The sequence below is a fragment of the Scomber scombrus genome, chromosome 7, assembly GCF_963691925.1.
Source record: "Scomber scombrus chromosome 7, fScoSco1.1, whole genome shotgun sequence".
Taxonomy (NCBI): Eukaryota; Metazoa; Chordata; class Actinopteri; order Scombriformes; family Scombridae; genus Scomber; species Scomber scombrus.
Genome location: NC_084976.1, coordinates 8,129,687 through 8,273,865, shown reverse-complemented (window position 1 = coordinate 8,273,865; position 144,179 = coordinate 8,129,687). Strand labels below are relative to the sequence as shown.

General features: G+C 41.0%; 4 protein-coding genes across 11 annotated transcripts in view; 1 reads left to right on the top strand and 3 right to left on the bottom strand.

The window, feature by feature from the left end:
- Positions 1-27,874: 27,874 nt before the first annotated feature.
- On the top strand, positions 27,875-84,817 carry LOC133983577 (nuclear factor of activated T-cells, cytoplasmic 1-like). The gene is made up of 10 exons (XM_062422707.1): positions 27,875-28,109; positions 31,607-32,711; positions 34,664-34,823; positions 43,550-43,752; positions 46,833-47,005; positions 47,979-48,119; positions 57,534-57,589; positions 59,649-59,781; positions 67,154-67,802; positions 84,751-84,817. Exons 1-10 carry the CDS (start codon positions 27,989-27,991, stop codon positions 84,815-84,817), a joined length of 2,808 nt encoding a protein of 935 aa, XP_062278691.1. The 5' UTR covers positions 27,875-27,988.
- A 12,670-nt stretch (positions 84,818-97,487) lies between these two features.
- On the bottom strand, positions 97,488-106,078 carry zgc:91890 (solute carrier family 52, riboflavin transporter, member 3-B). 2 transcript variants are annotated; one of them, XM_062423244.1, is made up of 4 exons: positions 105,971-106,078; positions 99,926-101,003; positions 99,569-99,692; positions 97,488-98,688 (listed from the first exon to the last, which is right to left on the bottom strand). In XM_062423244.1, the coding sequence occupies exons 2-4, from the start codon at positions 100,954-100,956 to the stop codon at positions 98,476-98,478; spliced, it is 1,368 nt and encodes a 455-aa protein (XP_062279228.1). In that variant the 5' UTR covers positions 100,957-101,003; positions 105,971-106,078; the 3' UTR covers positions 97,488-98,475. The 2 variants fall into 2 exon arrangements, with proteins under 2 accessions (XP_062279228.1, XP_062279227.1); XM_062423243.1 differs by lacking the exon at positions 105,971-106,078 and adding an exon at positions 103,313-103,468.
- A 4,169-nt stretch (positions 106,079-110,247) lies between these two features.
- Positions 110,248-116,633, bottom strand: macf1b (microtubule actin crosslinking factor 1b). The gene is made up of 19 exons (XM_062422422.1): positions 116,483-116,633; positions 116,211-116,366; positions 115,924-116,130; positions 115,668-115,787; positions 115,409-115,578; positions 115,146-115,305; positions 114,689-114,883; positions 114,366-114,491; positions 113,856-113,999; positions 113,402-113,590; positions 113,199-113,313; positions 112,866-113,032; positions 112,527-112,689; positions 112,134-112,288; positions 111,972-112,046; positions 111,580-111,697; positions 111,054-111,199; positions 110,520-110,640; positions 110,248-110,273 (listed from the first exon to the last, which is right to left on the bottom strand). Exons 1-19 carry the CDS (start codon positions 116,585-116,587, stop codon positions 110,248-110,250), a joined length of 2,658 nt encoding a protein of 885 aa, XP_062278406.1. The 5' UTR covers positions 116,588-116,633.
- A 22,969-nt stretch (positions 116,634-139,602) lies between these two features.
- Positions 139,603-144,179, bottom strand: part of LOC133983036 (plectin-like) — a 148,355-nt gene continuing 143,778 nt past the window's right edge. For all 7 annotated transcript variants that reach the window (XM_062421960.1, XM_062421961.1, XM_062421964.1 and 4 more), the window contains 3 exons: positions 140,842-144,179; positions 140,506-140,622; positions 139,603-140,318 (listed from right to left, as the gene is read on the bottom strand). The exon at positions 140,842-144,179 is cut by the window's right edge and continues 3,785 nt beyond it. In XM_062421960.1, the coding sequence (XP_062277944.1) occupies positions 141,803-144,179 (2,377 nt within the window). In that variant the 3' untranslated portion in view covers positions 139,603-140,318; positions 140,506-140,622; positions 140,842-141,802. The remainder of the gene's footprint in view (positions 140,319-140,505; positions 140,623-140,841) is intronic.

The following is a 144,179-nucleotide window of genomic DNA, read 5'->3' as shown; positions in this document are numbered from 1 at the left end:
AGATCCCTCATCAGGAGAGCTATGGAAATGTACGCCTTGTTAATTATTTAGAAGGCCTGTGCGGGGCTCAGAAGCTTTACCGATAAAGCCGCTCGCAGATGAGGGATTGTTTTGCTCTCTGTCGGGGGGAAGAAATGCGATAAAGAAGACCCCGGCTGCTCAGCTTTTAAACCTTTCCCCGGCCAAACCTTTCCCCTCTGTGTTCGGGGTGTGGCTGATGGATGGGCCTGCATTTCACACACACACACACACCTCTCCTCCCACACCCCCCTTTGCTGTACCTCTCTCTCTCTCTCTCTGTCCCTCTCTCTCAACCTACCCCCCCTTTCGTCCCAGCTTGGACAGGTGATACAAGTGTATATTTATTTATTTCCTTTAATACTCTTCTTTATCTTCTTCGTTGTTTGTAAGGCCTGTGAGATTGATCAATATTTAATTTTCTGGGAGAAGTAGTGGAGGAGGAATCGGGGTTGGGGGGGGGGGTTTGCGGTGACACTCAGGAAATCTTCCTCCACGTGCCGCCTTCATTCTACTCATCCTATCCCTTTCCTTCATCTCTTGTCTCATCCTATTCCTCCATCTCCCTGACATCTTCTCTTTTCACACCTTTTCCTCCCGTTACTCTGTTAAACCACTGTTCCTCCACGCTGAAACAAAAAGTGCCTGTTAGTTCTGCTGCTCTTCCTGCTGGTAGGAGACAGAAGCTGAGATTAACCTCTAATGTAATGAAGGATTGTAAAAGGAGTCGCTGTAGCCTCTTGAAGGGAAGGCCTTGCTATGAACAGGGCCCTTTAGTAACCTCTAACCCCTTATGGTCATTGCCCAGTGCTTGGATATGCCCTTTAAATGACTAAGCAGTCTAATCAATGGATCATTTTTCACTAATGATCAGAGCAGAGCAGAGGAGCACAACGGGGGGGGGGGAGAGAAAGAAAGGCTAGATGACCACTCTGTCCAATATTGTCATTTTCTTTGTCATTTGGAAAATGCTGACACCTTTGACGCGCTTAAGCCACTTTACAAAAACTCTAAAGTGGAAGCTGCACCCGTCAAAATAAAGGATGAGCGGCAGCGGCGGCAGAGCGAGAAAACACAGCAGTTTGAAAATGAGCACAGGGAGGCTCGGCCCTGCCAATAAAACCTTGAGACAATTGCTTAGTCAGGTTCAACTAATCATGTCTTTTTGTCGATGTATTCCAAACGAGCGGATTGTCATCAATGACCCAAGCCATTATTGTCTTGACCTTAAAGCCCTCTTTAATTATCCAACGCGTTTGATTTAAAACTGACAAAAACCCCACTCTTTACTTTACTTTTACCCTGTTTTTTTGTTTTTTTTCACACGCAGATGTTCCACGCTGGAAATCAAAAAAAAAACTTTGATAAATGGCTTCAAATGTTTTGATACAATCAGATCCTAAAGCTGGCTTTAGGCATCAAAGGAGCAAACACGTGTTGTGGAAAAAAAGGGTGTTTTTCCCCCCTTCAGATGCCATTTTACTGAGGAATGTTAAATGGCTCTCTGTGGATTGTGCACACACACACACATTCGACCGGGCACTTATTAAAAAAAAAAAAGAAAGAAAAAAAATAAGATGAAGCATCCCCATTTCGCTCCGCTCGCTGCCGTACGGTAGATCAGATGATCATGAAAGGGGAGCTGATAGTTTTGACTGCAGGCTATCATGGCTCTCTTCAGATAGAGGGCAGTGCCACCGTGGCTCTCATTATGCCCCCCCTCTTACCCCACCAACCCCTTTCCCTTCACCACCACCACCCCCCTTCTTGATAATCGCCACCAGAAGGAGCGCAGGAATTTCTCCGCACATGCTGGTGGTTTCTGGCTCGTTTCAACCTCTGCTTCCCATTGAGCAGCGAGGAATTTAAATTTTCATACACTGTGAGGAGAGAAATTACAGTACTCTCGCAAAGTTGTTCCTGTCTCAGAATGTCTGGCTCGCTTTGAAATATCCGCTCGAAAAGGCTTTGAAATCCAGTGATAAAATGTTATCAGGAGAGAGAGAGAAAAAAGGAAAAAAGAAAGAAGTATTCTTTTATAGGTCTGTTACTCTCTCTCTTTCTCTCTGTGAAGTGGCAGCAGCCAGTTTTAGCTCTGTCTATCGGTGATCCACATAGCTGACTAATAGTGCTGTGCGGCATGTGGTCTCAGGGGTTTGGGGGGGCCAGGTGTTGGTGTTAATGCTGGAGGCCTCGCAACACCTGTTAAGGGCCGGCTTCAAGCATCCGCGCAGACGTCTGCTCCGGCTGCCCCCGCTTAACCAAACCTGAGTGACTCTCGCTGAGAATATGAGCTAATCATTATAAAAGAAACCATACTGCCAATTGGAAATATTTGTTATTGAATCCGGTGGGAAGGCATTGACATTTGGTCATAATTGCTATCATATGGTTTAATTTCCTTTGGCAACATGAGAAGTTAATTTTATTTCTGTTTGCTTGGAAGGAAAAGCAGAAATATTAGAATCAGGGGTATAATGTGGCATAACGGCCTACCAGTTAGAAGATGTTTTCTTTTTACGAGGAGTCCACATTCTCCTTTGGGTCCCTCACATGCTGCGAGTTCTCGTACCTACATGACAAAATGATTCATTTGTCATTGTCTTCTGGCTTTGAAGTCGATAAGGTGAATTTCTCAGCAAAGAGTTGCTTATTTACACATCCAGGAGTGACGGAGCAACATTATTATTCACCTGGAGTCTTGTTTCTGGCCAACTAGTGAATTTAAATGCGATATTCGCTCTCTTTTAGCTCTGTTTGTGGTCTTTGCAAAACTCCAGAGGGACACACCTGCCTCTTTAGCTGTTAAATCCTCTGTTACGTTCACCAGAAAGAAGGTTACAGTGTGTGTTTGCTGTTTGCAGGTAGTGTAGAGAGCGCTTCCTCTCTGAAAACAGCTGCCTGCTGTTGCCAAAAAAACACGACACTATTAGAGCAGTGAGAGTGAACCAAAACAGCTATACAATTAGCTGAAAGTCGCTTGAAAGCTACATAAAACCGAGGGGAGCTGGGAGTCGGGTGGGTTATCACTTCCAGCAACATTTTTGACATTACACATGGTTTGGTTATGATTAGGCAACAGCAGCTATTTGGTTAAAGGAGCAGTGTGTAGAATTTAGTGGCATTTAGCTGAACAAACTTGGCAGAAATATAATATAATATTCATTAGCATGTTTTAATTAGCGAGTAATCACTTGAAATAAGAACCGCTGTGTTTTCATTAGCTGAGAATGAGCGCTTTATATCTACAGAGTCTGTCATGTTTCGACAGTAGCCCTGAATGGACAAATCAAACACTGGCTCTAGAGAGGGCCCTTTGTGTTTTTGTAGCCACCGTAGGTCATGCACGGATTAAGAATGCAGGGGCCCCTGGCCATAAATACTTGGAGCCTCCTCCTCCTCCACACATGCGCTACCCAGGTTTTGAATAATACAATAGGTTTTCAGCATCTGTTGGAAACACCTGTAGCTTATACAGGATTTACAATGACAAGTTAAAGCCTATGATCACAACCTAAAGGACAATGTCAACACCTGTAGATATATTTTATCATACAGGATTTACACCGGGATGATTGCAACAATACTGTCCCTGAGCCAGGAGCAACAATATCAATGCATTAATCTACAGTGTAGACTAATGCCTCACGTCCAATACAACTCTAAGAGTCAGAACACAAGCCATGCAGAGCAACAGGAAACAGCAAAACATCAGTGCAGTAATACAGCAACAACAAACACCACTTCAGCACATATAGCAAAAAACACATGTGTTGATACATATAGACATGTATGTATGCAAACAATCATTGTGTTGAGCTTGATAAAATGTTACAAGATGCATTCATGGCTTGGTTAAATGGTAATATACACTTACCACACAAGCCATACAGCACAGAGTTTAAAATATAGGCTAGTTGTTGCTATACCATGAAGTACTCAGCTTTTAGGGTTTAAACGGGATATTTAAAATAAAAAATTAAATTAAAAAAACAGGCAGAACTACATGTATTCTTTGATTTTGAAACAGTAGCGCTCTTTTGCCAGAGAAAACATCAAATGGTCACAAGCCATATGTTGCTGTTACTTAGCAATGCCAAATCAATTCATTTGATCATTATCCGCCCTCTCGATCGCAGATGGTCTAAAAGTGTGTTTGAAATAGGTAAAAAAAAAGTGATGCTAAACTGTTAACATACCTGCCTCCAGGTCTCTGCCATCCGCATGGGTGTGGGGCTTTCCAGGTGAGGGTGGGGTAGTTGAACAGGTGGCTCTGCTGTCTCAGGTCTGGTGCTCTTCCGCAGTTTCAGGCTAATGTTAAGCTGAACAAGCATTAGCTGCTGCCATGTTTCTGCCCTCTTCCCTGTTAGCATAGTGTTCTCAATACTCTCAATACTGTGCTAGCAAGCCGACTTTTGAGTGGGGGAAAAAGCGGAGACAGACGGTATGTTTTTTTCCGGAGTTCAATGTCTCTGGTATCCTTTCTTTTTCTGTCATTTGTTTGTTGTGCAGGATGTTTGAAGCATTTTCCACACCCGGCAGACTTTGCAGCTACATTATTTCAGTCACCACACAACCTGAAACACTGTTATCATCTCTAACTGTATAGAAATAAGGACAAAACTCGCTTCACCTGCTAGCTCCGTGCAAAAGTGAGCCCCAATACGTTCTTTCCGGGAGCCGCCATCTTGTTGTGTGGCGTCATCTGGAGCCAGTTTGCGCGGTATTATCAGGCTGGAGGATGGATGACGACACGGGGGACACGCCCCCCTCAGTCCCGCTGCCTGATGTCACAGCTGTCAATCATGACATTACAGTACACTCAGGCCCTAAAACTTTGTTTAAAAAAAAACAAAAGTACACTCAGGCCCGTCGTAACCAGGAAAGCAAACCAATCAATTGCCTAGGGCCCCGAGCTGGTCTGGGAGCCCCAGACAACGACTGGTTATGAATTGAATGCAACGACAAACTCTGTGAGCCCCCCTTTAAATTCTGTGATGGTCGATGCAGGAAGGGGCAACGACACTGTTATCGGAATCCCCCTCAAGGGGGCCCCTCCCACTAGTTGCCAACTGTTGCCTGACAGCCAGGTTCGTGATTCCTGCAGCCGCCCCGGCAAAATTTGAACCTTCAGCTATCATGAAGCGGAGTTACCCCTCAGGATGTCATAAAAGAAAGCAGAAAAGGGAAGAGGAGGAAAAGAAAAAACAAGACAGCGATAAGAGATCATTTACATTGGATAAATTAGGTCTATGTGTCTTGTTCAAATGGTGTAATTTAGCAGCAGGTAGGCTAAATATACGGGTAATGTTTATGTTAGCTACCTGCCTGGCAGTCAGTGCTAGTAACGAACTCGGAACAGTTAGTGCAAGTTAGCGCCAGCTGTTAACTGTCTTTAAAGCATCAGGTGCGTCTGACAGCATTCTGCTGTTCTCAAACAGCAGAATGCTTAAATCTGCTATGTTAAGCTACAAGAAGTAGTAAGTCCGTGTACTAAACATAAACATTAGCTTGGGGTGATTTTAAGTATTGATAGCTGTGAAAGCAGCTGGATTCCTTGTAAATATAAAAATCTGAAAGAAATATGGTAGCCTAATGTTAACTCTCACCATATCTTGTCTTTCTCCCTCAAGGTGCTTTGCTTAAATTTCTAAGCCCTCTTCTTTGGGATGCCTCCACTGATGAAGGTGAGTGAAAATGTGTCATGGACATACAATCTTCGGTCATATGATAGAAAACAAGTTTAAAAACATTTCCATATGAGTTTTTTAAATGTTATATTCTGAGAACCCCATGTTTGACGATGTTGAGTTTTATGGTTAAAAAATGGTGTTCATTTTCTGTAACTGTTACCGAGCACATTTTGGCTTCAAAGTCATATAAGGTCTTAATTTAATTAGATATTTTTGTGTTGCCATTAAAGTACATCTAGGCACACACAAAATGACATGTTGTTTTTAAATGACGGTTCATTAATCACTAAGTGGCACCAGAATATGTAGTGGAAGTGTAACTCCGTTACCGCGTGATCTTCCCCATTGATAAAATGGTCAAACATATTTTTCGCTGTACATTTCACCGGACATTTCAGATTTTGTTAATATGGGGCCCTCCTAATGTCTATGTTATGCACTCTGTGCATGAACAATATGATACATAGACTTAATTGTTTTCCCAGCTGCACCATCAACTTCATCACCCATTCATGAGGAAGAAGAAGACATGGGAGAGACTACATCCAGTGGTACCATGGCCTCAACATCAACACAAATTGAGTCTGCACCACTTCCCAGCACCTAAACAACACAAGGTACCACAAGCCCTGTAATTATAGCTGATATCCTGCACAGTTGCCCAGACCTCCAAGTCTATTTTGCTTGGGGCCCCCAAATTCCTTGAAACGGCCCTGATTTTTATTTTGTCAATTAACTAATTACAAACAAAGTTATCTGGAAGATGAGCACTTGTTCAAATATAAAAATGATTTAGCAGCTAAATGCCAGTAACAATTTTTGAGAAAATGTTATTTCATGTGAACTTATTATGACCTATACTGCAGCCAGCAGGGGACGACGAAGATATTTTGGCTTCACTTTTGGGAAACTATTTTATATAGTCTATGGTCATCATCATGATACAGACCAAGGGCAATTCTAGGATCAGACCTTTAGAGGGGCTCAGCTCCTAATGAACAATTAAACATACAATATACTGCAAGTGTTCAAACCCTCTGCTAAACTACTAATTTCACTGGATAACGTAAATACAACAAGAAATATTAATACATAGTAGAGTGTTCCACTATAGTGTATAATAATAATGGTTCAGAATAAACAATCACAGATGTCTACAGAGAGGACCCTATAGATAGTTAATGAACCCTGAGGGAAAGATTATATTAGTAACAGAACTATCCAAGGTACATTAAAGCTGTTCAAATAAAACCATTTGAACCTGTAGCATCTATAAAAGACAGGCTCGCAAAATAATTAAAGTTGTAGCCTATAAAACAAGTTTAGGGAAAAAACACAATAATAATTTATTTATTTTTAGGGGTGCTGAGATCAACAGATACACACACAGTCAGCAAATCAATGATACTATTTTTCTTATTTGCCAATAAAGTAACTAAGCACTTATTGGTTTAGTATTTTAACACACACACACACATATACTTCTTTAATTTCATTTGATTTTTTTTTTTAAAAGGAAGCCAAAATGAGCCCACAGTTGGAGGTGGTTTGGAGGAGGCCCCTGACAGGCCAGAGTCCCCCAGGCACTGGCGCAGGGTAGGGGTATTCAGTTGGTTGCAATCTGCAATCTGCAACCTCACTACTAGATGACACTAAATCTTACACACTGGTTAAGGAAATGTTGTATTAATTTTTTAAATGATTTAAAAATCAAGGTCATCATTTAACAAAAGTAGGGGATTAACAGTAGCCTGCAATGGCAAATTTACTTTGTATTAATTCTTTATTGAACTTCCCCCATAAAACTGTTTAAGTTTAATTTAAGATGTGACATAAAAAATATGCAACATCAAGACATATAAGATGGAAGTGGGTTGGCAAGGCTCGACTGATAAAATACATAGTGAGCCAAAGATGCTCCTGTTTACATTTTACATTCAGTATATTGGTGGTTTGACTAGAATAGAGACTGCACAAACAGTCCAGTGATCAAATTGACATGAATAACGCCATTAAAAAATTTGCTTTGCATTCTATCTTAACACACCTTAAGAGTTTTAAAAGTTTTATAACAATGCCACCTACTTCCATCTTCACTTGTCAGAAAAACACACATATGTACAGTAATTTTAAGCATTTAAATGACTGACCAGTGCCATCAATGTGTCGTTTTACTCACAAGGCCTGTCTTATTTGACCCCCCCCTTTCATGAGACACCGTGTCCAAATCCATCTTGTCCTGAAGTCAATCTGATTTTGGAGAAGCTAGTGGGAAAATAATTCCAGCGTACACATTATCAAAAGATAACGGAGCAAAGTTTTGAATAGTATAATACCTTTTACCTGACAGACCACAGGAAAGGGAAGGGTCAAGAATGAGGGCAACTGAAAGAAATTTGACGCAGCATGAAACTCATAGCTGATTCACACCCAACCACAGTGTGGAAGGAGAATTTCCCCGCTGGAAAAAGTGCATTAAATCATGTCTGTGGCTTGACAACTTGCCCTTTGTCTCTTCTCTCAGGTATCATTATGTAACCCTCAGAAGCCACCACACACAGCTTTACAAGATGTTATGACCTCTTAAACAGTGGCACTCTAAAGTATTCCTCTCCTGCTCAGTGGTCCACAGAGGCCAAGTTCTTGCCAGGGATTATCAAAGTTAACAGGATTTTAATGGGTCTGGGGAGACTGGTAAAGCCCCTACCAGAGCCAGGTAGTGCCGTTCTCCTGCTACCCCTTCTCTCTCCCTAATGCAGTCAGGCTGCAAATTCAAGCACCAGCTAAATAATAAACAGATGGCCACCACCAAATATAGCCAGCTCCAGTTCAAACTACAAAGGGACCCCAAAATGAAATGATAGGGTATTAAAGGGGAGATACAATTTGCAGGTCAATATGTAATGGTAACCCTTCACTGTGCAAATTGAAAATTAACCTTTGGTGGTACTGAATCATTCACAGCTGATGTTGTACATGCACGTCAGGCGTTGTTCGCAGTGGCAGAAAAAAGCTGCAGGGGGTAAAGGGGGAGGGGGGTCTGCAGTGACGAAGTCGTATCATATTTATGACTCTGGGGTTTTTCACTCATTTGTCTTCCCTCTTCAAGACCTATAGAGCAGCCAAGAAAATCGGGAACGAGTTGGAGCGCTGAAAGAGCAACTGCCTTTGAGTTGTGCGGCTGTCCTGTCCTCACATTTTATTCCCACCGCATATCATTTTGAAAAGGTCTGTTTTGTGCTCCGCTGGGAGTAAATCAAGCTCTTTCTGTGTGGCCATAAGTTATGGGAACAAGCGTTGCAGATGATCCCGTTTGCAAAACAAAATGCCACTCATATTTATTAGAATTATGAAATCCAAAAAAAAACAAATGAGCCAAGGTCCAGTGTATTTTCTCCTGGATTAATGCATTTATACAAATACGCTGGCCTCTTTTCACCCTTCCTGGGGCATTAATCCATCTCCTAAACCCCCTTTGCAAGAAAAGGCTTATGATGCTAACCTTGTCATATTCAGCAGCTGTCAGCGAAATGGCCACTGTACTGGGCCAACCTGGTAAAGTGGCCTATTCATTATCCTAATCTTATTAGTTAAGATCTGTTAAGTAGAGACCGGTTTTAATGCATGCTTTTCCCTTTTAATTATTGACCATAAATACATTGGAGTGCATTAGAGGTCCAAGGGCGAAGAGCAGAGCGGCTCCTAATAGATTAGGGGACAAGCACATTATCTAAATGTACATATATAACTAATCATGCATCAGCCATAGCCATGTGAGCATTGTGACATCAATTGCAGTTTGACATCTGACCCCTGCTTTGGCCTCTCAGAGGTCCAGTCACATAAAGGTCTAATGCGAAAGTTAGATAGAGAAGGAAACAAAAACTGACGTCATGATTGCAGTAAAACCCAAGAAAGCAGCCCCCCACTTCACTTCCCATAATGATTAAGAACGTAGTGTTATTTCTGAATGCTAACAGATTATTTCTAAATTGCTCCACGGTTAATCATGTTACATATTAAATCATTTGGGGATTAGCTGTGAATACATGAATAAGCAGTGTACTGTATGTCAGCCTACCCACCGGTGATCTCATGTTGAGGAGAGAAGTGGAAGTAGGAGGTCCGTCTCTTCTCTCTCTCCTCTCAGCCTGCTGTTTCTACTCTTTTTTTTTGTGTCACTTTTGCTTTCCATCTGTTTTACACAAGCGTTTTCTCTCTCTCTCTCTGTCTCTCTTTCTGTAACACACACACATACAATCATTCTCTTAGTGATGAGGGAGAGAAGTGCACCGTTCGCCACACAGAGGGGCTCTTTTACAGCTGTGAGAGGCTATTGTGTAAGACAAGAGCGAGGGCATGCTCCTTAGAAGTATCATCCCAGCTGAGGATCATCCCAGCCTTCTTTGTGTGTATCTGTGAGTGTGTGTGTGTGTATTTTTCATCCTGTATTTTCCATCTGTAAGTATATAAATGAATAGTAGATTAAGTATCATTTGGCCTGTGTGTTAAAATTAATTAAAACATCAACTGTTGACACATAGCCTTGTTTTTGTTAGTAGTTGTTTGTCCTTAGTAGTTAATCCTTACAGTAGCGGACACTGATTGGTCAACAATACCTGTTTTCAAATGAGGCATGAATGCAAGTTTCTCTGTCGAAATGCTGCAAACTGGGCCGATTTTTTAGTGATCTGAGCCAATCATGATCAAATTCAGCTGTGATGCAAATTTAGGTACCTAAGTCAACATTATTAGGCAGAAAAATATTACAAAAAACTCCCTAAAACTTTAGAATGATAGATATGCAGATAAGATTTACGCCCACAAGTAAATATTTTGGCAACAGTGTGTCTTAGCCAGAGGTTACAGAGAAAATCATGACATAATGTATTCTGGGGAACCCAAGTGATGAAATTATCTGTAAAAAGTAAATACCGCTGATTTACGTACCGTTATTTAAGGTTGACCTGCTGTAAATCTTTATGATATAAAATGATCACAATGTAGATTATTATTTATTTATTTAGCTGTTGTGTGAGATCTGTGTCTGATTTTCTGAAAAGATATATAACTAGTTTGTCATACTAATAGCAGTTACTGTAGCATCAGGCTACAAAGCAGCTGTTGAACTCCACATGACAATCACCCTCTTCTCCATATCCAGTTAGAAAGACACAGAATAAGGACTTTTGTCTTGTCCCACAGATATCCGTAACAGCATACAGTGTGATTGTGAGTGAAATAAGAGCCTCAGTGTTACTTAGCCTTAATGAGTGGCTATAGCAAAGTCACCATGACGTCTCAGTGTTGTGTAAGAATGTGGATTCCGTGTGTGTCTCTGCTCTACAGTCTGTACAAGAACATTTATTCTGCAGATTTTATGCATAGTTACAAAACCCCATAAATGTATGAATTTGTGTTGTGATATTTTCCCCAAGCAGCAAGCAACAGTGTCAAGATTTTTCTCAGTAACACACTTCCATGTGTACATTTAATAAGCTGCTAAAAGGATTATGAGTTTTCAACATCATTGTACATTGAGATCTCTGGCTGAAATTACACAGTGTGCATGCAGAAATATAGTAATTACTGTCTTCTTTTCTGATGCTAAATACAGGTGATGTATTCACAGCGTTTCCCTTTAATCCATTTAATTACTGTATGTATGACAACATGTGTGTGTGTGTGTGTGTGTGTGTGTGTGTGTGTGTGTGTGTGTGTGTGTTTGTGTGTGTGTTTGTGTGTGTGTTGTGTGTGTGTGTGTGTGTGTGTGTGTGTGTGTGTGTGTGTGTGTGTGTGTGTGTGTGTGTGTGTGTGTGTGTGTGTGTGTGGAACTCCCTTCCAACCCTTGCTTCATCATTATCAGGCGGCTTCATACATTATGGTCTAATTCAACTAAGGCAATTATTGCATGGCTAACATGTATGGATGGATGTCTGAGAGCGGCAGGTCATAACAGTCATATTGTATCGGCCATATTAGCGAGTCAATAAGAGCCCTGGGCAGGTTTATTTAATTAAGCTGGTAGCCTGATTAGACTGCTTTCCCTGGAGTAAGTACAGACTATATGTCATAATCATAACAACGGTGCAAATGATGAACAGGTCAAAGTAATATCCCTTTGTGGTTTGTCATTTGGTAATCAGTCTGGTAAATTATTGTGTGTTGATGTGTATTCATGCTGTGCCTGCGGCGTTGATTTTATTGGGTTTTGACAAACTGCAAAGACAGCATGAAAAATGAACACAGTCTTATCAAACTATTGGCACACAAAAACATAACTCCCTGTTTTTTTCTCCCCTCTTTCCTCTTAAAACATGAATGAAAAATCTGCGCTCATTTAAAAGTGCTGCAGCTGACAGTAAATATCGCCATGATTAAATGAAACCCTGGAGCTCTGATATTCATATCTCCCGAAAGCATGCTGGGGAAAAAAACAATAGTAAAATGATTTGCTCTGTTATGTTCGCAGACTTAATGAACTATCCCAATCAAAGAAAACTTGACATTTAGTCATTTTCTTAAAATAAGTAAATAAATAAATGAACCAGGTTCATGTTTGTATTGTCTTTTTTTTTCAAATTAAGGATTACACCCTAAAACTAGCACCTACCACAAAGCAAAATAATTAATTTGTAATTGTTATTTAGACATAATTTACATATAAATGTGTTTTGTATTAGAATAAATAAATTATACAAATACACCATAGTTATAAATGACACCCTCAAGACTACAATTTACAATTAAAATGTTAAACATACTGATTATTTTCAAGAACTGTTTCTTCTCGACCTTTATCCTTTCAGAGAGTGTTTGGAACTCAGCTGAAAATATACCTGACTGTCACAGTTCACTTTTCATTACATGTCACAACATAAGACTTTCTATTAAAACTGTGCTTGACAACGGAGCTGATAATATAATATAAGGAACATTATGACTGATAATTACTGTAATTAGAGCAAGAAATAAAGAAAACATACAAAAATATAGCAGCATGACATCATATTAACCTCACTCAATCATGTGTCTGATTTTTATAAAGTATGCAAATAAGTTTCAACTGCTATCCCAGAAATGCTTTCATAGAAATCTTAAAATGTATTCATAGAAATATTTTAATTCTTAAAAATTAAAACAAAGTATTGATAATTGAAAATCCAGCACTTAACAGCATAAAACACATTCCATAATATATTTGAGTGTATAACCTGAGTTTCATGAGAGGGTGGATCAACATCCCATCGTTGTTTATAGAGGCAGATGTGTCACATCTTCTCCACATGGTGGCAGCAAAGTAATTAGATGTATGTGAATGTGCATGTGTTCACATACATTTTGTGTGTGTCCCTGCGTGTGTGTGCGTGTTTGGATGTGCATGCACATGTGTATGCCATCACATGTTTGACAGTGCTGATCTGACCCATGATAATGAATGCTGCCAACGTGGCTGACACAAACTGACACCAGGACAAGAAAAAGACCCTCTTCTCTCCAACGTCTCCATTTCTGGGCCTTTAAATAGCCCCACGTATCCTGCTCCGTGTTTAGTAGTCATGTATCAGGCCAGCTGCTGATGGACGCGGATGCTCATTATCAGTTAGTGTTGCTTCAGAAGAGACCAATCTGTGCCCTGTGAGGGTCGTCACTCAGGAGCAAACAGGTCTGACAGAGACATAAGTTGAACCTGAATGGGGCATGTTGCACATTATATTTAACTGAATGAAAAAGGGGCTTTTACTGGAAGAAAGATGTTCCTGATCAGATCAGTGTGCATGTGGCATAAAAGGTATACTGTGCTAAAAGTGCAGTGGGTTCCCAAGTGAGTTTTGACTAATAATTATGTCCCTGTCCTGTCTTTTACCCGCCTCTCCAGGTATTTTCTCAGTAGGTTAGGTTACCTTACATCTGCATAAGTAGCGCACATCTTTTTTTTCCATATTGAGATATCTGATATTTTGGCAATTGTGCAACATGACATACACAGGCCCGAGACAGACCTGCTCCCCGTCTTCCCTTCCATGCATGACATCACCACGTCTGCTTTTAATTAAAAGACACGAAACGGCAGTACGGGAAATATGAGCAAAATATTTGAATTTCAGTCACTATCACATTTCCCTTATTTCACACAGACTGCATCCGTGGAATGTGACGTACTGCTGCATGTCCACCGGCGGCATCAGTCACTGAGTGTTAGGGCTGGAAGCAGAGCAGAAAGGAGAGAGCTGTACAGTTGATACAGGGACTGAAGAAATGCAGAGCAGTCTGTCTACAGCAGCAGGTGCTTCTTATATGAGATGATTCAGTCTGCAGTGATGGCAATGTTTAAACTTGCTGGACCTTATGAGGCTGAAGTATAAAAAAAAAAGCACAGAGAAACACAGAGATGGAACAATTATTGAATGGGTGATATTAATGACTGTGTTCTCCACCAGATGGTGCTCCATAACTGATCACTGCCGCTGTGTCCTTCCTTTTAAATCTTCTTGAATGTAATACACATTTTTGAGGCTAATCAAATATAATTGGATCAAAGTCATTTTTATTTGGCATTCAACCATGAAAACAACACAACATAGTGCTGTTATATTTCTAATGGGACTAAAAATGTATATTTGATATAATCATAACTATATGCACATTATCTCGTTTATGCTATTTTTTTATATTCTAGTGTAATATCTAACATATTAAATTGATAATGTATTATGATAATGTGATATATTATATATGTGGGACATTCCTATTTATTTGTTACTAATATTTAACAAAACTTAAGGATATACTCTTAAACCCTAAAGGAAATTATGTCCTTTTTTTGTTATTGTCTTGACTATACTACCAGTCTTTTTGTTGAGCACTGTAAGTTGAATAAAACTATTGGTGCAATGAGATTGTGAGCCAGCAGATGGCAGCAACAACACATCAACCAAGAAGACCTGTTGACAGAGTCCACATTTAGAGCAGGGGGAAAAAAGCTACGCACATACTCCAAACCAGTCACTGCTTCACTTGCTGTGATGACCAGAGCTCTCAAACATCTCTTCAAACTACTCAAGCACAGACAACTTCAAACATTTGTGTTTGATTTCTGCCAGAAAGCTCTTTTGTCTGTGCTTTGTAAGGCAACACCATCTGTAAAAGGACAGCTATTTTGAATTTCCAATATAATAAATAACCATAGTGCTCATTTGAAATAGTGATGGCAGATGAACAAAGCAATTGGGAAGATATTTAATCTATAATATCTAATCATATGATATTGTCTTATCATAGAACATCCAAAGAGTGATGAAGTGTACAACCCTGACACCATCAAATATTAAGTTACTCAAGTTTAACCTGTTGCACGGCAGATACAACATCATGAGGGTAACATTCAGTTCACCAACATAACTTTAAATCTAGAATAGGTAAATAAGTTTACAAATTTGAACTGTTTTCAAGGAGATTAAACATACAATTGCATGCAATATATATAGTATGTTACTGAGGATCAGAAAAAGTTGACATTTATTTAACTAAGTTGTGCTTTGTGGTTACAGGAGATTTTCTGTGTTCCCTTAAAAGACAGGTTTTGCCCATTGCAGGAGACTCACTGATATTCTGAAAGACTTCAGTAGTCCAAGAGACATTAATATCATGATCGAGTTCAATGTGTTTGATTTGATCAGGGCCTTTATCAAAGCAGGGTGTGTGGTCTGTTCTAACCTTTGAGGTTAAAATGAATCAATGAAAACTGAGGTGGCGACAGAGCAAAGAGAAATAAAAGCAGTCGTACTGATTCACTGAGTTTTGTACCATGATTTTATGTTTGTTGTATAACTGATACAGAGCTTCCCTGGACTGACACAATGCTCTACAGCATATACAGCCTGCTCTGTAGAACTCTGTTAATTGGACCAAAATCTATGCAAATCACAGCACAAACCCCAACTGTGGGCTTCATCTTTTGGCATTGAGACATAAAAATATATTCTTGTAAGTATTACCATACATTATGCCATCATTCTGGCAGGCTTAAACAAACAGTTTACACACTTAAGCAACAACTTTTAAAAGGAAATGGACATATTTGTTCTTCATCCATCAGTGGGCTCAGAAGGAACTCCCTGTTCAACGTGGGACATCAGGAGCCGGATCCCTCTGGAACCACATCATATGGAAGCATGACTGATGTATAATAACCTATTTGCTCTGTGAGTTTCGTAACCGTCTGGATGCATAAAAAAAGCCACCATGGCAGCCTGTCTGCACTCTAATGTGAAGCTAGGACACAGATCTATTTCATGTGATGATACGTAAGTACTTTCGGGATTCATTTTCCAACTTGAGGATCTTGGCGCTCTGTAAAACTCCCAAGGGGACACACACAGACACAGTACTAATGTGTTCCGCTGGGACAATGATCCTGACCGATGCAAAAGCGGGAAATCTCATTCGTCTGGAGGTCTCCTCACTCATAGCCTGGCATTGCTCTCTGGGAAGTGCGGGAAGCAGAGGCATTGAGTCACTCTAGACGCTGGGTCAGGGTGGTTTCAGACTGTTGGAGGAGAATTATGTTGGAGGGGCCAGTATGGAGTGTGTATTCTCAGCTGGGCTAGCCGGGATTCCCTCTGACAAGACCTGAGCTTTATTTTCTTATGGAGGCAAGGGGGGTCTGTCTGTTCGCAGGTGACGATGTGTGAAATTATATTGTCCAGATGTATTTACACGTATAACCATGATTGCATAAGAAGAGAGAACCATTATATTTGGCAGCAAACCTTTCTTGAGGTGCATGTAGCATACATAGCTTTCTATACGTTTGTACATTTGCTTGTGCACATGTGTGCATTTCTCGGCATGCTTGTGTATTTATTCTTTGGCAGCATCATGGCCCTTGATCTCGTTTTACTGGAGGATAATTATGGGCCCAGGCGGTTTCCCAGAAGCCATAGCAGTTACGTAGATAGTGGCAAGTTTGTGACACATGGGAGCAGCTGAGTAACACTGCCTCCTGCTGCCAGGACCGACAAGCTAACAAACCATGAAGGAATGCAAGCTTTCACAATATCATATCTTTCACTTGGGGGATGCGTCATAATCCCAAAACCCATCATGCATGTAGGATCACTATACAGTAAGGCATTAGTACACCATATGCTCGGATAAATAAGATACCATATGCAAGATTGATTAATCCACCATATCACATTTGTTCAGAACAAAAACAAATGGTGCTTCCTCAGAATAAACTGTAGTGAGTAAGCTATATCCCAACTAATGCTTTGGATAAATCCAACAAGCATCACACTGTGTAATTAGCGATGTTTAAGTACACACAAATGACTGCATCTGCAGCCATGCCCTTTTAAAAAACACCACAGTATGCATAGTATTAACAGTACTAGAATACACAATTTGTGGATATCATGTCAATAAAGTGCCTAGCACCAGACAGGCGGGCACACCATCCCGCCCTGCACATTGAAAGCCAATGCTAATCCTGGATAGACTCGCTTGCTTGCAGAAGACAGGAGAACAGTATCCTCTTTATTGTCAGAATGCCCAGAAATGTGCACTGCTGTTCACCACAGCTCTTCCTTAAATGTTTCATTAATTACACAACAACCACAGTACAAACTACATTGGGCTCTTGGCGCTCAGACACTGGTCAGTGTTTACTTGTCGGGAAAGAACTGGACTTTGTGAGTCATCACATTTTGAGTCACTCTGCAAAGAAAATATGACAATGTTTTAACTGAAAATGCTGATTTATACCATGGGTAGCAAATATGACTGTAACATTGGCAGCCACCATGAAGAAACTAAAAAAATAAATCCCAGATCCTCGCAATCATTGAATACAAAATGGTAATTTGTAAATTGAGACTATTACTTATTCAAATTGTGCTTTTATAATAAACCATGTAAGTTATCAGCAGGAGCAGCAGCCAGTTTTCCTACTTGAGTATGTTTCCTGGGGAGAGATCCCTCATTATGTGATTATACTATTTGGTTTCAGCACAGAAGGTCCAAACTGCAGCATCAGGGTATTCCTCCGGTTTGGGATCACTGTCTGAGGTCAGGAACACCACTGTAGGATTCAAGTCAAAAACATACCACCATATCAGGTTTCCGGAGACACTTGAGGCTACGGGATGGAAGGGAATGACTTCAGATAGAGCCACAGCAGGGGAGCACGTTCCCTCCCTGTGGAACAGCACTTTATTATGTCTGGTTTCATCTCAACAGGGTTTTAATGGTATAAAATGAACTTAGAGAAAAGGAAAACTCTTTCTCCCCTCAAACCGATGTGTGTATGAATAGGTTAGTTTGTGGAATTCAGCTACCCATGAGTCATTCTGAGATGATGAGTTTTTCATCCAGACACATGTTCTAATCAGGACTGTGTGTCTGTGTTGTGAACACCTAACACATGCTTTTAAATGTGTGCATGGTTGCTGTTAAAATCTGAAAAGGCCTTAAAAAAGGCAGAACACAGACTGATGTAAACCTGACATCTGTGCTATCAGTACACAGGTGATGTGAGGGTTGTGAAGGTCAAGCCTCTGCCTCAGCAGACTCGTCCAGCACTTGAACGTCACACTATGTGGCTTATTCCTCATGTGATACATACCCAGTCGTATCAGAGCCAGATGGGGGTGAATCAAAGCAGAGGGCTGACTAATAACATAGTGTGAATCACAACATTTTTAACAAGAACTTGTGTGTTCTGTTGCTGTGAGCTGTAAAATAAAGTATGTTACCAAACATAAGAATGATCATTGCTTTGTGGCAGCTGTAAGTTATACAGTAGTTTAGTAGTATATATGTAAATTATATAGTAGATGATGACCATGGTTATTATGGTTACAAGAGGTCGTAAGAGCAGGACAGAGAGGAAAGATCAGTGTTGTTCTTTGTGGAAATTACAGTTAAATAGCTTTAAAAATGACTTTAGAAGAGAGTATTGGTTGATATCATAGATGTTGATGAAACCTAGTTACCATTACACAAGTGCCTGTGTTATTGTTTTAGAATAGGGACAGTAAATTCCAGTAAAGACTCAATGAGCAATTTCATTAATTTACAGAGGGTAGCCCTGAGGACTCCAGCTTTCTATTAAGTTAATATAGCAAACAGCTATCATTAGCATTCATTTAGAGTCATATGTCCAGCAACGTAGCCACTGTAAGTCCAATATTCACCTTCCTTTTTTGCTCTGTTTTGGTCTCAACTAACTCCTGAAGGAAAAATCTTATTTTTAGCTGCTAAATGCTCAACTATGTTCACTGGCTGGGTGCTAACTTTATCTGCCTGTTGTTTGTTGCAGGTCAGGAAGCATAGAATGGGTTTATCGGGGTTTTTTTTACATTACATAGTCATATTTTTTGCAATATAAAAAGATTGATAAGTGCAACTTCAAGTCAAAGTATGGACAGTGATGTAGAAATACATACATTCTGGGTAAACAATTGATAAGATAAAATCAATAACTTTTCCAAAATAATTCTTTTTTTTTTTTAAATTCCTTGATTATTTAACTTTAATCAATTTGTTGGTGTATGTGGCGATTAAATACAGTTACTTACACATTATTTCAAGGTGAAACGGGGGGGCAAGCTAATTTAGTGGAAAAGGGCATTATTTTGCCCATTTATCATCATGCCAACATAAAAACTGTAAGAATCCCACCCATATGGTGACCTCATAACCTTTCAAAACCCCCAGTCACACCAGTAAAAAGAAAAAAAATCCCTCCCAACTGGACAGCTGCCATGGTTTCCAGGCAACTCACACAAACAGCAGGAAACAGAAGAGGGGATCCCATCAGAGGGGCCGTGAAAAAGGAAGGCATTGAGTAGGGACAGGAAAAGGAGAGAAAAAAGAGGAAGAAGACGGGTGTTGGCCCTTCGGTTGACCCCATCCACGTAAATGTACTAAAGGGGTTATTTTTCTTGACTCCTCAGTCAGGATGACTGTCGGCCGATCTTAGACCACTGTGTGACGTGCAGCAGCACTGTAAGCCAGGATCGAGCTATTTTTAATCTTTTTATGACATGTCAATACCAACACCAAGGACAGGTCATAGAACTGCAGTAACAGCAGTGTAAGTGACCTGCCTCAAGCTCACTCCAGGTCTGTACATGAAAGGCCCTGTAAATCATACCACTGCAACAGCATTGAAGGACAAAAACCTCTGACATCCTCCTGCTGTCAGTCAGTTGTCACACTTTTCGATTCCATGAACAATATACTTATACTATCGGTAAAGAATGCAGCACAATAACCTGATGGCTGTGATCTTGTTCCAACCTGTCCCTGAAAATCTTCTGCTGTACGAGTGCTCTACAGTACTCGACTGATACATGACCAAGTTGAAGAGGGTGCAAACACAAGCCGCTCCTCTGAAATGGGAAACTACACGTGGACGGTTTTGTGTTGACACGGTGATTAGTGTGACAGCACACCCATTCTTTGTTTCAGCATTACACGTGTAGCAGTCAGAGAGAAACACAGTAATAGTGAATGTGTTGTCTTCTATGAATTGTGAATCCTCTCTAAATCAAGCAGTAGGAAATACACTGAATTTAAAGAGACCCTCAGTCATTGGAACGGACTATTATGCTTTTTTTTTTTTTTTTTTCTTTAAAAAAAAATGTTGGTTGTTCATATATTACAAACAAATAGAAAAAAACAAAGACAATCATAGTTTACAGCAATCTTCCCAAAAAAAATCAATTCAATCAAATTCATTACAATCCTCCACTAAGGAAAATTATGAACCTATTTCAGTGTTATTTTTAAGTCAACATCTCAATGTGTAGACGTTTACTTCAACATAGCCAAACTTCAGCCTGTTGACGGCACTAAGAAAAAGGTCAGCATAATCCATAGGCTTCCTCCTATTGGGAGCAGGAAAGCACACAGCAAATATTGTGGCTAAAGGCTCAGGAGACATAGAGCCATTTGAAAATTGAAAGGTTGCCTTGATATGGTGTCGGGAAACGAAAGGTCATGGGGTCACCAAAATTGATAGATTTTTTTTTCCTCTAGGGGTTGTGAGTGTGCACAGTGACTTACATTATCAGGCCATTCATGATGGAGAATTTCAGTTGTTGAGGTCACAGACAAATACATGGAGGTGAACATCAGCATCTTGAAAGAAGTCATAATAATAATGAAATATGAAGAAGCTTCATGAGAGACCATGATGTACACTGATGGTCTGAATGTGAGGTGAAGCTGGCTGCATATGCTATCCCAACTCTTACTCTGGGAGATTTTACTGGTTAGTGAAACAAGTAATTATGGCCACTGTTCCACCCGTCTGCTTTCATGAGCCAACTACACACATTATTAAAGGAATAGTTTGACATTTTGGGTAATCAACTTCTGTATTTCTTGCTGAGATTGAGATGAGAAGACTGATACCACTCTCACATCTGTCACCTGCTGTAAATGTGAAGCTATAGCCAGGAAATTGTTAGCTTAGTTTAGCAGAGATTGGAATCAAGGGGAAACAGCTGTCCGAAGTTCAGTTGTTTTGACCAGGAGCGGTGACTTCCTGGAGTTGCTACTGCAAGGTTGTGAGGCTATCAGTGAAGACAGCAGGCAGTCAGTGATGCCCTTTCCCATATTTCCCAAAATGTGAAACTGTTTCTTTATTTGCTTGTTTGGATGAGTGATGTCAAATTTTTGGCCATTCAATGTCCAAGCAATGCCATTTCTCATTGAGCCGTTGGCAGCAGAGGGAATGTTTGATTCTCACCTGCACCTGTATCACCATGCTGCTTCAAATTTGTGAATATTTGAATAACGCACCAAAATTTGGAAATTGGCATATTAAAAAATGTTCAGCCTGTTATTCAAAGGCATACTCACTCACTGAGTAGGAATCCTCTCAATCAAAAATGTGTTCAAATACTGTGCAATTAGCTTAGGGTCTACTTTTTAAACTTGTTTTCATACATTCATCATACTCATCTCCTCCTATCCTGTTTTTGCCTAGTTAAATAAAATAGCCATGGAAACAATGACCGCCTGTGACAAATCACGTCTCAGTGTTTAGTTGACAAAATGATTCAAGACGCAGAGAGATGAGTTCAGATTTGTGAGTGACCCTTTAGCATAACCAGGACTCTGGCTGTGCTGGACTATATAAATGTGTTTTAATGTAGAGCAGCCAAGCTGCAGTAAAATGGCCTTGGCATATATGCTTGGGTTTAAATCACTATAATGGACCTGGATGTGACAGTCATAGGCTAGAAAAATGAAACCATCCGCCCTCGTAATCCCATAACCATTACTGGGATTGCAACAAAACTGAATGGATACACACTTTAGTAGAGGTAAAAAAAAAAACACACAAAAAAAACAGTGTTCATATCATTTTGTTTGACACTGACAATATGGCTCTCCTCAGATGTCTTGCCTGAGTAATTATCTGTGTTAGAAGTGATGTTGGAAAATTGTCTCATAGGTCACATGTCTTTGACCTATAGAAACTGTTATTGGCCACAGGTTTTGAATTAGCCACACATGTGGGTAAGATACAGTAACCATGGTGGAGTGCTTATCACAACTCACACTGTCAGCAAAAGCAGTCATAGAAAAAAAAACACCGACAGAGTGCAGTAATAGCTAATTAGTTTAAAAAAACAAAGTGCGGAGATTTCAGCACTGTGGAGCCACGCTTCATCCAGACAATAACAAATAATCTGCAGCATTATCACATTTTTATGATTTTGTTTTCCCTAGTGTAAAAGTGATGACATATGTTCTCTTTGTTGACATTTAAGGCTGTTTTTCTAGGACTTTCATAATTATCGTGTTATTTTTAGGGGTTTAAAGGCTCAGTAAATTTACTTCATGACAAAGTGCAATTGCAAGATATCAGCACTAAGTGGGTAGCAATAGTTGTAAGTGTTTTCTATTAATCTAGTTTACTAAACCAAACCTGCAACAATGTTTCATATCATGTAAACAACTGTGGCAGTCTGTTTCTTCCCTATTTCCTACAGCGACACAAACTTAGTCAATGGCCGTGTGACAATGACAGCCCTTACTCCTTTGGTTTACAAGCCAGATGCGTATGTTACTTCCTGTTCATAAGAGGAATCTCTGAAAAAAGCCAGTAGCTAAACATACAGCAGTGTCCAGACATGCCTAAGATAGCTCCGAGCAGTTCTCCATTGTGAGCACTGAAGTATGCACATCCATGCGTCTAAATACTAACAAAGGAAAAGGAGAAGTATTGGGAAGTGTGTACAACTGGTTGTGCGTGTGTGCCAGACGGAACTGACCGCAGCCATTCACAACTTGCCTTCGTTAACCGCAGACTTCTTCATTTAACGCCATCAGTAGTCATATTAGACATAAATCAAAAGAGAAGATTAGTAATCACGTCTGTGGCTGCCGTAGCTGCCACTGATGTAGCAGGGTTAAACACGCACACAAATGAGTGTTTACAGCTATTAAAAGCTGCCTGATTCAAGTTATGGCTCATAGAATAACTTAGAAAATAGATAATCATAGTGTAGGGAACTCAAGATGCCAGTGTGCACATTTCCCCGGATATGTCAAACATGAATTATACGTTGTAAAAGGAGAGGATTAACTGTGTAGCTTTGAGGGAAGAGCTTTGGTTTGCAGCCTTGAATTTTATGTATCGCAGGGATTCACCCAGAGTTAGTTACACTTCTCTTGGTTTACATGTCTTGTTAGGGTCCCTGTCCATATTAATATTTGCCTCAAGCTTTTTTTTTCCCCCTACTGGTAGAATTCCTGATGTCTAGACAAACAAATATGACAAGACTAAGCCCACAGCTTGGAAAGCCGTAGATGTGATTATTTATACCTGTCAAGTTTCGGTCCGTTTTTACGTGTAAATCTTTTATGGAGAGTTCTAAGAAACTGTTCCTGACCATGCCAAGATGTAGCCTGACTCCCGGGCCAAACCACAGGTAGTAAACATTATAGAGGCTGGCATTAACTACAGCACTCGTACTGCAAAACCCACTCTTGTCATTTATTATATCATCTGCACCGCTGGCAACGATTTCCAGTCCCCTGACAGTGATGCACCACATGGAGGCAATGTACCAAGTGAAGAAAAACTGTGAGTGTTGAATACCGGACTGGACACTGTGTGTGTGTGTGTGTGTGTGTGTGTGTGTGTGTGTGTGTGTGTGTGTGTGTGTGTGTGTGTGTGTGTGTGTGTGTGTGTGTGTGTGTGTGTGTGTGTTCACAAATACCCTCCCCTGATGGAATGACTAAATAAGGAAGAAGAAAGCAACGAACACAAACCCAACAGCAACAGCAACAACTCGGTCCTCATAAATGCAAAAGCAGCATGTGTCTGTTTACAAGACACAAGCAATGATCATTTTCTGCGAAACACACGAGCAAGGAGCAGGCCACTCATAAATCTGAGCCCAAGACATAGAATGTCTCTAATGCTCTCCACAGACATGTTGTGGCTGCTCAGTACGTGCCATGTCATAAGGCCAGATGTAGTGGCGCTATAAATTATAATCTAACATTTCCAGGGAGGATGTTAGGTGAAAGCAAATTAGACTCTACATATAACCTGTATGGAGCTTAAGGTACTGCTCTGAAGGTTATCACAACATAGAACCAATTTCAGAAGGCAAGCTTAAACAGTGGTGCTGTCAAACTTAATGACATACACAAAAGATGAGAGATTACCAATAGAAGAATGGGTGTCCCATTATATATAATGTGGCAATCATTAAAGCTGCATTAGACAACTTCCTTAAAATGATGGCTCTGATGACAACTTTTCAAAGTATTTTAATATTCAGAAATCCCATAAATATGTCCCAGTAAATTACACACAGCATGTTTATTTACACTCTTGAACCATTAGTGGTGACTGTGAAAAATGAAAGACAGAGTTAAAATGTTGAAGTGAGTTCAGTTTTTATATTCACTGCTGTTTTGGATGAACTCTGGATTTGAACTTCTATTAAGTTATGATTTGGCCCTTCCTGCGAGTGCAGTGTCCAACGCTATAGGGTTTACATTGGCAAGTCAAAAGAGTCTCAGTATGGATGTTCTTTTACACAAAAACCTTACCTCATGTATAGTTAAACTTTAGCTGGGATTTGAACTTGAACCTGAGGCGCACTGCTACACAAAGAAAGACACAGCTAGACTTTTGGAATGATCATGAAAAAAGGTAAACTTTCTTAAAGGAGAACTTCACTGATATTTTACATCAGGTCTCATGGAGTACTATTGCATGTATGAAAAAAGGGGGTATAAAACAGTCTGTGGCACCACAGCTGATAAATTACCTCAAGTGATGTAACTCGACAAGGAAGAAGAATGAATGGTTTAAAACGGATAAAATCTCCAGTTCTGCCGCATCAATTTTGATCGAGTGTAATGTTAAACCAGTGGGGTGCTCTTTCAAGTATAGTTACTCTACATACATTATGAGAAGCATTACACCATCGGGTTTTGAGATTAGGCAGACCTTTCTTAATGAAGTATAGGCTGTGTAATGACCTGATGGCTATAATGTCTCTTGCTGTAAAGATGGTCTGACTATTGTTGACAGACACTGTCGCTAATAGTACTTTACTCAGTAGCACAGAATCCATCAAGATAAGCCTTCGGGCTGCCATTGAACCATGCCACACCACAGGGTTTTAAAGTTGTTCAGCAACTAGTGTAGGCCCATCCTGCTGACAGTGCCAATCAGTTGTGCAGCTACTTTTTTCCTACCGCGGGTTTGTATCATAATTCATCTCCTCAAGTATGTGATGCTGCTTTTTCATCTTTGAGCTCACACGTGCACATCAGCCAAGCCACAGCTGACGCCAAAGAGCTACTGTAGGCAAAGAAAACAGAGCGTACTATTACTTTCCCCCCGTGCCGTCTGCTTACTCTTGCCCCACAGCCTGCCTGCCCCCAAAAGGGAGTCTGCTTCTGATTATGTGTGATCATCCTCGAGCTTGCCAGCTACATTTCAGACTCACGGGAGTCATTTTTTCTTGAAATCTGGCCCTCATTCAAAAGGAATTACATCGTAGCTTGTCTAAGCCATTGTTAATTGCACTCATGGCAGCTACCACTACTCAGTGATATTCCTGCTCTTCTTGTTATATGGGTTTTTTTTTTACTGGTCATGATCATTTACACACTATTTGTAAGCCACATAATGGAGACTGTATTTCCAGTACTTTGCACGTGCCACAATGTAAGCATTCAGTAGTAGCACGCATCAGACTTTGTTAAGTTTAAAAGCACTATCAAGTATCATTATGACACATTACAAATGAAAAGTTAATTTATCATTTAGTTTAAGCTTACAGTGTCCGTTATTCTGCCAGCTGCTTTAATCACTGCAGTAGGAGCCAAGGTTAGGTAACATTTCAGTGCTCAGCAATGTTTTTTAATTGAATATACGCAACATGTTTATTCATATCTAAATTGTATAACAAGTGTCAGCCATATCTAACCATATCTAACCATATCTTGTGAGCCAACAACACCTCCATGTGTTTTTTACCTTTCCGCATTAGTTTATGACCCCAACATAAAACAACGAAGTCGTATAATGGGAACTATTACTTTGATAAATGGTAATAGGAGCGCAATTAAAGAAATAAGCCAAAAGTGAACCTCAGTATTTTCCTCAAACACAGGCAAAGCACAAGGCATTGTGCCCACATATTCATTGGGGACTGATTTGATACAAAGTAGTGGAAAGCAGAGATGAGGAACATGGTGTGTTTGTGCTGTCAGTGGTTCAGGATAGTTATTTTGGGCGAAGCTGTGAAACCGTATTTCCCTCAAACATGAGGAAAACACATTTGGAAGTGAAATTTGATAGCGTTTGAGTTTTGATTTCAATCATGGGGATAGGCTGAATGTTTGACTAATGTTAATGATCAGATAATAACGCAATTGCCAACATTAACAAGGTAGGCCATTATAGTGATATCAGTGGATGTGCTGCAATATGATACTTTGTTGATCTTGTAAGTCAGAGGTCAGAGGCAGCTGCAAAAAACATGGGGAAAATATATTTATTGTGTGTATCCTCATTTTATACAGTTCACCTGAATTGTGGTAATTCTATATACAAGGCAAACTAATAAAGATGCTACTGGAACTATTCAGCCAATCTATTAGTCATGCAGAGGGCCATCTAGTGAGAAATAAAGTACAATTAAGATATATATTATCTGTCTTAAAATTTAAACTAAATGTCAGCTTTTTAGTAAAAGTGGACAATAAGTTGTGGGGGGAAAAAATGGAAATTGGGACATCGACTGGGCACGCTCCATCTACTGAGTGAGGAAGTCCATTCCATACAATCAAAAGCTGCACAACATCTGTTAAATTGACTTTGTGCTGATATTGTGTTGTCCAAAAAACAGTTTCATCAAACAGCTAAATTAATCTTTTGTGACTCTAAATCCTAAGAAAAAAAAGAAAAAAAAAGAATGTTTTAATTCTTTGATAACGGTGCAAACTTAATTTGCAGAGGAGGATTGTGTGATTTGATCAAAAGCTCCAGACCAGCTACTAAATGGACTTTAATTATGCTGGGATTGTTTTCTGAAAAAGATAACGTCATCATATAGAAATTAAAGTCACAAACATGCAAAATGCAAAATAACTACTTGTCCAAAAATGTTTACAAAATTAATTGAGTTTTACCCCTTTGACAACTATTCTAATTAACTGAATGCAAATATGTAATAAATACATTATTTTAGTCAATAACTTCTAGGAACACACACACACACACACACACACACTCACACACTCACACACACACACACACACACACACCTCCTACCTCCTCCGGTGGGATCCCAGGATAGAAGACATCATGAGCGGTCCAGGAGGTTGCAGGAGCCGGCGCGTCATCCCTAGATGGGCGGCGCACTGACGGAGGACGGAGGGTGTTTTCCAGCTTTAAAAGCACCGGAGCCGGCCCCTCTGACAAACCACGCTGCGTCATCGACCTGGGGAGACTCTAGAAAACCTTCAGTGGGCTGAAGAAAGCCAAACTCACCTCAGCCACGGTCCCCTTAGCAGCGCTACCTGCGCAGCTCTCCAGATCCATTAGTAGCCTCCAGCGTTTCTCCCCGTTTCATTTGGTGCGCATCGCTTTGGTTTAACTTCACTGCGAATTATGTTTGCATTTGGTGGTGTATGAAGTGAACTAGCGTTTGCAATCTTATCATCGGCGTTGCTTATTACAGTTTTACAGTCGGAGAAAGTTGCGCATCGCTTGTTGAATGCAGGATACCTTCTGTTTGAGTGTCAATTCCAAGTTCAGCTTTGGAGCAGCAGCCGGTAAGGAGCGGGGACTCCAGCTTCTCACCTCACTCGCCGCCGAAATGAAGTCTGCAGAAGAAGGTAAAATATACTGCCTCAAGTTTGTTTTCATGTTTCAAGCAGCACTCACACATGGGTTTGCTCTCTCTGCTGCACTCTTGACTCTAAAATGTATCGATATAAAGTGTTTCAATTAATGCAAATTTGTTGGAGATCTTGTGCGCAACTGTGAAGTCAAACGTTGAGTGAGTTGCAATGACTGGAAGAATAGCTGTCAACTGTTGTGAACTCATGCAATATTAAGTAATATTATTTAAGATAAAAAGATTAATTAATTAATTAATAATTCACCTGCAAATATCTGCCGATAAACTGCAGAAACTCACTTAAACTTAAGGTAGTACTGTAATATTAAATCAGTGTGATATTATTTCAAATAGTTATTAAAAGTTATAATTAAGTTAAAACTCTTGATTTTAATAAAATATTTGTAATTATTCTTTGATGTGACATTTTTTTCTAAAGAAGTCACCAAATAAATGCTGGTTCTTTTTTTTGTGCTTGATTTTTCACTGTATGAGGATTAAATTTGAATTATTGTAGGGTGGTGAGTGGCATGCACTCATTTTACATCCACACCATTAGGTGTCTCCAGCTGTCTTTGCAGGTGCTTCACATCAGCTTGTGCAGTAAATTTCAGTGTTTAGGGAGTTTCACTTGTTTCCTGCACTCAACTTCATGAGAGGCTCACATCAACTTCAAATACTTTTTCTGATATTAAAAAGTATTAAAACAAATTTTAATCTACGCCATGCTCAGAGGTCAGAGGTCAGGGTAATCTAAAGAATAACCTTCAGGATTGCTACATTCTTTTGAGGATTGCTGAAAGACACTTTAACACAGATAATTCAGATGGCATTTACAATTCAAAGAAAAGTCTATTTTTTGCCTCTCTGATTTAGCAGCAATGGTAGCAAAATTAGATTTGGTCCATCAGAAGTCATTGATAGTCTGTCATATCTTAATTCACAGAGTCTTCCAGGGCTGATGTCACTGGCTTTTTGTGGATTTTGGGAATTTCATTTTGTCTTTGAGGTTTCAGACAGACGGGTGCGGGTTGCATTATTATTCATTTCAGTCCCTCAGTCCTAAGTCTTATAATTGGTAACAGAAGTTTGTGTTGTGTGTGTGTGTGTGTGTGTGTGTGTGTGTGTGTGTGTGTGTGTGTGTGTGTGTGTGTGTGTGTGTGTGTGTGTGTGAGTGGGAGAGCTGTGATGTGTGCGTTTTGGGATGCTGGGTAGCTTGCTTGACAAGGAGACGTGCTTAACCACACTCAGCCTCAGCAGTATGCCAAGGGCTGCTTTATTATCACACAAATACATAAACTGAGACACACACAGATAAACGCACACACTCTGTTGGTGTTTTGCCATAACCCATAGTCAGCCATGTGCAGTAAGTGGCCCCAGGGTTCTTAGTTCCAGAGGCTGCAGATGACTTCTGTGGGCGACCACCTATCTCTCCCTGAGGTCCCGTCAGTCTGAGCCCAGCCTAGACCACAATCCCTGTGGATAAACCCATCCATTCTTTAGTCACGCTGGTTTGGTTGTGGGGAAAGAGTGTTTTGATCCTGATAGCATAATTGAGAAAAATTGTGGAGGACAGAAAAGAGCACGCTATAATCTGTTTGATAGTCAGTGTTTTCAAATTAACTCTGCTTACACCGCATTTTTAATGCACTGCAAACAATTGTCGAAGCTTTGCTTTGACTGCAAGAATGAGTCACTTTATTTTTTGCTCATTTGATTCACCCCGCAAATTATGATCTGGTATAATTTTGTTAGTTCAGCAGGCGCATGTGACCCGGAAAAGCCAACTTTCAAGATCATGCAGCACAGCAAGAGTGAAAGCCTCAGTTGTGTTTGAGTGGGTGTTAGAAGAGGTGAAGTATGATGCAGTGTAGTGCACTGATAGCGCACATATTCAAAAGGAAAAGAAAAAAAAAAGAGAAAAAAACAACTGCGACTCTAAGCAAAATCAGTCAGCCCTCAAGTAGGGAGGTGTGTCACACGGGTGAAGTGGGCAGGAGATTATCATCTGTTCAGCACTAGAAGAGGATAAGCCAGACAGAGCAAAGCATCAGAGGAGAGTGAGTGAAGGCACACTTTATGCTGATACTTGCTGTATAATCACGAGGACAGAGATGAGTTCCCAGCATGAAGAGCAGGAGTTTGATTTCAGCTATATGTTTGAGTACAGCCAGGATGTCCATCACGAACCTGTAAGAGGTGGGTACTAAAGGGCAGACTGTCTATTCTATATATGTATGTACTGCATGTTGCATAGTGTGAGGACAAGGGCTCACTAATAGACTCGCTATTCTATATATGTATGTACTGTGAGTTGCACAGTGTGAGGACAATGCTGCATGCTGGGATCATGACAAAAATGACTTTAGGGATGTCTCTGTGTAAAAAAGGCTGTGAGAGAGTCTGACATTTAGCATTCTGCTAGTCAAACAACAGATGACTTTTTTGTGTCTGTTTCAAAGTGTTTAAAAGGAAGAGTAAACCTCTTTGATGAAGAAGAACAAAACATTTTCAGATGTCAGATTGCATATGTTCATACACTACAGGCTACCTATGAAAAGCATGTTTGGTTACATTGAACTTGTGCTATACAGAACGTGTCTGATGCACATCACATAATCACCTCTGAAAATAGACTCTCATAAACTAATTTTGGACTGCTTACCCACATATTATGTGGTGTGTGACAGATTCATCATTTCATGTGATGCACAGCATTGTGGTGAACAGATATAGTACACAGCATCAAGGGGAATGCCCTTCACTGCGTTTCAGGCTGAGTGGTATTCATTCTGTGACCACTTTTACCCTCAGTGACATTATCAATAAAAGGAAGATATGAGTTTTACAACTGTTGACACAGCAGCCAGCTGCCACAAGGCTCAACTGAAGAGGCATACCTGCTAGGATATATCTGCTCTGTTTGTATTCCATTACAGTTGTCTGTCTGTGATGTCTGTGTGTGCTTGCTTGTGTTTGTGTTTGTATTTCACCTCGGTGCATCTGTGTGTAACACTGCACTGAACTCTCTTTGACTTAATCACAAGCTCAGAGCGATGCGAGAGTGCTGTCAGTTTTCCACAGGGGAGGGCATAATTCACTCAGTGAGTGATGCAATCAATCAAATAAAGCATCCATCAGCGCTGCTGGAGGAATTCCTGTAGAGTACATATGACAGCAAGGAGTGCCAAATAGAGCCTCAGATGGACTGATCAAACAAATAGAGTGGCTGTGCAACTTACAACTACACAGCAACCACATACAGTAACTGCTCTGAGATGATTGCTAAGCTTCTCCAGATGTTTATAAAGGAAGAAGGAAGTCCGTCGCTACACATACATACATATTGGTAAGATTTGTGTAGGGGTATTGTTCTCAAATGTAATCAGAGTTAATTATTGTCATCATGCAATGGCTCTGAGAATAATAATGTGGCATGTAGTTATACACTATGGTTCTATATTTTTAACATATACTTCTTTTTTTCAGATGCATACAGCTACACACCAAATGTCAGCCTGTCCCTTCCGCTGGGCATGGGAAACCCTTGTCTGGCCACCCAATACCACACCTTACAGTCCAGCCCAGTCATCTCAGTTTCTTCTTGCCACCAGACAGGCTACAACCTCCAAAATGACAACCATGCAGCATCAGGCTATTACCTGCCCCACGGCCTGAGACCCAACGGGGCTCCAGCCCTGGAAAGCCCCCGTATTGAGATCACTGCCTACAGCCAGTATCCTGAGGATGAGGTAGAAGAGAGCAACACTGATGACCATGTCATCAAACGAGGCGTTAACTCCATTGTGACGCTGACACTGCCCAATGCAGACGGCTACCGCGATCCCAGCTGCCTCAGCCCTGCTAGTAGCATTTCCTCACGCAGCTGTAACTCTGAAGCGTCCTCCTACGAGTCCAGCTTCTACAACTATGACAACTCCCCACAGAACTCCCCCTGGCAGTCACCCTGCGTTTCTCCCAGAGGCTCTTCCTCGCTCTTGTCCTGCCCGCATGCCAGTGGCCCTGCAACCTCCCCTCACCATTCACCCTCCACCTCCCCTCAGATAGGAGCTGTTGCAGAGGAAGGCTGGCCAGCTCAACCTCGTGGCTCCAGGCCAAACTCCCCCTCCTGCAGTGGAGGCGGTGGAGGCAACGGCGGCGGAGGCGGCATGGGGAAGAGAAAGTACAGTTTCAACGGCGCCCCCTACCGTCAGACATCCTGCTCACCCAACCAGTCTCCCACCCCTTCCCCACATGGCTCACCCAGGGTCAGTGTCACAGATGAGAACTGGCTCGCCAATGCCAACCAGTACACCAACTCTGCCATCGTGGCCGCCATCAATGCTCTGACCACAGACGGAGTGGTAGATATGGGAGAGGGAATCCCAATCAAGACACGTAAAACCATGATAGACCATTCATCCTCCATGAGCCTCAAGGTGGAACCTGGCGGTGAGGACCTGTGTCTCGATGAGGAGCTCTGCCATGAGGACTATCCTTCCCGTCTAGCCCTCAAGAAGGAAAACTACTGTGGAGGGTTCTTGGATGTGCCCCAGCATCCCTACCCCTGGTCTAAACCCAAGCCTTACCTCAGGTAGGTGGAGCCGCTCTCCTGCTGTGCCAAAAGCTAAACTCAGTAGTACTGCACAAAAGTTAAACATACAAATCAACAAGATGAAGCACTGTGACTTCAAAAATGATTTAACTGCACCGTGAAAACAATCAATCTCTCCTCTAAGTTGTGTTGAGAAGACAATACAGCATACATAGGTGTTTCCAACATTCTGCCTTAGGATTATTTTTGCATTTCCCAGACAGTGCTGAGGAAAAACTTATCCTGTTACCACCTTTTCGTTTCCATATTTAGAGTTGTTCATTTATTTTTAAAGACAAGATTGTTTTAGGGTTTAATCTTCAAAGGCCATATCAAAAGGCAAAAATCCAAAAGTTGCATGCTCTTTACTTCCAAAAGAGTTCTCTTTGAAGATCAAAACTATTTCATAAATCGTATTTTACAGGGAGGAGTTGCCCAGCATGACTGTGCCACTGTTGCTATAGCAACCCAAACACAAACATACAAACACACAAAGACACGCACACACACATACACTTAACTATATCATTGATTTTTGACTTTTGGGCAAGGTAAGCTTTTTTTCAATTTCAATTGTGTCCCTCGCAGCATTTTTTTTCCCCAAGCCAATAACACACTTTCCTGTCGGAAATCAAGTGTTTGATTAAGATAGTGAGCAACAGGAAGTAATGGTGACAGGCCTGGCTGAAGGGGAAGCAGTCTGTGGGTTAATCAGCCGGCTCACTGCTCTGGTCTGTCGCGCCATCAGCCCATCTCTTTCTGTGTAGCTAACGTGATGTCATGCACTGACTGGGCAGATAAAGCCCTGTGGGGGGAAATCTGTTCGTTTTGGGTCAACAAACAGCCCGCAAGTTCCACAAAGATGCCAGAGATTGGTTTCAGTCGAGCCACCCTTCAGGTCAGGGGCTCTGAGTTTACCAGGCATCCGGCATAGAGAAATATTGTCTTGCACATGTTTGTTTTGGTTTAGATATCTCCACGGTGTTCACATGGGAAGCTCTGACTCTCCATATCGAGAACAATGAAGTTAAGAGAGGCCAGCTGTAGCTCTGAGAAAGAGATATCATGCTCCAAGGCAGGGTGTGCTGCTGACCCTGTTCCACTGTATAACTCCATTGTCTTTAATGCTGGTACAACTGTGCTTTATAATTTTACAGTTATCAGTCTTGAATGGATAATAATTGTATCAAAGGGCAGGCTGATTGCTAGTTTGTGTGAGATTTGTTTTTATGCCCTAGAAATGTCTTTCCTCCCAATGTCACTTTCTTAACTCAAAGTGTCTGTTTCCACCTGCCACACCATAATACAAAACACACTGAACTCTAACCAGAGCACATCCGTGTCTCATTTATTTTTCTTTAAAAAAAAAAAAAAAAAAAGGCCACTAATTATGACCCGGGCCCATGGAATTACACACGTCAGCGAATGACTTCAATTGATTAGATTATAGACCATGATGAAATGGAGAAGGATCAAGCCAGTTGGATTACACTAAAGTGTCCTAAATTAAGGCTTATTTAAAGCAAGTTCAGAACTTTTTGATTTAGATTTCTTTGGCAGTGATGACACCGTGGAAAAAAAGCAATCTGACAGTTCATAATTTGGCGAATCAAATGCAACTTTAGCTTTAAGAATAGAATAAAATGGAAGAGAATGGAAAAAATAACCCCACAAAACAGAAAACAAATAAAATATAGAAAGACAATCATTCACCATGTGTCACATTGTTTTTGTTCCAAGCTAACTGGAAATGTGAAAAACAGCACTTCCTGTTTTTCAGGAAAGAATAACCAGATACCAGGTGTTTAGCACAGAGAGTCTACAGTTTGGGATTAGATACATAGATTGGATAATACACTATTATATCAATCAGGGATAAAGTGAAATAAACTGATATTGTATTGTATTGTATTATTGTATATAATAAAAACCAATGTGTGATGTTATTGCAGCCCATCTCTGCCAGCTCTTGACTGGCAGCTTCCATCCTGCTCCGGCCCATACAGCCTACAGATTGAGTTGCAGCCAAAATCCCACCACAGGGCCCACTATGAGACTGAGGGCAGCCGAGGGGCAGTGAAGGCCTCGTCTGGAGGGCACCCCGTAGTACAGGTACGCCACCAACACTGTAAACTACTACTAAACAGCATTTTTAGTTTTTTTCCAAAACATATCTTTTAAGACTCACAATGCAAATTGTAATTTAATAGACAAAGTTAGCTTTGTGTGTTTGACTGTATGATGGTTTGATGTCATTACAGCGTAATTGGTAACAAGCATAAAAATGCATGATGATTAATGGCACTCCGGCTGTCCAACAACAAGCCTCTGACTTGAATGTTTGGCTCTTGCTGACTTTATGACAGCATGTAGTCACGGTGCAAAGTCTGAGCAGCCATGAAATTGTTGCGATTTGTCTAAACTGTGACATTTTCTTCTTTTTAAATTTTTTTTCTTGAAGAAATCCTTTAATCCTATTTGTGTGGTCAGATTCTGAAGTATGTGATTTCTTTTCAAACTATGCACAACATATCTAGAAAAGTGGAATTGCTTATCACTAAGAAATCATATCTAATTCATATCAAAGCAGATGTGTACTTTCTACACACCACAGTCTATATGTTTCTGCTTGTGCTTGTATGCTGTGTTATTAATGTTCTGAAGCCAGGAGTCAATCTACTGCTGCGAAAGGTCGCTCTGACCGGCAGCAGTGCATGCTGACTCAATTAGTAAAGAGTAGGACCATCGCCTCTCACTATTGTACTTGGCGAAAGCTAATAGAGCACACGTCAGTCTCACTGGCAGCACAGTACAGAGCTCCTTTCTCTTCTACACTGTCATCACACTGTGCTGACATCTTGGTTTACTCAAGGTGGGGATCTAGAGGTTGTGTGCATGTCCTTAAGGTTGGAGTCAATTTGCCTTTAACGCAATCGATTCAAAATAAAACTGCATTTGACCTAATAATTACAGGTGTTACTCACTGGTGATTTGTGTTATAAAATGGATTTAAAGGCTTTAAATGACTATTTATCATGCAAAACATCAGCCAAAGCAAACACTGAACCTGCAGTAATTTAGTGTTTGGAGCAGTACAGGTTGAGGTTGGTGGTCCATTCCTCTTATGCACTTAGCGTTAGACGTTGTTAGCGCCACAGCTGTTTTGTAAATAGATGTTGTCAGCACATCCTGGTCTGGTCAATGTCAGACGCACTTGACAGCTGTTGGCCAACGTGGTGTTATAAACAGGCCTGTCAACCCTCAGGTTTCTTCTGTAAATACAGGTAATTATTCCTCCTTCATTACAAACCTTTGTATATCAACATGTGGGTGAATCAACATTTCACCCTCGCACCTCCCCGTGAGGCTGACCAGACTCAGCCTGCCACAGACAGCTGTGGCAGGTGAGACCGGTCTTGATTTAGTTTACGCCACTTTCTGACTCACTCTGGGGGCCAGAGTAAAAAGTCATGAGTAAGCGTCCTGTGTGTCTTTGCATATACAGTGTTGTACAGATTTAGATTGATGACTTGGGTTGTTTAACTCATACTACACAGGCAACTTTGTGAGGCTGTTTTCAAGTCCTGCTTTGATTGTTGATTATTAGTAAGTAGTAGTCATAGAGAAAATATGATGACGGCTACTTAACCAGCACACCTTCCCCCTCACTCACAGAGCACACATTTTACTCTTAGTCTTTTGGTAGGGAGTGATTTATGCTTCTGATGTTGTGTGTGCAGTCAATTGGGATATCTCGAGGGTTTCATACCAGTGGAAACCACTGGAAGCATGGCAGTTGGCAGGAAGATAAATCTATGAGGATTAGGCAATCATGTGTACATGCTTGAGGGTACGGTGCTGAAGAAGAGTATGTACTGTATCTTCAGGGAGTTTTTTCACAGTTGGGAGTAGAAAATCTCTCATATCTCTGACTGTATTACTCTTCATCGCTCTTGTTGTCTTTGTTGTAGCGTTGTGTGAAATTGTGTTGTTGTAATCTTGGAGGATAGGCCATGTTGTAGTCCCCAGAAACCCTGTGGTAATAAGTGGCAGGCGCTGGATGGGTGAGGTGCAGTCAAGAAGAATGAGTCAATAATGACACAGGGGCACGGGTGTAGGAAGAAGCTAAGGAAGTATTTGTGTGTGTGTGTGCGTGCGTGTGTGTGTCCTTAAAGACTGGAGCAAGTCAAGAGAAAAAGAGAGAGAGAAGGGGCAGAGGGAGTCACCAGGCAGCTGGGGCTTGGCTTCGCTGCCCCTGGAGATATTCTGTATCCTGCTGATTAGGGCCTGGGTGGCCCGGGGTCGGCTGAGCATGGCGGTGATGGGGGGTGGTGGTGGATAGGAGTTAGAATCCCATCGCCCATCGGATGCCACCTCCCCTTTCCATGCCCTAGTGCCTCCCTCCTTCCCTGGGGAGCCTGCGGATGTCACTTCTTGTGAACTGTTCATCCTTCAACCATCTCCCAAACCCACACAAGCAGGCCTCCCTCCGTTGAAGCCCAATCATCCACGGCTCTTTTGTTTTTTCAGCTCACGGATGATCAGACACACACGCTATGAATGATGGTGGCATGTGTGTTGGAAAGCAACGCTGGATGAAAAGACAGCAAGATGAAAAACATGAAGCAATACACTGTTTCAACACCCTACGATGTCCCCAGAGAGACAGCAACTGACAGATAATCAAACCAAAATGCTCAACTGCTCATTTACTGTTGATGTCTAGTTATCAAATAACAAGCGGAGGTGTTTTTCTTGACATACACAGGGATGTTTAGCATCAGTAAAAGTCTGACATCATCATGTGCTGCAGCAGATCATCCACACACCACATCCAGCATTATCAGCCACACAGGATGGATGGATGGGTGGGTGGGTGGGTAGGGAGAATGGAGTGTCTACTCTCCAGCCACACACCGATGATTATGGGTTACCTCGTCTCATTACCCCTCCGCTGCTTGCACCGGCTCTTGCGCTTTCCGTTCCAAATCTTAGTCATTTATTCTGGACTCGCACTCCCTCCATCCCTCCCCCTCCTCCGCATCCACAGCCTTTCAACCCCCCTCTCCTACAATAGGTCCACTTTGTGACCCCCACGGCTGCTTTTCCACTTTATTTACTGCAGCAGACCACAGCGCCATTAAGGGGATCTAGGGTACTCTACCGGCTCCTTTCACACTGTTCCAGACACTGCCCTTCCCTCACCACAGCTATGCCAAATGTCTACAGGATGATTTTCGGAGCCATGATCAGGAAAAACCAACAGCCTGGTGTACCTTCACTCAAAATACCACCGCAACATTGATTGATGGGCTTTTTCCAAACGAGAACAGTTGGGGGAAAAAACTGGAAATATGCCGAATTATTTTCATTGAGAATATAGTGACCAAGAACGTGACCCGGTGATCTACAGTGTGGGTTCAGTTGATGATGTTGCAGAGGCTTTCAAGTTCACATTTAGTTATGAAACACTCAAACATCCGCTAGGCCCTTAGTAATAGCAGACAACAACACCTGCGGAGAATTAACCCTATCGCACAGCACGCAGCGCAGTCCTGCATATGGCTAGTTTGTATGGGATAATGACTGGCCTATAGGGCTCCCCCCCTCCCCGCAACACACACACACACACACACACACACACACACACACACACACACACACACACACACACACACACACACACTCTCTCACTCACTCTCTCATTATGTCTAAAGCAGCAACAGACATGGTGTAATTTCAGCAGGATGTGGCCATCATCTCTATTAACATGTGCGTGACTTAATACCCATCTCCCTTCACCCTGCAACCGTATGTAATGCACTTCAAATTTGCAGTATGTTTCCGCCACTATGACATAAAAGACCCCGGCAAACATGTGCTCGGTTCCCCCGCATGCGCGGTTTCACCTTGGATCCAGTGCTTGCTTGCTGCGTAATGTCTCAAAGAAAAAACCCGCTGATCTACTGGACCCTATATTGTAGCTGCTAATTGCTCATTAAAACTACTGCCGCCTCTTGTTTGATATTCAAAAGGCTTGGTGTACCCTGTAGTGCTTTTCAAGCTTAGTCAGGGCTATTATTTGTTGCCCAAAGGGGTATTTATGCCACTTTTAAATTGTGGTTCTCCATCTGCGGGGCTTCCCTTACACTGGTATTGGGCTACCACTAATTACCAGTTAATAACAAGTGGAAAAAATGGAAGTAAATGTGCATCGTTTTCACTGGTTTGAGGTGATAACCAGGCAGCCCACAGATTTATGAGGCAAGACACTAGTGGGTTGCCGTGCTACTGGGGGCACGGCAGTCGTCACTGCATCATCTTACTCACATTTTCTGTAGATTACAGATGATATTTCTTATGGCAGACTGTGCTGGTAACAAAGTTACTCTTTTTATATGGAATTTGGACCCGCAGTGGTCTAGACATTGGCTAGCACTTGAAAAGTTGCCCTCAATGACATGATACTGAAGCACTCAGTTCAACACAAACTTTTGAGGGATATGACTGTTTGGTTGCTTATAAAAAAGAAGCAGCATTTGTAGCTTTGGAAAGGCAGCACATTAAAGGATTGCATATGTTGCCGTATGCATTCAATATGAGGCACTGGAGACATTAGCGGGGCAGGAGGGTGATGGAGTAATGTCTGGAATGAGAGACAACTTGGATGAGTGTACATTTAATTGGGTACAGCAAAGGCTGGTTGTGTGACTGTCAGCACTTGACAGAGAGGGGAGCGTGATAATGGGAAAAAGCCTGAAACTGCTGTTGTATTTCTCCTCCCCTGCCTCAGTCTCTCCCCTCCTCTGCTGCTTCCAGTCGCCTTTTCCTCTCCCCAATTCTTTGCGCCACGTGGACTTCTACGAGTCATGACATTTCTCCAGGCAGTGATGATATCACTGCAGAGGGATAGAAGTCAGCCCACTGCGGGTCTGTGGAGTGTATTCACACTCAATTTCGAGCCGGGCCAGACAAATCTAATTTACCAGCAAGTCGTTATTAAACAGTACATGTTAAAATCCTTTTTTGGAACTATTGAAGCCAGGTGCAAGCAGCATTGGAAATGTCATTATTACCAAAGAAAATGAAGGATAAAAAAATCAGTTGAAGAAATCTCCCCGATTATTATTCTATCACAAACTATTTTCTTTGACTGAAGCAAAGAAAAAATTATTGAGACTGTATCCCAAGGGTTGAAACTTTTTGCACTGATGATATATCTGCAATGGCTAAGAGACAACTGGGAGATGAATTGTGGAAAGTGGACAGAGTGCACCCCCTTTCCCTTTTTAGCTCAACACTGCTCCACATCATCACAACTGACCCAGAAGATACAGCTGCATACAATTACACAATTAATGCATCAGCTGCCATATCCACAATGTTTTAGTTGAGCCTCAGCTATCAGAAATGGCTCGTGCAACAGTGGCTTGCAGTGGGAGGTGTAAATGGATCTAGCTGACACAGTGGCAGAAGTTGGCACGCTGAAACAGCTGCAAATCAAGCCTTGATTCAAACTTGGTTTAGATTATCTCAAAATAAATATACAGTACACGTGCCAGATAGGCTGCAGTTACAGCTAAAAAAGCTCATCTGGTCAAAATTAGCCTCCAACCTCACATGCAGCATTAGACACAAATACAAAGCTGAGGTCACAGGTGTGTGTGAAGTGTCTGTCATCGGCCCACACTTTAAGTTTACGACATTATTTTGCCCCTTCCCTCCCCCAACTTATTCCCCCTTTGAGAATAAAATGAAGAAGTAAGTTTTGCGCTCTGCTTGTGGTGTGTATTTGAGTGAGCATCACAGAAGTTTAGCAGTAGGGCCGTAGGGAGAGGGTCAGGGGAGCACATATGGTAAAGGAATTGGGGGAGGTCGCCTAGGGGGGACTAGACCGCCTTTCTTTGCTGCTGGGAAGACCAGCGTCACCAAGAGGACTAGCTGACCTCATTAATCACTTCCTCTTCTCCATGAGGTCACTACGGTTTTGAGCGAGGATGCCATCGACATCGTGCGCTACCGCAAGGCGAGTGAAGGGATAAAGACCCCCCCGCCCGCCCCCTTTTTCTTCTGCTTTGAGGGCCTCCATACAGCCACGTGGCGGCTGAGGTAATGGTTGGAGGTCACCAAGAAAACCAAATAAGTCTGCTGAGGCAAAAGTGACAGACGACACAGCTTTGTAGCGCGACTGCCTGAGTTTTATTAAATCATATGGAAACGTCATGCAATTTAACGCTCCGGTGTTTCAGATTTGTACCTCATGCTCCACCATAGTGCTCTCACGAGTCAATACGCAAGTAACTGGTAGCATGTGCGGCTATGGATAATTACCTCTGGTGACACCATAAGTAAAATATAACAAGCGGAGCGGGGTCTGCCGGTGAGATCATCGCATAGATGAAGTGGTCCCTTGGGATGCCAAGACTTCAAGAAGCTCCTGACCTCGGCCTAACTCACTGATGACTTGCATGTGTGACTAGCTCACAGGTCAAGACAGCTGCTAGAGACACTATGTGGAGCTGAATAGAAAAATAGGATGGTTGGAACTGGAGATGAATGACAGCCTTAGCTTTACCACTCCCAATGCACTCCCTTGATATCTGAATCAAAGAACAAAGCCAGATAACCACTGGTGTTTAGATCATTGAGACATATGGATATATACTCTATTCCAGTGATTAGTCTTATCCTATTTTTACTCAACATAATTAATACTGAAAACGTTATAACTGTGAAGAACAAGAACACATCCTCTGCCTTGTCCCAAATCCAAATGGCACAAGAACAGACCAAAGCATTTTAATCTTCATGTTTATTATCAATCCAGACAACTTTTAATACAGTATCCAGACAAATTTGCTCTCAAACAAAAGAGGTGTCCATGACACTGTAGCACTAATTTCCACAGACTCCAAATGACGTATCTATGCAGTTCTCCAGCAGCCTTCCTCTTCCTCAAACCCCTATCCCTGACCGCCCTCACAAAGGTAATTATAAACCCATTAATCAGATTATGTCATAGGTTACATGTGGTCTGCATTTGGTCATATGGCTCAGTCTGTTAGATAAACAACAGGGGTCTTTTATTCCATTCGATGGTACCACTGTTTTCACTTGGATGGAGCTCAAAGAAAATTGGTCTGAAGTGATGCGCTGGTGTGTGCTGGAGTAATTGACCAATTTGTGGGATTTTTCAGATGGCCATGGCTTGGTGAGCCTTGGTCTTGAGTAAATGATCTCTCACAGTAAATGTCACATGTGGTGAAGTAGCCACCTGGGTGGATCCATGGAGGTCCTACACCAGTTGATGAGAAGTTAGACCTCTTGGTTTTCGATGTACCAGATGGATTCTACAGTCTTATGAAAGTTTGGAGAGATTTCTAAGCCCACACTAACATCCGCCCATATGTCCATATGAGCACTTTGGACTGCAAAGAGCAAGTATATCCTGGGAGGTCTGCAGCGTAAGACCCGGTTCCACCAGAAATCCACATTTGGTTGGCAAATTATTCTAGTCAGAAATCACTCATTAAGTATCAGTTGTCCTTTACCACACTTTGGAATTTCCAACCCTGCCTGTGTTTTCATATTTTTGAGTCATTACACACTTGGTTAAATCATCAAATTATGTTACTTTAGACATGGTTAGAAGATGATCCAGGGATGCTGAATGTAAACTGGCAGTGACAGTTTATATTTGAAGTGCTATTGACCCCAAAGTCAACAGTACTTTTCAAACTATGCATGGCTATGGAGTTTTTCTTCTCCTTTTTTAAAAAAAAAGATTTGATCTTTTTATTAGTTTAGCAGTAGCAGTTAATGGAGGGCTTCTAGAGGAAGTGGTACTTGTTTGAAGTGGTGGTTCTGATACAGGAGTCTCTTTCATCACAGTGGGACACAGTCTCTGAGCTTTAATGGAAATCATAATGCATGTTCATAACTGCCCAAAGGCAAGGTGGCTGGAGCTCGTCTGCATGCCAAGTTTCGTGAAGTTTTTTGGTATTATTAACTTTTCTAACACATTTAGGTTTGAGGTTTGTTGATTTTGACAAGTATCGTGTATCTGATAGCACTTTTTGCATAATATAATTAATGAAGTAACTGACTAATGTTGTAACAAGGAGTACTTTGTAAAAGTTGCTATTCTGTATCCGCAGTCATGTGAAAGTAAGCTTTACCATCGAACGATAAATTATTTAAGAAACTTGAAAGAAACAATAAGAATTTGGACATAGTGCATTATGTATATCTATTTGTTTAACACGTACATTCCAAATTTTTGATTTCATCTATCAACACTAATGATTTTAAAGGAGGAAGGGCCTTAAGGTAAGCATCACATCATGAAGAAGAGATGCTTTCCTTGGTTTCTTATTTTATTTCTGTAAGGGTCACTTTGCACTGACTCACTGTTGACTGGTTGCCTCTCAGCAGGCACTTTTTTAATAGCAGCAGAGCAATTTTAATGAACAGTGAAGTGATGGGAAGCCAGTCTCTTCATCGGTCTTTGTACCCCGGAGATCCCTACCCCAGACAGACTCCGAGACTTAAAAAACTTTTTTTCATCCTCCCCTTAAGGAATGCAGAAGAAGTATCAAAAAATAAAAAAGACAGCAAAGGCCACTAAAAAAGGGTCTCCAACCCAACGAAAAAACAAACAAAGAAAATTGGCTTATTTTGCAGCCCCTCTGCCATGTCAGAGCTATCATTAAAGGCCACTTTAACTATCAGTAGCTGATGTGCATTCAATCTCTATTTCCTAAATGAGGGGTTGCCTGAGATGAGGGTCTTAAAACCTGATGTTGGCTCTCACCTGGGTCCCTTTGTTCTCCCACCAGCTTTATGGCTACATGGAAAGCGAGCCACTCACCCTGCAGCTGTTCATAGGGACCGCAGACGACCGCCTCCTGCGACCACATGCCTTCTACCAGGTCCACCGCATCACCGGCAAAACTGTCTCCACCGCCAGCCATGAAGTCATGCAATCCAACACCAAACTTCTGGAGATCCCTCTGCAGCCTGAAAACAACATGAGAGCAATGTGAGTGCTCTCAGACCTCTACAAGTCCTCTATCAATCTTTTTCTTTCCACATTTTTCTCTGTTATCCCCTACATACACAAAACATACTTTTCTCTCTCTCTTCACCTTGCTCTTTTCTGGAACTCTACAAACAGAATGCCTGATGATAGGCGCTATACAGAACACAGGTCTAAATAGGTCTTGAAAATTGATATCTTTACTTTCACCCCAAGAGGTGCATGATTTCTAAGGAAGTTAAAGAAGTACTCTGCACATCACTGCTGAACTAATTAGGAAAGATGAAAGGAACACTGCACCCCAAAATACTTATTTTGATTTTGGAGGCGATTTCTCAGGGGCCTTAGCTTGGGGCTCAAAATTAACTTTTTTTGTCCACTGGCCAAATGGCTAGTGAATGTTCAAATTTTACCAGGCACTCAATAGATTATCATAGTTTTTTGGGCTAGTAAGGGGAAGCAAATCTATAAGCCACTTGCATATTTTATCAGTATTTGGGTGACAGCTGGTGCTAATTTTGCGTCCTGTCTGGCTTTTTCAAAGAACGGAGCTACTTTATGTGGTTGCCATATTACAGTGGCCAAGAAAATCAAAGCTGATGTGTAAAAACGTCAATGTTATTATTAGAATATGTTAAGTAAAACCAAAACAAAATAGGCCTTTTGTTACAGCAGACATTTAACTTGTCATAGCAGAATAAGCACAGGTGTTACTTATAACATTAACGATGGACCCGTTATTTAGTACCCCAATAGCCCATGACAGTGTGACAGTGAGTCAGCATGCACAACAGGACCCTAAAACTTAATCAAATTCAGCCGTCATTAATTTGATCATTTACACGTGTGTACTACTACTGTCACACTTCACAATGTCATCTGTGAAGCGGTCTGTTTCTAACTGAATACCTGCTAGCCAACTGTGCAATTTTGTACTATGTATGTTAGCTAACGTTTACCACAAAACAAGCTAGCAAGTGAGCTCATTTTAAATGAAGGTGTCTGTCCACTCGTCATGAGTCATGGGGGTTGGACAGCTCCGTCAGAAGTGAATAGGGGATAAATATAATCTTGGTTTACCTTTTAAAAACTTTAGCTTCCGTTTGCTAGGCTAAAGGAAAATCAACCTTGGCCCCGCTCATTCCCCCTCCAGACTTACAGTAATCCAAGGGGCTGTGCTCTGCAGTGTGTCCAGGCAGTAGCTTTTCTCCTGGGGCTCCATTCAGACCAGGCAGCAGTGAATTTATTGGACTGGGGCCCAGAACTCTGTGTTATGGATAAAACCACTGTATCTGAACATAGGTTACATAAGGCCGTTGCCTCTTACTGCACCTCGAGTTTATCCTTCATTGTTTAAAATTGTCAATAATGTTTTCGGAAGATAATCAACAATGACTTAATGCATCTCCATTTTGTTAGGTCATATTTTAATGTTTGTTTAAATTTAGGAGATTTTGAAGACATTTTATGGGTTCTCCTGACTGGAAAGTGGACTTCTTTGGTCAGGCATGGATGATTTTAACATTCATACTGTCTTACAATATAATTTCCAGAAATACCACAATATGCCTCATATTGTATCATATTTAGGGCCGCCCATCAACCGTTTGACTTAACGTGTCTCTAAGGATTGAATATGATATTAGAAAACATATTCAAAAGGAAGTTTCTTTAGCCTTTTGTCGTCAGCATGCATGCTAAAGGCAGAGGAGTGAAAATGTTCTATTTTCCTCTGACAATCTGAAAGGTCAAAGACAAAAGGAAGCCTTTAACTGTGTCTTTCCACTGAGCTGTTAAAAAGTCTTGATAACGCAGCATCTATCTCTTTGCTCTTGTGCCAGCAATCATTTGCTCAATGTGTGGGATGCTGGCATGTAGAGGGCTGCATTCAAACTTTCAGACAGTTTAAATCTGTCTTTCTTTCCTCTTTTCTAGCAAAGTTCATCTAATGCACGTAGCATAGCTTGATTCTAAGTAGTGCATTCACTTCAACAACATATGAACATAAATGCCTGTAATTTCGTCAGCAAGGTAGTTTTTTTTTATCATTAATGTGACTACTGTGAACATGATCTAATCATTTGATCTAACCTAAACTTTCATTTGCTGGACATTTAACTATCCTATGTGTTTCAAAACTATGCATGACAGAACACTGACATCATGCAAAGCTGATAAGGAGTGGGTAGTCAGGGTCATTGTTACTAAATGGTACATATGTTATTTTTTCTTATTTATTCAGATTGTGCAGACCAAAGTCAAGGGAAAAAATGGACTAGTATAAAACCTGACATTTACCATGTTCCAGGAACAGTGCCCAAAAAGCTACCATGTAAAATAATTGAAATGCCAAACCATATCCCATTCATATTCCTTCACGTTTTACCAGCCACTCTAGTTTTATTTAAATTCATGAAAGCCCAGTCTGCAAACAAATTCCTTTTTTCCACTAAGCAAAGAGGAAGAAAAGTCACCCTCATACCTCCCAAATTGTGAAATGAAATAAATATACACAGACAGCTCAGAGAAGGGTTTACTGCTACACGTGGAAATGATTAGCAGACGTCTAAACCTTAAATGTATCAAGTGTAAGGTTTGGATGCAGTGAAGGGAGTGGACAGACTTGGGGGAGTCATATAGCAATAAAGTGACTGCATGTATACTGACTGCAGCTGATGGGACCTTGTGTGATAGTGGTGAGCCACGGTGCGTTTGGTCCTCAGGATCCCTCCAGAGAACTGCTAATTTTTGGAGCACCGTGACCCTTTAAAACTGTGATGTGAAGTCATTAATGTCCAACTCTTTCTTTGATGGCATACTGGATTAATAATGACACGGTCATGCTCTGGTGGATTTCCAGTGCATGATCTGTAACACCAGCAGGGACTTCAGTGCAGGTCTATGTTTAAGTGTTAATTATGCTCCAACCTCATCTTTTATTCATCATTTCTATCGAAAATGTCCTGTAGAAATTATTCGGTGGGATTATAGGTTATAGAGAAAGAAGAGTGTCTGTGTTCCTATATCGTATGTCTTCTCTGAAATATTGTGTTAAAATTTACCCTTTCATGTTTCTGTCCCAGAATTGATTGTGCAGGGATCCTGAAGCTGCGTAACTCAGACATTGAGCTTCGCAAAGGGGAAACAGACATCGGACGTAAAAACACACGCGTGAGGTTGGTTTTTCGAGTCCACATCAATCAACCCAACGGCAGGACAGTATCCCTTCAGGCTTCCTCCAATCCCATCGAATGTTGTAAGTCTCACACACACATAAATAAGCACACAGACTTGCATGCATTCTCTTGGCTTTCCACTTAGGCACAAGGTGGTATCTGTTGTTGTAATCCAGTACACTGAGCTAGTATTTTATTACCTGCTGGAGCAAATGCCTATGCAACCACTAAGCTTTATATGATCAAAGCAATTTGCCAAAGCAATAGATGCATTGTGCATGATGCCAGACACACGTGTTATCTATCTCAACTCGCATTTTATGAGTGAATGCACAAGTTATTGTGGTAAGACTACCCCATTAGTGCAGGTTCCACAAAGGTCATTTGCCAGCCCCAGTTTTGGCACAGTTGAATGCCTGCATTGAAAGAAACCTCTGTTACTTTGTCATTCATTTGTGTATATAGGTGTGATATTATTTGCACCCAAGGAAGCCAATTAAAGTTCGATGGTGAGACAGAGCTGGCACAACAGTTTATGGTCCAAACTGCATGTTAATCAGAGTTAGTTCATCATTAAAGAGCTCTATTCAGTGAGCTTCAGATTGTGTTCATTTTTGAGCTATTCAAAGATTGTTCAGTGGGATATTAGATGAAATGCTATGTGATAACAACCAAGTCTGGCTGCAAATCTCATCGCCAAATCCCAAAGGTCAAAGGTGACAAGCATTACACATTTATAGAAAGCAGAGACAGGTGGTTGGTTATAAACTACTTGATGAAAAATAATGACTCAGGATCTGATCATAAAAATATTGTTTTCTGCGTTTCCTTCTTTTTTTCTGTAATTTAAAGAGCGGCTGCTGGCTAAAAACCTCCTAGCTATGAAAGCATCATAATAAAGTTGATAAGTCTGTTTCCCTAACCGAGAGCTGCTGTTTTACTGGCTGTGTGCTGGGTTTGTGCTTCTTGGGGTGAATGGAGATCAGGCATCAAGTTTATGTGGGCTCACGCACTGTATTGAAATGTGTGCATGTGTGCGTTTTCCCTCAATAGCCCAGCGCTCAGCTCAGGAGCTTCCCTTGGTGGAGAAGCAGAGTGTGGACAGTTACCCTGCCAGTGGAGGCAAAATGATGCTCCTGAGCGGTCTCAACTTCCTCCCTGACTCTAAGGTGATGTTCGTGGAGAAGGCCCAGGGTAAGCTGCAGTCACCAGACCATGTTTACTGCCTCTCAATTTCCCCTCTTAATATCTCTTTCAAATGTCTCTCTCCCTCTCTCCCTGTACCACATTTCCTCAGTCTCTCCTCCCGTCAAAATAGAGCAGGCCTTGCCAGGGAGCCACATGTGGTGTGCATTAAGCCACTATATTTTTAACCAAAGCGTATTTACATTTGCTGAAGTTTCCATTGCCTGTTCACTGGTGCTCGCCACAACTTAAGGAATGAATCACAACCAGGGCATGTGCAACGTCTCTTTCTCTCACTTTCTCTCCCTCCCGTGCTGTCTCTCCTTCCCTGACTCCCTTTTCTTTTGACATTTAACCCTCTCGCTTACGTTCAATAGCTGCCTCTTCCACCCATTCAACCGGATACTCACCTTGACTGTCTGTCACTGACTCATGGTTTAGAGGCCATTCTTTTTTTTTTGTGTTGGTTTTGGCCAGATTTTTCTGCCATGCGTTTTCTCTTTGCGTGGGAGGGAGCAATGATAAAAACACAACTGATCAAGTTTGCAAGCAAGCAATCATTTCCTGGATTGCATCCACTAAATGGAAGAAAACACTGTGTTGAAATACAATGCTGCTTATAACATTATTGATGAACAACAATTACAAATATCTGATAACATCCAACAGTTGATTAATCATAGACTGGTCATGGTTTTGGTTAGAAATCCCCTGCAGTACACAGAAATACACACCACCCTCACACATTCTCTACACTTTCTCTCTCAGTATTCCAAGGTCACTAAGAGACTTTTAAGTGGAACTAAAAGACAAATAAAACATGCCCCCAATAATGATAATCTTCTTTGCATACATGAATATATAAATACATTACATTTTCATTATTCTACAAAAAAGTAAAAACAATAAAGAAAACCATGATGAAAACTTTTCACAGTTAGAGTGCCAGACCTTCTTTGTCTATCGCTGACAAATATGTTTACTGCATAATATTAAAGTAATATTTCACCTTAACGTCTTTCCGGGCTTTTGAGACAAAGTTAGCAGACTTAAACACATTAAAAAGAAATAACCATTCACATTTTTGACCACCAAAATATTTCAGGGTTGCATCGAGCCAATTTGTGGAAAGTTTATTTTTCTTTCTTAAATTTGGATGTAAAGTACAAAAGAATTCGAGTAGTTGTTTACTTGTCAGCTAGTTATGCTTGAATGCACCAGCAGTCGCCCGCGGGCCACCGAGTGATTCGGGTGAGCCTCGGATCAGGCAGTTTTTTCCCTCAGTGAGAACATTTAGAATGAAAATTACTGAGTTCATTGCCTGAATAAGTAAAAAATGCTTGAGCCCTTCCAAATCAATGCTTCAACAGAGCTCACTCAAAAGTTAAATATCAATATTGGGAAGGAAAAAGACACGCTTACATCATTGCTCAATCTTTCCTACATTTATAAAACTGTTCTTGAAAATCACTTCAATAAGACAAAACTTCTGTATTTCTCTACTCTTCCTACGCTAACTCTCCTCACCCTGTAACAGTACTCTGCAGCGCCTTAGGGGTTAAGGGTGCGGTAGAGTTGGGGTGAGAGGAGGTGGATGAACTTGATAATACGGGGGTCTCCTTCCTCCTGACTTTACTTAGTCATGGAGGGGGATCCCCCAGAGAGGAAAGCCCATACATACACAACAACACCCCCCCCATGCTATTTGAGACTCATGACCCCTTGTAGGTTGTATTTCCCTTCTTCCCCCCCTGTCTACCTTGGGTTCTGTGTTTCCTCTTATTCTCTTTTTTCACTCCCATCCGTCTGTTCCATCCTCATTTTCTTCTAACTTCTATCCTCAATACCCGTTAAAGACATTAGCTGGTGTGGAGCTCTGTGCTAGCGGGATCCCCACACCCGTGCCTGCCATCGACATTTCAGCGGTTTGTTTTCCGTCTCTGTGGTGTCCATAAGGATAGAGGGAGAGATCGAAAGAGAGGTTGTCTGTCTACTACTTAGTCTGCTTTTATGTAAACTTTAATGACCCTCCACTTCCAGGGTCTCCTAAGTCAAAAAGCCCATTACAGGCAGACCTACACACTAGTACACACACACACACACGCCCACACACACACACACACACACACACACACGCCCACACACACACACACACACACACGCCCACACACACACACACACACACACACACACACACACACACATACACACACACACACACACACACCACTCACTAATGGCAACTATCTATGAGCAAGTATAAGTGTGGAAAAGTACTTATGTTCCAAATATACTGCAAAATATTGTCTTTTGGCATTTTAATCAGAGAATCCTGCTGTTTCATGAAGGTTCTCAGACTTGAAATCTCTCTGATTGTTGATTTAGAAGGACCAAAGTGGGATAGGGAAAAAAATAAACCAATAAAATTATAATTATATTAGAGATTTATTCTATAACTTTGGTTTTATTTTCCTCTGGAAAAGTTCATGACTAAATGCACCCATGAAATACAGAGCATCGCGCCACAATAATTACTACTCGCAGACATGTGCTTACACACACATGCACATGTACAGCCGAACTCTTTGTACAGCACGACACCAATCACTGCTTTTGCCACAGTGGTGACAGCCATTACTGTTGCTGCCATCAAAGGTCAGGACGGCTGCTCACTTTCCAAAATTGACTCCAATAAACACCTTCCAGAAAATTCCACAAATCCTGAGGAGCAACAGACCGGTTTTAAGCGTCCCAATCCAACTTATGTGAATAATTATATACAGTCAAAATCATCCAAGTTGAGTCAGAGCAAGATCACACACAACACAAAAGCCTATTAGCACAAGTGAGGCAGTCGCAAATCACAAATACATGTATTTTATAACTGTTTCCATTTGCTTTCACTCCACTCATGGATGTGGCTGCTTTCAACACAAACATACCCATATGCCTGCTTTGAAATTTGTAAGAGCAGATATCGATTCATTACTGAACTTTTGAATAATAAATGACATTACCATTTTAGAAATTGTCCCATTATCACTTTCTGGTTAAGTGATGAGAACTGAAACACCAAAAACATCCACTAGTCCTCAGCGGATCAGACATCAATTCTTCATGTGTCCCTTTTATTTTACACTTGTTTGAGTGATAGCAGCCCATTGGCACGATCATAAAAGAAAGAAAAATATTGCTGCAGACATAAATGACAAGTAACCCCAATGGGAGATCAGTGAAAAAGCTATTGGTGATGAATGAGGAAATGCAGGTGATGACAGTTTTTTTTAAACAAAAATAATTAAGTATAAAAGGTTAAATAATAAACTTGGCTACATGTAAAAGTGATTACTTTGGCAAATGGTAAGTATTTCTATCATAAACACATGGTGTGTGTGTGTGTGTGTGTGTGTGTGTGTGTGTGTGTGTGTGTGTGTGTGTGTGTGTGTGTGTGTGTGTGTGTGTGTGTGTGTGTGTGTGTGTGTGTGTGTGTGTGTGTGTGTGTGTGTGTGCTTCAACAATAAGATGTAGCACTAGTGCAAATGCTTTAGGGAGGGCATATGATTTTTGTGAGATAAATGGATAAACTAGAAGGAAAAAACAACTTTTGTAATCTGTTGTAATATTTAATCATAGACTAACTCTGTTTGGCTGCCACTCAACGCTTCCAGTTCTACTGTCTGTTGTGTCTGTGTTGTTTTGATTGTCTGTCTGTCCCCTCCTGGGATGTCTCCAGTATCAAATGAGCAGAGCTCATAGCTGTTGCCACTGCGGGAGACCTTAATGTGCCTTGAAAAATAATTACTTCTTCTTTTCAAATGCCATGTCCATCCCCACTGCTCCACTTTGTCACCCACAGGATAACTGATGCAAACTCATGTGCATGTGCATGTGTGTTTGTTGTTGTGTACGTGTGTGCCCACTATAGCTGTCGCCTGCGGGCCTGTTTGCGTTTTTCAGTAGGAAGTGTTTGTAGTGAGTCATCTGCGAGGGATTCCCTGTAGAGGAGTGAAACGGAAAAGACAAGAGGCTTGATAGAGAGGAGGGGAAAAGGGGAGGAAGAGGAGAGGCAGAAAAAGACAAGGCTTCTTACAAAACCCTGCTTGTGACCTCATGTACTGAGACATGAGAGCAAAGATATGAGCATATCCTGCCCTGATGTTGACTCTTGTTTAGTGAGTGAATGAATGAAGTGTAGTGTTAATTTCTGCCAGTCTCGTTGAAAGGTTTAATGTATTCATGTGACTTTTACAGATAAATGTTATTTAATGCTTCAGTGGACTGATCAGTGTGATGGCTTTTCCTCCTCTCTGAGCTCATCACAGACCACACATAGCAGGGAGAGCGAGTTAATCAGACTGTAGCCAGATAATGATAGACTCAAGAACCTCAAGTCCACATTTTTGTTTCTGCTGCTATGTAAACATTATTTCTAACAGTAATCATTGGTGACATGTATTTTTAACAGGCCTTATCTTTTTTTCTGCTGTGGAGAGCTGTGCCCTTTGCATAACCGCAGTGTGGGCATTTCTGAAACTTTCCATCTTCTTCTGCATTGTTGTCCTTGGTTCAATTTTTATTATATATGTGTGTGTGCGTGTGTGTGTTTCAGTTTGCCCAAACCATCCTTTTGGCACAGTAGGAAGACATACCTGGCGCACCTATTGAAGTGTGTGTTCTGGCTTGCCCCGCTTTCCATGGATGGAATGAAGGCTAGAGGCAGGGAAAATAGAGAGACAAGACAGACAGACAGACAAACACAGAGAGAAAGAGAGAGAGAGAGAGAGAGAGCTGGGGAAAGCCTACACTCTGACTCAGAGGGGGGAGGTAAGGGAATTCCCTGGTGAGCTGGATAGTTTTTACATCTGGTCGGGTTGGAGCGTTGCCTGGAGTTCGGCAGCACCACACAGCCCAGGCTGCAAAAGGGAGAAGTCTGGTCTTCTCCACCTCTGCTTCAGGCTGGTCTAGCTCACAGCCAAGACTAAGAGAAGTCTGAGCTACAGTATAATCACTAACAATAGGACAACATTGTCCACAACAATACCCTCAGGATATTACTCTTGTCATGTAGAAATTCCACAGAAACAGGCTGAAGTACCTGGAATCTTACAATTTAATAATTTGAGTTACCGAGTCCTTACAGACTGTGATCTGCACTATTTGACTTCATTCAAAATCTATTTATACTTCACTGAACGCGTCTACCGTGGGCAAGTCTAAACATCAGAAAAATTGGTCGATGTATTGTACTTCTAGCGGAATGTCTAGACTGCCCTTTGGCTTTAGGCAAGGATAACCTGAATAATTTTGGCTCATAGTTTGGCACTAGGGCGGCACCACTCAGCCACCACTCCAGGTTTAGATTGAGATTAAGATTAAGATTATGAGTTTAAGTATCCAGTCTAACTAGTGTGGTATAGTTGATGCATCTATAGACAATCATGGAAAAGTGAAAAAATAACATTTACAGTAGTATTTAATGGTAATTTTTTGGATGACTGAATCTGTTTTATGCAAATATCCATTTAGAGCACAGCAACAAGCCTAGGTGCATGTCTGTGCGTTGGGCTTGTCTACAAAGTAATTAGTTGAATCATAACAGTATCATAAGAGAAAGATGTCTAGATTGTCCTGTGGCCTCCACCCTTTCTTCAGTCTTGTCTTAACACGTGAAAGCCAGATAAGTTATTCACCTAATACAAAAACAATGTTCCTTTCTGTGATATTTTTTAAGAAATGTCCCCTCTGTTTGATGAAAATAGTGATATATCTTGACACATCTTTGTCCAGTGTATGGGACTTGCTTAATTTGGCTGAAATCACTTAACAACAGACCCTGCACAAATACTAAATGATTTGCCCACACTGCTTTACAGCAGGTTTAGGGTCAGAATATAAGGGTCTTGCTGTGACCCAACACAGGTTGTGATATATAGTGTGCAACACACTGTGAAGAGCAACCAGCCTTGATCTCTTCCTTGTGAACTTATTGCATACCACAAATGTCATACAAATGTAAAAGTCTGGATGATGCTCCAGCCGTCACTGTCAGACTTTAGATCATTTTCATACCCAATACCACACAGCTGGAGTCTTGATAAAAGGATATACTCTGACACCAGCCTCCTCAACCTGCACCCAGGGGTCAAGTCAACTCACGCTTTCCCTGTTATACACCAAGAATAACTCCCTTCCTGACTATAAACCCATCACAAATCTACTATCAGGTCGTAATTTACACCGAAGCCTCTCGATCCGACGCAGACCCACATTTCTCCAATTTCACCAGTCCTCAGATTGGCAGAGGCCAGGTGTTTCAGAGAGGAAAGCAGCTGTACCTCTCAGGTCAGTCATGGGGGAACCCCTTTGGTCTTTTTGACTTTGCCCTTCATTGGACAACAAAGTAATTGCCTTGAAAATATGTGTAAAATTTGTGTAGCAGCAGAGCCAGTACTGAAACGGAAAGAAAAGAGAGAAGAATGCTCCTAAAAAATCAACTCTGGAAAGGAGACAAATCTGCAAAACACGACTGGATTGTTTCACAAGACAACCTCCACAATTAAGAATGTGAATCATATTTTCCATTCACAATATCACTAAGGTGAAGTCTCTTTGGACAGTGAAAGCTGTGCTTGGAATGAAAAATCATCTCTGGTTTTTGGTAGAAAAGAAAAGTTTAAAAAACAAAATGTGTAATTGTGAAGACTAGGATGACACTACTCAGCCTTTCGATGATCACAGACTAGAGGTCATATTTTATATCAATAAGTAAAGAACATAGTCTCTGTTTCTCTGGCTGTCAGGTTTTATGTTTCACCATTGACCAACCCTCCATCTTTCAATGAAAAAATATGACTAATGATAATGATAATATTGTCTGTGTGATCTTTACTACAACAGCAACACAGTTACCATGTTGTCTTGCATGTTGTAAAGAATTGAAGGTGAGATGAAACCAAGAAGCCTCTCCCTACATGTGGCATAATTGCCCGTTGGATGAATGTGTTGTCTTGGTTGTCTGTGTCGGTGTTGGTTTTGTGGATCAAATACACAACTGAGTCATCTAGGGCTATGCACCAGAGAGCACATAGCCTAAGAATAAGTTTGTGTTTCTATTTGTCTGTGTGCTTGCATTTGTTCGTCAGTTGTTGTTTTGTTTATTTGGTGTATAACCAATACTTTTCTTGACACTTCACCGCCTCCACCTATATTGTTGTGTTCTCACCTCCTACCATTCAAGTTAAAGGCCAGCACAAAGGTAGAGGATACTGTGGCTGCAGAAGTGCATGTGGCTGCATCTCGGTGTGTGTTTGTGTGTGTGTGTGTGTGTGTGTGTGTGTGTGTGTGTGTGTGTGTGTGTGTGTGTGTGTGTGTGTGTGTGTGTGTGTGTGTGCATTACGCGTGGGTGGAGGCTGCGCGAAGGAGGAGGAGGTGTTGTCGGGAACAGAAGCATTTTGCAGATGTTGCAGGGAAGAAGGAGTGAATGGAAAGTTCTGTGGTTATCAGTCGTACAGCAGTCTCTGACTCGCAAAGGTATGCCACATGTGGCCCTATCCCAATTCAGTCTCAGTTTTCGATTTGCTCATGAAGTCAATATTGAATCTGGGGGAACAAAGTGTGAGGTATTACAAGGTGAGAGGAAAGATCGAGAGGCAGGTAGAGAGAAAGGAAAAGAGCAAGAAAAGTTTGAAAAACATGTTTACTAGTAGAGGTTGGGGTTGACGTCGTAGTCTAAGGTTTCCCTCTTGGAGTGTCTCCCAGAGCAGAGGCGTGTGCGATTCCCTCTTGGTTCCCCTAGACGTAACATGAGGAACGCTCATCTCTGTCTGCCTCCTGTCTCTCTCCCTTTCTCTGACCTTCTCTCCGTCTGTGCTCACTCTAATTGCCCTTCCATACTCTCCACCACTTCACAGCAATATGTAGGCATCTCTCTCACCTGTCACATGCACCGTATCACTGCTGTGCCCCATGGCAGTCCTGTAGGCCTATCGCCCTGCTTCTATTTCCCAGTCATCCACATCACCTCCATCAGCGCAGTGCACATTTCTCCATATGCAACTCTTATATCCCCCAGTTCAAATAGAAAACTCTTATCTGATCTGTTCACCGTCTGTTTTTCTCTTTCCTCGAGTTTTAATATGGCCATTTTGGAAAGAGATATCTAGCGATGTTCATTCTTCTGAATAATAAAGCTGACCACCCGCCCCCACTTCCACAGCTCACCAATAATAAGCCAACTGTGACTGAGATCCTTTATTCTTTCACTTGCCGCATGATGTGAAAAACATAATACTTTTGGAAAGAAAAAAAACGAGGGTTTTACATCTCCCAGAGAGCCACTGGACTTCTGCTATCAGTTATTTGGAAACTGACTCTGATTATCTTATCTGATGGTTTCCTGTCCCAGAAGCAAAGTGCAGCATTGCAGCAGCAACTGTATTATTGTATCCATAAAGGCACAGCTGCTGCATCGCCTGCTAGCATACAGTAGCAGTGCCACAGTGTCCATGCTATTGTCTCACATGGTGTGCCAATGACACAAAGGCTGTTCTGTGTCACTTCTATTTTTGACTTTCCTGATGACTTATTGGTTCTGAAAAAAAAGAGGAAAAAGTGGCACTGTGGTCGGTGCTGATTGCCCTAGCAGAGTCCAGAGCGTCTGTTCGCTAAGGTGTGGCATAAAATCACAGAGAAAACCCAAAGAATGTGAACTGAGCTTCTGCAGGCTCTCAACAGCTGCAGTAGCTCACAGGCCTTTTATTGCATGGCAGCAAGGAAAACGTCCTCACCACAACAAGCTCTAGACGAGAAGAAAGAGAACAAATGAAAGCTGCTGCTTTTTTTTAAACTTCATAGGACAGAGTTAAGAATAGAAATAGGGGAGAAAAATAAGTAAGATGTCATCAGGGATGTAATGAAGAGACAGAAATAGTGCTGGATGTAATGGAGATAGACACTGCCATAAAGTGGGCAGTCCCAGGTGAAGAGTGGAGTTTGAATGGTTGCTGAAAAATGGTTAGTGTCACTGAACAGAAAGAGTACTCATCGCTATTTAACAGAGCCTAAAATAACATTGCGTTGTTTATTTTCTCCAGCCTACAGTCCAAAACCCAAGTCTGTTCACTTTTCAGAGAGTTCGAGGAGCAGCAAATCCTCACATCTGAGAATGAGCACATGCTTGTAATTTTTCCATTATAAATGACCGTTAAATCGAATAATTCTTTTTGCACTACACTAAACTAAACAGTAAAACCCATCATCAATCATACTCACATCTTACAAAAAAAACACCCATCTCTACGAGTCTAATGAGAATCATCTGCGGATTGTTTCCTTGCTCCATCTAATGTTTGCATTGTTTGTATACTCACGATGTTGATATGGAGGCATAATGAACATTGTGTTTTATCTTTTTTGTCAATATAGACGGTCATCATCTGTGGGAGACAGAAGCTAAAGTTGACAAGGACTCTGTCAAATCTGTAAGTACACTTCACTGACGTGACTCATTGGAAATGCTCCTGCTGTCTTCAGTCCCACCCTCCCTTGACACTTTCCCCTTTCCTCTCTGTCTCCTCCTCATCTGTCCCCTGTAATGATGTAACCTTTGCTAAGGCATTACAAGCTGCAACATAGACAATGATGATTAGCCCATGCAATACTGAATGGAATTTTCACAAAATCTCTGTACCCTTACGGAGTAAACACAAGCTGTCATATTGTTTTTGCATCTAACGCGCCTTACTAAAAGAAGTAAATGTGTGTGCGTTGGAAGCACCAACGCACACACATTTACACCCACACACACACACACACATACACTCACGCCACAGCCCTCCCAGCATAGCCAGACATTTAGTTCACAGCAAAGTGTTGTGGTAAATTGGACTTAAACACTTCATCTGTGCCGGGATCATGCAGCCAAGAGTGGATTACGCCCCTGCTTTTACCTGCTGGTTTTCATGAGAGCCATAATGAGAAAATAAACCAGCACACTCGTTTCACCGACGCTCAGTCGCACATTCGGATTGTGTTAATATAAAATGGAGCAAAAGGGAATTATCAAGAGAAGGAAAAGGCGTTGTTCTATGTGTCACAGAGAGCTGCCTGAGCTCTGGAGTTAATTAAGATTTCATTAAGGCTCATTAAGTCTTCTCTCAGTGTAGAGAGTCAAGTTCAGGATCTGCTAAAACCTGTTTGCTTGTGTGTGATGACAGTATGTTTAGAATTGCTGATGCCTTTCATCAGCGGCGTCTCATCCTCCCTCACCCCCCCACCCCCACCCCCCCACCACACTCCCTTATTGTGTCAACTAACCAGGGCAATTTACACTTACACAGGGTCTAAAATAAACCATGCGCATCTAAATGCTGCATCTTGAGGGTGTTTTTCTCCTTGCCGTCGCTGTTATTTTACTCAGGTAAATGACTTGGTTGCATCAGGAAGGTAAATATGGACTCTGATATCTAATTGGCCTGTTGGGCTGGCTGATGTGCTGTGGCTGGAGTCCCAGATGCTGGAAAATTAGCGGGCGTGCAGGGCTCGGCCGGGGGCGACGGTGCAGGGAGGCAAGGTCGATGAAAGACAAATAATACAGGGTGTTTATTTGTAGGTCTAACAAACAAGTAGAGACAGCAAGAAAGCACATGCATTATGTCTGTTGCCACCAGACTGTCCTAAAGTGCTCCAGACTGCCTGCCTGCCTGCCTCTTTTTTTATTGCTGCTCAGAGTGTGCTAACTTTCACTGGGACGGAATGGAGAGCCATGTGCACGTACACACTTAACACACTCAATCAGCCACCTGCATATTTTTCTTTGCCGTCATCTGGACGGCAGACCAGTTCTGAGGACGCAGACCCCTCACCTCCGACCCCCCACTCTGTCCCACCCACCACCCTCCATCCACAGCAGTGACTGCTGCTTCCTGTCAGTGCTCCACTCTGGACTGTTTAGATCCTCACCAGAGTGACAGCCGGCCCAGGAATTAGACAGAAACCCTCAGACAAATTCTCTCTGTGTTCCCGTGTCAGAAAGAAAGCAGTCGAAAGTTCACATCCGTCCAGACTTGCCGAGGTCTGGCCTAGGGGTGGAGAGGAGGGGGTGGGGGAAGGGGAAAGGGTGGACATGCAAGCCTCTCCACAGGGAGCAGTGGCTGTGCAAACAAATAAGCCTAGCTACCTCTCTCATCTCGTGCAGTACGGGGACAAAGCTAAAGCCCTGAGGTTTTCCTCAGACACAAACACGGGCACTGGACCAACCTCATGGGCTCTACTGCTGTGTCTACACAGTCCAGACGAGCTCATTTAGACCAGTTCCCAGTCCAGCCTCTTGGAAACCTAAATGCAGGCCAGCTGCAATATAAACATAGTTGTAGATTAATAAGATGCAGGAAGTCCTGCTACAAATTCTTTAATTTAACTTTGGGCGAGTGACACAAAATCAGATAAGTAAATACAACTGAAGGTTTCTGATGTCATTTTATCAAAGATTCACCAACTGTCTTATCGCATAGAGGTAAAATGTTGTGGGTTGTATTTCAGAATTCACTTGTTGTGGAGATCCCACGGTACCGGAACCAGAGAATATCCAGCCCGGTGCAAGTAAACTTCTACGTCTGCAATGGCAAAAGGAAGAGGAGCCAATATCAGCGCTTCAACTACTTGCCTCCCAATGGTAATCATCATTAATATCTCTCTCATTTTTATGACCTGTGACATGCATGGTTTTCACACACTCTCTCTCTATCTCTCTCTCTCTCTCTCTCTCTCTCTCTTTCTCTCTCTCTCTCTCTCTCTCTCTCTCTCTCTCTCTCTCTCTCTCTCTCTCTCTCTCTCTCTCTCTCTCTCTCTCTCTCTCTCTCTCTCTCTCTCTCTTTCTGCATCCATCATTTAGAATATTTTCTCCAGGTCTTGACATCCATCCACTATACTTTACAACATCTGTCAACATGCCATGTGAAATTTGTGGTCATTTTTGGTGTGTGTTTTTGACGTTATGCCTGGCACCACTTGGCTGCAGCCTGTGACTGAGAGCAGAATATGTGAGGTGTGTTTATTCTGTAGTGAGACTGCGTTCCCCAGCGATGAGGTGTACCTGCTGAGTGACAGAGCCTCGGAGCAGTGTTGATGTAGAGAAGTCAATCCCCTGGCGACCTGGCTTTCACACCCCACATCACACAATGCCCCCCTGGATCACCAACACAACTACAAATAGACACATGCACGTTTGCACCCACACACACACACACACACACACACACACACACATCTGCCAGGCATTGCTTAGCTCTGTCATTCGTGTAGCAACCTGAAAACCCAGGAATACCTCTCTGTGTTTATCATGTGTCCCTGGCCTCAGTGTTTATAGATGGCTTTCACATTGGAATTTGAAGAATGTATCAGTGAGAGTCTGGGGAGGTGATCAGCCTCAAAATTACATTGTGAGCTATTGACATTTCACAATAGGCACAGGTGAAATATCCACATTTGTATCAGTTTCAAGCATCCGTTATTTTTTTTATCTTTATGTGTCCAGTTGACTAAGCGTGTTTGCTCTTCTCTCGGGAAAACAATGTTTCTTATTTACACTTGAAGCCACAGTCCTCTCTGCTGTGGCTGTTACACTGAAGCATTCTGAGGTTCAACAACTTTTCTGGCATGTCAACAATAGTCACTGATGGATGGTTGAAGGATGCTCCGACTACCACAGACATCCCCACTCACAGCTTACCAGCTGGTTTAAGGATTCCAACCGACAACCTCCCATTTACAAGACCCCACCTCCCCTTCTTGATGACCAATGAAATCCATTAGATCAAAACAATAGTATCTTGTTTTCATTGATCAGTGTCTAATGGGTCTGATGCTGCTGGGATAGTATGTGCTGTGTTTTATGTTTATAACTGTTAATAAGATGTGACGTGTAGATTATCAGCAGATGTATTTACAGCCACAGGAGATAAGTGATTTGGATTTTGGACGAGGCTCTGAGAGAAAGTAGAACAGGGCCCTATTTGGTGATGCCTGATTGCTGTGATAAACGAGTGCATTGTGGGTAACTGGACCAGTGCAGGGCTAACTAACTGTGGCCATATATAGCATATCCACTTTATATATTGTACTACCACAGAGAAAGAGAGAGAGCGAGATAGAGAGGCTTATCAGCCTCCACTATGCATCTCTAAGTAATTTCCCTGAGCATAAACACAGCTCTAATTAAAAGATGACTTGTTGTGTTCTCTCTTTTGCTGCCAAGTAAACCACAAGTACAGTGTGGACCACACAAGCAGGGCCAATGTCTCCTCAAAGGAGCATAATTAACTCACTGGTATAACAGCCAAAGAAGCCATGAGTCCCAAGCGATTGAGTTCTATTTTAAGATTTACCACGCTTTAGAAAACATACATTAAAATTCACAACGTAGCATCTTTCTGACACAAATGTGCTGTTTTTATTGGCTAAAACGTATGTTTTATTGCAAGTTTTATTTTTTGTTCATGTTCATGTCCATACAACCTATGGTTGTGGCTGATACGTTTTTATTGACTTAAACTCATTCACAAAGAACACTGCATAAAGCTTGTAATCAGTGTAAACAGACCCTCAGTAGCGATGATTACTGTCATACAATCATGGTTTCAATACAGCAACAAAGAATGAGGAAATCCTTGTGAAGCTGTTTGCTTTTGAGGGTTTCAGTGTGTGTGTGTCAACACTGAGAGAAACAACTAACACTGTGGCTAGATACTCGGGGTGGGCTGAGGAGGAAGACACCCACACACACACATTCATACACACACAACGCTGTCAACACTTTCTTGCTTGCCTGTATGAAAAGGACTCTTCCGGCCTGCTGTCCCACTTCAAGCACAGTTGTGGTCACTGACGTTGTTTAGAGAGAACATTTCTTTCACACTTTGGTGTGTGCTCATCTATAAAAAGGCAAACCCAAACCTTAAAATAGCTTGACTTGTTTGAAACAGCGGAAGGATGAAACAAACACTCTCTGGGACACAGATGCTAGTGAAAACCACCTTTATTTTCCATTCAGGTCATGTGACCACCTTGTTATTCATAAACTCTAATGCAAATGTGGTTAGCACCTACTGTGGCTGAACACACATTTCAAAAACTAAACACATTAAAAGAGAAGTTTCACTGTATTTTCTCCTCAGCTGAAATCAGACGTATTATTGGAAAGACTTTATTGTTTCAGACATGCAAGCAGATTTTTATCTTATTTCAGCCTCACCCTGCCTCCAACTTGAATTATAACATATTATTATCAGATGCAGGCTGTAGTGGAAGCATAACTGCTCACACTCTAACTAGCTGGCATACAAAGTTTCAGTGATAGGAGCAGTGGGGGGCTGTAGCCTTGTTGAAACACTGCCATAATAATGCACTGTGAAGTTAAAACAGGATTTGAGTCATTCAGAAACTTCCTCTTAAAAATGTGTCAGCATTGCACACTACGTCATTGAGTGCACAGGCCAGGTGTCTTTATGAACTGAAGCTTTCCAGAAACATCATATCTCAAGATTACTGGAATACTTGAAGATAAAAATACACAACACAACACGTAGCAACATCAAATTTTTGTAATAGTCATTGAACTTGAAGTGAAGCTGCCTTCAGTCAATGGATATTGAAGATCTTGTTGTTGAGATGTACCATCAGCAGCATTTGTGGTCTGCTTGTCAAGCCTAAGTGCTTGTCTGTGATGTTGAGATGTACATACAGTACAAGTGTCCTTGTCTGGCTCATGGAATGAGGCTCGCTTTTCCAAACTCCCTTCCAATCATTCTTGCGTAAGTAGAGACGTGACGTGTTGCTATTCAAATAAAAAACTGTTTTCACCAACCACATTAAACAACAAACGCCAAAAAAGTGCTGGCAATGACCAAAGCCTGAGCAAAGAACTTCTCGGAACCCCTTTATTTTAACAGGCCGTTTGGAGATTCCTCAGTAATATCAAGTTCTATTCTTAACGTAAACGGGTGCCGACTCCCCCCACCGCATTGGTTTGCGGTTGGATCTGGAGAGAAGAGAGTCAGAAACATGTTCTGTGACACACACAGGAAAAGTTAATGAACCACACATTGTTCTTTTTTTTTCATAAATATTTGCACCGTCATGTTTTTCCCCGAAAATTGGACAAAGACTGAACTGTTTCTGTCATGTCTACAGATTTGGCATTGTCAGACTCACCTACAGTACACTAAAGCCCACAGTTCACTGGGTGACCAGATTGTCTTCACAGTTGGACATGGTGCACCAGGTACCTGTGAGTTAATGAACTACCACCTGCTCCATATTAAATGTCACGGCAGAATTCATGCTATTGGAACAAGATGATTTCAGCATTTTTGCAACAAGGCGATTCCTGAATTTTCTCCTATGGTATGACAATGTCATATCCCTGCCAACAAGCATCGGAAATTGGAATCAGAACTTTTTGGACCCTAAAATTCCTCTTGCCTATGGCTACAAGAAAAGACAGTCTTCTTTAGAAGATAATTTACAAATCTACATAAGCCCTGTTTGCTTGCTCTTCCTAATCAAATACACTGATACAGACACAGACATACATCTACTATGTCCTGATTTCCATTCTCTTTAGAGGAAACGAGAGCTCAATAAAATACCCAGATCAGGCCTGATCAGTTTAATACGAGCAGACAGAGGGAAACTGCCAGAGATGGAGAGAAAACCATGTGCAGAGCATCAACTGTCTGTGGGCCATAACCCACAGGTTGGGAGGAAATAGAAGCCAGCTGAAGTTGGGACTCGCCTGGCGAATCTGTTTTCTCAGCTCACACACAAAGTGGAAAGGAGACACACAGATGGATCAAGCTGGAGGGAGATCTCTGTTTATATCTGTAGCAGAGGAGGGAGAATCTCGGAAAATATGTTTGAAACTTTGAAGAAAGGCCTTTAGTCCAACGTGACTTGATTTCCTATTTCACCAGTCTTGCTCACAGTCAGAAGTGAGAGAAATACTGTTGACATTTTATTTTGCTGTAACTGAATACTCTTGGCTGCAGTAAACTGAACACGCTTAAAAGAAATACACCTGCCTTCTCAGACTGGAATGCAAAGTGGGACTGGATTGCAAAGTGGGACATCCCATCCCTCCTGCTGAGTCACTCCATCCCCCCATATTAATGTTGGCTGTGGTCACAGAAAATCTTATGACTTGTTACATCAGATGTGTCTACCCTTTATAAGGACATCTAGAAAAGCTACAGTGTCCAACATGAGGCAGTTTGCACTTTGGTTATCTTTGGTATAAATCGTCAGAGAGTGATAACTATTAGTGTGAAATGTTATTATTGTACAATACAAAGTTGTACAGTAGTCCATTTAGAACTTCAAAATATATGCTCTTCTTAATATACACTACTGCTACTTTTTAAGTTGTGTTTTCACTAAGAGAGCTGATGTAAGACAGTCTGACACTTGCAGTATGGAAGTTGTCAGTGTTTATTTTTATTTTATTTAACCTAACCTGGAAAAAGTTTTCATAAGGAAAAAGGTCACACATTTGTTTCAATCCATATATGACAATGCACTCCTTGAATTGAAGCTAACATGTGAACATGATCAAATTTGATTATGACATTTCCACATGACAACTCTGTTGGCTCCAGCCTCCAGTCATACCAAATAGAAGGGAGGGAAGAGAAAGACAATCGCTGAGGGAAGTGAGGGAAGTGTGGATGTATTGTGCACCATGTGACCTGCTTGTTATTCCCCAGGCTGTGGAGAGGAGGCCCATGCATCATGGGACTCGCCTTACGATGCTCCCCCAGACACTGGGCCTGGTCCCTGGGCTCTGAAGGCAGACAGGGCTGACGTAAATGGGCTCCCTGCTGCGTTATCACAGCACTGCAAGCTCAGAACCCCAGAGGCTACAGGCGTGATTAATGTCTTTCAAATCCAACTCCAACAAAAATAATAACACATTGAAAAACAGCCTGTTTTTCAAATGACAAACTAGCGCTTCATACATTTCATTTGCTTTTACTATCGCTCAATGGTTCTATTGTGTACAAATGCAAACACACAGTTTAGACAGACATCTTATTCATATTGACATCTGTAGGCCTTTGAGTAAATGTCACTCTGAGCAAGTTTAGCCAAAAACTCTTTATGGTTGGCATCAAATGCTCACCACACCCATTAACACATTTTAACAATGTGTAGAAATTGAAACAGTGTGTCCATTGTGACTCAGAAGCCTTTGCTATGCATCTGGGTGTCTTAATACTACCCTATTATTTTTGTGCTGGCACAGCCTGTGCATATGTACTTCTATAACAACTCACCAGTGAGCTTTTTAATGTGGATCCCTCTCCGTCTCTCAACCCAGGCCCTATACCTCTGTTTGTGAGATTGAGATTGAGAATTTTAGTTCACAGACAACCCTTCTTGTTTTCAATAGTGACTCTTGACAGTGAACAGGAAACAGGAGATACCTGTCAGTCAGAATCAATCAAGAAGAGACAAGGCTGGATGATCAAGAGGGGTCACTGCACTCTCCTGCATTAGCTAAAGCCTGAAGCTCCTGAAACCACAGGCACCGCTCTATAGCCTCTTAATACAAGAATTGCTGAAGGGTAATTTTTACCCCCCTGATGTTTTCAAATGCATGTAACTCTGTTAAAATAAAAAGCCCACCTCTTAGTTCTTGGCTTTCCTACGTAAAATAGGTTTATTAATGGTCTAGTGAATTATAGGAAGTGTGGGATAAAAACTGCCCAGTTTGGGTAATTTTTACCTTTCATAGAAACCATTGTATAATGCTGTGCTCAACATTAGAGCCACATCCGGTTGCTTAGCAACTCCCATTGTTTAGACATCTTTTGATAAGCAGGCTTGGGTATCACAAGCTAGAGCGATGGATGGATGGATGGATGGATGGATGGATGGATGGATGGATGGATGGATGGATGGATGGATGGATGGATGGATGGATGGATGGATGGATGGATAGATAGATAGATAGATAGATAGATAGATAGATAGATAGATAGATAGATAGATAGATAGATAGATAGATAGATAGATAGATAGATAGATAGATAGATAGATAGATAGATAGATATGGACTTGGAAACATGAATGAATAAAATGTATTTGGGCTTTTCTATCTAGCCTAAAGCTATTGTAACCCCCCCTTCACGGGTCTATGGGGTGTTGGAATGTTGGCAGTTGTAGTGTAAGGGGCGTAATCATCTCATTTTTTCACTCTCTCCATCTATCTTTTGGTCGTGAGAGAAACTATTAATTCTAAAGCAGTGGTTCTCAAACTTTTTCACATCAAGTAGCACTAAACTGACACAAATTAGACTACGGACCCCTATTTGAAAGAAGAGTATATGTAACCCATGACCAAAATAGTCATACATTCTATGTACACAAAAGTGTTAGGGATGGATCTTAGGGATGGAAATATAGTGAAATATAGTGAAATATAGTGAAAATAAATGATTCCCTTTTTTGCTGGGGACCCCCTGGTAACCCCTCAAAGACCCCTGGAGGTCCCAGGACCCCACTTTGAGAACCACTTTTCTAGAGTGTGGAGGAAACCTAGGGGTCCAGTGCTCCTCAAGCAGCAGAAGCAGCAACAGCAGCAGCAGCCCACTGCTTTAAAGTAGTGTTTTATTGGATATCAGAGCTGGAGGAGAGTCCAAAGAAAATAGGTCTTATTCATTATTAGAGCCAGCTGTGGCTTTCCACTCTGATGACTCATCCATTTTTCTTTCCCCCCCTATTCTTTTTCTTTTTTTCCCCCTGGTGTGGTAAAGAGGGGTTGCGGGTGGGAGGCGTGAGGGTTTTTCTGTTGGAAGGCTCAGCCAAGTTGACACCAAGCCCATATCCACTGGTGGTTGTTTGTTTGGATTATGGAGGGTATGGCTGCCACAAGTGTGCCTGCTCATTGCTTTTCTCAGCTTCGCTTGTGCACTTATTGTGCCACGTGGACCCCCTGCACGTTTTTTTTAATATTTCTACCTTTCTTTCTACTTTTTTTCCCCTCCCAGTGCCGATAATAAAGACAGAACCCAGTGATGAATATGATTCTCTGGGGACTGCAGGGCTATCCATGCATTCAAAGCCCTACTTCAGCCAGCCCAGGCTCACTCCCATCATGCCTGTAGCTGATCCTGATGCCTGCCTGGTCGGTGGCTACCCTCCCTGCCCGCCTCGCCATGCCGCCATACCGTCATCATCCCCCAGTTCCAGCCCCACTCTGCATGACTTGTCCCCCGTGGCATACAGCAAGTGCCTCCCCCACAGTCCTACCCATGCAGCACCACCAGGCCCCTTGGTCCCCTCCATCCAGGAGACCCCTGGCCGTTCAACCCTTACACACCCAGCTTCTCCAGACCACAGCTCATCCCTAGGAATGCTCCATTCCCAAGGCAGCCCCATTCACCTCAACAGTCCAGGACCCCATGGTTTCAACCCTATCTATGCCAACAGCAGCCCCTCGTCCTCTCCGGTCTCCCACCCTTCCACACCCGGTGGGGCTGTGGAGAGTCCGTTCATTCAGGCCTACAGTCCCAGTCAGGCCCAGGCTGGAGGGAGCTCACCCACCCTGCTCCGTGAGGATTCCAGTCCCCCTTCGATGGCCATCACCGTCAAACAGGAGCCCCAGGAACTGGACCAGATGTACCTAGATGATGGTGAGTTACACGAAATAAGGCGTGCACACATTGTCGGCCAGTAATTATAATTAGACGAGTGAAAGGCATGTTGTTTTTCTAGATGATAGTTTATTTTTATGACTCTCTGTCCAAGCCAAATATGGCTGTTAACATAGCACATTACATTTACTTAACACCTTTTACTTATCTGCAAGCCAGCACACATAGCCACACCCTGCTGCACCTCTCAGTATTTCCTGATGAAATTCTGGCTGCAGTTTTACGTCAGATTTGTTTAATTTTAGACCCAGCAGATTTATTTGCTTTTGGTGTAACGTGCGGTCCGGCCTATGTTGTCCAAGTGGCTGCTTTACTTTAAAACGGTAAATTGCCTTGATGGGATTTTGAAACAATCTGTCAAAACATCAGAGCGCTGAGGTCAGCCGGGGTGCAGCAGAACAAAAACAGTGGCACACGCGTAGCGAACAAACTGTTGACACAACGACTAATGAAGGAAGCAAAACAATGGGTAGGGGTTTCCTGAACCAAGACGCCCCCCCCCCGCCCCCATCTTTTTGGGATTGATGCCGGGAGCTGGGAGGCAGAGGCTTTGTTTTCCCGTCTTTTCCCAATGGAGTCGACACCATGCGGCTGTCGTCATCAGGGGAGGCTGTGGGGTCACCAGTCTCCCCCTGGCAATGAGATCAGTCACACCCATGGGACCATATGATCGAGTTTATTGCCTCCTGCGTCCATCTCACATTATGTCTCTCAGGTCACCAACCTGTTATCTGTGTTAGCAGAGGCTCCACTTGTTGTTTTGATATATATTCATAGACCACATCAATGGCATTGTGCCAGTTTGAAATGTTTAAATCTCCCTGCATCCTAATGGAGGTGAGGGGGGAAGACAGTTCCTCGTTGAACTCAGGAATATCAGCCTTCCTGTGCACCTTTTGTTCAGTGAACTGTTATGTGTGTCTATATGTGCTTGTGTTCATGCATGAGTGTGTGCACACTTCACTCAACAGCTCGGGGAGTGGAGGTAGGCACGAGGGGACCAGGGGAGTTTTGCTGTGGAACTGTAATTGAGTTGAAATGCAGCTGTCAGCATATCTGTCAGTTCTGATGAGTCCCATTAGTCCTCACCTCATAAACAGACAATACAGAGACACTGGGGATGTCTGTCTATTATCAACCCCATAAACTGAAAGCCAACTTTTTCTTTTCCTTTCTTTATTTAATTTCTCTGCTTTTCGTGTCTTTTCTTGAGTTCTTAGCAACACCTCTGGAAACCTAACCTTGAAATTCTTTCTCACTGTTTTCGATAGTTATGGCAGACAGGAGCTATCAGTTCAGCATTAATTGAGTAAACTGAAACTCAAGCTTTATTTTGCATTTTTTAATGCGGTTGTCAAGGGGTCCTTTTACACTGACAGTGTGAAGATATACCAAATGGCTCTGGCAGTGCTAAGGTGAAATCGTGTAACCTTGTTTATCTTCCCCACTACTCCATCCACTGTCACTTTAGCAGGCTAAACCTTTCTCCAACCCGGTGGCCAAATGTATTCAGTCAGTGATTACAGTTGCATTAGAGACACACAGGAATGTGTATTGATTGACCAAGGACAGTGAGGCAGCCCCTTGAAAAACCTCAATGTGCTGCCATTTTGCATCACCTAACGTCTGTGCAAGCATCTGTGGTGAGCTCCTGGAGTCCTGGTAAGTATGTGGTGGTAACTGCATACTCCATAGGCATCTGCTGCTCCCTGCCCCGGCCCTATCCCAAACCCCTCAAATGAGCCCTAAGCTAAAATAAATAAGATTGGAAGGCAGCTCACAGGGCGTCCCGCTGCCCGTCCACATGCATTACCACCGTATGTTAGCAAGCTGAGCGCTCCATTAGAGAAGGAAGACAAGCGGATGACCTCACCACAGCAGCAGTGATTTAACGCCAGCCATGTAGAGTAGCGTTGCTCCCCAGCAATTGGGGGCCGATGATTTGGAGTCTGTGGGAGCACATTTGATCTTCCCCAAGAGTGGAGCGCCTCCCACGCTCAAAAGCTTGAGGCCTCCGGCTCTCATCAGCCAAAGGAAATGTGTCTCTCTGGCCAGGCCCAGATTTTACGCAGCCCCTGAGAAATCACTCAACTTATCAACGGTGAGCTACTGTACCGCAAGGAGCCCGGTTAGTATGGAGGGAGTCTGGGATGTGAACCCCCCTGACTGCCATACATAGACTCTTTTGTAATCTGCTAAACTCCTCATTCTGTGAGGATGGAAGCTTACTAACTACAATGGGAGACATGAGGCGATAATTCTGGTATCTACACTGAAGCTTTATGGGAAGAATCCAATTGGCGATCAGACCTATGTTGGAGCCGCCATTCTCTCTCAGTAGCATGTTGGCTCTCACCTGCTTTGGGCTCACTTCTCATACCTGGATGTGAGCCCTTCTCATACCTGGAAGTGAGGCAACACATCGCATTGGTTTAGGGAGTGGAAGCAAGAAGAGAATGAAATACCCAACTCTGCTGGACGACTGCCTTGTTGCATTGTTGACTCACTGTCGTAAACAATGCATGATGGGGCTCATAAAACCAAAGTTACTCCAGACATTTCGTACTCACTCATAGCCCACTATCTGTATTTTTACAAGGCACTTGACTGTGAGCAAAATGCCAGTCAAATGACATCAGCGTATATAACAATAGAATTTATGAAAAACAAGGTCTGAAGCATTTACGTTTGCTTTGTTAGCCTCGATAATTGAGCCAAAAAAAGTAATGCTAAAATGACGGCATGTTTTGTCACGCATATGAAGGAGCAGTTCTGGTAATATTATACCACCTCTTGTCTCAAACAGCCACTGACACACTTGTGCATCTATACACACACACACACACACACACACACACACACACACACACACACACACACACACACACACACACACACACACACACACACACACACACAAACACATGTATAGTTTTAATCTTATACTTGGCTTTTATCAACACAGACAATTTTGGAAAATGTTACGCATTACAAACTTTTTACTTGGATCCTACTATTCCCTGTGTTTATAGGCGTTTTGTTATATATGTGTGTATGTGTGTTTGTGGAGTGCAGAGAGTGGTGTGTTGGCCGGGTTAGGCGTTTGGTCCTGTGAGGCTGCTGCTGTGTGTCCTGTCTCATTAGCTGCTGCTGTGATGGGTGATATCATGAAATGCAGCTGAATGCAGCACACAGCAACAGGAACTAGTGCTAATCAGAAGCCCAGATTTCTACCAGCTGCCTCTCTGGGAAACAGAGGACCCTTATTCCCCAAAATAAGAAAAACACAGAGTGCAACACAGCCTCTGCCGATTTCTGACAGTTGACATATGTGCTCTGATTGCCTCGTGTTACAGGGTAGTTTTCCTTGTGATTGTTTCCTCCTCTATTCAAGGTTTGTGCATTTGAAACTCAACTAGGCTTGTTTTCTCAAACTGAAAATCAAAATGTTGTCGGTGCCCCTTCCCTCCGGAAACAGAAAAAAAAGAAAAAAGAAAGGCATTCTAACCTTCCTGAGGATCTCCGTCCACCACTGATGCTTCTGTACGCAACTCGAGGCTTTCCTCATGGAAACTTTTACACATCCTGGCAACTTGCCCAGACCCCAGGACTCCGCAAAACCCCTAATGATGATTGAGAGCACATCCACACCGTGCTGAAAACATGCTGAGTCGCTAACACTGGAGTGTGCCGCAAGGCTGGCTCTTGGATCGGAGGGGGGGACCTGAAAAGAGAGAGGATTTGAGGTGGTGGGAGGGGGGAGGGGCGTTCATTAAAGTTGAAGGTTGAAGTGTCTAATGGGACTTGCTAAAGCAGAGCTGCTCCTGTATGTTTAGACAGTATGTATTTGCATGTGTGTTTATCTCATTTAGTGAGTAGAGATGCGGAAGCACTGCAAGAGCGAGTGACAGCCTGTGCTTTCACAACACTCCACCTCTGACCCTCTGGCGTTTGGGGAGCAGGTCAAGCACCAGCTAAGAGTACAGAGAGAGAAAAGCTGTCTTGTGGTTAAGTGCAATCCCAAGAATGTGCTCTCCTTCTAGCCATAGTGATATTGACAGATACATGAAGAAGGGTGATGGCTTTTTTATTATTTATGACTACAAAGAGGATGTGGATTTTTTTTTTTTTTTTTTAACTATTGTTGTTCTTGCTGCCTTCTGATATTAGGAGTCTGGTTTTCCTGGCAGCCCTTGACATGGTGAGGTATAAGTAAAAGTTTGGGCTTGCTGGAGAAGTTTTATAGTCATAGGAAAAATTAATAGGTGGCTGCACTCTAGGATTGGCCTTTGAGAGTCATTGACCGCCTAAGCTATGGATCGACAAATACACTTTTGGGATCAGGAATATATTTAATTCAATTTCTTCTCATTAGGATTTAAAAAAAAACACTAGTTTTACTGTGCAAATCTAGTGGCTGTCTCTGACCACACACATCATCAAATATTGCAGGCCTTGCCCAGCACTTGAAGGAGTGTGCTAGTAGCAAATACGAGGACCTTTTAAGATCTGTTACCAGTAGGTTATTAATTGAAATGTATTGATAGATTAGTTAATTCAATGTATTCAAAGGATAACTCATTAGCTGATCTAATAAAGTAATAAATGTTGATTATATTAGCAAAATTTGTTGGTCTTTCACGTTTTTACCCTGTAGCGGCACACACTTCGAAACTTGACGTCACTCTCTTAAAGAAGATAACACAGTGTTAGTTTGTGATATAAAGAATGGAAGTACAGTAATACACCACACCGTCGCCACAGTAAAAGAGGTATACCTTTGCAGTTGAGTGGAAGTCCTCTGGATTACCTTAGCGCCCTCTGTTTCCTCTTACATCTCTTTTATCTCTGTCCCATTGGCTGAACATAAGAGCATTCAGATTCTGGTTGTGATCAGCTTTTTTTTGGTAACACATATTATGAAGCCCACTCAATTAGAGACACTATTGTCCAAGATTGCGTGCAGTTTAGCAAATAATTGGATCTAAGTGGTTACATGTGACAGTGGCAATGGGGTCACAGTATTAGTTCTTTGATTCTTTAGCTCTTTGCTAAACCATTGGGAATATTATTAGTTCTGATAAGTGTAGCAAGATGAATCTGCAACAATTCAATCCATTCATTACCACATTGTGCTGGTTTTCATGCGTGTGTGTGCACCCCAAACCCCTGGCAGCGGAGCCAGAAGATCTGGTCTGGTTTCAGTCGCTCCGTCATAATATCCACAGTCACTGAGAAGGAATGTGTCTGCTGAAAAACTGCAGCTAAATTATCTAAACAAATTGGGTTTCTTTTGTGTCTGGGATCTGATACTCACACACATTTAGATGGGAGACTTTGATTCGTATTTTGTGTTTATTTTACCCAAATGTTAGAAATGTGTGACGCAGATCTGCTACTGTATGGATATGTGTCTTACTTTCCTCCATTATTCATAGCCGTGTAGAAAAGTGAACGCACTCTGTGGACGTTTTATGGAAATCAATTACACGGCATTAAAAGTAGCATGAACCTCAGTGAAGAACACAAATATAGAAGAGTAAAGCCACAAGGTAAATGCTTCCTTCTCCAGATCCATTTGCGTCTATTCATTAAAGCTATATTCTTTCAGTTCATCATGCGTCATATAGTTTCTCCTGACACAGCCGTTTAGAGGTTGGGTTTATGTGGCTCACATTCTGAGGTTTAACAAACACACGTTGAAAAGCCACCGAGCCACACGGATCACGGTGGGTCAGGACTCAGACAGTGCCTGTGGCTTGGCTGGGGTCTCTCTGTGTATATCTGTGATCATGGAGCTACCACCTCACGCCAGACACTCTCATTACGGAATCATAATATGACAAATGTCAGTGTGGTTGACTGCTCTGACAGGATGATCACGGACTGAGTCTCCCTCCCAAGGCTGTAAGGTCATTATCTGTGCCTTAGTGAAGCTTGCATCTAAGTTACCATTTCAGCCTTAAAGCTGTTTTGTGCTTTCTTTCTGGCTTCCAGTTTCTGAATTTAAAGGTTAATTTCCTTCATTTTTGGCACACAAGGCGAAAGGTCTTTGTGTGCTTATTTTAAAGGGTTATAATGAATGACGGTTACCGTGTTGGTTTGTTTGTGATTAAAAGGACATTCTGTAATCACCGCAAACATTACATCACTACTGCATTTACCACAAAACACAGTTCCTCTGTGGAGATAACTGATCCTACTGTGAACACCACAAATGCTGCAGAGTCACATAAACCATAAATTTGCCTTGAATCTAGGATATTTCCAGCTGGCATTTAAAGAAATGAGCACATGGAAAACTCATAGTGTTCCAGCACATTCTGAACTCCAAACAACTACAATTGAGCCCCCAAAAGAAAAGTATTCTTTTTTAACTCTCCACAGAGAGGTCAAAGGTCAGGATCAACTTCAAGGCAGCCCAAGAGCTTGCGGGATGACTTTCCCAAGGACAATTTAGCACTCACAGACAGTTGAATGCGGTTCAGTGATGGGATCCTCCGTTCAACACACAGTAATAACTGCGCTGAGATGCTTGCCCCTAGTGGCGCAGCAGTGTTTTTGGTCGGCATGTAGGGGATGTAAATACCTGTGGCATCAGTAAACAGGAGCAGGTCTCCACTCCAGACCACTTAATAACAGCTCCCCATCTGAAATTTGTTAGCTCAGTGAAATAGTATCCTGTAGCGACGGATGTCAACAGAGAAGTCTGATCCAGCAGGGAGAGATGGGGAAAGCCGTTGGGTTTTGCAACCCTTGGCAGAGTTAACCGTCTCCTCCATGTGCAGATACCTCAGAAAGAAGAGAGTGGGAGAGATAGTCAAGACAGAACTAGAGAGAGAGAGACGGGAGGAGGGGGCACGAAGACGGAAAGTACAAGAGAGACTAAAATAAAGATGCAGATATAAACTTTGAAATGGTGAGAGTCCCAGTAAATTCTTTCACAAAACTGTAAACCAAATGCACATGTCCCATTTCAGTGTTACAGTCCATTGAAAAATCCTTCTAAACAGAGACATGTAAACATGAAGTGCAACTATCAAAATAACAAATCTGTCACAAAAGATTAGAATCATTCCATTCTCAATCAATCTCTTTCCCAAAATGTACATTTCATACACTTGAAGAGAGGTCGTATTTCTTCTTTTTCAGTGTCATACTCTAGTTTATGAGGGACATCCATAAGCCATGCTATGCATTTAAGGGTTTTGAGGTTTTGGGTCAGGAGATTCTCCTCATGTCCTCCAATCCAGGAATATTCAGCGAGCATGAGAAGAAGCAGGTCAGCCATACTAATACAGGAGGCACAGACAGACAGACTAAGAGAAAGAAGGGAAAATCTGAGGTGGAAGAAAGTAGCATGCAATCTTGATGATTTTCCCTGGCAGCTTCTCCCAATGCCCCTGTTCTTCACACATACACACACACTAACACACACTCTCTCTCTCTCACACACACACATGCACACACACACACACACACACACACAGTTTCACAGCTAAAGCAATCAAAACACAAAAAGTCAAAGAAAGATAAACACTGCCAAAGTTAAAGATCAAATTCTCTCCCTCCCACCAGTGGTTCCTTGTAGTGCAGAGAGTTACCAAGCAGTGGGAGAATGGGTTTATTTCAGGGAAGGGAATGATCATAACCACTGAACTGTAAGTGTCCTACTGTTGACATATGACCCAGGGTAGTAATAAACCTCAACGGGTCCCCTGACTCACCCGATTGTACTCAGCTGAGCTCAGTTCCTCTCAAAACAACATGCTAACAAATAGGGAAATCCTTTCATGCTCGCTAAGCCTTTTTTTTATAGTGTGAGGCACTGAGAGATTAAATGTTGAAAGGCTGCAGTGGTGCTACACAAACCTCAAAAGTGAGTTCTGTAGCTCAAGAAATGCCAACGTACTTTTAACTTACTGCTGTGTTGAATTTTTGAAGTGAAATATCCCAGCTCTCAAATGTCACACTTGATATAACTAAGACAAGTATTGTGTGTGTATAGTGTTTGATCATATTAGGGACATAATAATTATATGTGCTATATTTCTGAATGGATTAGTTCTTCATTTATATGTACTTTTTTAACTTTTGGGTTATTTTTATCGCTGGTGAGGGTCATGAGATGTAGCTGATAGCCCCAGGAGAGCAGCGGTGACCTTAAGGTTAGAGAAGTGAGCTTGTGAGTGGGAGGTCGTTGGTTCAATCCACAGACTGACAAGATAAATCTGGGTGGGCAAAGTGAAAAAGCAGCACTTGCTCCTCCCTCATTACCACCTTTAAGAAGGCCATTAACCCCTACTGCACCGGTGGAGCTGCTTAGTGGTTAGTAGATCAGACTGTGGTTGTACTGGGCAGCTGTAACTGAGCAAATGTGATCAGGGTAATCAGAATGATCTTCCCCTAAATAAATAAAGGTTAAAAAAAAGAAAACAAATTTAAATGATGCTCTACTGTTATTCTTAAAATACAAATGCTTCATATGAGGACTTAAGATTGCTGACAAGTACAATAATGAACACTTAAACATGGACTTATACCATTTATTAAATTATAATATACTGTTTATTAAAGCCAAATGGAAAGGTTTAAAGTCACAACTTTCTAATAGGACATCATTTGTAAAGTGTTCAAAAAAAAGTAACTAATGATGTTATTAAATATTTATAAATAATTTATTGTTGCCTTATAGATATACAGTTATACATCATTAATAAGAGGAACTTGCAGTTAATCATTCATAAATCATTTATTAACCATTAATGAAATACGTACAACGTTTTAAAGGGCTCCCTATAGAAGGTAACCCATTGTTTTCATGCCATGGAATTGACAACTTACTCTCTTTTAGAGCCATTGGACTTTCTAGTACCACAGAACAAGACAAGTCTTTCTGCTTATGTAGTAAATCAGCTATGTCAAATCCCCTGAGAACTTGAGTTGGAAAGCTCAGCTCCTAAACACTGTGTGAATGAAAATGTCACGTACATTTTAATTAAATCAGTCAGATTTACTGCATCATAGAATAAAATAGCAGGGCTCCTGTTTCTGTTAAGGTATTCAAGCGGCGGTTTCCCTCGCAAGCCCCAGCAACTATTAAATCAGTGCGAAGCGAAACAGCACGGACAGAAACAGGTGAAAGTAGGATTTTGTGATTTACATGTGACAGCAAATGTCTCTGTCTTACCTACTATATCTGGAGGAGTAGCCCTGTCTTCGCATTTGATTTCAAGACAATCTGGGTTTCTTGACAACTATACGGCCCCCAGATGGATGTAAGTTTGTCTGTACTCTATGAAAATCAAAGCGGGATCAATGGGTGTTGGAGAGGAGATAAATGGAACATTTGCCAAGATAGCCTCCCTCCTGCTCCCAGACTACATGAATAAGTCCGCAAAGTGCCCTACGGCAACCTCCCTCCTCCTCTGTGTCTTTGAATCCCGCAGGCGCTGAGGATTTAAAGTTGCAGGGCAGCCCTCGGAGTCAGCAGACAGAATGTTAATCAGATCACACCCAGCTTCAGTACAGAGTCAGATCGCAGGAACTCAGCAGGGATGTTGACAAGAGAGAGGCCATGTTCTTGCGCGTAGCACTTTTTAAGATTTAGTTACCTTCAGTATGCTATTCAGGGCCTTTTCTGTGACTTTAGAGGCCTGCAAAAATACTCTGCCCAGCTCACTATAATGCTGGATCAGTGGAAATGTCATTTTCATCAGAGCATGCTATCCAAAACTGTAAAACAACCCATTACAGAAAAGTGTCGCCAGTATGAGTGTTGGAGCAACGGGGCTCCTCCAGTGTCCAGTGTTCTGCTACCTAGTTGAACACAAAGAAAAGAAGAGTCTAAAAGCCTTGTGTGAGTCGTCAAGAGGTTATGCTAATCCTTATATCCAACTGGACACATTAGGTTTCATAAAATGCCTGGAATTGGCAAACTAGGAACACACGCACACACTGTCAGAGTTGTGCGTTCATAAAATGGCAAAACAGACAGGTTAACCAAGGGCCATGATGTGCTGATACACACACAAGCAGACATACACACTTAAAAACAGGAAGGAGCCTCTCTGAGCCATTTATCTATGAAGGATAGTAACAATAAACTTGCATTGAGGTAAGGCTTTTTGGACACGGAGAATACAGTTTCTCTACGTATAAATAAAGGAAAACAATTCTGACATCTCACATTACGACTGACAGGCATCAGGTGATTTAAAGAAGCACAAGCAGGAGCGCAAACGCAGTTATAAATCGTAGTATATGCAGGTGCACAGCCAAATTCTCACTCAAACGACTGCGACCAACTGAAGTATGATTGTTTCAATATGCTCATATTTTTCACTGTGTGCCATTTTTTGAAAAACCAGTGAAATCTTTAGCCGCCTGCATCAGCCTCCGCAGGAGCATACGTTTCTAATTCCGAATCAATCACAACGAGTTTATCAGATGGCTGAGTTATTTTACCATAAACCCATTGGTAATGAGCCATACAAAGAGTTTTAATCTGTCTCCTTTCATATCTCAATCACAAAGAAATGTGTGTTTCGCTCAGTTTTGGTATATTTTCAGGCTGCGGTGTTTGCTTTACTCAGTTATGCTTCACTAGCTGTGTAAAACCGAGCTTTTGATTTCTCACAGCCTTGAGTCATCCATACACACAAACGTCAGAAGCTCCTCAGCCGTTTACTTTTATGTTTGCTTTTGATAAACACTTTGATTGTTGAGTTTCGCTGTGGTATTCTTGCCATTCAGATAAATAAATACTTTGCAATACAAAGCAATCAAACTGAAGTGTGTAATCAGAGTAACTGAAGGCTCCATTTTGGTGCTAAACATTAGAACATCTGCTCTGCACTTCCTGACATCACTTGTCAATAAAGCAGTGTGGGCTGTACTGGGACTTTTTTTCCTACAGATCAACTACACACCATGTATTAATATACAAGTGCACTTTTGGCAGTTAGGATGCAAGACATGAATTCACTTTACTATTTTCAACTAACAGGAAATAATTAAAGTGCATCAACAGATGTTAGTTATACAGCATTATTGGAACACAAACTCTAAGCCTAATGTACGATTTGAAAATTTAAAATATATCCCAAAACATCACAAAAGATTTGTTAAAGGACTTTGTTTTAAGAGCATCTTCAACATTTTTCACTTTTGTCCATCTGTGAAAAACTCCATTTCCATCATTTGTTGCCTTTCACTTTTTTGTCTGTAGTCTGGGAATTTTAAGTGTAATTTATTCTTTAAAAGATTTAAAAGATTTTGTTTTTGTTTGCAATTCAGTCTGACGATTTCAGAGAAGTCAGTGATGAGGGCACAAGAGAGCAAGTCCAACCATGTAAACACCTCCCCCTCATCCTCCCTGGAGAGCGACCTCAAGCGAGCACACCCGCGGCCTCCTGGGCCTGGGAGGAAATGAGAGGAGGAGGAGGAGGAGAGGGAAGTGGCAGGCTCACAAAGAGAGACAGAGTGAGGTGAGATAGGGAGAGGCACAGCACACCATGCAAGATCAAAGACAAAGGTTATGCACCGCTGCAGCCAAAATAAGCACACCAGCGGTGGAGATTTCAGTAAAAGTTGTTGTCTTTAGATGTCTAATTTGGGATACTGCTGTTTTATTGTTCTCGAGCCTGGATCACAGCATTTGTAGTTACTCTGGCTATTTTCAAGTGATTTTAATCTGGATCAGGTAGACACCTAAATTCTCCTGGGTCAGGTCATTTACTTTGGCAATATGTCAGAATCATCTGACTACAGAGAGCCATAAAGCATGTCCCTTTGAAAAAGTGAGGCACATCAGAGACTCACAGGTGGAGATTAGAGCTCAGCTCCACTTTGTCTCCCCACATGAGGCATGGAGAATATGTCGTTGTTATTTCTCAGGGCTGATCCAGCTCTCTTATCCAACTGAGCGAGGAGCCTTTGTCTAAAAACAGCAGCAGACGTATTGATTGGAAATCTCCTCAGTGACATCAGAGTACTTAATGTTTACGCTCCTCACTTTATTTCTTCTTTTTCTACTCAGCTTTCCAAAAAGAAGGATCATATCCATCCAGACTTGGCATCCTCCGCTCAGGCTCCTTATGTCCTGAATCACATTTTAAAGTCTCATCGCCAGTTTATAAACACACAGCACTTCCTGTTTTGTACGTATTTACCTTCCCTGTGTCCTCTAATCAGTCTCATTCTCCATCTGTGTCTCCTCTCCATCATTTCTTCTTTGTCAACAACTATTCTTCACATTATTCTTTCTTTCCTTGACTCTATTTCATCATTGTTCACCTTAGTAGTGTGAGGAGATGATTGGCTGCGGCCCCTGGCACGGCAGCGTCTCCACAGTGCCACACAGCTGCTGCAGGGCGGTTGTAAAACCTGAGCTTCAGCTCTCAACGTAAACCCAGCTTTGTTTTAAAACAAACTGGCTCTCTGCAGGCCTATCTCTTTCATTTTTTTTTCTTCTCTCCATCCCCTCTGTCAATTGTGGAGTCTGAGTGTTTCCACATGGTAGAGCCCAGGGCTTCACACATCAGGGTAGCCGTGGGGATGAAATATGCTGTCTGTACATATCATCACATCATTAGGCCCAAAGGGATCCCTGCAATGGATTAGAAGCTGTCTACCTGCAAGGCTCAGATGAATTTATGAAGCACTTTATCACGATGAAGCATTAGTGGAACACTTTGTCTCTTTCCATTTGTGTTTATCTGTGGGAATAATGATTGTGTCTCCGTCCATTTCTCTCATTCTCTTTCAGTCGCTCCGTCTTTATTTCTTCCTCCCCATCGTTCACGTGTGAGTGTGTGTTCCGACCTCTGACCCCCTCCCTATTTTTGACGCTGCTGGTTATCAATGCAAGATAAGTGACGCTGTCCGAGCGTCTGCATCCAGCCGTTTGAGCCGTGTGTAGGAGGCAGCAAATTGTCCATTAAGTGTTTCTGCTGAAGCCAAGAGAAGATTTGATATAGCAGGGAAACAAAAGTAATATGTACCAGGAAATTCAATTGTCTCTCTCCAGCAAGTTTGAGCTCTAGTTTGGCTTCCCCACCAAATCAATTTCACATGAATGTACAAGTTCAGATAAGGTTTAAGTTTGAATCTGTATTGCAGCCAGTCGCCTTTTACTCTCTGTGAGCTCCTGCTCAGATTTGATGCCAGTGTTTATCAGTGTTTGTGTAAAAGAGCCTCTATGACTCAGACATACTTCCTAGCATACTGCAAAGAGTCTGAGTGCCACAATAGAAGGAAGCTACCACCTCTTTCTCACAAACCTGAAGTGCTTCTACAGGAGGTACAAGCAAGCATAGGAAATATCACCCTTAGCTAAAGCGTGAAGGTCCTTGACCCTAACACAGCTGCAGTTTGTTCATGCAGTGAAAGTGAACGAAGTTCAGGAAGGTGCCCTCAGCTCCTGTGATATCAAGAGACTTCAAGTGAGAACATAAGTCCTTGACAGGAAGCCTCTGTTACAAGTTTGAGTTCGGAGGTCATGAAGCTGATGGAAGGTGAAGTCACTCTCTGCCAGGTCACTGCCGGTTAGACCTGATTTGGCTGAAGGAGATCAAGTTACGACAGCAGGAACCTCCGAGCGACTCTCAGGACTCGAGGCTCTGCGTCTCACCAGACCACAGGGCATCCTCTGTTCTCTGAGGAAGCCCGGCTGTTATCGAACCCCAATGCACAGCGCTCGCTACTAACAATGCTAACTAAATCCCCAATGCAGGTCAGGTTCACGCTGAACTCATAGACTCAGAGCGGTCGAATTTCAGCAATGTAAAGTCTATGTTTCCCATCCATCTTTTATATCAGAGTCACAAACACCAAGCGCTTTGCAATATGCAGGGGTTATTTTATAAATTCATTATCACAAATTAAATCATAAATTATCCAATTTGTGTAGTCTGGTACCAAACAAGGGTCACTGCATTTATTTTTGTCTGGTATAAAGTATTCCAGACTTGCTGGATGATAAATAAGAACCTGGTGGGTGCAGTTTTCTGGCTAGTTGATGAGTAACGGGATGTCGATGATAAAGCCTCAAAATTAATATAGTTCTCTCAAGTCTTCCCGTAAATTAGCACATTAAAACACGCAAACATATTCAACAATGTCACTTTAACCCATCTATTTTTCCTCTTTGACGTCTTGACACTTACAGATTGAGATCTGAGTTTCAGAGCAACATTCACTGCATTATGAAAAATCCTTCTTACTTATTCCACTGCTGTTCTGTACTGTTTACTTTTATCAATACAGCGAACGAAATTGTAATGTTGTATGTAATGTTTCGATATTAGTATAAAGGTCATGCTCTTTATCTGATATCTGATAAGTACTCAAACGCGTGGCTCCATCACTCAAACAGGCCTTGGATTATATCTTCTCGTGAGAACCTGTAGCAACACGCCCCCACCTATACAGATATAGTCTTAAACAACCTGTTATACAGTGATATTACATGGTTACTCATTTTATAACTGAAATGATGAAGTGCATTAAAGTTTCCGTTATCAGCATTATTCATGTGTGTGTACTTCACCACCAGCAACTACACTGGACCATCCCTCAGGCAGGTAGATGCAAATCATTTTTCATTACAGTTTATACAGACAGATTATCTTTGAGAGGTCAACATGTATTCAGCCTGCAGTCACGCCTGATGGAAGCAGGGTTTAGCTATAAGCCACCGCCAACAAACACTGGTAGGCCTTTACAAAGGAGTTGGATTGTCCATTGAAATATTGAACACAGCTGGCATCGCAGTAAAGCTCAGTCATATTTTTGTGTCACTCTCACACCTGCCTGAAATAGATCTTTCAGGCGCCCAGCCCTGAGTATAAGTCCTGACAGGTCCGGGCCGTAGTTAACTGATTGCAATGGCACTACGGCTAATAAAGGGTGTCACTCTGTTGACGTAAGACTAGCAGTGCACGTTTTCTTTTTTTCTTTTCTTTTTTTCTTTTTTCAGCAGGGGAATATTTGGAGTTCATTTTTCCACTGTTTTTGTTTATTCATGAGAGGGTATCCTCCCAGTTAGAGCCTTCCATTATTAACCTGCTCAACTGAAAAAGAAACAAAATAAGTTTCCAAAGCTGTTGAGAGGGATGCCAGGCCACAGAGAGTTCATTTACGTACGATAAACATATTACTTTTGCATCATTATTGTTTAACATAACATCGCATTCATTTTAACAATAGCGCATAGAGATCATGGAAATGGAAAGTAAACCTCTGGCACGCTTTTTAAAATATTATAACCAGCATTACAAGGCCTGGTTTACAGAGGAGATCTTGTAATATACCGCTGCCCATACACATTATGCAAGGGGATGACATTTTGGAGCCAAATTCCACTCTGAACAAAATGTTCCCCAGCATGTCTGACTGCCTTCCCTTATGCTGCATATTTGTGGTTATCTAGTCACTTCAGGGAAGGTGAAAAATTAAACGTTGTCATGTGTGAGTGTGTGCCTTAAAAGACACAAAAAAAATTGCATTGACTGAACACAGACACCTGATCTTGACTTTTTCTTTTTAATCTCACAAAAAAATAAAAAAATAGAAATCCAAATCAATTTACTAAACAAAATATTTTAATTAAATTAATCTAATTGCATTTTAAAAGCTGTTTCCAAACTCAATATGAGTTTTATTGCGTGAAAGGACACTTACTCAGTCTCAGTTATCACCTTTGTGTGTGTTATCACTCTTTCAGGTTACATCAACTGTTCTTTAAAATTACTTCATTTCCGAGAAGCTGTTGCAGCTAAATAGTGACAAGAGCCACCCCATTAAACTGCTAAAAATAGCTACTTAGTGTTGTCTTGTGGTGTAACAGTTGGCCACATCCTGTGTCTGAGATTCTCACATTGCCGACAGAGTACACAGTTGAAAACACAGGGGCCACTGTTTTACCTTTCTCTTTTTATCTTTCATTTCTTCAGAATGGAACATTATCGGGCATGCCAATGGAAAGTATTAGTTGATAAAGCGTAGCAAAACAACACCGCAGTTAGGCGGGGGAAGACGTCACTATATTGTGCAGTGACTGAAAAGAAGAAAAGGAAGCCACTGCTTTTCCTCTGAGAAAAAAAAGGGTACATTTGTGGCTTTTTGCCACTGTTGGGTTTTCCCTTTTCCTTCTTCAGAATTACCTGGAGCTGTTTTCTCATCTCGGCTACAGAGATGAGCAGTGACATTAAAGTTTGATCATTTAATTGTACATATGCTTCCACTTCCTTTATATCCTGCGATGGCAGTGCTAAAAATATCTTCAGCGTGTAAATGCCTGTTTAGCCCGGAGCGGAATAGGGTTGAAAACAGCCAGCAGTGTTGGCACAGGTTGGATTTTTCCAATGGGAGTTCCTCCTGTTGAGGGAGGTTAGTCCCATCCAACCTGTTTGTGTGTATACGTGGGTGGTTTACTGCATATAGAAAGCAGAGCAGGCTATTATAGGTGTATGGCCTACTTCTTTAAAAAAGTGCAACCTGTGTCAATGTATTCATTATTCATGCTGTTTGTTTTTTCTCCAAAAGATCAGTTGAGCCAAAATCAGTAGTCTGACATCTTTTATCAGAAGGCTACAGGTTGATAGATCTACAGGAGAGAGCTGAAAAACATGCATTTTTCATTTCTGTATTGCATTGTAATGATATCCATTCAAAGCAGTGTAATAGTTGGATATTAAAAGGCCTACAGCCTGTTTTTGTCTGAATCAGAGCAGATGCTTCACCATTCACCAAACAGTATCTAGTGATAAGAAAACTGCAGGCCCACTTCAGACCTCAGAGTGGGTGGACTTCCTGTCTCCTCACTGCGAACAGTGGTTTCACCAGACTCTCTCTCTCTGTCTACATCAGTCCACTTTATCACAGCAAGCTTTATGAGTGAGGAGCTTCTTGTTTGCGTTAAGCCACAGGGCTCTCGGCCCTCGTCATCTTCACAGTCACTTCCCTCTGATTTGCCAAAGAACACAGAGCAGATAAAGGCAGGGGACTGATCTCCGTCTGCCCGACTGTGGGAAAGGCGCGGGCACAGGAACTAGTGCAGGAAAGACAAGACGATGACTTGAAAAAAAGAGATGTGTGTATGGAGCCGATATGAGTTGTAAAAGGCTTGTAATGACATTGATATGTTTGGATTGCAGCTACTGGTATTCAGTATTTTCCAACTTAACTACATCTCTGCCAGAACAAATTAAAAAAGAATTCAGTGTAGTATTACCCTGATATGATATCAGGCATGATTTATTTCAGACAGTTAGCAGTACAGTTACAGTTAGTCTTCTGTCAAAATTCTTCAAGCATTCTATGTTAAGAAAGATAAATGTATAATTTGATATGATGTCACCAGGCGGAGACAAAATTGAAAAGATAATGTGACATTTTGTGATATTCACTTTCTTGAATAGGAAGATTTATACCACTCATGTTTGTTGATTCAATATGGAGCTAGCGCTTAGCTTAGCATAGCATAAAGACTGGAAACAGTGGCTGTGTCCGAATGTAATCAAATTTGGCCTACCTCTAAAGCTCACAAATTAAGATGTTATATCTCATTTGTTTTATAAATACAAAAAACATATTGTAAAAACAGAAACATCTGGAGTCTCTGCTGGTTGCCAGGCAACTTTACAGTGACAACAAGAGTCCAGAAAGTTACTGTGAGGGGCCAAAAATAGTCCTGTAAAAGCACAATTTGTCATTTTTACACTTTGCTGTAAAGGAAAAGAAATGGATATAACAGGCTAGCTATTTCCTGCAGTTTTCAGTCAGTTCTTTTCAAATCTAATACAAAATATGAAACAGAACCATAAGATGCACTCACTTTTTGCTAAACATTTTTTTCTCCAGCATGGAATCAAACTGGCAACCTTCCTATCACAAACCTTGCCTCTGTAACTTCTAGGCCACCTCTTACTCTATTAACTATAGCATTTTTTTTAATAGTATGAATTGTTATTCGATGTGAATTTTGAATAATGATCTCCCACTTCTTTGTTTCCACAGTTAACGAGATCATCAGGAACGACCTTTCCAACATTTCCGTGCACACTCATGCATAGACGTCCTGAAGTGTTCTGCAGCAGCACACACACACACACACACACACACACACACACACACACACACACACACAGCATCATCAACAACAACAAAACGAGGACAAAACAAAACCTAGAGATCCAGATAATAAAGAATTAATTCGTGACCAGGATCTCCCACCTGACCATTCTTGCCATCAGCTCCTCCTCACTCAAGGACTCGCTGCAGATTCACATTGACAGTTCATGGCAAGCTCCATTTGAACAAACAAACGAATGTTATATTTACAAAAGGGAAGTGATATCAGGGGGCAAAGTATACGTCTACACTTGCCTTAATTCACAGCAGATGTTCTTTAGTGGACCAAACAGCTCAATGAGACTGAATTACTCTTCTATCATCGTCAAATGACAATCTTCATTTTGAGTGTGATCTGTATGTTAATGCATGGACAAACTAATGGGACAATAACTGTCAGGCTTCATCACTTTGGTTCATTTGTTTGTGCAGTCAGTCCGCAACAACAACCGAATTGGTGCCTTACAGCAGCGATGTTGACAGCCAACAACAGCAGCAGTCACACAAAATGCAAATGTCAATGGTTCATTGTAACCATGTAAAGTGGAAGATTTCTATGACATTTTTGTATCATTTCAATGATTTGTTTACAGGGAAACAGAATAAAAGGTTGAAAATATGTAGGGAGTATGTGAATAGATTAGAATTGTATTTTTTTTTTTTCTTGGTTCCTTATTATCTCATTGTTCATTTATACTGAATGTTATGTATGATATTCTTTTGTATAAACATGTATTTGAAAACGTATGTATGCCTTATGCTTATATCATGCAGTTTGCTATTTAGCTCTCCTTTTTTCATGTTTCACCACTGATATGATTTATACCATTTCTACTATCTTGCATTATGCTTTTCACCTTAGTGCCTATTTTTTATCATCCTGCCCAAGTCTTCCAGTCCTCCACCCAGACCATGACATAATGATGCACAGACAATCCGTGAAAATATATAGAACATATCCTAGGACAAAAGTTCCTGGCTGGCAGGGGCTTATAAAGGCAGGTATCAGAGTTTTCTTCCCCCCCAGCTATAAGATAGTTGAACAATGGTATGCTTACCTGCTGAATTTAAATGAGAATACTCCTGGACAATATATATGTCTATAACTTCTTGCACTGCAGGTCTGCATGTAAATAGGCACAGGGATAATCTAAATATGCCACAGGCTCAGTTTTACTAGTCGTCTGGGTGATTCAGCTGAGGAGTTGGCAGGACTGTTACTTACAGCTGGCAATAATTGATCTGTGTAAACCAAAGGATTTTATCTTTGGTGAAATTATTGTCCAAGTTTCCTTTTTCTGTCAGAGACTTTAACGTAGAGTGGTTCCCCATAAAAAAAAACAAAAAAACATTATGCACTTTACCGTAGAAACAGAGCAGGGTTTCTTGCTTCCAGACCAAATATTGTAGATTGATTTCCACTGTCGTGTCATAGACGTACCAACATCGACTTTTTCTTTCATTCGGCTGCAGTCTTTTCTGTGTTATCTGTCTTTTGGAGCATGCACATCGACCTAATGTTGGGGATCATTTAGCTGACAATAGCTTTCAATATAGCTTCCTAATACATTTTTGGACATATAGTATAATAGCATGACTAAACTATATGAATAAGGTTTCTATTTTGTGCCTTACTCTCTTTCTTGGCTACAAGATCGTTGCAACTCTATTGCTTTTCTGTGGCAAAAGGTGAAACGTAACTCTTTAATATGAAATATTTATGAAAAATGAAAATGTGTTTTAAGTGCATTTAATGTGTTCTCAACAATGAATTAAATAAATGACATAATGGTGACCATGAATACAACCTCAATTATTTGGGTGTCATATTTATATTTACTCTTTTTTTCTTATTAGTTTCCTAGAGTATACTACATTTTACTGATCATTTTGTTCTTTTTGACCTTAAATACAAAATCTTACACTGAATCTAAATGTTAAAGATTGAATCAGTTGCCAGTTGTTTCCCCCTTTTTCTCTGTAGTTATATTGAAAGCATTCTTTTACTATTACACGCATGGCCCATATGGCTGTGCTTTAACTTTTAAGGCTTTTCTTTAACCTGGCTGTGTGATATTCTTGTGTTATACAGCCTGACCTTAGTGAACTTCAGATTGCCCCAACCTGTTCCTATATCCCCAATAAAACCTGAAATGGAGACAGTTGGACATTGACAAGAGTAGGTAGAAACACTGATTTTTTTCTTTACTTATTTAGTATTGTATTACTTTATTGTTTTAATTCCTAAAACACTAATTGAATGTACTTTACCCACATATTACACGTTACAAAGAGGTCACTTCTTAAATCAATCAGCAGATGGTGTTTGGTCATGTCTTCCAGCTTTGCTTCAATAATAAATGCTAACAAACTCAAAACTGTACTTTAGCAGGATAAAATGCAACAAGCAACTGATATGTGAGGAACAAGCAGAGGCCTGCGTGTTTTCCAGTGAGTATTGTTAGTGGTCGGTAGTTATGAGTGAAACAGCTCCTCGCCATGGGAGCTGTGCCACGCTCCTGTGTACCACCTGCCAGTCCTCCAGACTTTTTCCATCCAGCAAAGTTATGAAGCGCCCATCCCCATAGTGACAGAAGACAGGCCTAGGCGGTGCTCCCCTGTACTGCCGTGGTGTATGCCCAAAATAGCCCCACTATTTACAGATGCAGCCACGCCCCTTTTTCCTGGCACCCTGTCCTCACCTTAGTCTTCCTCTGACAGCGCGGTAGCCTTTGACACAGTGGAGAGATGACTCTGGGCCATGGTTTCCACTGGTGAAGCAGCAGTCAAGTAGGGAGACTACGTAAAGCATATAAAAACAAGTCGAGCCTCAAAATCTATTGTCATTTATTGAAAGACCTGCATCAATTTATTGATGTTCAAAAATACAGAACCTTTATATAGCGATTCTGTTTTTGGTGAAATTCAAGAATATTATACCATTGCATTATATTTTTCAAAATAGGAACACTAAATTATGCATGCACAAGAAATAAATGCCCAAAAGGTTTTATCTGCTTGAACTTTGCAGATGCATGCCTACATTTCTAAATTTTACATTTTTAGCGAAGACCTCTGAGCTGCACTGCATGTAATAATTTAAAAGTTGAGAGTTTGAAAAGTACGCTTATCAAAATGTGGAGCTATTCATTTAAAGAAGAATGCATCAATAAAAGTTTATACAAATAACTGTGATATTTTAAGAGCAGGATTGATACAGAAAGAGCATTTATTTGTGTTTAGGTTTAAATTATACTACGGTGTGGCTCACAGGATTCGTTGCAAAATAGATGGTTTCAATGCATCACGTGCAACTGTGCATACGTTGTTTTCATTTGGAGACTGATATTCAGACTAGCTCTTAAGCAGCATTGTAACTCAGTGCATCAGGAAATGTTTTATTGCGCTTCTTATCTGATTGCGACCAGTAATATTACCGAGAAGAGTGCAATCAGTGGAGTGCAGATCTCCTCCAGGTGTGTCTGGCAGTGATCAGACACTCCATAAACTGCCAGATGCAAGCAGCAGAGATTTGCAAAGTTTTGAATAAAGTTGTTTCTTGTCTGTTTGTGGTTTTGTGTTATTATTAATTTGCAATATAGTATAGTATAGAGTAAGTTTTCTTATATAAATATATGTAAAGTGTTTAATAAAGTGTTTTCTGTAGTTCAATTTCATATTTTTAAGACTTATAGAATAATGTAATAGTATTTTAACCAAACATCCTGGGTTGTCTTAACTAAACTAACAAGGAAACAATAAACAATAAGGTCCAAACTTCTCAATTTATACATTGTTAGAATATTTTGTTGTAACACAACAAAATAAAACCAGGCAAGATGGCTGATGAGGGATTTATTCATCCTGCCTAAATGGCAGTGGATAATAACATTTTGAACATGGAATTAATCAGCAGATGCTACAGTTCAAGATGAGACCAAACTTTTCTATGGATGTCAGTTTTTGGGCCATGAAAAAAGTCAAAATGTGGCTTGCAACACACAAGTAAGCCTAGCCGATTATCAGAAATTGCTATATCGCCACGCATATCAAAAAATGGCAAGGACTGATGAAAAGACTGAAGTCTAAGCTTATCTATTGGCTCATAAGGAATGTTGTTATAAAATAGTTTTTTTAAAAATTGTTAATCATCACAACCACGAGTGGTCCTTGAGCATGCAGTCATAGTGAACACAAAAAATATTAGGCTGATGGTCCGCACACACACACGGATACACACAACCAAATGCATCTTTCCAGACTTACACTTGGCAGAGATAAAAATAGTAAAGCTGACTTTTTTTTTTGCTTGACTTTAGAAATGTGTACCTGACCTCTTTGATGTCAGCTGCTGATCAGGAATGACTGATTTCTCAATAATCTGCATTATTTTTGCTCTTCTCTTAACTCCACATAAATGTCTAGTTCTCATGCTGAAAATTATACACATTACTTCCAAGGAAGGTTGGAAAGACAAGTATTTATTCATGCATTTGCACATTGCATACAGCTTTCCACTGATTATCTGACCAAATGATCAAATGACTCGACTGATTGAAGATCTGACTGGCAGGATGACTGAAATGCTGACAGTGCAGAAAACAGCACGGACAAGCAAAAAACTGTCTCTGATCATAATGATTGCAGCGCGTGCCATTTTCTCCCCGGGGTCCACATGCACACACCACACCTGGCACAGGGTACAACTTAGAAGTTTCACTGTGTGGATTTATGGTGTCTTTATGGCCCCACTTCCTCCTCCATTGTATTCCCATAGAGCCCTTGATTTGGGCTTTTATAAAGTGAGTGCATAGGCACAGTACTGGAGCTCCTGCCCTCGTCTCTCATCGGCCATCTGCAGGCAGTAAATCCTTACTGTTATGAAGGGCATGTTGAGAGAACCATGGGGGTGGCTTTAAGAGATGCTTTAAGAGATAATTGCTTGACCATACTGAAGGACCTTTGATAGTCCTGCCCTATAAGCCAGCTCTACATTTGATCTTTTTTGGTCCCTTGAGTCAGTTTTTGATTTTTTTTTTTTTTTTTTGCACATCTGACATGCAACATATGTCAGATGAATATAAACAGACCGTCTTATCAATAACGTTTTGGATGATAAAGAAAGAAGATGAGGAACACGTGTGTGAGGGGTTTAGTATGTGTTTACATATGTTTTTCTTATGTGTAGCTTTAGGGTGGAGTTGTCAAGCTCCGCAGGTGTACACGAACCCTTTTCACGGGACCGTTTCACATGTGACAGGCCCAGCAGATGACCCGCTGACATGCTGACATGGTCACATCGTTGCGGACCCACAGACAAATCACCTTTTTAAAAGACACTTTAAGAGACGCTCAGAAAGACAACCAGATGGGGCCTGGAAAATCTTGTGGCGTCTTTTATTCTCCATCTGCAATCATTCAGCTTGATTCGCTCTCTTTTTTTTGTGACGCATGAAATGTTGTGCAAGGTTTTATGAAAATTTAGCGGCAGCACAGATGTTTGAGCTTAAGAAAATGTGAAAAGCGAGAATTATCTTTAAGTGTCTGTTTATACAATCGCTACACGTCAGTTCTCAATTCTCCACATCAAAGTCAATGTATTCAATAACCCTTTCTAGTTCAGTCTGAGAGCTCAATTTCTTCATGGAAAAAATACTCAGAGACATCCAGAGCAATCAGGCTTCCATTGTTTGCTGTAAATGTTTTGGTACATATGCAGAATGTTTATGTTGAAGTACGTTGTAGCACACATTAGGGATGCTCTTAATGGGCTACAGTAAAAGCCCTTGCTAGTCAAGAGTTCAGGCAGGTGCAGACTCTTACAGTAGATAAAGGAGCCTGGCACTGGAGATGAGTTCACGACAATCACTGTGAGGCTTTTAGACGCCTTCTCCAAGCTCAATCTTCATTTCCCCTGACACTGATTTTGCAATAAGGATCCGGAGAAAAGGGGAATGTCCATCTATTAATTTTAATGATCCCTCATTATTGACTGCTGGCAGGGAGGGGGCGGGCAAAGGTAATGATTCTTTGTCTTTGCTGGCCAATCACTCCTCTTAAAGGAATAAGACTCTAAATACGTAGGGCCACTAATGGATGCCCAGTGTGACCTAACGCTGACCCCACATGCTACCCAGACAAACTGACTTCCCAATATGAAGGAGCGAGAGTTCGATGCTTTAGTTGTTTCTTCCTGTCTGAGTGGATTATGAATTGTTCAAATCACAGAAGGTGAAACTGTGATCATAAATATCTACCTATAAATCATGTGTTTCATAAAAATTGATTTTTAAAGAAAGAAGCACATCACACCAGTGAAGTGATAGTCACGATCATGATCTTGCTTATTAACTTAAAATATTACAGGAATAGTTTGACTTTTGGGGAAGTACACTTATTTGCTGTCTTGCTGGGAATTTAGATAAGATAGATAGATACCACATTGAGGTATGTACAGTAAGGCTACAGGCAGCTTAGCTTAGCACAAAGAGAGCAAATAGAGGGAAACTGCTAGCCTGGCTATGCTCAAAGGTTACAAAAACCTACGTCACCTCTAGCTAACTAAGTAAGATGATATATTTCATGTCTAATCTGCACAAAAACTGAAGTGTAAACATGACAAGTTGTGGTTTTAAAGTAGACTATGGGCCAGAACATTTTTTGGCTAGGCACTAACCAGCTGTTAGCTGTAGCTTCATATCTAGTGGACAAAACTGAGAGTGATATTAGTCTTCCTGTTTAACCCTAGGCCAGAAAGCAAATAAGTGTTTTTCCCAAATACCAAACCCATCCCTTAAAACTTTTCGTGCAATGTTTTTGTTTTTTTCCAAATCCAGATATTTTGATATCTTCTCTGCACCACCAACATGAGCAATGTATGTATTTGTTACCATGTATTTGTCAATACATCAGTCTATCAGCGCTGTTTTTAGAGCGATGTGTCAGTGCTTCTTTATTGAATCCGTTCCGCTTGTTTATTGATAGAAAACCCAAATCAATCAAACTCCGCTCCATGTTTTCACTGATACCGACAATACCGACGGCTTCTCGCATATCGGGCGCGTGCACATACACACGCACACACACACACACACACACACACACACACACACAAACACGGTGCTGCTGACGCCCAGTTGATGCACAGACGCTTAAGGTGGGTCAATCAATGTCACAACTACATGTTCAGGATATTGTTAACTTACTGAAACTAAATATTAGTATTTTGTTGCCTTTATGTTTCTGTGACAAAGTCTCTACACAGACTTCAGTCAGCTGACTGTTAAGAAGCGCTGCAATGTATTGATTTGGATGTCTTCAGGAGAAAACGTTCAAAGGACTTCCAAGAAAGTGATCTATAGCCTTTAGAGAAGTATTTCCTTCTCTGACTACAGCTCAGGCAATCTGATTTATATAAAATACTACTGTATGTAAAAAGCAAAAAGAGCACTGACAGCAGATTATTTTGCCTTTAGTGTGTGTGTGTGTGTGTGTGTGTGTGTGTGTGTGTGTGTGTAGTCTGTCATAGGCTACTTCTGGGGACAAATGACAGACTTGGCTTCAGTTAATTGGAGACAGCTTGACATATTGGGGACAAAAGCTGTGTCCCCAATTGGGAAAATCTGATATTTGGGTCAGTGGTTAAGATTAGGGTTATGATAAAATCAGGTTTAGGCAAGTAGCGGTTATGGTTAGGATTAGGGTAAGTCTCCAGGAAATGAAAGTAAGTCTATGTAATGTCTCCAAAAGTGTCCATGAGCTCATATGTGTGTATGTGTGTGTCTGTCTATCTTTGAAAGAACCAAATTCAGTTGTATTGCATCAGCATTGTGAGGAGATTTTGGCTGGTTCTAACAACTTTACAGGGCAATTTGAGGATTAGAACTTGCTTTTAAGGTTAAAGTTATAATTGGGTTTAGTTTCAGTTTAGTGCGCAGGTAGGGTTTAGGCATTGAGCTGTGATGGTTGAGGTTAGGGTTAGGAGTTAAGGAATGCATTACCTCAATGATTGTCCTCACAAAGATATAAAGACAAACGTGTGTGTATCTGCATCTCAGCCAGCATAAGCTGTCATCAGTATGTCAATGTAATGAACCCAACTTTACTGCAGCCTCCAACAGCTCTTTAAGGCATACTTCACACCACTGAAGAAATACTCTCAGGTATTAGTTGTTCTGCCTGGATGGTCCGGTGGATGATGGGTGGGCGGGGATGTTATTAGGAGCATTCATCTACAGGGCTCCCCAAGCCACACTATACTGAAACTGACCACAAGACAACCTTATCATCCGCAAAGATTACCTGTCTCCCGCACTGTATATGAATGTTTTATCATAAAAGCTTTTCTTTTTTGCTAAGTGCCTCCTTGAGTGTTTGCTTTCAACTTTTGATTACTTGTCTTGTTGCAAAGAAGAAAAAAGAAAAAAGGCCCAGCCCATTTGAATATAATGGACTTAACGGGAAAGGTAGTCTCTCTTGCTTCATTGAAAGGATATGGCGGTGGTGTAATCCAACACAGTGGGTGTGAAAAAGTTTGGACAAAGTGGTAATTTCAGTGCCTGGGAGTAAGCAGTTTTTATCTTGACATTTTCAAAGTGGGCCAAGCAGGTGGAGAGAGTCAAGAGAAAAAACAGACATGACACAATCATATAAATAAAACAGCATGGCAGGGTTTGTATAGGATCCATATGTTTCCGTCTGTGAGGAAATATAGGATGTCATGCATCTCGGTGTAAAAAGACTCATTTACAACCATTAAATTTACAACAATTCAACATCTCTGCTTTTGATGTGGTCGATCACATCTTATTTGGCTCTTTTTTTATGTACGATAGCTGACTTTCTCTTTTATATAGTCTTGAGTCATTTAGAAGAAAAAATATTTTTCTCTCTCTTGGTCCAGACGTTGAGGTTTCCAGCCCTTAGCCCCCCTCCTCCTCCTCTAGGTTTTACCAGACGTCGCGTTGTGAGAGGGGAATGGTCGATTGCATAACGGCAGGCGAGACTTGATCGTTCCTGGCCTTCTCACAAAATTCAATCATTCTCTGCATACTCCAATCCCATGACGGCCCATTAAAGAGCAGCGCAGGCTAGGATTTCCCCTCATGTGTTTTAAATTGAAATTACGGTCACAAAGTCTGCCATATGCATGAATCGAGGAAGACAAGGAGCTCGGGGATAAAGAGATAGTCTGATATCGAAATAGTTGGAATGAAGCAGAGAAAGATAGAGGCAGGGAGAAAGATAAGGAAGATGTCTCCCACTTTCTCTAGTTATGATACTTCTGTCATGCTGCCACCCACATTCATATTGCACAGACTGTCCACCTGTCTGAATCTCAGTGCATTAAGTGTTGCATCATTTCATAACACCTAAAGGGACCCGTTTGAATTTTTGACCAGACAGTTTCAGACCAGCATATTGAAAATGGATTAAGTTCCTCCCATATTCAGATATTGAGCTATTGCTAAAATCTTTCCAAACAGGTCTGCAGCCCTTAAACTCAGCACACCATAAGTCATACAAACTACAGGAAGAGATAAGGGAATAGGTGAGGTATGAGCCACCCGGAGATGATGACCCCAGATGTTCTGTGAGGAACCACTGGGATCTGAATCAGACTCTGACTGGCCATGAGTTCCTCATTCCTATTTGTCTTCGTGGCCTTGAGGAAGGATAAATACAGCACGCTTACTGACACACCGACAAACACACACATGCACGCACGCACGCGCGTGCACACACACACACACACACACACACACACACACACACACACACACACACACACACACACAGATAAAACACACTCTCTCTGTGATTTAGTGTGACAAGGATGTTATGCAGACGTGACCTCTGTAACCTGGGCAAACACCCCAGAGAGATGCATCACTCCTCCATCTAAACTGAAGTTGAGCAATATTTCTATTTTTATGAGAAAAAAAAACAGTGTGAATGATGGATCAAAGAGGACAGAGAAGTTTATATTTGTGCTCAGCCATTCGACCAAATTGGGTGTAAAGTTTATAGAACAACCAAGATCTGTTTTTATTCAACCACTGGGAACTAAATCTTTTAATCTTGCAATGCCTCATTTAACAAATGTGACCTGATCAGACACATTTGGCGATATTTTTAGAACTGCAGATCAAACCTGGAGCACCATTTGAATCTTGCAGCTTGACTGCAGCTGATACTGATGGCTTCAGTTCCTCATATTGAACTTTTAATCTCACAGTGACATCTAGTGTTGGCTCTAAAGATGTGCTGGCTTCCAACATCAGCACATAACAGAGTGCGTAGAATTGGATAAATAACTGCTTATTCAATTAAGGAGAGGAAAAAAGACAAGTAAATAATGAACTGTTAGGTATTGGACATAGAGCCATCCATATTTCTTATAGCAAACCTGATATTAGGAAGCATTATGGTCTTATGACTTAAACACAATTACAATAACACACTAGCATGCAACCTATTGAGTTTTTGATTTTTTCAGTTGAACTCGGCCTTTCATCTCATATCTATAAAAATGCAACACTAATTTTATGGATATACAATTTGAAGTTGGAACATTGGTCTAAAAGAGTATTATATGAATGTAAACTGGCAGATAGTATGGAATAGTGTCACTCTTTCTTACTGCAATCACAATAATCAATTACTGCACTATAAGTTAATTCAAAGATTTTACTTAACACCAAGAAAAAATTAAGAATGACTCAGAACACCATAAGCACCTTTTGTGCTCAAAAATCAATTGATATTTACATGCATATTGTGTGGGATTAACCTAAAGTGCAAATGTTTTGTGACTGGAAGGTTGTTTCCAGATTTTCTGACATATTGGACATATGTGTACCCTGTCTTCCAAAAATCATGTTACTGAATGAGGATTTAACTGTAACCTCGATGCACACAGAATCAAGGCTGTATGTATGAATGCAAATAGCATTAAAAAAAGTTGGTCACACACACACACACACACACACACACACACACACACACACACACACACACACACACACACACACACACACACACACACACACACACACACACACACACACACACACACACACACACACACACACACAGAAAAACTTTTCTATGTAGTTTGGCAAACTGAAAAGTCTCCCTTTCCTCGGCTTTCAGATTTTAACATTTTATTCAGCATGGGTGCTTTTTATTGTTCAGCTTGGGGTTTCTAACCCCAAGCTGAACCTTCTACCATTCCTGGTTTATGGTTTGTTTTGGAATTGTTTGTTCATCCCCTCTCCTTCCAGGTAATGGATTACACTATCATACGACATGAGATCAGACAGGCTTAGGGTTGTGTATAAGCTGTCTCAGCACGTCAAACCCCATTAACTCCTTCTAGTGTGTAATGAAAGCTACGACCAGTACAAGCATTGTAACGATTACAATATTGCAGATTGATCCTTACTGATAAAAAGTTTACCAATAACCACAAAGGAGCATATTATGTAGAGGTTTTTGTGATGTTTGTCTCCCCCTAGTGCCCCATCTGTGCTTTCTGCCCTCTTCACTCATTTAATATATGGCATAATACCTTCTGCTGTCAGGGTTAGAATAAGGAGTATATATTGGATGATTTCCAGCAATAAACCAAGTTTTTAATTTGGTATTGTTTAACACTTTCTACACACTAATGACATTTACAAAGCAGGTTATAATGCCGAACAACCATGTGCTCAAACCAAGCACTAATCTTTCTGAGTTTTAAATTAAGGCACGTTTTAAGGCCAAATACCACATCATTTAAAAAAAAAAAAAAAAAAAAAAATCAAAATCAATAACAAATGTAGTGCTTTCACATTTTTGTGTGTGAGATTTAGTGACATCTAGTGATGAGTTTAAAGATTGCAACCAACTAACTCTCCCCAATTTCCAGGCAGGCATGTAGGACAACCTATAGTCGGCACGAAACTCACGAAAAACATGAAAGGCCCTCTCTAGAGCCAGTGTTTGGTTTTCAGTGCTGGGCTACTATAGAAACATGACGGTGCAACATAGTGGGCTACATGAAGAGGCCCTGGTCCCTATGTAGATATAATGGGCTCATTCTAAGATAACGAAAACAAAATGTTTCTTATGTTTGTGGAATTGTACACTAATGGAAACACATTTATGAATATATATTACATTTCTGCAAGGTCTGTTCCACTAGATGTCACTAAATTCTACAGACTGCACCTGTTCAAGTAACATGGTTTTGACTTCCTAATTGAGAAGGAATTGAAAAAACGCCCAGCAATAAAACAATATTTATGCCTGGTCTTTGTATGGTTTGAGACATAATAATAATAATAATGATACAGTGGCATAAAACAAAAACAACAAAAAAGTATACAGTGGGAGATAAACACCTATGATCTCTCTGTAACAGGTGGAATATGTAAAGCTCATGACTGCAGTAAGTTCAGTGCTAATACTAATATAAGTGCAATTCATGTTTCAGTTTTGTACAGCAGTGTTTTTCACTTAAATATATTTACTCACTACATTGGACACTTGGTGTTACAAGCATCACCTGACTTGAAAAGTCCATAGACACTGACCAATGGGAACATGGATAGAGCACCAAGCATGGAGCCCAACTGCACTACTGCTCCACACCACACAAGGGCACTACGGCCCTCATCTCTCAGAATCACTCCAATGATGACCTTCACATAGGACAAGGACAGGACAAACAGGATCCAGGTCAGCACCTGTTGCAGAGAAAGAAAAAAAAATTGTTCGTTAGAATGATAATCACAACTGACATCTAGTTCCTGTTATGCAAATATTAATGCAATGTGTCCTGGTTAGACTCCAACATGTAAGCTTGCTCAATGGCATTCAATCTTTTTCTACAAACAAAACATTTATCAGTTCACCAATTTTACTAATATGCCAAACAACATGTTTGTGCGCAAAATATTTGATTACATTTGTGACACAAATGGGGGAAGATTGCAATGATTGCATCAACAATGGGGAAACATAACTTACTACATTCGTAAAGGAAATAGAGGCCCGTTGCACCAAATTTGAACATGCAAACTGCGATTAGCAACATGAGATTATTTCCTCCAACATTCATTTAGCTACATTTAACTAATCAAAAGAAATGCAATACTTTGGACCCATTCATGACCTTGCAAGAGGAAAACAGGACTTGCAAGTTTATCTGCAATGTGCAAGTGATAGTCATTTATGAAGCAGGGCACTGGCACCATTTGCAATCTAAAAGTGCTCCCAGTTTTTTGTGAAATGGGCTCTAAAATAACAGCTTTACTTTAGGGAATTGTCTTAGTGTTCTCTGACTTGGCACTAACATGAGTTGGCACTATGTTACATCTTAATCAAGTCAGTGAATACTGAATTGACTTGATTACAAAACCTGCCCATCACACCACACCCCAAATCATGAGAATTTTTTTTTTTTTACAATCTATTATGACAAGTGGGTTGTACTCTCATTCCTTTACAAGGTGTAGCATTAATCCTATTTAAAAGGGAGAACATGACATCCATAAGTAATTTATTTCAAGCAGTATATATCAAAGACTCAATTGAACGTGTTTTCATTAGGACAAAGCTTTTTACTATGATGACGGTTCCAGTAGGGCTGTGGACCAGCAGGGGACAGGGACTCATAGCAGCCATGGCCATGATGTAGGCTCCAAATCCAGTCCCAAACATGGTCAGGAAACCCATGAAGATGAGAGACCTGGAAATAAAGATCCATGCATAAGGTGAACCTGGGTATTTTCAGTTACATCGGACAAGCAGGTCTCATAAAAGACAGTGATATAAGTGTTTAAATGGATGACATCTACTGATAACTACTGAACATAATCTCCTCCTACAGTAGGCAAGTTTAGAATTTTATGTTGTTGGAAGAGATTGAAATATTATGTCATGAATATAAAAAGAAGGTAGTTATTCAGTAGTTATTCTCACCTTATTGGTATAAACATTGCGATGAAGCAAGCCAATGGGTTGGCAACAGCTGCCATAGTGGCAGCTAGGTGGTAGGCCTGATTCCCGTAAGGCAGACAGGAGTAAGACTGCACTGATGGCAGCACTGCATTGGTCAGAGCATTCACCCACGCCAACACAACAAAGATGAACATCACCTGGAGGTTGCTGTACGTCCCCGTGCCAAAAGAGCTGCGAGGTTCACTCCTGTCCAAGGGACAGATCATAGGTTTCTGCTCTGGTGTGTGGGCATGCAGAGACACACCTTGCTCTCTCTTCTCCGAAGCCAGATCACTTCTGAAATACAGGTCATTTTTTCTCTCCCGAGCCACAGCTGGGTGACGGTTGAGTAGGATGAATGCTACCAGACACACAACCATCATGGCGCTGAGGAACAGGAAGAAGACCTGGGCAGAGAAATTAGCTGGCTGGTAGACAGCTTTTAGCTCTGCACTGCCAGCCATAGTGGAATTCTCAAGTGTTTTATTTAATGGATCAGACAAAGTGGCATTCTGACAGTGTACTACACCAACACCTTGAATCAGAGCAACCAGTGCAGGCACCAGACCACTGAGTCCTTCACCTGCAAAGTATGTAGTGAGGTACTGGGGACGCAGCCGCATCATGAAAGGCAGGAAGGTGACGGAGGAGGTGCAGTCTACCACTGAAAGCAGGAAGCTTAACACCAGCAGTGGCACACTATGCGGTAAGCCTCCTACTGTCACCCTGTGCTTCCAGAAGAAAGCCAGCAGGAATGTAGCGATGATCCCCAACACCACGATGGAGTAGATGACCGGCCGCTCGTCCAGTTTCCCTGGGCGGAAGCGGTGCATCAGGGTGATGAAGAGGGGACCTATGTTGGCCATCTGGATGAGGACTGTGAGGTAGGAGGGGAGGTACCAGCCCTCTGGGATCCCAGGTACGATCAGGGGGAGTTCCACCCACATCCCGTTGATGGCCACCCAAGAGCCCATCCCAAACAGACACGCCAAAACGTGAGTCAACAGCGACATGATGGAGGTTTGAAGGATGCAAATCAGGAAATGTAGATGCACACGATCTGAAATAGATAATCAATATAAACCAGTTTGATTAGTAGAATGTAACATTTGAAGGATCCTTAACACAATCATAAAAAATGAGAACAATAAAAAGCTTTATGAAGGATTTATGAAGAGGAATACAAGCTATTTAGCTTCATACAACTACTGTATATGATGAATATAATGCTTCATCATATACAGTAGTTGTATAAATATAATGTTTGTATATTTATTAATTTACTTAATGTGATGTTGCTCAAACTCTCTCATGCCCATGTGGTCCTAAAACTGCCCTTTTGTCCTACATCTATTTATATACTTCTCAAACAATCTTATTAGCTTCAAATATGGATGTGGGGCACATTTTCTTTTCCAGAATCCCAGAATAATATTGAAATGTTTGACTTGAATATATAAATTCAAGGTTCATGATAGAATTCAAATATGGATTCTACTTGTTGAATCATTTCAAAAGCATAATAACCAATAAATTACACAGTCAACTACTCCTAAGGAGAGAGGGACACCCCCAAACAAAAGTGTTGAAACCAAGTTTGACAGCTCATTTTGCTCATAAGAAAAATGACAGATATTGATTTTTTTTCTGATAGTGAAATACACCAATCTGGTCAAGTGCAAGCACAACTGAAGAAGTGGGTGCAATTAAAGCATTCTGATAGAGATTAGTCTTCCATAATTATGTAAAAGGCTGTGAATACACTTTTTCGAGTGATTTGGAGTGAAAAAAGTAACATTTGAAGAATTGGTAAACAGAATGGTAAAAACACAGGCTAAAGCAGCATTAACACAAACATATTATTATAATCATAAAAAATGTTTTTGATCTGCTTAGCTGCATTTTGTAAAAGCTTTCTGTGTCTGTACCTGAATATAATGAATGTTTAAAAAAGTCCCTTCATGAAGAATATATAGGGCACCTACACATACAAATAATACTAATTTTAGTAACAGCAACAAGCTACGACACTGCTAATCAGGAAGTACTCATTTGAGGAAAGTGTAAATATAAGGAAATAGTTTCACGCACTGGTGAATTAATTGTGTTATACAGTAAAATAAACCCATTGTCTCCATATGAGAGACAAAAACTACTTCCTGTTCAAAGATGATGCTTAGTTTGTGTGCTTATCAGGTCCTACTAATCTCAAATATCCAGGAGAAATTAAAAATGCAAACCAAACAAATGTTCAGGTCTCAGGAAGTTAAAATACCTTTTATTCCATACTCTGTCATCTAACAAAACAGAGTAGCTTACCTTTTATTAGGTTTCAGGCTCCTGTACGTATATCTGTATGAATTGTCTGTCATGTCCTTTTATCTTATTTGAATTTGTATTGCATCATGTTTTTTGTATTTGAATTTCCATGTGAGTGGACAATACAAAATTCTATTCTATTCTATTCTATGCTAAAAAATAATACTAAAAATACTAGCACATGCTTTGGAGACGATGTTTGCTAACTTATAACAGCAAAAATGATCTACATAAAAACATGCAGAATTGAAGAATAAGCCTAGCACAGTTGAAAGTCATGTGCCCATGTGGTGGGGATTGACCTTCTCAGTCTCTCCCTCTCCTCTGCGTCTTATGCCCCCTCTCTCATGTGCTGTTTGGCAAGGGATACTTGACCTTTCACACACTAACACACTGCTCCAAAATAAAGCTCCATGTGGTCATGAAATAAACAGACACATTAAAGAGAAATAATTGATGCTGTGAAAAGAAACTACACCACAATGGAGATGTTGAAGGATTTGCTGTAATTAAAAACAAAGAAAAAGGAACGTTTCATTCATACTATACCATCATGTAAGCATATGCGTTGTTATTGAATAGGTTATTGAAACAGTTTTTAATACCTAATGCCTGTTAATAGGGCAGGGTCAAAGAAAATGTTCAATGGCAAAAAGACAGGAACATCAAAGATTTAATAGCAGTCTTTTGGTAAGAGATTACTTAAATTTGTACACCCAGAAGCTGCCAAAAATAATGTGTACTAAATTTAAAATGCCTTGTATCTAATTAAGCAATATACAGTAATGTATGAGTCACATTTAAAAATGAAGAATTACTGGTCGTGACGTGAACATGGATTAAACTTCCTGTTTCTCTGGTTCTTAAATCTAAAATCTAAACCTGGACGGTGACCATGCTTCACTTTCATCCCTTTAGAAGAGCAGATGGAGGAACTGCACTAGAACAGGAACCAGATGGGCTAAAATATTTTGGGTTTGTGTTCCTAAGGTAACCCAGCAATCCAGTAACCTTACTTCCGTCATCCATACAATGTCAAAGTCTTCTTACCTTGTTCAGAACACAGGAAGAGACTGCTCTCCTCTTCCCTCTCTCTTTTTAAAAACCTTCACTTCATTGTGATCACAGCTTTTTTCATGTTACATCAGCTGCAAGTGCGCGTCTTTAGTCATTCCCTCCCCTTTTTCTCCTACACACTACCATTATCCAAAGGCTACTACTCTGCTTCCGTGTCTGTGTGCTGCACTTGACAGGGGCGGGACTGCACAGGCGCACATGCTCAATCTTGACATAACGCTTTGACTGCCTTACTGTTGGAGGGCGGTTTCCAAATCACACAGCCATGTGCTCTCTGTGTGCCTAGGGGCTTTTTTACTGGAGGAAAAGGATGTGTGTGTGAGAACAGCTCCTCCTTTTCCCCTTCCCTCCCCCAACCAGCGTAGGACCATGTGGTCTGCCCTCATTTAAACTCATAGTGTGCTGTGTGTCAGACTCACACTCAGTAGGTATATGTTCTAGATATTGTAATACAACACACAGTTTCTTTCTGTTCCACCAGTTTGTCTCTGCCCCTATTTGCCCCTGCGTGTGCCAGTTTCTATTTCTATAAGCAGTGGTTTTATGTCACTTTGCTTGTCTGGTTTCATAATTATCTGTGGTTTTACCACAGTTCCTCAACTGAAAACACCAGTTTGTCAAGTGTTGCCTCAGCCCACGCACACAACAGTTTTTCAATTGTTTTATGCCAACTTTATCAGCCAACATACCTCGTTTTCAGTGTGATGCGACGTATGTAGATTATAGATATAAAGTCTGGTTTCTCAAAGTTTTACAGTGTTTCTGGTTGCCTCCTCCAAACACCTCTTTCAACATGGTATCCCTGTAGCTCAGTAAAAAGGCCAGGTCATCACTGTTCTGTCCACCGTGCATGACTAGGTCAATATTCATCACTACGTGACCGGATGCTTTCATTGCCAAAGTCCCTATTAATAATTATGTAGCTATGTGAGTAATCCTGCTTCAAGGAAGAGACCAAAAACCCACCAGTGAACTGCACTCTGCTGTGCTGTGAAATATCTGAAAAACTATGAGATTGATTACCAGGAAATTTTATACAGACATTCATGGTGTGTAGCAATATTTAATATATAAGGATGAATCCTAATGACTTTGGTGATCTTCTGACTATTTAACTAACACAACTGTGAGGTTGACAAAATTTGGTTTTGAGTGAGAAGCCTCGACAACTATTAGATGGGTTTTAATAATTGGTGTCATAAAATAATTGAGCAAATCATTCCTAATCTTATTAAACTATGCTAACTTAAGGAGTTAGCAGACACATTTTGAGCAAGTAAAACTTAAGATGCTCTTCTGCAAACCTACACTAATCTATGATAATATTGTTCAGACAGTCAGGGGCTTTTTTCCAAGGTCGCCAGCTGCTCCAAACAAGAGGAATTAGAGCTGCGTGGTCAAGGTTGAGAAGGAACCATAGCAGGCTGCTAAGACTGAGTTTATGTTACCAATTGAATAAGAATAAATCTTATGGTGTTATGATGAAAAATGTACAATGTCAAATATTTGCCTATAATGTTGACTGAAGAAACATCAAAACTGTATTTTGTTGTGTGGTCTTTACATAGGTTAAAGAAAGATAACTATAAAAATAACTCTAATGATAACGATGTAAGCATCAACACTTATTAACGATAATGTTCTGTAAACACTGGCGCCAGACACGCCCGGCGGGCTCCGGTCGGCTTATGAAAATGGATATTGATGACTTTTTAATGCTGTACTTTGTACATAGAGAAATAAAAAGGAAACCAGAAGTGATCACAGGCAGGAGGTGATTCAGTGTGTTACTCAGAAGTATTCTGGTAAAGACATTAAAAAAGAGTTTCATTATTACAGACCAAGTTGCCCCTGATTCATAGCAGCAGATGCTGAAACGCACGGATGACGGATGACCTTTTATCGTGCTGTGGCAGGGACACATGGTATGAGCACAGATCTGAGGTCTAAAAGGGTCGCTAACTTTGTTCGTTTCTTACATAATAATGTAGAACAAAGTCCCAGAATCATAGAAGACTATAAGAAAGAGAGACAAACCTATCTAAAGAAATCAACTGTGGGTGCCATCATGCTCCAACTGTTTCAATCCGTGGTGAGAGAGGAGCAAAGCATTAAAATAAATAAATATAAATAAATAAATAAAGTTATCAGTCAATTTCCAAAATTAAGATGATATAGCCTATACATGTTTTACTGGAAATACCTGGATGGATGCAGATTTTGTTATACAGGTCTAGGAGATGGATTTCAATCTCTATTGTTCATCAAATTGCTCTGAACTCCACCTTCCACTAGAACAATTTTTAAACTATATAGTTATTATTATAGTTCTTGGTGTGGACAGCCTTTAATGCTGCTGCATCTCATCACACTGGGTTACACGAGGACACTAACTTGCTGAAGTCAGGTGAAAATATTTTATACAGTACAGTGGGAAAGACCTACTAAACCTTACTTTAGCTTTTTGTGTGTTTTGTAAACTCTAAATTACATTTTCCATGTGACACATCTCCTTGTGTAACATTATTAGATCACACAACTCAATACATGACACTATAAACCATCTGAAATCCTTTCAATATTTTAAATTACCTCCATTTATCATTCTAAATTGCATCAAGTACCACCTACCTGCTCGTGGGAATGGAAGCGCAGAGCCAGTTGTGGTGAGAGATTACACCAGTGTAGCGGAAGAAATGCCTTCTCAGATGGAGACACAGTGTAACAGGACAGTGACCTTCTGATGTGTCTTGATTGTGGAGTGTGCATTCACTTTGAGTTAGGTGCTTTGTACTTTACTAGTCTGGATCTCTGAGTCTTTGTCATGTGACAACTGAGGGCTGAGCCAAGGGTTCAGCCTGGGAACCAAAGCCCTCAGCAGCAGGAGTGGGTGGAAAAGGAGAACAAGGACAGAGGGGGGTGAGAAAAGAGAGAGAGGAAAGATTGAGGAAGTTGAGCTTAGGACATTTTGGGGAGAAAGTAAGAGAAAAGAGCAGACTGAATCCATCTCACTACCTGATCATGAAGGTTCCCATGTGGGCAGCAGATGAGTGTGGCCAGCTTAACCAACCAGAAGATGACTTTGGACAGCTTGCTCTGCTTCCTGAGTGGGTGTTTGGTCAGAGTCAGTCTGGCTTTTGTTGTGTGCAAATTCCAGCTCAAATGAATGACCCCTGTTGAGCACCAACTTCATTGAATGGTATTTCATTTGTGTGCCATTGCACCCACCTCTGTACGGCCTTGTTTCCACATGTTTCCTTCCTGAATAACAATAACAAGTCTTGTCTTGTAAGTCTCAGGACAGTGTTGAACCAAATTACTTTTGAAGCAGTAAATAAAAATCAATTAGGGTTAAGGTGACTGTTGTTTGACTAATTCATGTAAAATGTGAATCTCCCTTGCTGTGAAATGTTGTTTCCTTCCCCCAAAAAAGCTTCTGGCAAAATAATTGCCAGTGTTTGATTTATTTTTTGAAAATTGCCTTCTGTATTGAAAAAGTTATACTTAGAAAGGAAATTTCAAAGGAAATCCGGTTTCTTTTGCTATTTCAGTGTCACAATATACTCCATAAAAAGATGCAATCAGCCATGATGTAATTAATCTTTGGAGTGTAATTATCACGAACCATTGTGTCACAAAACTTTATAACTCTTGAATCTGTAGCTCAACCACAAAAGAAACTTCAAATTGAATTAAAACAAATTTGGTGATTTTCTCATTATTTATGCATAAACTTAATAATAAGATAAGATAAGATGTGATATACTGAACATTAAAGAAAAGCATCTAATGAGTATCATGAGTGGTCATATACTGTACTCATTTTGACACATTGGCTACAGCAGTCCTCACACTTACAATATGTCCTAAGGATGTGAAGATCCAAATCACTGAATACATGCTCGCTTTTCAGTTCAAATAACCTGCTGATTAACTCTGCTTAACTCAAAAACATCACTTCATATTAAATCTGTGTGTCTTATTGTGAGCCTGTAAGACACTGATGTCCAGTCACAGGACAGAGTTGTCTTGACAAAGCTTCAGGATTGTACAGGCTAGTCCAGTGACCTGGAGACATGGGGAATATTTGTGTAGAAGTACAATACGCTGCTTTCTTTCTCAAAACTGCTGGGCCCGTGTTTAAACAAATATGTCTGTGTTTTTGGTACTGCATGTACACTGAGAGTGAGTCTGAAACATTCATTTGTTCGACTTCAGCAGGGGGGCAACTTGAGCTGGGGAGCCACACACAAAATTGCTGCCACTGAGAATTTAAAATTAAATAGACAATATACACCTGACCTTTATCCTCATTCTGTTATAACGTATGGGGAAGATGAAGATGCTCATAACTAATATTACATCTCTGATTACATCGAAATAATGGACTTGTGTGCACAGTACGACTTGAGAAAATGAATCATTTGGTTGGTAATCTTTCACTTTTTCAGATGGTTTGTTCATCTGTACGTTACCCGCGTTTATCTGATCATTTGCTCTTCTTCTTAAAGAGCACATGAATGCAGCGCTAAATGCTATCAATGAGGTAATGACTGTGGCAATTAGTTTTATTTTATTACAAAATGATTTATTTTGTACAAGACTGGACATAAAATTATTAGTGACATTCATCTACATTTTCCCTAAATTAGACATCAGAATGAGTGCTGGGTATAGAAACATTTACAGTACAGAAAGATTAGGGTGCATAGCAATAGTGGTGAAATCTGGCTATTATAATATTTTTTTTACAGTACAGCAAACTGTCAACCTTCTCCAAAACATTGACACATTGAAGCGAAGAGAAGAAGGTACTTTATCATGTAAAAACATTTAGAATTTTAAAAAATCCTTTTCACAGCTGCATAGACCAAATGCAATTAAGTACATAAGCTACTGTCTTCGAGCTCAGGTAGATCTAGTACAAACTGACACATACAAATACAGTAACTTTACACTCTTGATGACATATTGTGAAGTATTAACCGGTTGACAATGAAACCACAGAATAAAAGCCAGGCACACTGAAAGCCTGTGCAGCAATAGACTTGTATAGAATTGCAGTAGCTTCTCTCAGGGAAAATGTATTTGAGTATATTTTAATAACATCGTGCATTGGTGTCTTCAGGATCATGAGCACTGACTTTATATAAAGTATCCAGTCAATGATCATGAGTGTAACTGATAAAGAAACTCACGAGGAAATTGATGTGGTGTCTTTTATGTTTTTCTAAACACCTTTGAAAGGAGAGTAATAAAAGTTAAGACAGATGGCAGAATTAAAAATAAGAGATATCCAACATCAAAGGCAAAAAAAAACCTAAAATATACTGCTTTGGGTAAAAGAGGGAAGAGGAAACAAGGAAGGCAGATTACACAAGATGTGCATTGTTCAACCAGACAATATCACCTCCACCCTCATGAAACATCAAACTAGAATTATAGTTTGGGTTTCAAAAGTAATTCTCTTACTCATGACAACTGCCTATTTTCCCACTTAAATGTGCAGTGTGTAGAATATAGTGGCATCTAGTGGAACGGACTTGTCAGAAACTGAATGTAATGTTCTCAAGTATGGTTTGACTAGTGTATAATCACCTGAAAACAACAATCATTGTGTTTTTCGTTACCTTAGAATGAGCCCTTTATATCTACAGAGAAAGTGGGTCCTCTTTCATGGAGCCCACCTTGTTGCATCACCTTGTTTCTACAGTAGCCCACAAAGGACAAATCAAACACTGGCTCTTGACAGGGCCTTTCACGTTTTTGGAGAGTTTTACGGCCACTGTAGGCTCTCCTACAAACTTGGAATGGGAGGGGCAATCTGCAACCTCACTGCTAGATGCCACTAAATTGTTCACACTGGTCCTTTAACTAGCAAACTTACTCTACAGTAGTTGGACACAGAAAAGTGCATTTTTATGAAAATAATGTGCTAAAAACAACTTTTTCAGGGCGTGTTATGAAGAAAACAACACATCTACATTTTCACAGTAATGTTCCATAGAAATACATACATCCAAAGGCAAAACCAATCCTGAGAACATAATCTCTACAAATCAACAATGGCCTGTCAGTGCATTGTTCATTACACAATCTTCACTGTTTAAAACATCCTCACAATGCAGGATAATAAAATTAAACACATTTACTCCATAACATGGTGTCAAAAAAGATAAAAGACAAAAACAGCGTGGCCCTGCCAACAATGTCATCTTCATGGAACAAAATAAAAACTAATAATATCACAAAGTTGAAGGACAACATACTTTACCATCACATACTTGGTTTTGGTATATGTGTTTTTTTTTGGATGCTCAGGGCAGACAGAACAGCATCTACACTTTATGTGTACTGATGTTTTTTAGTTGTAATTTCCCCCCAAATTAGTTACATCACATACTGTAACGACCCATGACAGTGCATTATTGCCTGCTTGGATTCCTAAGAAAGTATGAAAAGTTAACATATGCTATATATAGCAGTCATTGGTACTATCTGATCCTGCTTGTCTTTAAAACCACAAAAGAATCAGAAGCTGTGAAACAAAAATCTGATTGAAGCAAGGCTCTGGCTATCATGCATTAAGTATCCATGCAGAACATTTCAATTCCTACTCTCTACACTGTCAGATACTACTGTATGAAATGTAACAAGGAACAAAAATAATCTTTGTCTTGCATCTGGACTGACACCCTCATTGTCCTCATATTATCTTCACGCAGATTTCTCAAAGCTAAAGACCCTTTAACATCACCTCTTCTGACCTTCGCCTTACTTTTCCTTTAGTGTCTTCTTTTCTGATGTGACTCATACGTTGTTTGTTTGACCCCTCTATCTCTTGTTTCGGGGCCTCAAGGCTGTGTTTGGGTTTAGCACTGCAGCATACACATGGTGCTCAGAGGTAATCATGTGGGTAACCTCTCAGCTTCGTCTACAGGGTGCAAAAGAATGAAAACAAAGGGCGGGGTTAACTCACCATCTCAATATAGTACGTTTCTATGTTCTGTTTATTATATTACTGATACTATAGCACTTTGAGTTTCACTATGAATGAAAAGTGTGGTACAAATGAAATATATAATTATTATCATTATGTTTGTGTATGTAGTAAAACAATCGTAATCCTGCAGCATGCAGTTTTTTAAGTAACTGAGTTGAACTAAGTGAACCGGCTGACCTGATGGTGATGGGGAGTTGCCCTCCCCTGTTGTCACAAACTGTAGATCAGATCCCAAAGCAGCTATGGAGCTCCTTGGACGAATGCAGCGGTCACCTGAGAAACTCCTGCGGAGTAATGCCTAAAGACAAGATAGGTAATTACTGTCAGGCCAATTACAGTCAGAAGTCTCCATGGTAAAATATTCTTGATTGCTTTTGTAAAGTAGCTAAAATTCCAGAAAACTAAATTTTAGGATTTAACTACTGTCCTTGTATCACTCACTTTATAAAGAATAATTATACATTTTGACCAGTAAAGCTAATGTGAAGATGAAGCTTTGCAGTTAGAAGAGTGGAATCAGAAAAATATGTGCTTCTTGTAAATTAAAAGTGGTGAAAGTACAGCAACAAAGACAGATTGGCCAAAAAATGTAAAATAGCACAGATGCCAGCAGAGGCTGCAAATCTTTTGATTTTTGATATTAAAATGTCACAGTTGATCCTCACAAAGCACATAGCAGCCAAGTGTTATAAAATATAGTTTATAGCTTGCCTTGCGGGTCATGGGGCTGGTAGGGGCAGAGGCACTGCTGTACAGGCTGAGGCTTGAGTTAGATCTGCTGACAGTCAAACCCTTGGAGGTACTTCCTGCTGGAGACAAGTACTTCTCCTTGATCTTCAGGTTGGTCCGACCTTTTACTGTTGTTGACACAGCGGGGGAATTTAACAGAACACTGTAAAACTTGTAATTTATAGTTGCCACACCTCTAATAACAGCCAGGAGACACTATGTATAAATAATTAAAGGAGGTTGGAGATAAAAGTCTGTAAAAATGCCTTCAAATGGTGGAAAATGTTCATGGAAAATACTTTTTTTTTTTTAGCAGAAACAGATATTGAATTTAGGGGAACATGCTAAAATGTGTTTATAGATGCATCCATCAAGATTATTAGTATATTCTATCACTTTTTAAGCATTATTACTGAGCACTTTTTTCTTTACAGTGAATGATAACTTATCCTTACAAAAGTGTTAAGTGTGCTATTGAGAACAGTATAGTTAGGTGTGGTGTATTAACCTCTGCAGGGATCATTTTTGACCAGGAACTCATCTAAAGCAGTCCAGCCTCCTCCCACTCTGACCATCAGCGTGCTCCGCAGGATCCGAACCATCCGCAACTGTTGTGAATCTCCAAACTGCAGAAAACAGATGATATTTTAAGTCAGGGTGATATTTTGGGATTTTTTTGAGGACCTCTCTGTTTTGACACCACACCATCAAGACATCACTAAAGTTTCCATATTTTGTCTCTAGGGCATGCTTATTCCAATTACCTAGGCCTTTTATTTTTATCCAGACTAACCAGAAATGTGAAATGTATCGCTTTCTGTGTGGCTGTCTGTGAGGATTCTGTGAGGTGTTTCGAGCAGAAAATATAAACGCTGATCAATATCTATAAAAATGACTCACCCTGTATCTATTGGCACTTATTTGCTCCACTTGGAACCTCTTAGGACAGTTGCACTGAGATACCTGTCGGCTCACCTAAAGAAGACACAATATTAATAATAATAAAAAGTGCCAAAATAAATAAATCCTTCTAATGTATCCTTATGCAACAACTGTTCATACCTCTTCATTGATTTGATCTGCGTCCAGTGTTTTCCTGTAGGGATCTCTGCTTGGGTGGAGCGCACTCACAAACTCATAATAGTCGATGAAGCCATCGCTATTCATGTCAAAGATGTTTGCCACCGCATTCATCTCTAGAGAGTTGGTGGGAAATTCTGCAGTGGAGAGGTCCAAAGGTCCAGTATGAAACTTAATTACTTAGACATAACATGGCATATTTGATTTAAAAAAGTAAATAATATAGAGAACAGTATCAATATTAAACACTGAAAACATATTTATTTAATTGATGTTAGTCGTGTGAAATTAACATTTCACCAAACTAATAAGTCATTTCAGATGCTGTCTTTTACATTTCATAATCAAACTGTAAAATACAATAGGGAGTCTCACTTGAAGCGAGGACGTAGTCCGCAAACTCCTTCTGGCTGATTCGTCCATCCTGGTCGCGGTCGATGCTGCGGAACACATCTAAGATCCTAGACTTCAAGTGACTGATCCACTGAATGTATCGCTTTCGCCACATATTGAAGTCAAAGTTTGCAAATTCTTCCATCTGTCCAGAAATTAAAAATATCACGGTATTCATGTTAGTTATTGCATCAAATTAAGTTTTATAGAACTAGATTTCGAAGAAAACATAATCATAATCATTTGTCCACTACTTTGGCCACCTCTAATAACACTATAACTCTTAAAATTTCCATGCTGACATTTTTAAGGAACAATAACCTCTTTGAGTGTTTGCTGGTGTTGTTCCAGACGGCTTTGTCGAGCCACAGCCAGCAGCCAAAGTTTCTGCCAGCGACTGACCAGCTGACTGAGCTGTGGGGTCTGGGGGTCGAGATGCTCCAGGGGAACCGGTGCAGCGGGCTGCAGCTTCAGAGTGCTTCTCCTCTCTGAATGGAGAAACAAGAACATCAGAGTCTGGGATCAGCTCAGTCAAGTGATTTCTGCTGCTGCTGTCATCAAGCTGTCAGTTCTTATATCATAATAATGATTTTTTTGGCACATATTGATGGAACATAAACTATATTGTTAGCAGCGTCCTCCATGGTGTCTTACTTGTGAGAGGCCGCTTGCTGGGGGATATGTGCTGTTTAGAAATGCTCTTGTGTTTGCAGGACTTGGTAGCATGTTCAACCTCTGGGAACTTTTTATTCAACTCCTCCATGAATACCTGCAGAGTGGAATGATCAGTGTTAGCATGGCATGTAAACCCACACATCCTTAGAGCACAGAAGGATTGTATTATAGAGAAATCATACCCTGTGCTGCTCAATGAGTTCTTGGTTCTGCTCCATGGTCTCAGGTAGTGGCTCTTGGTCTCTGAGGGTGAGGGCTTCATCTGCAGAGGAGATCCAGTCCAACAACCTCTGGACTTCCTCTCTCTCCGCCTCCAGTGCTGACAAGCTGTTCTGGATCTTTTGGCCCTGCTGCTGGGCCCATGTCTGAACCTAACTCAGGAAAACAACAGGGAGCGGTAGAAAATTACACCTCTGGTCACGCCTGGATGTTCTGAAATGTTGATAGTGTTTTACTGTTTGTAAATTACTATTGAAACAGTGTCTTGCTGTCTAATACTTTCTTTTGTCTATATACTTTCATTTATCTAATTTACCTAATTTATAACAGCTATCAGTTTCATAAATACGCTTAAAAAAATTAAGTATCTTATTCCTAGTGAGATAATATTTGTTATTGTTTATAAAAAGCACTCACCTCTTCATAGCGGGTCTTGGTGACACTCATCCAAGATTTGAGGGTGATTATGGAATCTGGGTGACAGCAGGCCAGGATCTCTTCACCCAGACTTCGGATGTTCTGTAATTCCACAACCTGAGCCTGCAAGGCAGCCATTGACTCCTACAGACAAAGGATTAATTCAGCTTTTTGTTGCTAACTTAAATAACAACATTTATGATGATGCTTGGAAATGAAAATAAAATGTGGTGTGTGTTATTTATTTCTTTATTATGGGTGTTTTAAACAGCTTGTAGTGAAACAACAATGTGGCCCAATGGTAAAATCAACAAGTTAAAAGGGTTCAAGCATGAGTGTCAACAAATATCCACCCAGCCTCACTGCCCTTGACGCAGATACTGAATCCTTATCAGCACCAGGATGTTGTTTTGTAACCCTGACCCTGACATTTGACCTAAACTGAAGCAGATAAGATGAGAAAAAATGAATTTCCCTATAGGGAGTGATAAAGTATCATGTTATACTGACCTCGTGTTGTTTGCGAAAAGCAAGTAAACTCTCCTCATCGTCCGGTATCACCCCATATTTCAGTACTCTCTCTGCCTCAGTGAGGCGCTCCATGAAGGAGTGGACAAGGCCATCGAACTTCTCAGCCTAGGAAGAACAAAAAACAAAGATAAGAGTTAAGTAAGGGTTAACCTTACCTTTATTAACAGCCAGATATTAGCTAATCAACTGTTACACAAAAGATCAAATTTAAAGCCACTGTCAGAACACTTTATTGCGTATTAGACAGCTTTATTCCAAAAATGTGTATATACTATATAGGTCATCTATTATTTGTGGACTACCTGCTGAAGTGCAACCTCCAGCCTGTCCTGCTTGCTGACTGACAGCTTGCACACAGCCTCCCAGCGGCCCTCCAGTTCATCCATCTGCTCCTGCAGCCAGTGAGCATCAGCTGTGCTGCTCCTAGTCAGATCCCTCACAGACCGCTTCAGGGTCCTAATGCACCCGGCTCGCTTCCCCAACTCCTTTTGGAATGCCTAAGAGACAGAAAATAAGCTGAGAACTTGCACGTACCTGATGACACTGTTAAGAAACTGCTACAAAAATATACATAAATTGGTGTAACAAACAGAAACTTAACATCAATAAATAATCACAGTAGTATTATTACTATAAGCAAATGAGACCATCATTGTGAGAGTGGGGTATGAAATACTGTATATGCAGAATGTACAGTATATAGTATGTATATGGTAAGTGTTCAACATTGTGAATTGTCAGGGTACATGATGGGTGTACCTTATGTTTGTCAATAAGATTGTTGACCATATCCTTGTCTCCACTGACAGGAACATCCTCAGCTAGCTGTGGCTCTGCTCGATACAGCCAGTCATTCAGGGCCTGGAGAGCATCAGTGAATCTGCCTGAGAACAGCAGTGCTTCTTCCAGCTTATGTTGTCTGCAGAAGGAAAACACACACAAATTTTGGATCATTTTCAAATTATTTTACACTTAAGAGACATTTTTATGTGCACCTGCCAACACTAAATAGAGCTCCATACCTCTCCATAGACTTGCCACTGATAGTGTCCCAAGTGTCTTTGAGTTCAGCCAGGAGGTTTTCCACATGCTGTCTATCATGGCTGGTTTGAGCTCTTTCATGAAGGCTGCGGCCACTCTTCAGCGTAGCCTCGTACATGGGCCTCTTTGATCTCAGCAGTTTCTGGAACTCCTAATTACGAAACCAGTGATCAGCATCTGACGCATTCACAAATATAAAAGCATATAGCCAAGTTTTCATTACTGCTATGCCTACTGCACCTTCTGTTCATTCAGTTGTTGTTTAATATCCTCATGGGTCACTGCAATCTCTTTATGTGTGTCTAATGTTTGTTCCACCTCTGTCATCCAGTCCACTAGTAGGCGCCAAGATTCATTGAACTGAAGAATGTGAAATAAAGACAGGTTTTACGCAAAAGTTTATCAGAGAAGCACAAGTCGTAACTAAAGTACATGTACAGTTTGAAAAGGATGGTGAAGGTCATCCATTGAGATTGGAGATTATGTAGTTTTATACCTGCTTGGCATTCTTTTTGACCTCCTCTAGCATTCTGCCTCTTTCTGAAGCGCGTTGTTGTAGCTTTTTGAAGCGATCCTGGACCGTCATGATTAGGTTATGAATGACATCGCAGTCTTCTTTCCTGCTCATTTCTGTTAGTCTGCGGCCTGCATTCTCCACTGTTATCTTCTTCTCACCGTAAACGTTCACCTCATTCACCAGTGTCTGTACAAACAAAGTATTTAATGAATACAAAATAAATACTTCCAAATGTTCAGGCAGAAAGAGATTCCCCCCAAACCTACTCTGTGATCCTGCAGCTGAGTACAAACTGTGTCCAGAACAAAGCTGGGAGCAGGAAGAAGTCCAATTGACTCCTCACACTTGGTCATCTTAGTGAGAAGTTCCTGGACATTGCTGTGGAACTCCTTGGCCAGACTCAATCCTTTGGTAAGCTTTGCCTATGGAAACAGCAAGTCATGTATTATAATTTGCTCTGCTGATGACAAAAACAGACTGGAGCTGAATAACAAACTTAATAGAAGTCACACATGATGAAAATCAAGAGTTAAATAACCTTTCGTTCCTGTACTTTGCTGTAAACAGACGCCCATTTCTGTTCAAGAATACACATGCTGTGTTCAGTGCTCGAGCCCCGCATAACATTGCTTCTTTCCAGCATCCTATGTATGGCATTCTTCACATCTGTGTAGGAGTGGAGCTTTGACTCCATCTCGTTGCACAATTCCTGTTATGGGTGAGAGGAGTCAAGAAAATTGGTTTATAGAGAGGAAACAATTTTTAGCTGGGGTAAACTTTAAACATTTATTGTGTGAATTTTTGATCTTTACAGTTAAAAGTCTGATGGGTCTCACCAAGTGTGCGTTGAGCCTTTCAGCAGTAGAGTCCGGCATACCCCACATGGTTTTGAAGGAGGACAGTCTCAGGTCTGTGTTCTCCAGCCACTGTAGAAGGTCCTGAATCTCCATTGTAACATCTTGCACCTGCATTAAAATAATAGAATGAGTGTAAAAAGAAAGAGTGTAAAATCTGCTATGGTGGGAAATGTGTCAGTTCACTAAAACCTTAGTCAGTCAAAATTCCATATTTTTAGCATAATTTGCCCTTAAAATTTCCTCATATTTTATTTGAGCAGAAGTGGAGCAATGACTGGTTACTAACAATATATCATTTGATAATTATAACACCAAAACTATATACGTTGTTAGCTGTAGATATGTAAGTATTTTGCCAAATATTTTTATCCAACAGATTTAAAGTCCTGTTCAACCAACTACCCAATGACATTTGTACATCTAATCTAGGTTAACTTCGTACTATATCTATTTGCCTTATGTCTATGACCATTTTGACTCTGATGACTATGTTTGGACTGCAAATCAATCAGCCTGCTTCAGTCTTTTTTTCTATAATTCCTACAATTTTTAATAGAACTTTGTCCTTTTTGACAGCAAATGCCACAAATTGAAATTTGGACTCAACCCACAGACCTGTTGATTTATACAATCACCACAAGAGGGCATCCATGCTACACTAATAATGAATTATAAAATGCAGCATCCTAATACACTGTGAAGCAATCCACTATATATACAGGTAAAAATGTGTATCTACTAACTGATCACTCTTGCTGCAACTTTAAGAAGATAATGGATCTTTTTCTTTTCTGTTCACCTGACTGAGTCTGTTCTCTAATTCCAGCTGCCTGCGTTCTGTCTCACAGCGGACAAACTCCCAGCTTTCATTGAGTTGCTCCAGTTGAGACTGCAGACCATGTGGGCTGTCCCCAGACCCAACCTCCAGCAGTCCCCTGCCTGCCTGGTTCAGGGACTCCATCGTGCGGACATGGGACATAACATCATTATGCAAGACCTTTGAAGAGAAAGAAGCAATAAAAAAGTTATCATATCTGTGCCAGTTTAATTCGCATTCAAGTATTGCTTGGAGGAGAATGGAACTAAGTGTTTTCTGATCAAAGTTTGGTCTCACAGTCCAGTCACAGACTTTTATTATCAGATGATTCCAGCAGTGTGTAGTGTTTATACTACAGCAGTGTTAAAAGTTCATTAAAAGCAAGTAGGAATAATCCATGGGGCACAGATGCTGGTGGACACAATGATTACACCTCCCTCCCAGGAGACAGAGGCCTATTATTCATTCAAGGCTAAGTGCTCAGTGTTACAGTATCTAGCAGATAAACCCACAGTTCTATGACAAAGTCTGAGTTACAGAATTTACTGTTTTGTGAGACCTTCAGAGTCTGAAAGAATTCTGTCACCTCAGAGCTTGCTTCTGACAGTGTAGTCATTTCAAATGACTTATTTAATCATTATACATTGCTTTAATTGGGTCAATACCAACCTTGTGTTTAGCCAGCTCTATTTCACAGGCTTGCAGGTCGATGCTGATTGGCTGGCTGCCCTGCAGTTGTTCAGCAGTCCGGGCGAGCCATGTGTGCAGCTCATCCAGTGTGTTTTGGAACTGACCCAGACCTAGCAGAGCACACTCCAACTGATGCTGCAAACAGAATGGGCCGATGGAGCGATTTCAGGTGACATAGTATTACTGGTGGCAGCAAATGGACAAAAATCATTTTGTGTTTTGAAGTTTGAAGCATAATTTGCAGCTAGATATAGTGCATGCAGCCCCAGCTGTTGATTGCTGTAGTGACATCAAATTAAATTAATGGATCCATTACTCACCTGTCTGCCGACAGTCTCTGACTCCAGGCTGTCCCAGCGCAGTCTGAAGTCACACAGCGGTGAGACTGAGCCTGGACGCTCCGAGCCAGGAGAGAGCCGGCACACAAAACGATGGTTCAAGCTTTCTATCTCAATCTTCTTTTGGTAAAGTTCTCGCTTAAATCCCTTAAGGAAAAAACAAAGAGTGTCTTTACTGTATGTTTAGACTTACATTCAATTAAATATTTTCATTCCCACTTTGTTTTACGTTATTAGTAAAAAACAACCAAAAGCATTGTTTATATAACATGTGATCCAAAAACTAGGCAAAATGCCGACCACCTCAGATAGTCTCAGAGGTTAGTACTTTTCAGTGTTCAAATCTTGGTAAAACCTCACCTTGAGATCACGTAGCTGCTCTTTGACTGATTCCAGGTCAGTTCCTACCATGAACTCTTCAGTAGACTTCAGCTCAGCTGACTTCAACCACTCAAAAAGACCCTATTAGCACAACAATCAAAGAGTACTTATAAAAGCCAGTTAACGATTTCATGCCACGTCTTATGATTGTAACATTAAATACATTTTGTTCTCAACAGCCAAACATGTAACCCTGCTGGTACATACAGCTGGACACATTTCATGTAGTTTTCTTTTGATACTGTCTAACACAGTTTACACCATGAAACTCATTTGCCTTTGGCAGGGGACGACAAAAACTGTCATTTAATCATAAGCAAAGTTGCAGGGAGTAAGAGTCTGAATAAAAGACTAGCTTTGTATTTGACAGAATGCCACAAAACTGCTTGGGTCACACAGTGGTGGTCAAAATGTTCCTAAATGATATGGCAATGACATGAAACATGAATATAGTATATTTGTTGGTGACTCCAGTGGTTCAATACATACACATTCATATGCATACACATGTGCAGACATATACTGTTTATGCAAACACACACCTGCATAGTGTCTTGATAGTATAAAGCCATCTGCAAGGCCTCCTCCAGCTTTTTGTAACATTCGTTCCACAGTTTGCTCAGGTTGTTCCATGTGCAATAGAGCTATAAGATGGCAAAAGACAGGGTTGTACTGTAAGTTAGTCAACACAACACTGTGAGTTTAAAATGACTTTATTTGAATGTATTGCTTACTTCATCTAGACTCTTTGTGACATCTGGTTTGTCTGTATCCCCACATGCTGACATCAGGTCCATTCCCAGGACACCAAGAGTGTCCAGATCTCCCTGTAAACTGTCAATATCCTCCCTTAGAGTCTGCAAGGTGAAAGATAGAAAAATATTGCATGGTGTCATGGTGAATTAATAGTAGAAGTATACAATATATAACAATATAGGTTTTATACGCATGCTCCCTTTTGTAGTTTCCAGACAAACCTGCATGGTTTCAAGGCTCTGGCGGATTGTTTCGGAATCCGTCCGACTTGCATTGAGATCCAAAACTGCCTGCTGAGCATCATTGACAGCAGCCGTGACATCGCTGACATCGCTCCAGAACTTTATGGCGAGATCCAAGAGTTTGAGCAGCCAGCTTTCCCTCTCCTGGGCCTGAGTATTTGTCTCATCCCACAGCTGGGATAAGCTGGACACTCGCTCTTGTATTGCTAGAATTGCAAGGATTAAACACAGACGTTGCTGACAATCTGCTCTTTAACAGTGATCTGCATCAATGTCATGTGTTTCTGTAGTAGGACAATATTGTATCTGTGTACAAACAAGATAATATCTATGAGGATTATAACCTGTTCCAATGGATCCATCACCAGCTGCCTGTGTGTTAGCCAGTAGCTCATCTGCTTGTGTCTTGATACTGCTGAGGCCCAGCTCCAGCTTGGACAGCTCAGTCAGGGTGTACTTGTTGTCCTGCAGCTGCTCCTGGATCCTCGGCGTGAGGCCTTGAAGGGAGGTGGGAGTCTGCATGCGACTGCACAGGCGGTCAAGGCTCTCTCTGATAAGAGTCATCCTTTCATTCAGCTAGGAATAAGAAGTGTGTTAAGTTTAAGTTAAAGTTAAGTTTGTTGTGTGTTTGTGATAAACTGAAAAATTAAAAATTCCCCCTGATGTCGACCGAGAGCTCTTTACAATGTTTTCTACATTATCCAAGCAGTCTTACCTGTGTGAATCGAGGTAGAGACTCCTCGAGTAGATTGGCAGTCTCCTTGACCCGGTCTCTAATGGCGCTATGTTGCTCCTCGGCCTCTGCAGCTTTGCGACAGAACTCATCCCCCTGAATAGGGTTTAGCTCTGACAAGCGCTTTGCCAGACAGCATAAGCGTGCAATCAAGGGTTTGTGTTCTGCTATAGACTCCCTTAGACCCTTAGAAGAGGAGAAAGAAGAGAGCTTTAATAATAATGTGGAGAGCAGACTTTTTCAGAAAGAACCTGACTTGAGTTTAATCTCTAAAATCGGAAGAGGAAGGTTGAAAAAAAATCGCATTGTCTCATTTTTCATGGCATTACCGGACAAAACAGAAATGGCATTATAGTATACTGGTGGAAAAGTAACCAGGTCTGGAAGGAGATAACTATAATTAACTGAGTTTGAACAGAGCAGCTCATTTACCCTGAGGAAAATGGTCACAGAATGTGAAGTATAAAAGGACTTCTTTGTTGAACTGAACAAAAAAGATGAAAAAAGTGAAAAGCTGGCACTCAAATGTAGAGAAGCAGGTTTCTTCTACCTGTAAGAGGTCCTGTTGTTCCCGAAATGCTTCATAGCTAATTGTGCTCAAGGAGAGCTGACCAATAAGGGTTTTAGTTTCTTCTAGCCAGGGTGAAACCTCAGCAAGGCCCTCTGAGAACTGGAGAAGAAGCGACTGAGCATGCTCAAGCTGCAGGACCACATGGGCATTGGTGGCTGAGGTGGTGTTGCATTGTTCTTGTAAGGCCTCTAATGGTGTCTACATGGAGAGGAGAGATTTTAGATTTCAATCTAATTTTGTTTTCAACATTGGTAAAATGGTCACATAGAATGGAATGAAGAGAATACCTGCAGATCGCCTGTTTCTCCATCATCACTGTATGTTAGCAAAATTTCAGCAATTTTCACCATCTTCTCAATGTTGAACCTGTGTTGGAGAATCTCCACAGCCAAAATCTATTCAGGAGATAGTACATCAAATTGAGTTCATGAATAAAACATTATATTAATAAAACTATAAAACTATACATCTTTATAGAACACATCACATGTTACAGATTCAATTCAGACATGAAATATTTCTTCTGAAAGTTGCAAAATGTTCATCTAGCGCAGAATGTGCTGACCTTCTGCTCATAGAGTTGTTCTGATATGAGTTGTGGGTCCAGATTAATGGTTTTCAGCTTTTCAAGACTTAGTGCTGTGTCTCTGAACCAAGCCATCTCTTTCACCACCGCCTGTTCCAGCTGTGAACACATATACAGTACAGTATCTTAGCATAGCAATAATAACATTATCGTTTAAATATAATACTAACATTTCCAAAGTCTAAACACATCAGTACTCCTCTAATTTAGGGAGCAAATACTGACAATGACATGATTCTGTCATAGATTGGATATTTGAATCATAGCAAATGTGGAGTACACAACAGATTATTCATGTTTTCATGATTTCACAATGATTTCATTCATCATGAAACACATTTTAAACAGTTATACAGTTTTTAATTAAAACTGAAATATAATGCATTTTCATGGCCTTTATTTGCGTCCACACATAGTCTGACTTGTCAAAGCAGAAAAAGCCTTATAATGGCCTGTGTTAACATCAATTTGTGCATTTTCTGCGATGACATGTCTAAACAGGTGTACAACATTACATAAGCAATGTCACTAACTAACCACCAATGCAGGCACCACCATGGAGAAGTGATGTGTTTGTGAATAAGTTACAAGATTTACAGATTTAGTGATTTTAGTCCTCAAAGAGATATAGCCTTTCTAACACTTACAGTTCACATTTTTTCCAACAACAAACTCACACCCTCTTTCATCCATTTGCTTTAAACTTCCACAGGTGGGCTGCTGTGTAATGTACAACATGAAAACAAACCCATGACTGGTTCATTTTAATATTGTGTGAAAACATTACCCTCTGTCTCTCAGCTGCACATAGTACTGCATCTCCAGCATGTGTCTGTGCTCCTGCTGCCCCCAGAAGCTCCCTCTCAATGCGGCCCAGCCACAGATGAAGGTCCTCCTGGCTGGATGTACAGCGACTGGAGGCCTCCAGGGCCTGTTCCAGTCTCTGCAGCACATCCAGACTGCTCAGACTCAACACAGAACAACGGATACGCAGTGCATCCATCTTCTCCTGCACCTGCTGGGCCTCTTCCTCTGAAACAAAGAACAAATCAAAATTCTTGGGTAAGACAAATATAATGTAATAGTTTGGGCTGATGTAGATTCTAATAGTTTTACAATAGAGTAGCCTGGTATTTGTCACATTTCAATATTATGCATATAAGTATTTGCATTATTATTGCAGTAAACCTTACCTGAGATCGCTTCCATTAGATCTTGACCTGACTTCTGTAATTTTCCTAGGTCGGCAGTTTTTACTTGAATCTCTTCAACAACAGCCTAAAAGAAAATAATAATGTGACAAAATGATATTCCTTTAATCAAAAAACACAACACATGTGTACTGTATACATGCAGTTGAACCACACATGGTAGATTTCCAACCTTGGCTCGATCTGTGGCATCTGAGAGATGCAGCATCACCCTCTCTGCATTTCGTAGTTCAGCTAGGACCTGTTCCACAGATATGAGCCATTGCTGCAGGCTCTCTACTCCTTCCTGGAAGAGCTGGGCCCTGGGCAGAATGAGCTCCAGACTCGCCCTCCTACCAGTGACAAAGTTCCCATCATAAATAATCAGATTTATATGCTATAATCCTTGCCAAACCAAAGTAAAATTAGCTGACCTTTGCTCTGCCTCCTGCTGTAAAGCCTCCCACTTGTGTTTGAGAGCTGAGAGCTTGACCTTAGCCTCCTCTCCCTCCTCTCCTGGGTGGGCCTCCACCAGCCGAGGTCCCTCCAACATCATTGTGGCCATACTGCGCCGTCGGTCGGTAAGGAGACGTTGCAAGAGCTGCAAAAAAACAAAACGCGCTCAGGTAAGGTTATATTTAGTTAAATCAAGAGGTTCATCACAGGCATATGATAAAAATATAAATCAAACCCCCTGCAGAGACTATTATTAATTTAATGAAAAATTACACAATATTCCTATCAGTACTGCAGACAATGTTAACCTTATGAGGTTTAATTTCAGAGAAATGTCATTGCTTGCAGTAAGAGTTAACCTTTATCAAAGCCTTATTCTTGTTTGGGCTGTCTTTGTGTCAGTATGGAGGAAGCCCTGTCTCATGTGTCAAGCTTATATTGTTAAGAGCCAGGCAGGTTTCACCTCATCGAAACAGCTAACAATGGGTGTGATTACAGCTGAAAGGTGAGAGACTTCCCTGCTTTTTTCATACCCCTCTGAAATGTTCACAAAGACATCCTGAAGCTCATTGTGGCTATGAATGCCACCCTTTCACCCTGAGTGGAGCAGAATTTATATTATAAAGGGAGCAGTTGAGTATATTCCATGACCCAAGCACGCCTTTCCATAGGTAAACCTTTCAGGTATATTCCCACTACTGCAGTCCTTGAAAGATGTTTTTTGGAACAATGAAATGAGGTGATGAGATTCCACTGATAACAAACAGACCTTTTGTTCTTGAAGTTGTGCTTTCACCACTTTAACCTCTGAGGATGGCGGTTTCTGATTGGCTGTGAGCTCCTCTATCTCATTCACCCATGTGAGCAATGCTTCCAGGTTTGGGAGAAATGTCTCAGAATCTGTTGACACATCCCGCAATGCCAAGGTAGATCTTGTTCCCTTTAAAGAGACCGTCACAAAATATCAGTGTGAATATAAAATGAAAATGAATAAAAATAGGAATGATTTCCTGAAATCATGATCAATACTGTTGTAACACAAGTAGATTAGTGTTAAGAGTAAAACATACTGTCCATTTATCCAGGCAGGAATCCTGGTCTGAGCTTGAATGCCCATCACTTTGGAGCTGCAAAGTAAAGAAGGTCCACAAGTTGTATCAATTTATAAAATTGTAGCTTTAGACTTTCAGACCCAACACAATGCTAAAGAGACAAAATATTGCTTTTAAAGAAAGAGATTAGAGTGAGAATTGTTATTTTAGATGAGAGAAGGAAGGAAAGAAATGGAAGGATAGATGAGACTTGATATGGCTGAAAGTCCATGTTTTTATCAACCTGAGCGAGTTCGTCAGCGACCCCATTGAGGACTCTAACAGTTCTGGTGACTATGGGGTCTCCTCCTTTATCTCCTGTTGGAAACTCTGTCACTTCAACAATTTCGGTTATGGTTGTTTCTGTAACTTCTGTCACCTCCGTAACCTCACGAGATGCCACAGTCTTCCAGGACCAGGGGCTGCCTTCTCTAGAGTCTCTCCTCTGGAAGCTTGCCCTTCTCTCTGCAGCGCTCTTGTCAGGGTGAGCCAAAGGGGATCTGGCAAACTCTGGAGGCATCGTTCTCCTTGTTAGTGTCCCATTCCGGGATGTTTTTATTGGAGAAGGGCTGCTATGCCAGGCATTATCCAGAGTACTGGTGCTCCTGATTGTGGAGGCAGGGGAGCTGTGGAGGATTTTGTCCGAAATAGGAGTATGAGCCCCCTCCTCCCTCTTATGATCAATTTCCTGTGCCTCTTTATCACTCTCCACCTCTCCTTCCTTGTTCGTATCCTCCTCGTCTTTGTCTTTGTCTTTGACAACCTCTTGTGCTTTGGCCTCTCCATGTTGTTCCTGGGGCTGCCACTCTCTTCGTCGTTGGTAGCACTCCTTCAGGTAGTCCTCATCTGACCTCACATGCTTGGACTTCTGGCCCAGGCAGCTGGGCCGGCTGATGAGGTTACCCATAATCCTTCAGCCCAGAGGCTAGTGAGGTAGTAATAGGTGAGGTAAGGCCCCTCGGCCATGCATGCGGAAGATCCTTCAGCTACCTAAAATAAGACAAGTGGGCTCTGGGTCATCATACAGTGAACAATTGCTCATTTTGAAAATCAACAAAACATACCACTGCTGTTGTTTCCTTAAAAGTGCAACTTCCCTGCATTAAAGTCACTAAGTACAGCTTGCCAGAATTAACATCTTCAGAAAACTGCACTGGGACTAAATGAAACCAGTCTCTCACATTCTTTGCTAAATTTCTGTGCCAACATTGCCCTTTTCTTTGCAATATGAGACAAGAGAGAACCACAGCAGAGCAACTTGGCCAGGATATTCCCTGTCCCTTTGTCTTCCTTTAGACCACATACACGCAGGCTCTTCTCTATCTCGTATCACCAACTGAAATATTCTGGGCTTAGAAATCAATGTGACAGGCTTGTCGAGGATCCCACTGTTGAGTCTGGCATGAAAAACTACTGGCAAACAGCCAGCTCTTTCTCTAACTCAGCCTGGACCAGTCCTGGGAAACCCGTTAAGGATCTGATCAAATATGACAGCCATAAAAATGCAGACATCGCCTCATCTCTCTGGGGTGACAATAAGAGGGGAGGGAAGGAACACAGAGTGGCATGGGGGCAATGGAGGGGGGTTGTTAGGAAAACAACAACAGTAAGTGCTGTTTGTAATTTTAAAAAAAAAGGCGTTTGATAATCTTCATCAATTTATCAGTGTTCTTACTTCTCTGAATGACAATTTTCAATCCTACGATCTGGTAAACATCTCGCCTGACTAAATTAGTATGCTAATGAAAAGAGTGTCATAAAAAGCATTGGCAGTGACAGATACAAACTGTGTCAGCACGCCTTCTTCCCCCTCAGCTCAGTGCCTTCATTGTTTTGACAGAAGGGTTAAGGGTGAAAGTAATTATCTTAGTCTAGAGGAGCTGAGGTGAGCCCATCAGTAAATCACAGGCAGGGTTCCTGTTGAGACTGGGTCCTCCCCTCTGAGCGAGGTTGGACTGGTACATTCAGAATTATATAGGTCGCCTCAGGTCATGCTTGGTGACTAAAGATCTGTGTGGGGGCGCAATATGGGTCAAAAATGGGAAATTGGGATGTTGGCTTCTCAAACTATTAGTGAAAAGATGTTTTTCTGGCTTGAAAATGCAATGCATTTGTGTTAAATTGTTTTTAGCACAATGAGTGTACAGTTATATCTCAGTGTTAGTCACTAGGCAGAAAAATTATGCTGAATATGCTGCTTCTTTTTTTTTTTTTGCTTTGCCAGAGGTAAGACACAAAGAAAGTCTGCAGGCAAGGAGAAAAAGCTGTCAATATCCATCCCATATTTGAATATAATCTCATTTCTCATTCCCAAACATGAAACCAATTACAATTACCATAGCTTTTAACTAAATGAGAATCTCAAAATGAGCTAGTTTGATATGATGCCTTCATGTGCATTAGGCTAGTAATTATCTACATCATGCATATCTCTGCAGAGCAGATGATGCAGTCAAGGGATCCACAGGGGAGTACACAGTCGGATCAGAGAGTGGTGCCCAGACAAAGCCCCAGCCTCAAGATCAATGATTACCCAGTTAGCTCAGATCACTGCCCAGCGGTCTCCCGAGTAGGCCAGAGAGAGTGTCTGTGGCTGTGTCCACATGGGTTAACAATTCGAGAGCGAGGGTGTGCCGTGTCTGGTTACTGCACCACATGTGTGGTCATTTGCTAAATTACACGGTTGCTTCTACAGTGATCTCACAACATTGTGTGAGGACATGCTGAGTAGCTTCATTAGAGGAGAGGTGTCCTTAAAATAAAATATACTTTTTTTATTATGTCTAATAGACTGAACCACCCAGATGATGATAAACAGCATACAGTTAATCATTTTATAAGCATAGTTATATTATATTATAGTCTTTGGCCCTCAAATGAGGAAATATAATGATGTTATGACCTACATAATTCAATGAAAACAATGAAAGCAAACCAGAGAAAACCCTCTCAGCATGCCCCACGCTTGAATTTGATATGCACCTCTTTCTTTCTAGTAGGATGATACTAGAAAGAGAACCAGGGAGCCAGAGAACCACTCCTCCATTTAACTCATATTGCGCATGACCTAACCATCCCATCACTTAACCTGTTTAGAAATGCCCCTTAATTCAGACCAGCCCTTTCTGTGCTCTCAACAGTGATTTATGATACATGACTGCAGTCCATTTCCTGATGAATTTGATTACAACCATAGTATAGGGGTCTTCCCCATGGTATGACTAAATAGATATGAAGTAAAAACCTAATGTTATTTTCTGGAAGAAATCAATTACTTCAATTTCACATCCAATGTCTAATTCTTATTTAATTGTGTACATATGTATGTGCTTTGAGCAACGCCTCATTCACCAGCATACCATAAAAAGATCTTATGTTTATCTTGTGAACTGTCAAGATTGACCCATTTATATGATTTAAGATGCACTCTATGGGTGGGTTTGCAATTAGTAGCAAAACAATAATCATCAATCACAACAGTAGACCCCCATAATGTTGTGTCAGTGCTGTGTATTGGTCTCTGTTAAGGGAGGTCCTGAAATAGTAATCATGGTAGTGGTCCCTAATCAAGGATGGCAGCTGTGCATTCACCCATGAGACTCATAACATTTAAGGGTGGATATTGTACAAGGTCGCATATTCATTTAAGAGACAGTCTTCAAAACATGCAACACAAAGCTACTGTATAAAATTTAATGTCAGCATGGCTTCTGCAAAATGGATAGTTCGTGAAAATGGCCGTGCCAACTGAGGTTAAAATGTTGGTCAAGATTGTGAATCCTTTCATAAAATCCAATCAACTGAAAGACTGTTTACACAGAAAAAAATACTGAATTGAGTAAAATATACTTACATTACAATGATCCATTCATTCATATTGTTTCTACTGGAACATCTCATTGTCTGTTGCACTTGTATCTTATTATACTCTACTTATCTAGAATAAGTGAAGAAAATCCATCAGTCACAACTCTTCCACTGTCACATGGCTCCCTGGTTCAATCCCTGGCCAGCAAAGTCCAAAACCAAAACTCTCTCTAAGCCAATCCTGTGTTACTGGCAGTTTTTGGCGGTTTGAGCTTACGTGAACTACACTTACCCTGAAGCGGAGCCCAACAGCATGAGTAAAGGAATCCAGCCAGTCCCCAATCACCATTCAAAAAGGAGAGAAAGAGAAAAAAATCCAGCTTTGTTTGAGCATCCTTTGAACGGCCTCCCAGCACCCAACATCCCAAACTGAAGACTCCTCACACACACACATACACACGCATGCTCCCCTCCAACACACACTCAATCAAGTCCACTCATTCACACATGCTCACATACAAACACACTTTCTAAACACAGTCACACATGCCCTGATAACTCATGCTTTTCTGTTGCCCACAGTCACAGGCAAACAATGTCCTCCTCTCCCCTCACAGTGCACCCCTCCCCTCCCCTCACTTCACTTCTCCTCCCACCAGCTCTGCTCTTCTCCCTTTCTCCTTTGTTGTGGGAGCTGTGATAGAGGAATTCCTTCCTTGTTAACGCCGCCGATGGGATAGTGCGCCCAGATGAAGACAATGTATTCCAACGGCTCAGTTGAACTCCCACAGTTCCCAGCCAAGTGCAGTTTTCACATCGAGGTCAGATTTTGCCAGCTCCATGTAACGGCAAGGCGGTGGCATTCTCACCAGCTCTGCTGCTGCTCAGGTTGCTCCTGTACCAGGCAGCTAGGCGGCAAAGTGCCCCCTTTACCTTCCCCAGGCTTTTTCTCTCACTCTCTCCCCCTTCTCATCCAACAAAGCCCCTCCTCTGGGTTTGACTGCGGCTCAGAAAACTCCATGCTGATTCTGCTTGAAAAATAGGCTGGGTGGGGGGCAAAAAAAGAAGAGTTTTCTAAAGACCCCTGGGCCGCCCTCGAAACATTCACATGTTAAGTGACAGCTGCCTCAGCCCATTCCCTCTCTCGATGGCGAAGGAGAGAAGTGCAGGCTACAAAAGAAGGGACCCACACCCACCCTGCTACCCACCCACTTGCACATTCACCCCCAACCCCCTTGCAGTCCCCCCTTCCCCATTCAGAGTCAGTGCAGCGGTCTCCACAGCAGCAACAAAGACGACTAATTACTGTAAAACATCTCAGATTACTTTTCAACTCACTTCCAGCAATTGCAACCCTGGCCCATAAACAAAGAGCCTGGAAGCAAACACAAAATAGACAGCAATGGGGAGATAAAACAGCGTCTTTTCTCTGCTTTTTGGCTTGGGAAAGCAAAGGAAGGACCCCTATGGTTAAATTCTATCATGGCCCATTTCAATAAGTCACAATATTTGTCTAGAAATGCAGCACTCCAAGCTTACTGTATGCAAACACCATTACAGTAACAGTTCCTGGCATTCTCTGTTGTTTTAACGAACCATATAGCTTATTTTAATTAACTGTATTTCAGGTGTTTATTCAAATATAAGATAGGGTCAAGATTACTTCAAATACCGGAATTGTCTCTGTGCAGGTACACTAAAATAAAATAGAAGCGTACATCTAGATGATTTACAAAGAGTATTTACGCCCCAAATGCTGTCCTCTCTATTCCTTTCCTTCTGTCTTTCTCCAGCCAACCAAATAATCAACCAATCAACTGATCCATCAACTGCATGCATGCAAGTACAGTACACACACACACACACACACACACACACACACACACACACACACACACACACACACACACACACACTTCTCGCTCTGTCTCCCCAATAAACATGCACACACACACACACACACACACACACACACACACACACACACACACACACACACACACACACACACACACACACACACAGGCACCCGCCCTCTACCTCCCTCTTAATCCACAAGGTCATATCTGAGTGTTAGAATTAGTTGAAGGAGAAAGCCTCTCAGGGAAAGCAAATGTCACCATTGACTTTTTCTTTATGAACATCAGATATTTCTCTTGAGCATTGACTTTTTATTTTTTATTTTTTACATTAATCTGTGTTTAACCTCCCTGTGAAGGCAGATATGAATAATATGTTCTATTAGGACGAATATTCACGTGTCTTTCTGTTTGCATTCCACTGTGTCAGTATGCACCATAACACTTCATAAAATATTATATAATCAATACCACTTGCTCTGCCTTCTGAGTTACATGTGAGTGGAAATCTCTTTAAACCTGTCAATACAAATGTAGTTAATTCAGTGTGAGATGTGTGCACAGTCCTGATTTATTCGGTTTGGGCCACAGGATTATGATGTCACTCCATTAACAAAGACTTAACTCAGGTATACTCTGCTTGCACTGCACACAGGGTATGTGTCTTTTAATACATTGCTCAAACAAAGATGATAGTTTTGTCATTTCACTGTCCCATTAGGTCAAAAACGTGTATGAATGTGTACACAAGAGAGAGCCTTCATCACTAAAATGATCTTCCCTGGCTCTTGGAGCAATAAACTGAGAGAGAGCGGTGGTGGTTGAGCGAGCTAGAGATTGAATGGCGCTGAGTAAGAGTGGCGCTGGTGAGATCAAAGCTGTGAATCGGAGAAATAAAATGTTATTTCTGATTGTTTCACAGCAATTATGTTCTAAAGCACAAATAAGAATGTCCACACTTATCTACAACCTTGTGGGAAGGTGCTGCATTGCCTGAATCTGCGTGAATTAATTGCCTAAGCGCACCTTCAACCTGTCTGGTGTGGCCTCTCTCTGCGTGTGTGTGTGTAGCTCAGCTCTGCCCTGCCTTCAGTCAAGCGGACACGCAGACCTGCAGCTCTTTATACATTCATGACACAGACACAGAGCAGAGCAGAGTAGACAGACACAGCAATGTAACCTTGTGCTATATGTCCCGACCTCACACCCTGCACGCTGTTATTGGCTGTGGTCTGTACAGCCACTGCCAAAGGTTGATGCCCAGAAACCTCCTGAACACAGCACAATAATACGAAGGGTAGAGTCTCTGCAGATAAATACCCCTTCACACACTTCTAGTGGGTCAGAAGTGATGATTAAGAGGGATTACTTTTGTATGAATATGTATACATTGTTTTAAATCCTGTGTAGTATACCTTTAAGTTAACTGGGGTGGGACATGATTTTGTTGTAGCCTCTCTATGTGACTGTTAACACCACTACATATTTGTATAAATATCTTACCTAGCAGAGTTCTAGTCTTATAAAACAGTCTATAATGTTATTGTCTACATAGCCATTCATTTAATAGCATTCAAAAGCTCTTTACGAATAAGCACTTGACATGCTGGTGGTGGTAAAAAATAAAATAAAATAGGCTAATAAATCCTCTTTGAAGCTGCCACAGCTATCCACAACTCCTACATTACTGCCACATTTCTAAGCCCCTACCCTTGTCTTTATGCAAATAGTGATAAAAAAAAAAAACGGCAGAGGAAAAAAGAAACCTGAAAGTGTCTGTCACAGTGGCTGACGGGGGAAGAGAAAGAGTGAATTGAATAGAATGACCCCTGGGGGGTCAAGTTATTTAACCCCTGAGTACTTTAGTGCTGATGCAAGAGTTCCCTGCCTGTTTAAAAGATATCCTGTACTTATCTCACAATCCTGACGATATACAGGGAATTACACATCAGACAGCACAGACAATTTAGCTGTAAAAGATGCACAAACACACAGATAGCTGTTTCTTTGGGTCACTCGGAGAGCTAATGTTTTTAGCTGTTTAATGAGCAAGTAAGGCCCGCATTCCCTGTCCCCCCTCTCTTCATCTGAAAGAGAGCTGGCAGTGATGAGGCAAACACTTTGCCAGGAAGACATTGTTGTAAAACCATGACACCTGATCCCAGCTTTCAGCATCCTCCAGCACCTCTCAGCCCTCTCTGTACTAATTAAATGATTTAGCCAAAAATCTCTCCTCTCCATTTCACAGTAGGTGCACATAGAGACTGCGCACAGTTCTTAAAAAGACAAGAGCTGATGTAGTTGAAGGGCAACTGGAATACTGTGTGGGGGTCTGAGCTTTGCAGTGATGCAATACGCTGCCACGTCTGGCTTGATTGGTAGCTGATGAAATCATCTCATCTCTGGGCAGTTTATCAATTCCTTTCCTTCAGCTGGCTTTCCAAAATGCTTGAAATAATGGAGTGGATGCAGATTGGGAGAAGGGATAAAGAGAGTTTCCAAATTAATGCCATTCCAAATTAGTGGCCAATAGGAGCCAAAATTTGATCACAGATCCCATGTGCCAGAGGATCTGAGGAAAAAAGATTAATTTTGCGGGCTTATTTTCCCCTTCTTCTGCTATCTCAACCTCTCTGTTGCCTCCAAATTAAATAAGACCTCAATGGCTCCTCCAGAGAACATGGTAATTGGCCCTCTTCATGAGAAATGACAAAAAGAAGGGTTAGGGTTGGGGGGGATTTTTAAGGGTCAAATCAGAAGCACCATTCATCGTGCGCACCGTCATTTATCACCAAAGAGGTTCCTTCCAAGAAAAGTGGATGAAAGGTTGATGGGCTTCCCCACTGGGTTGCCTGGGCCCTGCTGGGCTGCCTGGATACTGGAAATCTTAGTCATGGGTGAGAGGAGGATTTAGCCACTTGGGGATAGAGGAGTTCAACCAAATCATCAGCTATGTGTTTGATTCAACTGCTCCCAGGAAGAGAGGATTTACAGCCATAAGTCCACATTTTCCTTAGAGCAAAAGAAGGCATAGGCCATAAAGGAAGAGGCCCCATGTTGCCATTAACCCTGAAAAAGTGTGTGAATCTAAAAATCTCTTATAGGAGAGATCAATTGAAAATCAATTTGACACGCCAAACAAGAGAAAAACAATCAGCTGGATGCAAGATTTAATCCCAGCTTGAATATAAACAAACAAGTTTACTTTACTGCCAGCAAACGTCTTTATTCATTTGTCTTGTAGGTGATTCACAGCAATGACACAAGTCCCCTCTTCCTTAAAGGTTATGACAGCGTTAGAGAGCAAGGGATGCTGTTTGCTGGCTGTCAGAAACAGGATAATAGGCTGTGATCTGTGACCCCTCTTCCTGAGCCTGTTTGTAAGTTGTGTGTACAAGGCTTATTTGGGATGCAGCATCTGCTGCAGACCCAGGGAAACCAGAGACCTTTAAGACAGAGAGAGCCTTTATCCAGCAGTACCTCATCAGCAGGGGGAGGGAAAGCAGAAAGAAGAACTTTTGACCTTAACCTGACTGTCTCACTGACAAGATGTCTGTTTGACATGTCAGTGACGTCATTTTGGGACACAGTGTAAAAAGAAAGTAGCATTTGCTGTGAAAATGTGCACATTTTTATTATTACTTATATGTGTCATTTTGTTAAGTTTGATCACTGTAAATTCTAGCAAGTATCTCACTAAGCGAGTTTAGAGGTTGTCGTAAATGTACATCTAGATGACGTCACAGTTAAGAGCCTTTATCATTTCTAAGAATTAGGTATGGCAAAGTGTGGGCAGTTGCCACTCCTTAGGTTACACAGCAGGCGGCATATCGAAAAAACATTGTGGCAGTCATTAGTTATTCACAGTGAGAATAAATGGGTCCAGAAAGTGTTGTGACCCCCATTTATTTATTTAGCAGATTAATCAAATCCTGTTTTGTCAGCCATCAGATATTTATCCAATGAAGTTTTGGGCAAGATATACCATATACAGTAAAGCTGTAAATTGATAGACATTTTGCTACAACTATTCTACCCAAGAAAGCTAGCCTTTTAATATGTCTGGGGTCAGCGTAGCTCCAGACAACCAGGCGTAATTGGATTTTCAGGATTTCAGTAACAATACAATGAAATATCTTTTATGTCTGGTATTTGAGTTACCGGATTAGACAAAAACAGACGTGAATGTGGAGATTGAAGATCATTTTTGACCGTGGGAACACAAATTGACATAATAATCCTTCGATAAGGTCCATTCAGTGTCTTATTCTGTTCTCAGGGGAGGAAATCTAAACATCTACAATTTCATGACAAATAGGGAAATTCAATCCGCTGTGGAAAATTGTGTGATATGATTGAGAGATCCTGAATGGACCTTGCTTACTGTCAATGAAGTGTTTTTCTCAATTGAATTATCAGAAGATAATGTGATGTCAAATTAATTCAATATTGACATGTATTTTATACGTATTATCTGTATTTAATTTGCGGTACCTGGGGAGGGCAATGGAGAAAAAAACAACAAATTCTACGGAATACGGGACTTATTCACCTTATTCGGCACATAAAAAGTACCTGACATTATAGAGGAAATATTTCCTTTGCTTTCTTCAAACTTCCTGCTGACTGAACTTGTTTGGTGTCCTCTGGAAGAGAGGGAAAGGCAAAATAGATCATTTGAGAGCACTACTTAAGTAATTCATGTGTACAAATGAGTAATGAAATGAAGTGATTGATTTTGAAATCACACATTGTTAAATTGAGAAAATATTTTTATTTACTTATGTATTTATTTGTCCGAATTGATTTAATCTGGAAATTAATTTAATTTGTAATGAATTATTTTCTTGAAGTTTTTGCAGCAAATAAGACAGGGACATGCACACCTACTGTACACATTTAACAAACTGATGATTTGTTGAGTTTGTTTGAGTTCTTAGTCTATTAAAAAGCTATTCATATTAACAAGCCTCTGGTCCATATGGTGTGAATTTTCAAATTGCAGTGTTCCCATTATAAATGCTTATAATATTCATGCTCGACAACCTCTAATTGGAGCAGACATTTATCCCAATGTTCATGGGAAAAACAGTTTAAGATGTGCTACTGCATGTCTTGTGTTAAGGAGCAGGTGTGTGCCTCTCTCCTGTGAATTGTAGAAAGGTCTGTATATGGGTGGGGGGGACGGCTCAGGGATGTCCTCATTCATGCTGCTAACTAACAAGTCCCTCAGGCCCAGACTGAAACCAGCAGTGCAGCAGACTCACAGTATTACCATGACAAAGGTCTGTGGTCGGATGCAGTATGATAAAGGCACGGTACAGATAAAAAGACACCCCCTTATTTCACACACTCTCATTGGGGGTCAAAATAAAGCTCTCTAAAATGTTCAAGCTTTCACGGTGTGATAATACATGCTTGTGCATCTTACGCATCAATCCCCAGGGACACAGTGGCTTTTTTAAAACTGAGACAAAATGTGTCATGTAAAATTAATAAGGAAAAGTCTTCTCCATTTTTTGGGTCAAAACTCATCCCGAGACAGTTTCTCAGAAGGTCATATGAGTTCAAACAGATCGTATTTTGTCTCTGGGCCCTTTTCAACCATACAATCAATTAATGGCTCAAACATTCAGTCAGGACAATACAAAACATTCACTTCAATGGACCATATAACTAAATCCGCCAAAACCAATTTTTGCTATAACAAAAAACATCAAATTCTCTTCATTATTTTGTGTAACTAATTCACGGCTCATTGGAGAAGGTGCAGTCAACCTTCACAAAGGATAATCAAATAGTTTATTACCTCACCATCTTGGTGCGTGTGACAATTTTTTGTGCTATAATGTCTTTGAGTTGGTGTGGCACAATAGATTAACCCCAATGAGAATGTTCCTTATCCAAGGGCTAAATTAATTATTTCAGTGTCAGAGCACATCCAGACAGGATAAAATAACATGTTATAGATCCATTGTCCTTTGTACAAATAAGTTTTAGTTACACCAGTCAGAAAATCTGCTGACCTGATATGACCTCAAATAAGTTCCTTTTTAACCATCCAAGCTCCATGGATCCAGAACAGCTTTGACTCTGACAAGTGTTTGTGTAAATATTGGTTATAAATGGATGTATCACAAGATCTACAGTTATGTTCTAAAATGCCGCAACAGTCAGATCTGAGCCCTCTTACCATAAAGATCCTGCTTTTCTTTCCCCCCTTGTCTCTTCCTCCCATCTGAGTCTAATGTCTTTTCAGTGTGTTCGTTCATGTGTGTAGAGGGCCTCCAGTGCCAAGCACTTCTCTAGCCGGGCTGTCCAGGCCAGGCACAATAGAGCCTGATTCCCCAGCCCCTCTGTCCCCCTGTGGCCTAAAGAAGTCTCCCCACAGGAGTGGAAAAGGACCACCTTGGTATCCGTCTGAGTATGTCTGACTTTGAAAAAACCTTCACAATCCCTTTGCTCTTTTTTTGGAATGCTCAATTAACTAAATGTTAGTACACTGTGTCACGAGATTCGGTGGTTCATTTTCTTCCTCTTTCTTGTCTTTTCAGATGCTGGTTTAAAATTAAATACGATCAATCTGCATTGACGTCTGTGGGGAAAGTGGGTTAGGCAGTCTGTAATGTTGTAATTATAGAAAGCATCATAGGGTAAACTGAATGAAAACACAAAATACTGTCAGAAAAATAGTAAGAAATGACAACAAAACTGTGAGGTTTATAAGCATATTCACAGATGCTCTTACCTAAAATATATACACTGTTTAAAACATATTAGACAGCATTCTTCTCGATGGACATGCATTGTAAAATATCTCTGTTAACCATGCTTGCCCTGTGCCATAGCGATAGTGGATTATATGAATGAGGTTGGACTCATTCGGAGTCTTGCTCAGATTCCTCTCTATCCATGAAATTACAGTTAAACCAACATGTGGCAGCACGTTTATTTCAGCTTTTGCCCACCATTCACAGTACACGATATCCCTCACTAAACGTCCCTTTCAAATAGGAATTAAGAAAAATAGCCCTGGCAACCTTTTTTTCAGTTTGTTCACTTTCTCATCGCATAAAAGACCGTTGTAATCCTTCAGGGTTTAAAATCAGTGATGTTGCAAAGTTGTTACATTGTTTCCCAGTGTGACGAGGGCCCCACAAGTAACTTTGTGGCCTTTAGAAATACTGTAATTGGCTGACACACAAAATACGAGAGAGAGAGAGTCAGGTGGAGGATGTGATGGCTGAAAAAACATGAACAGTAAAGATGCTTTTCCGACAACTGGAACATGGCATGAGGAGAAACAGTAGAGAGAAGAGCAATAAGAGAGGTAGAGAAACAACAGCAGGTACACTGACAGGAAGCCCAACTGACCCTGGGGTCCAGGGGAGGCAGCCTCATCTCCATACTCCTCAGCCACTGTCTCAGTGCTCTGATTTGACCCCTGAACTCACACTGCCATTGGCTCAAGTCCTCCACGTGCCTCCTAAAGCAGAAGGGAAGCAATGCAAGGTGTTTGCTATGTTGATAATATTTTAAGACCAAATAATAGCTCAAACCTACAGTCAGGACAATGGAACATAAAATATATGTTTATGACTAAATAAAACATGTATATTATTTGTCTTGTCACAAACAGTTTTGCTTAATATTGTGATTTCTTCACATTCATAGTGATGCAATGTGCTAGCATTTGTGGAATAGCTGTTATGTGAATACAATATGTTAACTTTAATGTTGTCAGTGTTTTTATTAAACGAAGCAGATCTGACAGGAAGCAGGTGATTTGGACAACAGACCCAAGAGCATAGTTATCACTTGTGCTGTGGCAGGAAGAGCTACTTTTTTTTTTTTTTTTTTTTTTTTAAATCTTCAAGAATTATCATTCTTATCAAAGTTTCACCAAGGCTCCTCAGTTGAAAACATTAGCAAAATGTCTCATTAGGAAGGCATCTGCTCTCTCTGTCTGTTGGGCTGGAACCTTAGTCTTCTTGTTTCAGTATGTTTCAATTAGATGTGTTACACTGTGTGCACACATCATGATTCATAGCTCTGCCTTTGTGTTGTTGGCAGATACAGAACGGTCTGCAAAGCTGATACAATCGACCAACTGTCGTCACAAGCTGTTTGTTTTATTTAATCTGACTGTTGGTGGCCAATTTCAGTCAAGCGGGATTTATTCATTTTGATTACAGAGTGGCTGTCTACATGATGAACCTTAGATCTTAATGTATATTGGATAGTATTTCTTAAAGGTTGAGTATGTCATTTGTTCTAATGCTGCATATTCATCACTTTGTCAAGGACATATTACCCAATATGTGCGGCAATCTGTCAAGAAGAACGGACAATTTAATGGCTGTTTCTTCTCATTTTAAGCATACCCATATCTCTGATCCTGTGATGTAGGTGTTGGTGATCCAACCACAACACTTCCTTTATCCTGTAAGAGAATATTACAAATAATAATCAAACCTATTCCTGCACCGATTCTTGTATAGGGTGCTGTTACTTCTATGGTATTTCTGTTTGCTTGGGCTGACCCTATTCATTCAACACATTTATAAGGAATTATGCTGTACAGTATATGATGATATCAGTTTTTCATTCTATTATTTGTGTTCTTACCTCCCAGATTCCAGCCTCCGATGCAGGGAGCGCTGGTAGGGAAAGAGTCAGATCTGAGTAGTCAAGGGAGCTGAGTGAGGAATTCTGGGAGGTAAATGCCCCGTTGTTCCTGTTGGCAGTCTCCTCCATTGAACCCAGTGGCTAATGTTGGCACACAGAGCAAAATATGTATGTGTGCAATATAAAAGCAGTGGATGTAAATCCACAAACCAATATTGTCCAGTGGAGTGTGTTATACTATGATCTGGATACATTTCTCTGGGAAAAATCAAAACTTGTCATTTTGGATGGAATTAAATAAGGTAATAAGCCTCTCATCAGCCCTCAGAACCTTTAACAGACCCTCATTAATCTGACAAATACTTGAACATTATAGTAATCATATATTTTAGTAGGATTAACAATAGCAGTAGAGCTGTAGCTGTTACACTTGGTTCACTGTGGATAAGTGTAAACAAGACTAACACTGCCCTCTTGTGGTCAACTACCACTGTTTATTTAAAACTATTAAATGAAGTGTCCTTGAACAGAATATAGGTCTCCTACAATACGGTCACCTGCAACCACTGCTAATCACCTTAAAAAAAAAAAATCTATACACTATGCTCCATAATGCTGCTTTCAGAATCATATTCATGTATGAATGACAAGAGGGCCTCCGCAAAGCACATTTATTTACAACACAGTGTTATGTTCGGAATATATAACAAAGTCCACTATTGTTAAAACAAAATCACCACAGTTACATCTGCAGTTGGCTTTATTTTCATTTTTCCCAAATATCCTTTGTAAAGTTAGTGAAACATGCAAGGCAAATTCATGATATATCAAAAAAAACATGATGAAAACAAAATAAAAACATTTACAGAGGTAAAACACTTTAAAGATGCATAACAGAAACAGTTGATGTGGAAAAATAACTCAGCAAAATAAAGCTTCAAGCTCTTTTTCAGTTTGAATATGGAAATCTGTATGAGTTGATTTTATCTAATACATTCATGCGATGTGGTGATATATAATTCTCAAAATGCCTTGCATTAGCACTTTGGTTGGGCTGAATTTATAGTGAAAGTTAATACAAAAATATACTCAGTGGATTTAGGACTAACTAAATGAAGATGTGTTGTCTTACCACTACACTAAATCCCAATTTAATTCAAAGAACGTACACACAGATGCATGTATGCTTTAGGAGTGTATCAGGATATGAAACACAAATCACTATTAGCATCAAGTAATAAATATATGAAAAACAGGTAATGAATGAAGAGTGTTCCTAGAAAGGCATCCCAAGATGGTGTCAGGTTCACTCAGCCTCAGCTCTCTTCAAATGTGATGTGCAATAGAAGAAAGGACATACTCAATGGCAGATCTAGAAATGAAAGAATATGACTATGGATTAAAATCAATGAAATTAAAATCAAATAAACAAAACCATGCAATGATAAAAAAAGAAAGAAAATAAATCAAATTGCAAAACAGTCTTGATGAAACATGGCTTCATCTTTTGAAAATTAAATTAAAATGACAATAATGTTTTCAACAGTTATTTACTGTACCTGTGTTACTGCTTGATGATGACATGGACTCGTATATCCATCCAAATTGGGGTTATCATATTCTCTAGCCAACTGAGTGTCTGTGCTTATTTGTTGGATTGTGAGAGACTGAGGGGGCTGAAAAAAGAGGACAAAGAAAAGTCAATCAACAGTTAAGAGATTTTTTAAATAAAACATTGTTTACCAGTGGTATTACCCTGGTAGTATGTGAGGTAGGGGGAAATGGCATAATATAGGCTCTGAGGTGTTATCAAAATCAACTGAAGAAAACAGATAACAAAAACAGCTAACAACAAAAAACAAACAAAACCCCAAAACAAAATCATTTCAACTTACAAGAACCAAATTAAGAGGCGCCAGGTCTGATTGGGGGTGCAGGATCTAGTCTGACATCATCTTGGGATTTACCAGGAACACTTGATTGAGGGTGAATATGAAGAATCCAAAACTTGGAGTGTGTAAAAAAAGTAGTGTAATGAACTAAAAGGATGCAAGTCCTCTGGATATAGATGGTACAAAGTAATGACATATGTGAAACTGGTTTCTGCATAATTTTAATTCTGGCAATCTGTTCAGTGTTGTATTCTTGTAGTGTCTCATTTTAATGTCTCATAGGTGCATTCTGCGCTGTAACTAACTGGGTATATTATTTAGTTACCCTGGCAGCAAATAACAAAAAATAAACACAAAATCTGTCCATACTCTATACAAACATTCAGAAATTTTGAAGGCATCTATGTATTTTAGAATTTGTTAAAAACATTAGAACTATGTTGACATACGTTATCTCATTAAGTACTACTGTCAAAAAAGATAACAAAATAGACACATATTCTTGAATTTCAAAGGAAACAAGGAATACTGGAAAAATATTTCTGTTTGACATACATACAGTATATATTAGTTTCAGAAAACACAAGTATACAACTTTTTAACAGGTGTAAAATGAAAACTATAAAGTCACTTAAGAAACAGCAGATATTGCATGCTTTGCCTTAAAAAATATAAACTGATTTTGTAATCAGTACTAAAGAAAATTAATATTTTATATATCTAGCAATGCTTGGTTATGTCTCCATATATGAGGCACATGTTTATACATCTCTTATAAATGAATTAAAACTAATAGCCTAGCCAATTCTTTATGTGACCACATGCAGGGCAGAATAAATAAATTATTACTTCTTTGTTAATGTAACTATTTTTTCCTGTAAGAAATGCAACTGTAAAGTGCATTAATATTGTTGGTTCTTAGTCACATAAGCATTTCAAAGTTGTTAGGGACAGAACTAGCTAATCAAAATCTGCGGTTGTAGCTAGTTGAGGAGGCGGATGTGTAGGAGGAGGATGAGAAGTTCATGTTGAAGCCAGAGCCAGCATCAATGCTGCCTCTCCTAGAGCCTGTCCGGGATCCAGTCCTTGAGCCAGTGCGGGAGCCATAAGCAGATCCAGGGCCACTGACATTGTAGGGACTGTAGAGGCCTTTGCTGGATTGTGAGGAAGCCTCCAGAAGCCTCAGACCAGATCCTTCCTCGACCATGCTTCTGTCCATGGCATCTTTGTAGGAGATTTTCAGTTTGGTTTTTGGACATGTTAGATATTTAGAATAAGCACTGACATCTCTCAGTTTCTGGGCAGTGCGGGCATCAATTGTGCCCTTCTTGATGGATTCATCTAGTGCGACTCTGCCCTCGACATCAGGCTCAATAAGTCCACCAGTCAGATATTGGACCTCAAGAAAACGCTGACCAGCCTCATAATACAACCAGCCCTTCTTGAGAGCCTGGGAAGCAGACATCTTTACTTTAGTTCTGGGGTCTTCAAATCCATTGAATGCTTTTTGAGCCAGATTTAGGCGATCAACCATGACCTTATCCACAAGGCCTTTTTCTGTAGCATCAGCAACTGAGAATCTTTCCCCACTTGTGGGGTCAATTATTCCTCCAGTGCAGGCTTGGGCCTCCAACAACCTTTGGCCTGTAATGTTGTCTACCACATTTCTGTGCATGGCCTCAGTGATAGACACTTTCTCCAGTGTGTCTATGTCCAACATTCCAGCTATAGGCACTGTTTCCTCTGATGGGTCATTCCATATGACTGCAGGTGCTTTAATGGAGGGTATGGGGCTCATAGGAGAGGAGTAGGTGGAACCAGTGGTGGAACCAAAGGAGGATGAGCGAGAGCGGAAGCCTCCCATGTTTCCAGAAAGCATGTCAGCAAATTCTGTGATAGACAGGTTTCCAGCTCGGTATGTGTCAAGAGCATTTTGGTCAATGAGGCCACGCGAAAGAGCATCATCAACATCATACTGTCTCCCTGACCTCCTGTCAATGATAATGGATTTGACAGTGCCATCAGAGGAGGTCATTGTGATCTCTTCCCATTCACACTCCTGCTCAGCAAGCTCCAGGTAGGTTTGGTGGTCAATGAGTCCCTTCCTATAGGCCTCATACACAGTCATTTCTTTGCCTGTCTCTGGGTCTACAATGACAACTCTGCGTTTACGAACTGAGGATTTGGAGGAGGTCTTTCTTTCCCGCTTCTTTTCTTTCAGTAGCAGGAGCACCAGGCCAGTGTCGGGATCAGTGATGCACCTCTCCATGAGCTGGAGGTAGGTAAGGTTTTCTTCAGTGTTGGGATCAAAGAAGCCTTTGGTGTCATCAGATGGATCTGTCAGGATCTCATTCATTTCCTCATCAAAGAAGCCACGTTTGTAGGCCACCTCAACTGGGAGACGATGACTCTCCTCTGGGTCAATGATTCCACCAGTGGCAATCTGAGCTTCTAGGAGTCGGATACCATGATCTTTCAGGATCAGCCCCTTTTTCATGGCCTGGAACAGGGATATTGTCTTGCCTGAATAAGGGTCTCTATATCCTGTCACTGCACGCTCAGCAGAGAGAAGCTTGTCTTTGAATTCTGGGCCAACAATTCCCATTCTCACTGATTCATTGACAGTCAGTTTGAGGTTTTTGATTGGATCAATGACATATCCTGTGGATGCCTGGGCCTCAAGGAGTTCAAAGGCAGTGCCTGGCCTAATCATGTTCTTCTTCATGGCCTGGTAAATTGATAGACGTTCTTTAGTGGACTCCAAGTATACACCAGCAATACAGCTTGTGCCTTCAAGGTACCTTGATAGTCTTTGGCTAACCTCCTCCACTGACACAAGACCTTCATTCAGTTGAGTGACTGTCTGCTGGTCAATAATTTGTGAGTGGATCAGCTCCTCCATTGTGATCTGTTTCCTCAGACCCTTAAACATCAGCCTCTTGTCTCCAAGGGAGAGGAGGCGCAACCCACCATCTAACTTGCATCTCTTGAGCAGCTGTGCATATGACACATTCTCTTGAGTGACAGGGTCAGTGAATCCTTTAACATCATCAGTCAGTCTCTGGTTGGTTTCCTTGTTGATATAACCTTTTTGCATGGCAACATCAGCTGGCAGGTGGAACTGGAATTCAGGATCAATAATACCTCCTGTGGCAGTTTGTGCCTCTAACATTTTCAGAGCATAATCCTCTGGAACAAGATCCTTTTTCATGGCCTGGAAAAGAGATATGATTTTTCCACTGTATGGATCTTTGTATCCTGTGACTGCTCTCTCAGCTGAAAGAAGTTTGTCATGAATCTCAGGGCCAACAACACCCTTACGAACAGCTTCATCAACAGTG

What these genes read in the sequence shown, in the direction of transcription:
- LOC133983577 (XM_062422707.1), top strand. Translation starts at nt 27,989, where the DNA reads ATGCAGGATACCTTCTGTTTGAGTGTCAATTCCAAGTTCAGCTTTGGA. An exon ending in GAGGGCACCCCGTAGTACAG is followed by an intron (nt 34,824 to 43,549) that starts GTACGCCACCAA and finishes TTCTCCCACCAG; the next exon opens with CTTTATGGCTACATGGAAAG. An exon ending in CAACTACTTGCCTCCCAATG is followed by an intron (nt 59,782 to 67,153) that starts GTAATCATCATT and finishes TTCCCCTCCCAG; the next exon opens with TGCCGATAATAAAGACAGAA.
- zgc:91890 (XM_062423244.1), bottom strand. Translation starts at nt 100,956, where the DNA reads ATGTCGCTGTTGACTCACGTTTTGGCGTGTCTGTTTGGGATGGGCTCT. An exon ending in GCAATGTTTATACCAATAAG is followed by an intron (nt 99,693 to 99,925) that starts GTGAGAATAACT and finishes CTTTATTTCCAG; the next exon opens with GTCTCTCATCTTCATGGGTT. An exon ending in CTACTGGAACCGTCATCATA is followed by an intron (nt 98,689 to 99,568) that starts GTAAAAAGCTTT and finishes TCTCTGCAACAG; the next exon opens with GTGCTGACCTGGATCCTGTT.
- macf1b (XM_062422422.1), bottom strand. Translation starts at nt 116,587, where the DNA reads ATGCTGGAAAGAAGCAATGTTATGCGGGGCTCGAGCACTGAACACAGC. An exon ending in CCAGCCCCATGACCCGCAAG is followed by an intron (nt 110,641 to 111,053) that starts GCAAGCTATAAA and finishes TCTTGTCTTTAG; the next exon opens with GCATTACTCCGCAGGAGTTT. An exon ending in CAACTCCCCATCACCATCAG is followed by an intron (nt 110,274 to 110,519) that starts GTCAGCCGGTTC and finishes TGCACCCTGTAG; the next exon opens with ACGAAGCTGAGAGGTTACCC.